Here is a 132,905-nt window from a genome sequence, read left to right on the forward strand (position 1 = left end):
TCAGTCTGCTGAGTCCTAATCGAAAGGAGAATAGATGCCCGCCACTTGCAGCAGCTGCTGCACGATACAGAAGGATGGGGAGGACTGTTATGATCCCCGAGTATTTTCTGCGCTATTGAGCACACTTGAGTTTTCCCTCCATGGCTCATGCCCCTCCATGATATTGTCAACACGCCCTGTGTGAACAGGATGGTACCTTTTAGTGTCTGCTCCCTGAAAGTCATGGCAAGTATTCATAAGACAGGTTCCATCACAGAAAGAAGGGTGTTTCAGCAGAGACCAGCCATGATTAAACCAGGAAGGCAAGAACTGTGGGTTGAGATGTGGCCTATTTTTGCCATCAACTTTGTCACCTTTTTCCCAACTTGGTTCAGCTCAGAACTCCAAATGTCTTAAAAACGCCAGCATTGAAAACTATTTGGGTGTAAACAGTAATTACAGGATCCTTCCCCACATTGGTTTTTCTTTTCTTTTCGAATTATATGTGTGTAAGTAAATCGGGAAGTTGTGTGAAACTACTGGACTCAGATTAATGGAACACAAGACGATGTTATGGTCAGGATGGGCGAGCAATACCGTTTTGGGTTTTCCTTGTCTTCTCCTGCACCTATTTTCACAAAACTCTGACCCCTCCGCCCCAAATTCCTGGGTGTTTCCTTTGGACAATCACCTCACGCACTGGGGAAGCGGCAAGCAAGGTGGGTGGTCAGTGGCTCGTACTTCTGTGGGGCGGGGCGGAGAAGGGGCACGTCCAGAACGCTGCTGGCCTCCGGGACAAGCGAAAGGGGCAACCTACTGTGTAACGTTGTCTGACTAACTCTTGTAATTATGAAGCATGGAAATGTAGATGCAACTCCATGTTGTGTGAATAAAAGATGAATATGGACATCCTCTGGAGGACGCTTGGTATTTGATTCTGGAAGTCGTGGCTCCCGAAGGTGTGACCTTGCCCGGGGTCAAACCTCTGGTCCATCCAGCCTTGTTCTCCAGGATGCAAGTTCTGCATGCTACCAGTCTATCTGGAAGCATTATTACATGGGAATTCACTGCCAAAATTTTTGTCCTTCTCCACCACCCTCACCACCACCACCTCATCCATAACCAGCACCAACCACCTCCACCACCACCTTTTCCTTTGCTACTACCGCCTCTTCTTCCTTCACTACCATCTCCTCCACCTCTAGTATCAACACTACCTCCTCCGTCACCACCAAAACAACCACCTTCACCACCATTGCCACCTTGTTCTCCAGGATGCAAGTTCTGCGTGCTACCAGTCTATCTGGAAGCATTATTACACGGGAATTCACTGCCACAATTTTTGTCCTTCTCCACCACCCTCACCACCACCACCTCATCCACAACCACCACCAACATAGCAGTGGTAAAGGTGATGGTGGTAATGCAAATGGTGATGAAGGAGGTGGTATGGTGGAGGAGGTGGTGGTGGTGGTGGTAGTGGTAGTGGAGGTGGCGAGAAGCAGTGGTGGTTATTTTGGCAGTGGTAGTGAAGTTGGTGGAGATGGTGGTTGTTTAAATGGTGATGGAGGAGATAGTGGTGACACTGGAGGAGATGGTACCTTTTCCTCCACTACTACAACCTCTTCTTCCACTACCATCTTCTTTACCTCCAGTGTCACCACTATCTTCTCCATCACCATCAAAACAACCACATTCTCCTCCACCATCTTCACTAACACTGCCAAAATAACCACCACCGCCTCTCACCACCTCCACTAACACCACCTCCTTCACCATCATTTGCGTCACCATCAGCTTTACCACTGCTCTGTGAATCTCTAACCTTATCGAGTACACCTTTGTCATTGCGTATCACAACATCAGAGAAATACCATTTGTTGGGTATTTGTACCATGTTCCCCTGGACAAAAACATATCAGGAGGTACCAGGGAACACACACCCCAAACTGCACACTCCTCTCTTCCATCCAAATTCAAAGGTTCAGAAGCAGGCTGATCTTATTTAGTGGAAGAAAAATAAACAGATCGCGCATGGACAGAGGCACTCCTTTTATTGCTATGTGGGTTTTGTCCCCAAGGCTGGAATCAGTCAAAGAAAGTAGGTTCTGTTCTTGAGATAGGGTTCAAATCAACACAGTCAGTATCAAACAAAAGGCAGTGAGACACAGAAACATTAAAAATTACGTTCCTCTTCCCAACTATTCCTGAATTATAAACTGGGGAATCCACATAAAAAGGATGACCGGGGTTCAGTGGGTCAGGGATCAAGTGCAGAGCCAAGGGCTACCTTGCCATAGCCTATGAAGGCTACCTCCTAAAAGGGATTTCCACAGATGCAGAAGCCTCCGTGGTGACAATATCAAGACATTTTACACAAAAATTAGTATTGAACTACACTCAAGGGGAAATGTGCGCACATCTAAGATGCCAACCATGTTCCAGACCTTGACAACACCCTTGAAAGGTAAGGCAGTACTGTGCCCAAATTGCAGATAAGATAAGCGAAAGGCTTGCCTAAGCCCAATATGTGAGCAGAGACAGCAGCAAAATGGGGACTAAGGTACAAATCCCATTGGAATGTACAAATCCCAAATCCCATTGAGTCCAGAGGAATGTACTTTTGTATAAGTGTGTACAGGATTGTGCTCTGGCCATACATTACCTGTGCTTTCCTTCAAAGCATGTTTTGACCTTCAATCTCTTGCAAAACGTCTTGTAAACGTCCCTTTCCTCATTCCAATTTAGTTTTGTGGGTGTATGTTTCCACCAGCTGCTTCTCCAATTATCTCTTGAAACCTCCATCAACTGTTCAACTTAAACCCCTTAAATCTGGGTCCTTCTGCAAGACGTAAAGACAGAGAGATGAGCTGGTTTTAGTCGAGCGAGATTAAAAAGGGCATCCCGGAAGCCTTTGAAACCGGCTAAAATCGGCAATCCTTAAGGCTGTTGAATCTGGCCATTCAGTCCAGTCCAGGAAACCAAGAAGGGCCTCCAAAGGCTTCTCCAAGGAACTCACAAGTTGGGCGTCAAGGGCACTGCTCTCTCTTATTGTCTCCATCAGCATTTGGAGACGGACTGCTCCTGAGCATGGAGGCTCACCCAGAGTCCATATGGCCAGAGTTCGTTTCTCCTTCTTTATCCCATTCCTTTTCAGAAGCAAGGCTGATAAAATGAGAACATCCTTGATTCCACTGCCAAGGTTATCTATCCATCATCAGCCAGAAAGCGGCTTCCCGCAAGACCTTGGTCCGAGGGATGGCCGGGGGGCTCAGCACGCGAGGTCGTTGTCCCCGACGGAAGAGAAGGGGAGGCTGTAGGTGCTGGTCTTGCTCCGCTTGCTCTTCTTGCCCCAGGCCAAGAGAGTGCTGGCCCCCTTGCTCTGCATGGGGCTCCTCCGGCTGTTCTCCTTGTCCCCCTTCAGCAGGACCCCCGAGCAAGACGACATGGCCGCCACGGACTTCTTGTCCCCCTTCCCAGAGACAGAAATGGAATAGGATAGTCATTAGTATTTGCATTATACCATGCAGTACGACCCCTTATCCATCACAGTTGAACTACACATGCTCTAAAAAATATCCCTGTCTGGAAACGTTTGTGGGTCTCTCCAGGTTCTCCAGTGTAGTTCTAATAATAATAATAATAATAATAATAATAATAATAATAATAATAATATATTATATTATATAATAATATAATATTATTATAATATAATAATTATGCCTCAAGTACCATCTGCCAGCAGCAAAGAACTGGTGGGATCACAAACCTGCAAAAGTATTGGAAAATGAGCACGCAAAGATACTATGGGACTTCCGAATCCAGACTGACAAAGTTCTGGAACACAACACACCAGACATCACAGTTGTGGAAAAGAAAAAGGTTTGGATCATTGATGGTGCCATCCCAGGTGACAGTCGCATTGACGAAAAACAACAGGAAAAACTCAGCCGCTATCAGGACTTCAAGATTGAACTTCAAAGACTCTGGCAGAAACCAGTACAGGTGGTCCCGGTGGTGATGGGCACATTGGGTGCCGTGCCAAAAGATCTCAGCCGGCATTTGGAAACAATAGACATTGACAAAATCACGATCTGCCAACTGCAAAAGGCCACCCTGCTGGGATCTGCACGCATCAAGCGAAAATACATCACACAGCCCTAGACACTTGGGAAGTGTTCGACTTGTGATTTTGTGATATGAAATCCAGCATATCTATCTTGTTTGCTGTGTCATAATAAAATAATAATAATAATAATAAGTTTATTTATATCCCGCCTCCATCTCCCCCAAAGGGGACTCGGGGTGGCTTACAGCAAAATTAAAATACAAGCAATGATAAAATATGAAACATCAAAGGACAACAACAAAAACCAATAATAAAATACACAATAGGCGAAAAACACAACACAGAATTAAAACATCAGATTAAAAACAATGAGGTTGCAATAGTGGATAAGCAAGATGCACATTATGAGTAACAAATTCGTAAATAGATAAAGTGCATTAGAATCATTTAAGGTCACATTAGGTAGGGAGGAGTCCTGAATAATATCAAGCCATCAGGAATCAGGAGAAGAGCAACCAGTACAAAAGGTCGAGGAGCATAATAATAATAATAATAATAATAATAATAATAATAATAATAATAATAATATTTATTATTATTATTATTATTATTATTATTATTTTATTTTTGTACCCCGCCACCATCTCCCCAGAGGGACTCGGGGTGGCTTACAGATATAAAACCAATAATAATAAGCATAATAATTGTGATGGAGAAAGGCGATCTTAACCAAAGGCCTGAGTGAAAAGCCAAGTTCTACCGTTTGCTTCCAGCCCAAGTATAACACTATGTAACACATTTTTTGTTCCTGGGTCATAAATGTCATTTCCTAATTGGTTCTACCATAAAAACACGGGGAAAGTTTATTAAATTATGAAAACTTTGTTTCTGTCAGAGGGATATTCTGCAGTACCTTTTGCTATAGTTTTTCAATAAATACAGTAGAGTCTCACTTAGCCAAGTCTCGCTTATCCAAGCCTCTGGATTATCCAAGCCATTTTTGTAGTCAATGTTTTCAATATATCGTGCTATTTTGGTGCTAAATTCGTAAATACAGTAATTACTACACAGCATTACTGCATATTCAACTACTTTTTTCTGTCAAATTTATTTATTTATTTATTTATTTATTAGACTTGTATACCGCTACTCCCAGTTTGGCTCGAAGCGGTTTACAGAAATAGATTAAAACAATACAATTTGCTTAAAATAACAATAAAAACAATAAAAACAACAATAAAAGCAAACATAGCCCCGAATTTGTTGTATAACATGATGTTTTGGTGCTTAATTTGTAAAATCATAACCTAATTTGATGTTTAATAGGCTTTTCCTTAATCCCTCTTTATTATCCAAGATATTCGCTTATCCAAGCTTCTGCCGGCCCGTTTAGCTTGGATAAGTGAGACTCTACTGTCACTCTTAGAGCCTCAACCAATTCACCTAGTTTGTGGAAGTTACAAAAACAAAGTTTCTGGAATGGAACTACTTTCAAAGTAAGTCCCGCACAATTAAACAGGAAATAACACTTTCAAACCAGGAACAGAAAATTTTTCAAATTTGTTTCCATGGTGTAATTGAAATCTAGGGGTCACTATTATTATCTAGGCCAGGCTGTGGCGCAGACTGGTGAGCAGCCAGCTGCCAGGTGCAACAAATCACTCTGACCAAGAGGTCATGAGTTCGAGGCCAGCTCGGAGCCTGCGTTTGTCTCTGTCTCTGTTCTATGTTAAGGCATTGAATGTTTGCCTTATATGTGTAATGTGATCCACCCTGAGTCCCCTTCGGGGTGAGAAGGGCAGAATATAAATACTGTAAATAAATAAATAAATAAATAAATCTATGGGAAGGAAGAGGTCTTTACAAATGTATCCCCCCTCCAAATGCAGGGGTCACACATTACTTATATAATGATTTTAGACTAACGATTACCAAATTGTAATCCTCCAGGTGCTTTTGGAGTGCAACTCCCAGCAGCCTCAGTGCTATGAGTATTGTTCAGGAACTCCAAATCACCTGGAGGACCAAAGTCTTAGACTAAGAGTGATTGAAAGGAAATAGCAAATAATGAATATAAGAACAAGCCTGGCCCATGACAATCCTCACAATTGAAGGCAAACAGAGGCATGAAAACCATATAAAACACAAGTACTGTATAGGTAAAGGTAAAGATTTCCCCTGACAATAAGTCTAGTCGTGTCCGACTCTTGGGGTTGGTGCTCCATTTCTAAGCCGAAGAGCCGGCGTTGTCCATAGACACCTACAAGGTCATATGGCCGGCATGACTGCATGGAGCGCTGTTACTTTCCCACTGGAGCGGTACCTATTGATCTACTCACATTGGCATGTTTTTGAATTGCTAGGTTGGCAGAAGCTTGAGCTAATAATGGGCGCTCATTCCACTCCTGGGATTTGAACCTGGGACATTTCAGTCTGCAACTTCAGCAGCTCAGTGCTTTAACACACTTCGCCACCGGGGCTCCTAAGTACTGTATATAAAACCTATAACCAAAAATTACATATATAAACAAACAAAAATGTTCCACCCATGTAGTTCTGTGTGCTTCTGGCTGCAGCTAATCAGTGCGGGAAGCAGTTCACATAATTAAGAGAAACAGTTCACACTATTCAGCAGCCTACAAGTATTTTCCAACTTGAAGCAAGGCCATATATTCATGAATATATTCATATATTCATTTTGCTCCTGCAATTCATGCCCTCCCTGAACCCTATTTTGCCTGGTGTGAGCAGCTGGCCTTACCGCGGCCTGTCCTTCGGAGTACTGCAGAGTGACAACGGTGACCTCGGTCCCCTCCTCTCCGGCCACCTTCAGCATCTGCACCACTTCACCGTGTTTGGACCACTTGCAATCCTTCCCGTCGATGGAGACAATGTAGTCGCCTTCTTTCAGGCCGGCTTCCTGCAGACAGCACCAGAGGGGGGAAATATTGTGGCTTCGATGGGTGCATCGATGGATGGATGGATAGATAGACAGATATAAGACATGTCTTTTCCCCATAGGAACGTTTCCCAAAAATGGGGTGCACCTTAAAATTGTGGGTGCACCCCATTTTTGGAGATGTTTCTCTGGGGGAAAGATGCTGTTGCACTCTAGCACGGAGGACACCTTTCCCCGCAGCACTACACCAGAATCCAGTAGTTCTATCTAAAAATGTTTATTAAAGAAAGCAAGTTAAAAAAAAGCAAAAAGGGGCATTTCCAAAAAAGGGATCAGCAGAATAGGAAATACAAAATAGCTGCAACCCAAGAATGCCAAAATACATAAATTCAAGAGAACCACAATCCACAGCAGTTCTTCAGACATAAATCCATAAACACGAAAGCAAGAACTTTCCCAAGATAAACCTTTCAATGAAACAAAGGCAGGAACCAGGACAGGAGACTTGAGAATACTTGAATTGTGAGCTTGAGAGCAGAGACAGGGAAGCCAGCCATCCCTATGGCAACGTTGTCTCCTCTGAAAGGCCTGAAACTAACACTCTTTAAGCCTGATCAAGTAGCCATGAAATCATGTCAAACACACCTGGGCTTCAAGGTCTCCTCATGGATTCTCTCAGGGTATCTAATCAGTCTATTTTTCACTCCCTTCGTTCTCAAGCATAATCTAACTTCTCTTGAAAACTCCCCATCTGATTAAGATAATTTTCCAGGGGAACCAGGACTTTCCCTTTCCCTTGTTTCCCCTGTTACCTGGGAATAAGTATTGGAATCCAAAACATCAGCCTCAACTGGAAAATTCTTCACTCTGAAACCCATCAAATCCCCCGTCCTCTGAACTGTCAGAAAAATCTTCAGCTGCTTCCTGAGCTACAACAGTCTTAGAATGGAAGAAATGCAGTATTGCTACTCACTGCTGCACAGCCTCCGGCGATGACTCCGGCGATGAGGACCGGAGAGTCTCCTCGGAGGGTGAAGCCAAAGCCGTTCTCTCCTCGCACCAGGTGCACCGTCCGTGGCGGGTGCCACTTGTTCTTGGCACAGAAAACCGATAGTGGACCCTACAAGGAAACCAGAATGGCATGGGTTAGAAGAAGATAGAGGCGGAAAACCAGGCAGCTTTCCATGGAAACCATGAAAGAAAATAGAGATGGATCTCAACTTTTACAAAAGGGAAATAGTCTACTAATAAAAAGCCCTAACATGTTTTGCCCATTCTATATACCCAAAGACTTTTCATTACACTAAATACAAGGATCCACAAGCATCTTTCAGGCCTAGTTTATATCCACCCAACCTCTTATTTCCACAAACTTACCAGCCGATGGAAAATGTCTGTCACTTTCACTTTGGAGAAGTTGGGGGATTTGATTTCCGGTTTCTGGTGTGTTTTGGCTGAAAGAAGAGAAGAGTGGGGAGGTCAGGGAAAGAGATGGAAAATTTAATTTAATGCTACAAATGGTTTATCTTTAAAATATTTAGCTATCAAGTTGACTGTGAGAATCATACTGCAGGACCTCAAGATTCCCAGAGAGATCTTCTAACCTGACTAAGGAAAGGTGACTATAGAGTCCCACTGGAGGACCTAGAGATTATTAAAATCTGTGAATATCACTATGTAACAAAATTTGAAAAAAAAATCTGTTCCTGGTTTGAAAGTGTTATTTCCTTTTTAATTGTGCAATCTTTACTAAGAAAGTAGTTGTCCTACTCCAGAAACTTGTTTTTTTGTGCCACAAACTATGATGAATTGGTTGAGTTTTTGCAGTTTAATAAACTGTTTCCATGTTTTTATGATAGAACCAATTAGGAAATGACATTTATGACTCAGGAACAAAAATCATGTTACATAGTGCAATCAAATCTGCAAAAGTTCAGCCCACAAGTGCAGAGGAAGGGCTGCCCAATGGAGCTCTCCAAAGTGCTGAAGTCTATTCCCAAACAGCTCCAGGGCCTTGGAGAGCTCCATCATATCAGAGTATTTGCAGCGCAGTGGTAGTTGGATGGAAGCAGTGGAACGCAGAACGAAGAGACACTCAGAGACGTTGGTAAAACTATTTACAAAGTTTTACTGTATGCAGCAATAATCAACACAAACAGACTTGCAGACGACAGACGAACACAGGAATGCTCTGTTCTCCAACAGAACTTGACTCAAACTCTAGGCAGACAGAACTGAACTGAACTGAACTAAACTGATGCAATCGTTGTGCACAAACACTTGTGTCTGGATACTCCCTAGTTCCAGCCACACATCAAGGTCATCATAGCTTCTTGGCAATTAACTGTTTCCACACTATGGTACATTCTGGATGATGCAATCAGTTGCAATACAAGCATGGCACAAATTGCATTTAAACACTATCAATCCACAAATCCCACATGAATACATCAGTGCTTAATGAAACCTGTCCCACTGCAACGAGAGCTGCCATTTGCTAGGTGTTCCCTTACGGTGGATGTCGGGGGCATCTGGTGTCTCGAAGAAGTCTTCCTCGTGGTCGATCTCAGAGTATTTGCTAAGCGAACGCTTGTGGGCAAAGCAGAGCACCTCCTGCAGGATGTCCATCTTCCTCAGGATCTTGCACAAGCCATGGATCCTCATGGCCTCCTCGTGCCGCATGATGGCCTTCTTTAGGTGAGCTTTTCCTGCAGAGACAATGATGATGATGATGATGATGATAATGTCTTTATTTGTACCCCATCTTCATCTCCCATAGTGACTGGGGCAGCTTATACAATGACACGCAATAGTGCTATAACATATACAATAGGATAATATATAATTCAGAATACAATAGATAAAAACCGACATATAAAATTAATAAAAGCAAATACAACAGTAAAATATGGTCATATATCATTAATAATAATAATAATAATAATAATAATAATAATAATAATAATAATAACAACAACTTTATTCTTATACCCCGCCCCATCTCCCCAAAGGGATTCGGGGCGGCTTACATGGGGCCAAGCCCGGACACAACAATATAAAAGCAAAACAATAAAACAGATCAATCAGCAATAAAACATCAGAAACAATAAAAACAGTCATAAAAAGTCACGTACAAAATAAAATGATAAAATCAGGAATCAAATTCAAGGCTCTGAGCCAAGGTGCAAAATATGTCGAAGTCATCAGGGAAGGGTGATTACCCAGCTATCATAGTCATTAAAGTGCCAATTATAGTACTAGGGTTAGATTGTACTCTATCTAACCATTCTGGAAAATTGAAATAATACTTGTTGATTGCTATTTGTTTTCCAAATGAGAAAGGGTTTTCCGTATGCATTGGGAATACTGTAGACTGCTCTAAAACCTCTGAGAGATGACTTGTGCAATAGGGAATATCTACATTTTGCTATACTACTGTATATACTCGAGTATAAGCCTAGTTTTTCAGCCCTTTTTTAGGGCTGAAAAAGCTCCCCTCGGCTAATACTCGAATGAGGGTCCTGGCCGGCTTCTATTCAGGTCAGCTTATACTTGCGTATATAGGTAATCAGAGTTAGACAGTCTTATCTAATTAAAGTCTTACTATTATCTTAAATTAGAGTTTTATATCAATATTCAAAAACATTTAACCTACTGATGCCTCAAATAATGCAATTGTATTAATATCTATTTTACTAGCTGTGCCCAGCCACGCGTTGCTATGGCAAAGTGGTGGTGGTATTGGTTAAAATTGTTGTGTAATTTTTATTTGACGTTATTTGTATTTTTTTTATAAATTTTATTGTAAGTTATCTTTTTATTATATTTTATTATTTTCTCGTATTATTTTTAGTTATTTTTTGTTATAGTATTTTATTGTATTAATTTTTTTAGTGTTTTTTATTATTTTTATTGGGTTGCTAGGAGACCAAGTTGGAGGAGCTTAGCCTTCTAACTGGCAGCAATTGGATAAAAGCAATTATTCCTCTCTCTCTAATTAGGACTTTATTTGTCTTTTCTTTTTGTTGTATCAACCTAGAGGCGTGGATGATGGGTTGCGTTGTCAAATTTCGAGGTTGGGGGGCCTGTAGTTTTGTTGTTTTGTGGGTCGCTGTGATGCCATCACTCTTTTATATCTATTTTATTTTTGAAATTGACCCATAGCTGCTGCATTTCCCACCCTCGTCTTATACTCAAGTCAATATGTTTTCCCAGTTTTTGTGGTAAAATTAGGTGTCTCGGTTTATATTCGGGTCGGCTTATACTCGAGTATATACGGTATATTATAGCAAATGTGCCATAGCAGGATGTGCCTTCCATAAAACCAAAGTTTTCGTAGTTTAATAAACTTTCCCCATGTTTTTATGATAGAACCAAATAGAAAATGACATTTATAACCCAGGAAAAAAATCGTGTTACATGGTGTTATACAACGACCAAGGAATTATGTCAGGAGGGTTGCTTACCCAACCGCCTTCGTTCTTCCGGATCTTGCAAAAGGAGGGCCAACGCCGGACCTTCAGGCGGAGTGACGTGGAACTGGAGGAAGGCCTTTTCATGCTCCGGAAGATCTGTGTCAGATGCGGCTGCAAGAAATAAACCATGCAAAGGATGACTGGGGAGGAAAGGAATAACGGGGCAATTGATTTACAGTAAGCCTTAAACTTTGGACGGATCCCCATGAAAAGTGTGTGTGTGTGTGTATGTAGGGGAGAGGGAACAAAAATAGGCCTGCTTCTGGTTTTTGCTCTATTATATTGTTTGGGCCTTGACCCATGTGAGCCGTCCCGAGTCCCTGTGGGGAGATGGTGGTGGGGTATAAAGATGATGAAGATGATGATGATGATGATTATTATTATTATTATTAATGATATATAATCTATATATATAAAAGAGTGATGGCATCACAGCGACCCACAAAACCACAAAACTACAGGCCCCCCAACCTCGAAATTTGACAACACAACCCATCATCCACGCCTCTAGGTTGATACAACAAAAAGAAAAGAAAAATAAAGTCCTAATTAGAGAGAGAGGAATAATTGCTTTTATCCAATTGCTGCCAGTTAGAAGGCTAAGCTCCTCCAACTTGGTCTCCTAGCAACCCAAACTTGGTCTCCTAGCAACCCAATAAAAAACAATAAAAAACACTAAAAATTAATACAATAAAATACTATAATAACAGAAAATAACTAAAAATAATACAAGAAAATAATAAAATATAATAAATAAAAATATAACTTACAATAAAATTAATAAAAAATTGCAAATAAAGTCAAATAAAAATTACACAACAATTTTTAACCAATACCACCACCACTTTGCCACAGCAACATGTGGCCGGGCACAGCTAGTAATATATAATATTATACTATACTAATATAATATATTGTATATACATGTAATATTAATGATAATATTATGACGCAATACAATGTAATAATAATTATAATTCATATTATAATTGTATATTTATATTACATGCAGTATTACTAATAATATTGCAATATAGTCATATCATATAATATATTGTATGTATATATATTTGTAAACCGCCCTGAGTCCCCTTCGGGGTGAGAGGGGCGGGATATAAATGTCGCAAATAAATAAAATAAATAAATATAAATAAATTATTATTATTCTGGAGTCATTTCTAGATCCTATAGTGCAATATTGGTCAACTTTTATATAGGGCCTCAATGGAGGTGGCAAAAAATACAGAAGTCAATGGATAATAATGAACTCTATGAACTATTAGGAACCCCCGGTGGTGCAGTGAATTAAAGCGTTGATCTGCTGAACTTGTGGACCAAAAGGTTGCAGGTTCGAATCCAGGGAGTGAAGTGAGCATCTACTGTTAGCCCCAGTTTCTGCCAACCTAGCAGTTCAAAAACATGCAAATGTGAGTAGATTGATAGATACTGCTCCAGTGGGATGGTAACGATGCTTCATGCAGTCATGCCAGTCACATGACCTTGGAGGTGTCTATGGACAATGCTGGCTCTTTGGCTTAGAAATGGGGATGAGCACCAACCCGCGGAGTCAGACACGACTGGACTTCATATCAGGGGGAAACCCTTACCTTTACCTATTAATGATTAACAAATGCATAGAAAGGATCTTAACAGGTGAGAGAGATGATTGGCCAAAACTAACAAAATGAACTTCAGCAGGGACACATGCAAGAGACTCCACTTAGGCAGAAAACCATGAAATGCAAAGATACAGAATGGGGGACACAGCAGGATGTGTGAAGATCTTGGGAGTCCTCGTGGGGAGGAAGGGCAACATGAGCCAACAATGTGATGCGGCGGCAAAAAAAGCCAATGGGATTTTGGCCTGCATCAATAAAAGTTCAAGTGTCTAGATCCAGGGAAGTCATGCTCTCCCTCTATTGTATTCTGCCTTGGTCAGACCACACCTGGAATCACATTGTGTCCAATTCTGGGCACCGCAATTAATGGGAGATGTTGACAAGCTGGAACGTGTCCAGAGGAAGAGGGTGACTCAAAGGATCAAGGGTCAACTACATTGACTGTCCAGAGAAATTGGCAACCATCAAATCCTCTGACCCAGTTTGGAAAACTTTTCCTGGCCACACCGATTGTTCCTTTTTGGAAGTTAGGGTCTACTAAAGGATGTTTTGCAAGCTCAATATAGAGGACCAAATCGCTTGCTGCTTGTAGGAAGTAAACACAACAAAGGGTGCAGCTACACTATAGAATGAGCACCGCTTGACACCACTTGAATTATCATGGCTTAATGCAGGGGTCCCCAAATTAAGGCCCGGGGGCCAGATGCGGCCCATCGAAGCCATTTATCCGGCCCCCACAGCACAAGGGCAAAAGAGGGTTGGGCTAAATGACCCAAGGGGTCTCTTCTTCTCTTCCAACCCTTATTATTATTATTATTATTATTATTATTATTATTATTATTAACATTGAGGCTAGGTGGCCATCTGTCAGGGGTGCTTTGCTTGTGCTTTTGGTGCACAAAGGCAGAAGGGGGTTGGACTCAATGGCCCAAGGAGTCTCTTGCAACCCTCTTTATTATTATTATTATTATTATTATTATTATTATTATTATTATTATTATTATTATTATTTTATTATGTCACAGCAAACAAGATAGATATGCTGGATTTCGTAACACAAAATCACAAGTCGAACACTTCCCAAGTGTCTAGGACTGTGTGATGTATTTTTGGATGATGTGCGCAGATCCCAGTAGGGTGGCCTTTTGCAGTTGGCAGATCGTAATTTTTTTATTATTATTATTATTATTATTATTATTATTGTTATTATTATTAACATTGAGGCTGGGTGGCCATCTGTCAGGGGTGCTTTGCTCGTGCTTTCGGTGCACAAAGGCAGAAGGGGATTGGACTCAATAGCCCAAAGGGTCTCTTCCAACCCTCTTTTTTGTTGTTGTTGTTGTTGTTGTTGTTGTTATTGCTCGGTGGCCAACTATAGTCCGGCCCTCCAACGGTCCGAAGGATTGTGAACTGGCCCACTGTTTAAAAAGTTTGGGGACCCCTGGCTTAATGCTATGCAATCCTGGGGATTGCAGTTTTCCAAGTCCTCACCAGACTATAACTTCTAGGATCCCATTGTATGGAGCCACAGCAGTTCAACTTACAGTCGTTCAACAGGGCAGACGCACCTAGCAATGCACTCAGCCCTGCAGAGATTCATTATCTGTCCCCAGCCAAAGCCACACTAAGCTGCTTAGGTGAAGACCAAATGCAGGATTAAGGCCAGGAGGAGATAATGAGCCATTAAAGACGGGCCGCCAGACGTCCAGACGGACGCGGAAGCCAGGCATCTCACTCCTTGCTCCCATAAAGGCATATCTTGGCAGGATCCCTTGTTTTAACACTGTTGTACCACACCATGAGCCACAGGGAGAGGCGGGTAATACATTATTATTATTATTATTATTATTATTATTATTATTATTATTATTATTATTATTATTATTTCAGAGCTGGAATCCTCAGCTTAGGAACCAAAGGGCCTGGATGTCGTAGTAAATGCCAGCTTTGGCATATACAGGGGGCAAAAGGGATTGGGAAAGGAGAAACTGCCTGGGCACAGAGTTTGTGTACATCTGCACTATAGAATTAATGCACTTTAATTGCGACTTTGGGAGAGTCAAAGAACAAATTTGACCTCATGCAAAGATAGAAATATACAGTAGAACTGCAATATCTGCAGGTATTGAAAATTGCTGGTAAAGAATCCTAATAAATGAAAAACTTGCCAGATTTGGACACGGGTAATATTGCAAGCACTAAAATACGTAGATAGTACATAGATACCCTGTTTCCCCGAAAATAAGACAGTGTCTTATATTAATTTTTGCTCCCAAAGATGCGCTAGGTCTTATTTTCAGGGGATGTCTTATTTTTCCACAAAGAAGAATTCACATTTATGGTTGAATTTTTAAAAAATAAAAATTTACTATCTACTGTACAGTAGTTGTCATCACAAACCAGCATAACCAAACTGTGAATCCTTTGAAGAATTTCTATATTATATTTTATTGCTATATTATTTTTAAATTACTGTTTTAAATTTCTGTTCATATGTAAATTTATGTTGTTGTTGGGCTTGTCCCTGTGTAAGCTGCCCTGAGTCACTTCTGGGAGATGGAGGTGGGATACAAGAATAAAGTTATTATTATATTATTATTATTTCTTGTTACTACCTTTATTTCCATGTACAACAATCCATGGTATGTACATTTACCGATCCTGCATGCTTCCAAACAAAACTTTACTAGGTCTTACTTTCGGGGAGGCCTTATATTTAGCAATTTAGCAAAACCTCTACTAGGTCTTATTTTCTGGGGATGTCTTATTTTCAGGGAAACAGGGTACTCCAAGTTACAGTGGAATCCAAAACTTTCTGAAACTTGGTGAGAGTGATACCCTGGTTATGTTGTGTTATTATAGAGGAATTTAACAACAACAACAACAACAACAATAAATACTCTATTCAAGGTGATAGCTCTTGCAGTTTTTTATGTTGTTTGTAAAAACTTCAAAAAAAAATCCTAAAAATCAGTGGATGAGTGAAATATTCTGAAACTTGGGGGGATTATAGTAGTAAATGTGTGCTACAACTGTAGCAAGTTTCATCTCAATGGCCCTAACACTGAGGGAGGGAGACGCCCTGGAAGTGTCCCCATTGGCGCAAATGGGCGAACAATGTAACGAAAGACTAACGAAAGTTTTGGAACTTCATATTAGAATCAAAACGGGGGTTGCACAAATTTTGTAAATACAAACAAAGCTGATTTTTGGCATTTCACACACCTTTCATAGGTACCTCAATTTCAAGCAGAAGTTTGCCAAAGAATTGCATTGGAGGGGACTTAGGAAATGCTTAGAAAGCGCAATGGTGGATCGGGACTACTCACGAGCGCAGTCGCAAAGTGCAATGGCGGCGTAGTAGTGCGAGAGGGCCTGGAAGTGCTCCGACTTGACCTGCACCATGGTGGCCCATGAGAAGGGGACGTAGTCCTTCACGTGCGGCTGGGTCATCGTCTGGTGGACCAGCGCGTAAACCTCTTCAACCTGGAAGGGGACAAAGACAGGTAAAAGCAGGCGATAGTGTTGACAAGATGGCCCCTCCAGCTCTACGGTTATATGGGTCTAGGGATGCAGAAGAAATGCAGTTTGACATCAATCTATCGTGTTTCCCCGAAAATAAGACAGTGTCTTATATTAATTTTTGCTTACAAAGATGTGCTAGGTCTTATTTTCAAGGGATGTCTTATTTTTCCATGAAGAAGAATTCACATTTATTGTCGAACAAAAAAAAATGAACATTTATTATATATGGTAAAGTAGTTGTCATCACAAACCAGCATAACCAGACAAATTGTGAATCCTATCAAGAATTTCTTGTTACTACCATTATTTCCATGTACAACAATCTATGGTACGTACATTTACCAATCCTGCGTGCTCTAGTGTTCTGTTTGGCAGGCATGCTTCCAAACACAAACTTTTCTAGGTCTTACTTTCGGGGGAGGCCTTATATTTAGCAATTCAGCAAAACCTCTACTAGGTCTTATTTTTGGGGGATGTCTTATTTTAGGGGAAACGGTAATTCCCGCTGTCTGATGCTACAGAATCAAATAATTCAGAGTTTGCTGAGGCACCAGAACTCTTGCATAGAGAAGGCTAAAACTTTGTAAAACTGCCACTCTCGTAGTTTCATATTACTGAGCCACGACAGCAAAAGTGGCGCCAAACTGCATTAGTTTTACAGTGTAGATGCACACCACAAAGTCATTAATAGCTACCTCTTGTAAACAAGGAGGTAGAAGCAGGTAAGAAACAGGAAAAACCTTCTCGGCCGTGGACCCGGCTCTGGAACTCCCTCCCTAGGGAGATCAGGTTGGCACCCCCTCTATCGTCCTTTAAGAAACAATTGAAAACTTGGATGTTTAGGGTGGCCTTTGGAGAGACAGCCATTAGATGACCAGCCGCATTATAATTCTATTCTGAATTTTACTAAGTACCTCTTATCTGGGTATTTTAATCTAATGATTCTATCTTTATATTGCTGCTACAGTCCCCCCCCCCCACCTATGAAGTTTGACTGAATTGTATTGGTGGTTGTTTGATATTATTACTGTTGTATTAACTTTTGTTTTATTACCTTATTGTGTTTTAACCTTTGTATATTGTGCTAATGTATTTGTGTTGTTACTTTTGTAACAATGTGAGCTGCCCCGAGTCCCCGTGGGGAGATGGTGGCAGGGTATAAATAAAGTATTATTATTATTATTATTATTATTATTATTATTATTATTATTATTATTATTATTATTATGTTGTCGAAGGCTTTCATAGCCCAGTGGCCGGAATCACTGGGTTGCTATGATTGTTCCAGACTGTCTGGCCATGTTCCAGAAGCATTTCCCTTCTGACATTTCGCCCACATCTATGGCAGGCATCGTCGGAGGTTGTGAGGATGTAAGGAGAGAATGCTTCTGGAACATGGCCGTACGGCCCGGAAAACTCACAGCAACCCAGGAAAAAACTTCAAATTCTTCTAATTGTCTACCCATTAGTTTCAGCAATAACTCAGGATCAGGGTGTTTTGTTGGCATATGCCAAGTGTGGAAAAGTTACTTTTCTAGACAATGACTCCCAGCAATGGAAAGGAATAGGAAAAGAAATCACATGACAGATGGACTGATTTAATCTCTTGCTATATACAGTATATATATATATACGGGGCCAAAGTGCTGAGCTGCTGATCTTGCGGACCAAAAGGTTGCAGGTTCGAATCCGGGGAGCGGAATGAGCGCCCGCTGTTAGCCCCAGCTTCTGCCAACCTAGCAGTTCGAAAACATGCAAATGTGAGTCGATCAAGAGGTACTGCTATGGTGGGAAGGTAACGGCGCTCCATGCCGTCATGCTGGCCACATGACCTTGGAGGTGTCTATGGACAACGCCGGCTCTTTGGCTTAGAAATGGAGATGAGCACCAACCCCCAGAGTCAGACACGACTGGACTTAACGTCAGGGGAAAACCTTTACCTTTTTTATATATATACATAAATTATATTACAGACACAAACTCTGTATCCATCAATTCTGTACCCATGGATTCCACTATTAGGAATTGTGCGATAACAATTAGAATGTGGAAGGATGGGTGCTTTATTTTGTAATTTTTACATAAATAATATGATTGGAAATGGCATTTTATTTCATTATATGGTGTATAATGACAATAAAGTTATTCTATTCTGTTCTACCATATAGCTTGAAAATATTTTGAAAATTCAAAAAGCTAGCTTTTATTTTGTTGTTTTATATAAGGGACACAATTATACTACATCATCGTATATATTGGAACTAATTATCAACTTTTATTTTTACTGTGGCTTTCTCCCTATATAGGGACTCAAGGCAACTAACAATAAATATAAAACAACGTAAATAGATTAAAATCTAAAATTAAAAAACCCAATTAAACAATGTATGCTATTAAAAACATTACACTTTTGCCCATCTACAGATATTGGTATCCACAATGTCTGCATTACAGAACAAAAGCCCAGCAGATACCAAAGGCTCACTGCATGTTTGTGTCTGTGTATACACTGCCTTTGTGTTGGGAGGAAGATGGGATATAAAGTAAATAAAACAATAACTTGTGTTGCTGTTCAAAGCAAAAAATATTATGGAAAGGAGAAGAAAGCAGCCAGGGGAGTGCGGGTCATTAATCTGCCATCTTGCTAGGACTGGGAAGAATTATGTGGGGGATCTTCAGCCTTGAGAAGTAATTAGCAAGCAAAAACAATCCAATATCCTGTAAATTAAAAATGCCATCCCAAATCACTGAGTCGATCTCCTTCTTCAAAATGAAAACATATTTGGAGTGAAGGGAGATTTGCAAACAGCCAAGTAACATGGGATATTACAAGGTGGAAAGAAGTCAACTTTTCAATGCAGAAACCTAACCGATAACTATGATCAACAGCAGATATTCTTACTCATCTGGCCCTCCATTTGTGAATGCATGGTGTCCCAGAAATTAAGGATTTACCACAATGTTTTGATCTTTCACACATTCTATTCAGAACCAAGAACCAAATTTGCAGGAATCTATTATGCTTTCTAGCTCCTGTGTAACATCCAATGACAACTCGCAAGCATTTTCTTTTCACCCTCGACAGCAATGAAGATTCAGACAAAATCTATCACCGCTAGTACAGTTGATTGCTCTTCTCTAATCCTATTTTATCTAATCTGGATTTTAGTATCGTGTCTGATATTTAATGTGCCAAATTGTATTTAAATTGTAATAAGTGGTAATAAGCAAGATTTAGTTGCCAATTACACTAAGCAACAAAATTGAAAAAAATATTCCTGGTTTGAAACTGTTATTTCCTGTTTAATTGTGTGTTCCTAGCTTTGAGAGTAGTTGTTCTACTCCAGAAACACTGTTTTTGTGGCTGTCACAAGCTAGCTTGATTTGGTTGACACTCTATCATGAGATATTCATGGAAAAACTATAACAAAATCATAGAATAATAGAATAATAACAGACCGCATGGACCATCTAGTCCAACCCCCAGCCATGTAAGAAAAGCACGATCAAAGTCGAAGTCAATGTACTATAACAAGATGTGCTATGGCAGAATGTCCCATAAACTTTTTCCATGTTTTTATGATTGAGTCAATTAAAAATCTGAAAGAAGAATCAGGAAAATAAGATTTTGACGGCAAACAGAAGGTCAGCTGCTGTCCTCCCATCCTTTTTGCCTTGTTTTTATTTATGTTGCACTTTGAAATGGTCATATGACTGGTCAAACAAATAAATTATTATTATTATTCTCTCGAGTCAATTAAAAATAACATTTATAACCCAGGAACAAAAATTATTTCACATTATCCTTGTGAACTGTTGCATTTTTATATCGTATCTACATATTTATTTTGAGTATGAAAATGCCCTATAGTATAAGCATTAATAAAGTGCTATTACTCTTAGAAGACAGAAAGAGGTCATTTCCTCAGTGTAGAAAACTAGGATTTCAGAGAAAGAGTGAAAATCAAGTGGTATACGCTCCTTCCTTGGAAGTTTTAAAACAGAGACTGGATGGCCATCTATTGGGGGTACTTTGGCAGAAGGGGGTTGGACTAGATGGCCCCTGGGGTCTCTTCCAACTCTATTATTCTATGATTCTATGAATTCCGGATAAGAGATGCTCAACTTGTTTCTCAAAATTTCTGGATAAGAGCCCACACTTTCTTTGTGTCTCTTTCCCCACGTCTCTGCCCCGAAAGGTCCGCACGCTTGCCCCTACCCTGGCTGCTTCCTGGGCAAGTTGCAGGCAGGTGAGGAAGTCGCTCTGGGCGTGGAGGAGCAAGACCTTCTCCAAGACGCACTCCTGGACCTGGGCGATCATCAGGCGGACCAGCATGTTCAAGGAGGCCGTGCTCATGTCCAGGCTGGGGGCGTTGGAGAAGTTCTCCTTCAGGTAGTTGAAGGCGCCTGGAGAAAGGGAGCAAGAACAGGCATGAGTTTAAGGCAGGCATGGGCAAACCTCGGCCCTCCCTCCAGGTGTTCAACTCCCACAATTCTTAACAGCTGGTAGGAGTTGAAGTCCAAAACACCTGGAGTGAGCTGCTGCAAGTTTGCCCATGCAAAAAGGTCCCAGGCTGTAAACCCGAATCCAGGTCAATACAAAAGTTTCCCAGCCTGCAAACCAAAAGCCAGTTCCATACAAAAGGGTCCAAGGCTGCAAACCAGACTGCAATTCCATACAACAGTTTCCCAGGTTGCAAAACACAGCTTGATTCTATGCAAAATGATCCTAGGCTGGAAACCTGAGCCCAGTTCCTTGCAAAAGGGTCCCAGGCCACAAACCAGAACCTGTTTCCATCAAAAGGGTCCCAGGCCGCAAACCAGAACCCAGTTCCATGCAAAGGGGTCCCAGGCCACAAACCAAAACCCAGTTCAGTGTAAAAGAATCCCAGGCTACAAACCAGAACCTGATTCCATCAAAAGGGTCCCAGGCCACAAACCAGAACCCAGTTCAGTGTAAAAGAATCCCAGGCTACAAACCAGAACCTGATTCCATCAAAAGGGTCCCAGGCCACAAACCAGAACCCAGTTCCATGCAAAAGGGTCCCAGGCAGCAAACCAGAGACCAGTTCCATGCAGCAGCTGTCCAGGCTGCAAACTAGCATCCTTTGCATGCCACAGGCTTCAAACCAGAACTCAGTTCCATGTAGCAAGCTCCCAAGCTGCAAACCAGAGTCCAATTTCATATAACAGGTTCCCAGGCTGCAAACTAGGCCCAGTTTCATCCGTTATATTCCTGACCTGCAAACCAGATTCCAGTTCTATCCAACAGCTTTCCAGGCTGCAAACTAGACCCCAGACTCATGCAACAGTTTTCTAGGCTGCAAACCACCATCAGGATGCACACAACAGATTCCCAGATGCAAACCAGAACCCATTTTCATTCGCCATAATCCTGACCTGCAAAGTAGAACTCACTTCCATAGAACACCTTCTCGGGCTTTCAAAAACATATTATCTCTGCTCACTGACTGGTGACAACAATAGAAGTCAATATGCAGATTATAATTGGTATTTCTGATATATCAGGCACATGGTCGACATACAACCATGAAGCACCCATATTTGTTGGGTGAGCCAAGGTGGTAATATATGGATATGAGATGAATGACATTTAGGCTGAAAGTATTGCTCAATCAAGGAGGGGGGGGGGGGGGGTTTGGATGAAGTTAGGGAAGTTTTTCCCTTTTCTTTCCCCACTTGACCCAGTCCTTCAATCCCGTGATTCTTGCAAGGAGAGAACAAAACCATCTTATCTATACTACCCTAGTAGGATTGAAACTGAATAATTTCACAATGGGAAAAAACTGTGCAATACTCCTCATACAACCTGGTGTTTCACTCATTTGATGATTGCAGTTGAACAGATTGCAGAGGTAACTTTGCTAATAAAAACTGATACAGGAAACTTTTCTCACATAAATGAGCACTAGGATTATCTTAATCTATGTCCTGTGTATTTAATACGTATTTTACGGAAATATGTTTCAATATGCATCTTTTATATAAGATAGAAATGCATTGTTATATTGAAATGCATTAGCAGTGATTCTATTGTGTGAAATACAGTTCTAATGGACATGTGATAACACACCTGTGTAATGATTAAGTGGGTAATGATACAATACTTAAGGGACATACAAAAAAAGTTGAATCATGATCATGCGACGTTCATGAAGAAGGGTTGCATCAATTATTTGTCAGTGACTGATGACAGGCCAGCTGGTGGGTATAAAAGAAGGGAGGAAATGCTCATTCTTTCTCTTGCCATTGTGTTTCTTGCCTGTGTGTCTGTTGCCTACATCATGAGTATATCTCTATATGTGCCACTGACTGATTGTGAATCAGGGAATCTTGACCTGTGTGTATATCTGTATATAGTGCAACGTCTCAAGATTCAAGCCTCCTAATATAGATATAGATATATATCTATACTCTGCTGATAAGAACTCTGTTGTTTTTACTTGCATCTGTGGCATTGGGTCCAGTGTGCAGCATTCCCAGGGAGGGTGTGATTGGAAAACTATAAATCACGCACCTATCCCTCAACATTATAGAACTACAGTAGAGTCTCGCTTATACAACGTAAATGAGCCGTCAGAACGTTGGATAAGCGAATATGTTGGATAATAAGGACAGATTAAGGAAAAGCCTATTAAACATTAAATTAGCTTATCATTTTACAAATGAAGCACCAAAACATCATGTTATACAACAAATTTGACAGAAAACGTAGTTCAATACACAGTAATGCTATGTAGTAATTACTGTATTTATGAATTTAGCACCAAAATATCACGATGTATTGAAAACATTTGCCTTGGATAATCCAGAACATTGGATAAGTGAGTGTTGGATAAGTGAGACTCTACTGTACATTTTAATAGGTGTGTTTTTTGCAAAGTTTGTGTGTTTTGACTGTGCTGTGACCTGTCTCGAGCCACAAGGAGAGGCGGGCAATAATAATAATAATAATAATAATAATAATAATAATAATAATAATACTTTATTTATACCCCGCCACCATCTCCCCAACAGGGACTCGGGGCGGCTTACATGGGGCCATGCCCAGAACAGTACAATATAGCAAAATATAAAACAACATATCACAATACAATTAAACAATACAATAAATAATCATATACACTGCAACACTCTATATATATATATATATATATATATATATATATATATATATATATATATATAAATAAAAACAGGGCGGGCCGCATGAGACACTTAATTAAAACTTGGGGTGAGAAAAGGATAAGAATACAATCAGGGAGACCAGGGACATAAGATAAAAACAATCTAGAGGGTAGATGATGGGGGAGTAACAAAAGAAGTGTGTAATAGTTACTCTCCGAAAGCACATCGGAAAAGCCAGGTTTTTAAGTCTTTCCTGAAGGCTAAAAAAGTGGGGGCTTGCCTAATTTCGATGGGCAGTGAGTTCCATAAACGGGGGGCCACAGCAGAAAAGGCCCTCTCCCTTGTTCCCACCAGGCGGGTCTGGGATACAGGCAGTGGCGACAGGATTAATAATAATAATAATAAACAATAACAATAAACAATGACAAAATTACGATCTGTCAATTGCAAAAGGCACCTGACTGGGATCTGTGCGCATCATCCGAAAATACATCACAAAGCCCTAAACGCTTGGGAAGTGTCCAAGTTGTGATTTTGTGATACGAAATCCACCATATATATCTCGTTTGCTGTGTCATACTCTGTGTTTGTGTCAATAAAAATAATAATAATAGTAATAATAATGCCATGTTTGTGCAAAGTGCAGCTCTCCAGATGTGCCTAGACTCCAAATCCCATCAACAGCAGTTAGCAGAAGAATAATGGGAGCTGCAGTTGGAGGAGGTCCACACTTTGCCCACTGCTGCATTTATTTCTATGATGCTATTGAATTTCCCGGCAAAGTGAAACCCCGAGGGAGAGCTGCACATACCAGCGGCCTTCTGGAAGGCTTCGATGGCGCAGTCCACGCCTTGCAGGGCGGTGCGGTCCTGCCGGGCCCCGATCTGGGTGTGCAAGGCCCCGATGTTGAAAAGCACGCTCCCTTTTTCGAAGGCCAGGGCCCGCTGGTGGCACGGGACACCCGTCAGAGAATCGTACCTAGAAAAGGGGAAGGTTGGGAAGAACAGAACGTCTTAAAAGGGCAGCGACTTGCACTGTATCCTCAAAGACAGAGGGTGAGAGAGAGTGAAAGTGAGATATAATTTGGGCATAAAAACACCTTCTTTATCTTATGTACTTATGTACATATTTGTGTGTGCCTTCATGTTTTCTGTCGACCCCATGTCAACATAATTGTGTAGGGTTTTCTTAGGCAAGAAAGACTCTGGGATGGCAATGCTATTCCTCTGAAATACAGTCTACAGACCTTGTATTCCCTGATGGTCTCCTATCCAATTATTAATCTAGGTTGATTCAACCACAAGTCATTTCCAAATTGGAAATGACTTGAACGCATATACAGTAGAGTCTCACTAATCCAAGCCTCACTTATCCAAGCCTCTGGATAATCCAAGCCATTTTTGTAGTCAATGTTTTCAATATATCGTGATATTTTGGTGCTAAATTCGTAAATACAGTAATTACAACATAACATTACTGCGTACTGAACTACTTTTTCTGTCAAATTTGTTGTATAACATGATGTTTTGGTGCTTAATTTGTAAAATCATAACCTAATTTGATGTTTAATAAGCTTTTCCTTAATCCTTCCTTATTATCCAAGATATTCGCTTATCCAAGCTTCTGCTGGCCTGTTTAGCTTTGATAAGTGAGACTCTACTGTAATTGCAAATAATGATACTTTTGATGGGGTAAAATATCCCCTTTGTAGAATTTTATATGCAGTATCTCTCGATTACACTGAGATGGCTATTAAGGGTTTTTGACTGCCATAGGTGGTTCCAACACCTTGGGATGTAAGTATTTCAGTAAATAAATCAATAAATAAAGTCAACCTACCACATTTTTTAGGATTAGGGGCATAGAACCCCTATGAAAGTGACAGAAAAAAACACAAATAAAGACACTTTAAGTCTTGTGGAGAGATAAAGCAGCATATAAATAAACAATAATAATAATGCCATTTTTAACCTGAGATGATGGTGATGACAATAATAACAATAATTTTATTACCTGCCATTTCCTTGTGGCTTGAGGCAGGGCTCTCTTTAGTTTTGATTTTGGGTATGTCTTAATGGATTTTAGCTGTGAATTTTTCAAACACTGTTTATATTTAATTCTCTTTTAATGTTTGTACATTGGTATATTTTAAACTGTATGCTGATACGTTTATGTTAAGCTGCTTCGAGTCTCCGGGATAGATAAAGCGGGATATAAATAAATATAATAATAATAAATATAATAATAATTAACTATTTTAATGGATTTTAACTGTGATTTTAAAAAATACTGTTTATATTTAATTCTGTTTTAATGTTTGCATATTTGTATACTTTAAATTGTATGCTGATGAGTTTATGTTAAGCTGCTTTGAGTCTCCTTCGGGAGAGATAAAGCGGGATAATAATAATAATAATAATAATAATAATAATAATAATAATAATAACAACAACAACAACATCTAGGTTTCCAACATGACTCTATGGAAGTTGGAAGTTGTCCATAGAATGTTATGGAGGACTTAGATATCCCTTAAATACATGTTCACTCTAAAAATCCCTAAATCCTCCAGCATGACCAAAGGGAAATGACCAAGAAGATATCAATCATTTCCATGAATAATACTATGCAACACTATTTTTGTTCCTGCATTATCAATGTCATTTCTGAATTGGTTCTATCTATCATAAAAGCATGGGAAAAGTTCATTATGCTGCAAAAACTTTGTTTCTGTGTCACATCCTGCAGCACATTTTGCTATACTATAGTTTTTCAATGAATATTTCATAGTCTCAACAATTCAACATCGTTTCTGGCACAAAAACAGTTTTTGGAGTAGAACAACGACTTTCAAAATAAGGACCACGCAATTAAACTGTAAATAACACTTTCAAACCAGGAACAGAAAAGTTTACAAGTGTTGTTACATGGTGTAATCAAGCCCACCAAAGTCAAGATGGAGACACCACACTAGGTAAGAATGCACCCATTCCCTTGACGGCATCAACAGTGGGGATCAACTAACCAGTGGAAAAAGAGGCCCAGGTTCTTATTGGGAGGGAAGAAGCGGTTGTCGAGGAAGTAGAGTTGGCTGTAATACTCCATAAGCAGCTCTAGACCGGCTTCGTTCCGGCTGGGTGTCCGCATGGCCTGTTTGGAGAAAGAGAAAGCAACAGAGACCAAAACATATAGACCACAACCTATCTCAGACATGGGCCAACTTTGGCCCTCCCTCCAGGTGTTTTGGGCTTTAACTCCCACAATTCCTAACAGCCGGTAGGCTGTGTTGTAGCTCAGAAAATGGTTGAGGATTTTTCTGACATTTCTGGGGACAAGGGGTTTGATTAGTTTCAAAGTGAAGAGTTTGTCAGTGTTAGGAGAGAACTACAGGCAGATGAGGCTGGTTTTGGATTCCTGTGCTTGTTCCCAGGCAACCGAAGAAAGTAAAAGTCCCAGATCTCTTGAGAAATGGCTTTCAGACAATGGAGAGTTTTCTTGAGAAGACAGGTTAGGCTCAAGAATGGAGGGAGTGAAAAATGGACTAACTAGATGCTCTGAGAGAATCCGTGATAAGACCTTGAAGTCCAGGTGCGTTCGGCATGATCTCATGGCTACTTGGACAGGCTTCACACCTTTCAGAGGAGACAACGTTGCCATATGGGATGACTCTCCTGCCTCTGCTATCTAGTTCATGATTCAAGTATTCTCAAGTTTCCTGTTCTGGTCCATGCCTTTATTTCCTTGAATGGTTTACCTTGGAAAGGTTCTTGCTTTTTTGCTTATGGATTTATGTTGCATCTCAGCACTGGTTCACCTTACTCTTATCACACACCCCACCACAGCAGACCTGGTTTTTACAGTTTATTGATAAAAGATAGCCAAGTCTTAATAAAAAGCAGTAAAGAAAACAGTAATCCAATTGCAAAGGCAATCTGCAGAATATCGTTCAAAGTCTCCAATATAGCAAATCAGTCCTGAAAAACAAGGCAGCGTGAGCTCCAAAATACAATCCAAAACACAGGATCTAGGCATGAACAAAAGTAAGAATCCTTTTCCATGAGCAAAGACAAGGCAGGAAATAAGCTTCCAAAACCAATGTTGCTTCATCTGAAATCTTTCCCTGTTTCTCCCTATTTAACCATGCTTAGAGGCTAAGAAAGCATTCCTCTGATCCTGAGTTCCCACACCTTTCCCAGCTATTCTCAGAGAACGCCTGGGACGATGAACCCTTAACCTTGTATCTCTATCTAAGGAAGACTCCTCTGACTCACTGCCAGAGCCACCTGGACTTTGTTGATGTTCTAAATCCTGTGAAAGGTCACCCTTATCACTAACTTCTGCCTCCCTGCTTGCCTGCGGCCTTTCTGACAATTCAGAGTCTTCAACATTTCCTTGGTCAACCTGCATAAACCCAAATCCCCCTTCATCATCAGACTGAACCACAACAATTTATGCTTGAAGTATTGCTGTGAATTTTGGTTCTCTTGATTTTATGTATTTTGGCATTTTTTGATGACTGCTATTTTGTATTTTCTATTCTACTGATCTTTTTCGAATTGCCCTTTCCCCGTTTTTACCTGCTTGTATCAATAAACATTTTTAGATAGAACTACTGGACTCTGGTGTGGTGCTGGGGGAAAAGGCGTTTTAGTGCTAGTGCAACAGGTTGTTAGGATTTGTAGAAGTTGAAGTCCAAAACACCCAGAGGGAGGCTGAAGTTGGCCCATGCCTGATCTATCTGGAAGACTTCCCAAAGTTGGTTTACCTGTCGCAGCTCCATGAGGCTTTGGATCTCCATCTCGTACGATGAGCCATCTTCACCGTAGTGATCCCAAATCATTTCCTAGGAGCACAGAGATGAAAACACAACACTCTTGGTGTCAAACTGTATTCATTCTATAGTGTAGATGCCACCCCTTATGAACAGAAACGTATGAATCACATGGATGATACTAATCCATAAAAGGTGGAGGAGCCCTTACCTTCAAGGGTGCGGCCCAGTCCAACTCCTTGGTCTCCTTGAGCCCCAAAGGGATCATGGGAACACTGATAGAATCACTAAAAAGGAAGAAAATATATCAAAATTTTCCATTTGAGATCCTTAATAGAAGTTTTATTGCATCATCCAAAAGATGCTAGATGTCAAGCACTTGACATGAGGACTGTAAAGTTGCAGTCGGAGTTTTGGAATCAGAATCAGAATCAATTTTGGGGTCAGAGTTGGTAGAATATATTTTAATGGTTTTTAACTGGAAATTTTAAAATACTGTTTATATTTGATTCTGTTTTAATGTTCACATATTGGCGTATTTTACATTGTATGCTAATGTTTGTATGTTAAGACGCTTTGAGTCTCCTTTGCAAGATATAAAACGGGATAGAAATTATAATAAATAATAATAATAATAATAATAATAATAATAATAATAATAATAATAAATGGACTGACTTCAACTTCAAAATGAAATAAAACTCTTACTATTAAATGCTTAGATTGTTGCCTGTTTACTTTCCTAGGCATTCAGGGAACTTTTTCTTGTTCAGAATGGTTAATTCTGAATCTGCATTATTTCTGCACTGCAGAATTAATGCAGTTTAGCACTACTTTAATTGTCATGACTCAATGCTACAGAATTCAGTAAGCTGTTATTTGGTGAATATATCAAGGAAATGGGTTGCTGTGAGTTTTCCGGGCTGTATGGCCATGTTCCAGAAGCATTCTCTTCTGACCTTTGGCCCACATCTATGGCAGGCATTCTCAAAGGTTGAGGGGTCTTTTGGAAACTAAGCAAGTGAGGTTTATGTGTCTGTGGAATGATGTCCAAGATGGGAGAAAGAACTCTTGTCTGTTGGAGGCAAGTGCGAATGTTGCAACTGAACCAGTTTTATTAGCATTGAATGGCCTTGCAGCTTCAAAGCCTGGCTGTTTCCTGCTTGGGGGAATCCTTTGTTGCCTAGTTTCCAATAGACCTCACAACCTCTGAGAATGCCTGCCATAGATGTGGGTGAAATGTCAGGAGAGAATGCTTCTGTAACATGGCCATACAGCCCGGAAAACTCACAGCAACCTAGTGATTCCAAGCATGAAAGCCTTCGACAACACATTACATCAAGAAAAGTCTCCAAGAGGTTTGCAATAAGGCAGTCAGGTTCTCTGGAAAGCCAGAGGAGGCTAAAAACCTTGTGAAATTGCAACTCCTACGATTTCGCTGTATAGTTTGGAATCAAACTAGATTCATTCAACAATGTAGATGCATCCGACAAAGAGAGAAAAGGATTTATTACATCTATTTTCAAACTACAGGCCCTGAATTCTTTGTCAGTAAATGAACCAAAATTATTCAATGAAATGTTTTGGTGCAATGGAATGCAAATATATAAATGGCAGAATAATCGAAATGCACAGAATGACGGAAAGGGATGGCAAACCTGACATCCATCAGAAATACGGACGCTGTTTTGCACACTTTATAGGCTGAGCCAAGTGCGGAGGAGGCACTCAAGGCAGTGTCTGGGGATAAACCCAGCAAAGACATTATTTCGAGCCCAAAAAGCCTGACATGGCGAAGGAGGGATTCCCATCCCTTTCCGCACGGATTAAAAACAAGAGCGGAGGAAAGAGAGGTCTGCAGAGGCGGCGCACCAAGCCCAGCTCAGTGGCAAGATGAGCTCTTAAGGAGATAAGGCCGGGGCAGTAATTCTTCCAAAGTAATTATGGGGCTTATCGAAGAAGAAGAAGGAACCAGCCTACAAGCAAAGCAAAGGGCAACGCTTGAAAGGCGAACAAATAAGAGACAGCAGCTTAGAGAGAGTAAACAGACCGAAACCTAGAACAATGTGGGCACTAGAAGCCATGGAAATAGAGGGACAAAAGTATAATGCTACCTGTGTTGTTGAAGGCTTTCATGGCCGGGATCACAGGGTTGTTGTATGTCTTTTGGGCTGTGTGGCCATGTTCCAGAAGTATTCTCTCCTGACGTTTCGCCCACATCTATGGCAGGCATCCTCAGAGGTTGTGAGATATGGATAAACTAGGCAAGGAAAGGAAAAAATATATATCTGTGGAGAGTCCAGGGTGTGGCAAGAGTCCTTTGTCACTGGGAAGCCGGCATTAATGTTTCAGTTAATCATCCTAATTAGCATTGGAAAGGTTTTTGTCTCTTGCCTGGGGGGATCCTTTGTTCAGTCAATAGCCATCCTTGGGGCTCCTCTGCCTTCAGAGTGTTGGTTCCCATCTACTGTTTTGATTTTAGAGTTTTTTTTTAATACTGGACACAGTATATTATTTGAGAACACAGAAATGCTGGACCACTCCAACAACTATCATGTCAGACTACACAGAGAAGCCACTGAAATCCACAAGCATGTGGACAACTTCAACAGAAAGGAGGAAACCATGAAAATGAACAAAATCTGGCTACCAGTATTAAAAAACTCTAAAATCAAAACAGTAGATGGGAACCAACACTCTGAGGGCAGAGGACAGGTAATGACTGAACAAAGGATGCCCCCAGGCAAGAGACAAAAACATTTCCAATGCTAATTAGGATGATTAACTGAAACATTAATGCTGGCTTCCCAGTGACAAAGGACTCTTGCCACACCCTGGACTCTCCACAGATATATATATATATATATATATATATATATATATATATATTCCTTTCCTTACCTAGTTTATCCATGCCACACAGCCTCTGAGGATGCCTGCCATAGATGTGGGCGAAACGTCAGGAGAGAATACTTCTGGAACATGGCCACACAGCCCGAAAGACATACAACAACCCTATGGTGCTACCTTTTGGCAATAAAAATGAAAGAGATAGAGTGCTTGGATTGTGCCTTCCTGTATGGCAGAATGGAGTTGGACTAGATGGCCTTTGGGGGTCTCTACCAACCAGGATTCCATGATTCTTTGCTCCCTCGTCCGTCCTACCTGTCGTTCTGATACACATCCATGGAGCTGTTCAGCTCTTCCAGTTCTTCCTTCAGCAACTGCAGGTTGGAGTTGACGAAACTGAGCTCTAAGGCGACCGTCTCCTTGACCTTGTGGTTACTGGTGGCCCTGGAATCAGAGGAGAAAAAAGGTCTCACTCAGTTTTGCTTCAGAGCTGCTTGTTAATTACTTCTCAAGACAAAAAATCTCCCCCACGTTCTTCCCATTTCCAGCAATAGGGCAGATTCCTGACCCAGACTACCTCTCACCCTTTTCGCCTCCCTTTTTGCTTAGACAGGCATACTTAAATGCAGCAAGAAGACCGGAAATTTAGTACAGTAGTTTTATTTATATCCCAGTTTCCTCCCAATGTAGGATCCAACAGCTGTATTGTTGAGTAGCTGTGAGTTTTCCAGGCTGTATGGCCAAGTTCCAGAAGTATATTTCCCTGACGTTTCACCCACATCTATGTCAGGCATCTTCAGAGGTTGTGAGGTCTGTTGGAAACGAGGCAAGTGGGATTTATATATATATATCTGTGGAATGTCCAGGGTGCAAGAAGGAATTATTGTCTGTTGGAAGCAAGTGTGAATGTTGCAATTTGCCAGCTTAATTAGCATTGAATAGCATTGCAGCTTCAAAACTTGGATGTTTCGGCAGGCCTTCGGATATAGTCATTAATCAATCAGCCCCAGTGGGTTTTTAATAATTTATCCTGTTTTTATTACGGTCTTACCATTTATGTGTTTTAAATGAAATTTTTATCTTGTATTGTTGTTTATATTGATATATTGTATTATTGTTTTATCTTTTTATAATGTGATTGTATTGTGTTGCTTATATTTTGTTCTTATCTTGTTTGGGCCATTGCCCCATGTAAGCCGCCCCGAGTCCCCGTGGGGGGATGGTGGCGGGATATAAATAAAGTTTTATTATTATTATTAAAGCCTGGCTGCTTTCTGCCTGGGGGAATCCTTTGTTGGGAGGTGCCAGCTGGTCCTGATTGTTTCCTGATTAGAATTCCTGTTTTCTGTTTTCCCCACTTGTCTAGTTTCCAACAGACTTCAAAACCTCTGAGGTTGCCTGCCACAGATGTGGGCAAAGCGTCAGGACAGAATGCTTCTGGAACATGGCCACACAGCTCAGAAAACTCACAGCAACCCAGTGATTCTGACCATGAAAGCCTTCGTCCACACAGCTGTATTATTGCTGCTGTTGTTGTTATTCTCGTTTGAATCACACTCAGATACCATTAATATCTAGATGCTACTTTTAACTATTTTGTATACATTATTATTATTATTATTATTATTATTATTTCACAGCCTTTCTCCTTGTGAGGACTCCAGGCGACTAACACACTACACAAGTTTAAAAAGTGCAATACAAAAGTTGCAAAGCAATTATATAGCAAACAATGTAGTACAAAACAAAATTAAAATAGCGAATACACTAAAGTGGCCTTTCAAACTTGGTTTTGAGCTCGTTGGAACATGACAGATAGCACCTGGGCTTCCGAAATCTGAAATATTGCAAAATTGCCTCCACGAGTGGCTTAAACATTTGCTTTCTCATGGTCCCGTGGCCACAAAAAATGCTTCATCCACAGTTGAATACTTGTTTATGTTTAATTTTGTTTTAATGTTTGTATATCGGGCTGTTTCAAATTGTATGCTGATGCTTTTATGTTAAGCTGCTTTGAGTCTCCTGCAGGAGAGATACAACAGGATATAATAATAACAACAACAACAACAATATGAAACACATAGCATAAACTACCTTCAGGCTATGCAGATAGATAAGATAGATGATTGATTGATGAGACATGAAATTTTGCATTGAGACTTGGATCCCATGTCTGAAGGATCTCACTATGTATATACAGTAGAGTCTCACTTATCCAACATAAACGGGCCGGCAGAACATTGGATAAGCGAATATGTTGGATAATAAGGAGAGAATAAGGAGAAGCCTATTAAACATCAAATTAGGTTATGATTTTACAAATTAAGCACCAAAACATCATGTTATACAACAAATTTGACAGAAAAAGTAGTTCAATACACAGTAATGCTACGTAGTAATTACTGTATTTACGAATTTAGCACCAAAATATCACGATGTATTGAAAACATTGACTACAAAAAATGCGTTGGATAATCCAGAATGTTGGATAAGTGAGACTCTACTGTATATGAAAACAGTATACTAAAATCTGGAAAAATCTGTCCAGATTATTTTTATTTTTTTATTTTTTTATTCATTTTTATTGAGAAATAAAAATATTTGAAAAAACAAAGACAATAAAAACCCTAGATTTTCATGATACATAACACTAAGGCTACCACAGCTAAGAAAAATAAATCTAAAACAAGCACACTAACATAAGGCATACATTAATAAACATACTCTAGATACACAACTTCTAAAACTATTCTACAAATCCGGCTCTCATTGGTTTTTACTCCTTATCCTGCCCTTTTTATTATTCATTATTTATTATTATTATTATTATTTATTATTATTATTATTATGACACAGCAAACAAGATAGACATGCTGGATTTCGTATCACAAAATCACAAGTCGAACACTTCCCAAGTGTCTAGGACTGTGTGATGTATTTTCGGATGATGCATGCAGATCCCAGTAGGGTGGCCTTTTGCATTTGGCAGATCGTGATTTTGTCAATGTCTATTGTTTCCAAATGCCGGCTGAGATCTTTTGGCACGGCACCCAGTGTGCCCATCACCACCGGGACCACCTGCACTGGTTTCTGCCAGAGTCTTTGCAGTTCAATCTTGAGGTCCTGAGTTTTTATTATTATTATTATTTATTATTCAGATTATTTTTAAGATCTCTCTTTAGGCAATTCATTCCATTGCCAAACTATTCTGATTATCAAATGCCTTCTGATTGTCAATCACAAAGTACACCTTTCTATAACTTCAAACCATAGGACTTGGTTGTTCCTCCTGATGCAGCAGAGAACAAGCCCTTGTGCAAATATTTAATGAGGGCAAAATAGTTCCTGTTCTTGCACAATTCGAATGAGTAACTTCAGCAATGAAATTTCCCGCCTTAACTCGAGGTTTCATCAGAAATGCTGAAATTTGGATTCCGTTCTCTTGGCAAATATCTTATCACGCATCTGAGCATCTGCGCATAATGCAACTTGCCCTTCTGCTGCAACGTCAGCCTCCTTCTCTCCTTAATCCCTTACTCAGCTCTCAACGTCTGACCCCGACAACTGCATCTTTCTCAATTAACCTTGCAATCAGTCTGGGAAAGTATTGAGTCATTTCGGTTTCCTGTGAGTCACCGGCCAAGATCCAGGTAATCAAAACCTTGACACATTGTTCTTTTCTTGTGTGCCTTCAAGTCATTTCTTGACTTATGGAGACTATTGCATGGTTTCCTTGGCAAGATTTGGTCAGATCTTCATTTGAGGCTGAGAGAGTGTGACATGCCCAAGGCTAGCTGGTGGGTTTCATTGGCTTGAAGGCATGCTTCAAAGTGAAATAAAAAGCCAATTCAATTCTAGGCTGCATCAATAAAAGAGTACAGTATCTAGAATAGATCAAGAGAAGTACAGTAGAGTCTCACTTATCCAACGTTCTGGATTATGCGTGAGTTAGGGCCTTTTACCCTAGCACTCAAGACCTGGCTCTTTACTAGAGCTTTTAATCTATGTTAATTTTATCAATATTTGTATGTATATATTTTTATCCTTTACAATTTTATCTTGTAAATCGCCTAGAGCATCGTGGATGGAGGGCGATTAATAAGTAATTAAATGATGATGATGATTATCCAACACATTTTTGTAGTCAATGTTTTCAATACATCGTGATATTTTGGTGCTGAATTCATAAACACAGTAATTACTATATAGCATTACTGCGTATTGAACTACTTTTTCTGTCAAATTTGTTGTATAACATGATGTTTTGGTGCTTAATTTGTAAAATCATAACCTATATTGATGTTTAATAGGCTTTTTCTTAATCTCTCCTTATTATCCAACATATTCGCTTATCCAACGTTCTGCCGGCCCATGTATGTTGGATAAGTGAGACTCTACTGTAATACAGTAGTCTCACTTATCCAATGTTCTGGATTATCCAACGCAGTCTGCCTCCCGCCCGGGTCCACAGTTGTTTCTCTAGGCAGCAAGGACTGAACTATTTAGAGATTTAATTTCCGACAATGTTGTTACTGTAAGTTCATTTTATGCAATTCTATCTTTATTTGTAATCAATTTGTAAGTAGCCAATGTTTTTGTAGTCAATGTTTTCAATACATTGCGATGTTTTGGTGTTAATTCGTAAATACAGTAATTACTACATAACGTTACCATGTATTGAACTGCTTTTTCTGTCAATTTGTTGGAAAACATGATGTTTTGGTGCTTAAGTTGTAAAATCGTAAAGTAATTTGATGTTTAATAGGCTTTTCCTTAATTCCTCCTTATAATCCAACATTTTCACTTATCCAACATTCTGCTAGCCCGTTTATGTTGGTTGGATAAGTGAGACTCTATTGTAATGTCACTTTACTCTGCATTGGTACAATTGGGGGACGTTATAGCTATGCTTAAATATTTAAAGGTATGTCATTTTGAATGGAAGACACCTGACTTGAAAATACCCCAAGTGCAAGGGATCTGGAACTCTTAGTAGACCACCACCTGAACATGCTGCAGCTAAAAAAACCAATGCAATTCGAACCTGCGTCAATAAGAGAATAGTGCCTGCAACATGGGAATATTGCATAATATTGCTACTCTGTTCGGCTTTGGTCAGATCTCACTTGGAATAGTAAACCTGTGCCAAGTTCTGGGCAATGCATTTCATAAACGGATATTGAGAAGATGAAAGGAGGTCAGAGAAGTGTATCCAAAATGATCCAAGGTCTGGAAACCATGAATCCCTTTGGAGAAGCCTGGAAAAGAGAAGGCTGAAAGCAGGCATGGTAAGTTATGTTGAAATATTTAAAAGGATGCCATATTGAAGATGGTCTAGGCTTCTTTTCTATTGCTCCAAAGTCTAGGACAAAACAGGGTAACGGATTCAAATGTTAGGAAAAGAGATCCACGAAAACAGTAGGAAGAACCTCCAGGAGCAAGAGCTGTTCCAACCATGGAATCTGATGCTGCTTCAGAGTCTGGTAGAATCTGCTTCAACAAAGACTGGATGGGCATCTATTAGGACTGCTTTGATGCGTCTTCCTGCCTGGCAGAAAGGGATTAGACTGGATGGCCCTTGGGGTCTTTTCCAACTTTAGGATTCCAAGAAAAAGGCTGGAAATAGGAAACGACTAACCTGAAGAGGTTTTCTGCACCGGCTCGCATCCGCATCTCTTTGTTGATCTGCTGATTGATCCGCGCCCGGCGGTGCTGCAACTTGCTCCGCTGTGACTGTGCCAAAGGGTCAGAACCCTGTCAAAAAGGAAATGTATGTCAGCAATACTTTTTAGCCAGGAGAGATTTAGAATAATGACTGCCCACCTATTTTGCAGCCTACTTTTTTAGAGTTTTGGTGAAAGGCTTTGTTAGATAGCTAATGCATTGTTAGACAGGAACCCTATTGTGCAAAACTGGTTGAAAATACACTTCTAATGGACATGTGGTCGCACGCCTACTGAAAGGTTAAGTGGGTGATGATGTGGAACTGGAGGGACACGCTGAAGAAGCTGAGCCATGACAAAAGATCTCAGCCAGCATTTGGAAACAATAGACATGGACAAAATTACGATCTGTCAACTGCAAAAGGCCAACTGACTGAGATCTGCACATATCATCCAAAAAAACATCACACAGTCCTAAACACTTGGGAAGTGCTCGACTTGTGATTCTGTGATACGAAATCCAGCATATCTATCGTGTTTGCTGTGTCTTTGTGTCAATAATAATAATAATAATAATAATAATAATAATAATAATAATAATAATGGCTCACAAATGGGACCTGAAGAAGGAGACAGAAGGCCTGATCCTTGCAGCCCAGGAGCAAGACATCAGAACAAAGGCAATTCAGGCCAAGATCGAAAAATCAGCTGATGACCCAAAATGCAGACTGTGCAAGGAAACCGACGAAACCATGGATCATATCCTCAGCAGCTGTAAGGAAATTGCACAGACAGAGGTACAACTATGTGGCCCAAAGGATTCATTGGGACTTATGCCTCAAGTACCACCTCCCAGCAGCAAAGAACTGGTGGGATCACAAACCTGCAAAAGTATTGGAAAATGAGCACGCAAAGACAGTGTGGGACTTTCGAATCCAGACTGACAAAGTTCTGGAACACAACACACCAGACCTCACAGTTGTGGAAAAGAAAAAGGTTTGGATCATTGATGTTGCCATCCCAGGTGACAGTCGCATTGACGAAAAACAACAGGAAAAACTCAGCCGCTATCAGGACCTCAAGATTGAACTTCAAAGGCTCTGGCAGAAACCAGTACAGGTGGTCCCGGTGGTGATGGGCACACTGAGTGCCGTGCCAAAAGATCTTAGCCGGCATTTGGAAACAATAGGCATTGAAAAAATTACGATCTGCCAACTGCAAAAGGCCACCCTACTGGGATCTGCACGCATCATCCGAAAATACATCACACAGTCCTAGACACTTGGGAAGTGTTCGACTTGTGATTTTGTGATACGAAATCCAGCATATCTATCTTGTTTGTTGTGACATAATAAAAATAATGATAATAATATTTTTATTTACACCCCACCACCATCTCCCTGGCGCTCCTGATGGCTCAGTGTGTTAAAGCGCTGAGCTGCTGAACTTGCGGACCTAAAGGTCCCTGGTTCAAATCCCGGGAGCGGAATGAGTGCCCCAGCTCCTGCCAACCTAGCAATTCAAAAACATGCAAATGTGAGTAGATCAATAGGTACCGCTCCGGCGGAAAGGCAACGATGCTCCATGCAGTCATGCCAGCCACATGACCTTGGAGGTGTCTACGGACAACGCCGGCTCTTCGGCTTAGAAATGGAGATGAGCACCAACCCCCAGAGTCGATCATGACTAGACTTAACGTCAGGGGAAAAGTTTTATCTTTACCATCTCCCTGAAGGGACTCGGGGTGGTTCAGAGAAACACTCCAAGTGCCGCATATAAACAACAGTAGTATAAGTATATACACACTGACATATGCCACTACTGAGAAGGCCCTCTCTCTTGTCCCCACCAACCGTACTTGAGATGGTGTGGGACCGAGAGAAGGGCCTCCAAAGCAGATCTCAATGCCCACGCCAAAAATATATCAATCTTGGAAAGCAACTTATGTCATGGTTTGCAAAGGCACTGTGCTCTGTGTGTTAACTGGAAAAATGAAGTGCATGAAGACGATTGGCTGAGCCTGCAAAGACCTGAGGATTGATTTTGATACTGTTTCTGTTCTGCTGCTGCAGAACAAGTTTCAACTAGTTTCTCTGTGCTGACTGAGCGCTGCTGGAAAGAGGGCAGTGTACTCAGAGAGGCCTTGCTATTTTGAGACCTGTTTGCTGCTGAGAAAAGGGGATGAAGAACCAGGATTGTACTCTTCTCTGAGGCAGATTGTGGACTGAGAAAGGACTGTTTATGACTGTAAATTTCTGTAAGTGATCAGAGGGACCACTGTAAATACTACTGTTTTTTGATCTCTTCAAATCAGTAAAGTTCCTGTATTTTTGTTATGCAAACCTGAGTGGTATGTTATTGTTCTGCGGGTGATTCTGGATCGCGGGCACACGTAAGAGCTTCCATTTATCATCATCAATCCATAACAATTTATGCCTGTCTGAGTAAAGTGTGTAGTCCTCAGCATTGCCGTATTTTAATCTCTAGATGTCTATTTATCCCATATCAAAAATGTTTTGGGAAATTTACCTCGTTCAGCTTTTATAGGTTTTTTTTTAATTGTAGTCTTTATTAAATGATGAAATTGCCCCATTACAGTCGACCATAAACATCCATCTATCTTCAGTACAATGTGAAATATTTTTCCGTTCATTTTCCATGGAATTTTACCTCGTTTTCACTTGTTGCATATACGCTTACTGCCAGTGCTTTCATACCTTAAATTTTGTACTACCGTAGTACTCCTACACGTCTACCATTTGGGACTGAGGAAGGATAATTCCCATAAAAGACAAAAGGGAAGCAAAGAAAAGGTCTTTTGAGGCCGCGGTGGATGATTCAGAAGCCAAAAAGACCCCCGGAGACCCTTTTTAAAAGAGGAAACAAAGGTTTAGCCTTCTCCTTGGCAACTCAGCTCAGTAAGCATTTTGGGATTCTTTGGAGCTGGGAAAGATTTATTTCCACCCAAGACACACACCATTTATTTGGTGCGCTGGTGAACCATGCATGTGCCAAAGCGGTGGGGTCAATACACCACAAACTTGGATAGCAGAGATTGATTTGCTTTTGTTTTTAATGGTCAGGGCTTGTACAAGCTTCAGGGCGTTTCTTGGACGCCGCGGCTTTGGGTTTGGAAATTATATCGCCTCGTATGAAAGGCCGTAATGCGCAAAAGGAGTGTTATCAGCGCCTTCATCTCAGCCACCAGGAACAGCGAGAAAGAACAGGCTGTAATGACAAAGAAAGGCAAGAACGGGATTTTAAGGGGAGGTAATACGGAAGGTCAGGGAGGTGAGCTGAAACTTTCACTCTGCACAGTTGTGATAGGAATATTTGGAATCTATAGCAGAGTACAGTTCAGAGAAGCTGGTGCTGTATATCAGCTTACGATAGGAAACAGGAAGAAATACACTGTAAAGTTTTTAAAAAGATAAACTAACTTTTACTGTTGCAAGCAATACATCTATGCATCTTTCTATATAACAAACGTGAAAATATGTATGTACGAAGGTTGAATGAAAAGTAATGCCTCCACCTTCGTAACTCCTCAATAGATGGCAATCCTGGTCTGGGGCAGGTACTGGCTTGTTCAGTAGACTCTTCTCTACAGTTCCCTTTGGTGGGAAGCCTTAGCATTGAACGGTTGTGTTGTTAAAGTGTGAAGTATGGAACCCAGCACAGACAGGGAAGCCTTAGCATTGAACAGTTGTGTTGTTACAGTGCGAAGTATGGAACCCTGCGCAGACAGGGAAGCCTTAGCATTGAATGGTTGTGTTGTTAAAGTACGAAGTATGGAACCCTTCACAGACAGGGAAGCCTTAGCATTGAACGGTTGTGTTGTTAAAGTGTGAAGTATGGAACCCTGCGCAGACGGGGAAGCCTTAGCATTGAACGGTTGTGTTGTTAAAGTGTGAGGTATGGAACCCAGCACAGACAGAGAAGCCTTAGCATTGAACAGTTGTGTTGTTACAGTGCGAAGTATGGAACCCAGCACAGACGGGGAAGCCTTAGCATTAAACGGCTGTGTTGTTAAAGTGTGAAGTTTGGGGCGATGAACCTTCAACGTCAACCTTGTATCTCTGTCTAAGAAAGATTCCTCTGATTCACTGCCTGAAACACCTGGAGCTTGTTGATGTTCTGAATCTAGTGAAAGATCACCCTTATCATAGTTTGTTTCCTCGCCAGCTTGCTGCCTCTCTGACAATTCAAAGCCAGAGCCTTCAACATTCCCAGCATCATCAGAGCCTTCAAGATTTCCCATATCAACATTGCTTTGGTCAGCCTGCATAAACCCAAATCTCCCTTCATCATCAGACTGAACCACAACACTAATATCCATGGCTCAATGCTATGGAGTTGTAATTTTATAAGATCTTCGGTCTTCTCTGTCAAAGAGGACTGGTGCCTCTCCAAACTACAACTTCCAAGATTCATTATGTTGCCGAAGGCTTTCATGGCTGGGATCACAGGGTTGTTGTGTGTTTTCCGGACAATATGGCCATGTTTCAGAAATATAATCACCTAATGTTTCACCCACAGAGATTGTGAGGTATATACCTCACAATCTCTGAGGATGCCTGCCATAGATGTGGGCGAAACGTCAGGAGAGAATACTTCTGGAACATGGCCATACTGCCCAGAAAATTCCAGGATTCAATTGCAGTGATCCATGGCAGTTAAAATGATATCCAACAGTTTAGATGCACGTATGGATGTATAAAAGAAACCTGCATGAAAAATACAAAGGGATGGAAGAAGAGGGAGGGAAAAAACTAAACTCCAAAACACAACAACAGTACAAGTTGCATGTGCCAAGCCAATGCAGGAACCGAGGTTGGAAATGGCAAAGAGGAAACAGATGTTATTCCGAAGGCTCCGGCAACAAAAACAGTGTTATCTAGGCAGGGAGATAAAGGGAACGGCCTATCTCGAATCCGCCTCTCCACTTGTTGGGATCACTATGGCAACCCTATGCGCAGGACAATGCACGCCATGCGCCTGGCGGGCTTCAGAGAGGCAGCCTTCCCTCCTTGCTTTTCCTCCTAGTTTTCGATACTTGTTTGTGGTTTTGAAAAACACACACGCATGGATGTAATGCTTTACCTTATTACAGTTTCAGGATTCAAATAAGAGATTTCTCTTTCTATATCCATATATAAATATGTAATTTTTAAACCACGGGTTGACTGTTGTAGCAGATCCAGCACTTATTTTCCTCCCTTTCCAACCTGCAACAAGCAAATAGCTAAAATTGACTTGTGGTTCATCTGCACGGGGAGATTTATTGCAATTTGACATTGCTTTCATTGCGGTGGCTCCATAGTAGAGAATAATGGGAAATGCAGTTTTGCAAAGCCTTTGCTTGCAAAGTTGTCTAACTTTTTGCCAAATTACAACTCTCATGATTCCATAATGGGTCGAACCATGGCGGTTTAAAGGGGTGCCAAACTGTATTAATTCCAGGCATGGGCAAACTTGGGCCCTCCAGGTGTTTTGGACTTCAACTCCCATAATTCCTAACAGCCTGCCGGCTGTTAGGAATTATGGGAGTTGAAGTCCAAAACACCTGGAGGGCCCAAATTTGCCCGTGCCTGGTATAGACGCACTCTTCCTCTCAAAAATAATGAGCGCAGACAGTGGCGTGTAAACAGACCAAATGCTGCATTAATTAATCCAATTTCCTTGCATGTCAGTGCTTTAAATAAAGACAATAAATGGTTCAACTGTCTTAGCAAGTGTCAACCAGTTAGGGATTCGACTCGAGCTTTTCCCTGCTTACATACATACATAAGTAAAGGTAAAGGTAAAGGTTTCCCCTTGACATTAAGTCTAGTTGTGCCCGACTCTGGGGGTCGGTGCTCATCTCCATTTCTAAGCCAAAGAGCCGGCGTTGTCCTTAGAAAGACATCGATTGGATGACTATGTCTTTTGTGGCCAAATTTGGTGTGATTTGGTTCAGCGGTTTTGTTGTTTATTCCATGGGAAAAACGCACATTACATTTTTATATATATAGATAGTAAAGGCAAAGGTTTTCCCCTGACATTAAATCTAGTTGTGTCCAACTCTGGAGGTTGATGCTCATCTCCATTTCTAAGCCAAAGAGCCGGCGTTGTCCTTAGACACCTCCAAGGTCATCTGGCCGGTGTGACGGAGCACCGTTACCTTCCCGCCAGAGTAGTACCTATTCATCTACTCACATTTGCAAGTTTTCGAACTGTTAGGTTGGCAGAAGCTGGAGCTAACAGCGGGAGCTCACCATGCTCCCCGGATTCAAACCGCTGACCTTTCCATTACCAAGTCCAGCAGCTCAACGGTTTAACCTGCTGCACCACTGGGGTCTCCACTACATACATACATACAGTAGAGTCTCACTTATCCAACACTCGCTTATCCAACGTTCTGGATTATTAGCATTTTTGTAGTCAATGTTTTCAATACATCATGATATTTTGATGCTAAATTTGTAAATATAGTAATTACTACATAGTATTACAGCATATTGAACTACTTTTTCTGTCAAACTTGTTGTATAACATGATGTTTTGGTGCTTAATTTGTAAAATAATAATCTTATTTGATGTTTAATAGACTTTTCCTTAATCCCTCCTTATTATCCAACATATTCACTTATCCAACATTCTGCCAGCCCGTTTATGTTGGATAAGTGAGACTCTACTGTACATACATATTAAAGCACAAGAATTGTGTGAATTTGGGATACTGGTATTTTCTATTTTTTTCCCCTTCTTCTTGTTTGCACCAGCTGAGAATCTTTATAAAATATATATATATCTGGTGCAATCTAGTTGAGACACATTAGCCATTGTCACCAAACAGGTTAATGGCTTGGGACAATTTTGAAAGCTAACATTTGCAGGCAGTTTCACAATGATTAGCACTCAGGGAAACTATAAATACAGGGCGCACGCAAATCTTGCCACAGGCATGATAAGCACACATGCTGAAATGTTACTCAGATACGGAGGTTTTTCTTTGATTTTTTAAAACAATAAGTAAATAATAATTCTTGCAATATAAACATAGCAAATAGAAATTCAATTAAGGTTGCATCTACACCAGGCATGGGCAAACTTGGGCCCTCCAGGTGTTTTGGACTTCAACTCCCACCATTCCTAACAGCCTGAAGGTACTTTTATGCCCAATATGCCCTGATGGCACAACGGGTTAAACCGTTGAACTGCTGAACATGCTGACAGAAAGGTCGGCAGTTCGAATCCGGGGAGCGGGGTGAGCTCCCGCTGTTAGCCCCAGCTTCTGCCAACCTAGCAGTTCGAAAACATGCAAACGTGAGTAGATCAACAGGTATTGCTCCATGTAGTTATGCCGGCCACATGACCTTGGAGGTGTCTATGGACAACGCTGGCTCTTTGGCTTAGAAATGGAGATGAGTAATGGGTGTTTTTTTTATTTCTTTTTTTTCTTGTATGTGGGGTTCTGCTTTCTTTTTTATGTATTTGGAAAAGCGTAAATAAAAGAAATGGAGATGAGCACCAACCTCCAGAGTTGGACACGACCAGACTTAACATATATATCTATATATATAAAAATGTAATGTGTGTTTTTCCCATGGAGTAAACAACAAAACCACTGAACCAAATCACACCAAATTTGGCCACAATAGACCTAGTCATCCAATCGATGTCTTTCAATAAAAAAAACCTAGAAAAATAAAGTCGAAATTTCAGAGGACAAGGAAGAGCCTTTCTCCCCCTGGCCGCCAGTCAGAAGGGTAGGACCCGCCCCCTTTAGGCCCACCCCTTTCGTGTCATAGCAACCACCTCAGCCAAAATGGTGCCCGGGGGGGGGGGGGGGGGTCAGCTAGGGTTCACTTAGGCCAGCTAACACTTCCCAACAAAGGATTCCCCCAGGCAGGAAGCAGCCAGGCTTTAAAGCTGAAAGGCCATTACATGCTAATCATTCTGGCTAATTGCAGCATTCATATTTGCCTCCAACAGACCAAAAAAAAAAAAAAAAAGGAACATCCAGAAATATTGGATATTCACAAGCTTTAGGAAATACACATTAACTAACATCAGTTCCTCAATACTTTATTTCCCATACCTCCACACTTCGCCACAGCAACGCGTGGCTGGGCACAGCTAATGTATTATATATTATGCTTGATCATGGGATCAAGCTCGGTCTTTCCCTAAGTTTGTTGAAATTTCTTAAAGTCTAGCAATAAGTGTAGATTTTCCTGGCAGAAAGTGAAAATTTTCCTAGAAAATTTGGGGTTTAATATTATTGTTTCTCCCCCTTTTTATCAGCCTATCTTTAACATCACGCAACCGAACCTCCCAAAAGGATGCAGAGTTTCTCCAACAAGCCAGATCCAGAAAAACGTCCCTTTGGAAAGTCGAGTCTACGTGAATTTTTCTGGCCTGGGCCGGGTTACAAGAGCAGACACCAAGACCTGCCAAAAACCCAGCCGTCATGCGGCCCGCGGGTTGGGAAAAGGAAAAAAAAGAAAACAACAACTCCAGCAGAAAACATTAGCTCAAGCCAGCTTGGAAAAGGATCAGAAGCAGTGGAGAGAAGAACTGCGGGAGGTTTGCTTTTGCAAGGATGACTTAACTTTGGGAACAGAGCAGCCTACAAAAGAACGGGGTCAGGGCATATTATTATTATTATTATTATTATTATTATTATTATTATTATTATGACACAGCAAACAAGATAGATATGCTGGATTTCGTATCAAAATCACAAGTCAAACATATTATTATTATTGTCCGACGTGTGATCCAATACAACAGCCAGCAGAGCGTCTACTGTGGACTCATCTTGTGTTCCTAATAATAATAATAATAATAATAATAATAATAATAATAATAATAATAATAATAATCTGCAAAAAGCCACCTGACTGGGATCTGCACGCATCATCCGAAAATACATCACAAAGTCCTAAACGCTTGGGAAGTGTTCGACTTGTGATTCTGTGATACGAAATCCAGCATGTCTATCTCGTTTGCTGTGTCATACTCTGTCTTTGTGTCAATTATCATTATTATTATTATTATTATTATTGACACAACGACATTGTATGACACAGCAAACAAGATAGATATGCTGGATTTCGTATCACAAAATCACAAGTCGAACACTTCCCAAGTGTCTAGGACTGTGTGATGTATTTTCGGATGATGCGTGCAGATCCCAGTCGGGTGGCCTTTTGCAGCTGACAGATCGTAATTTTGTCAATGTCTATTGTTTCCAAATGCCGGCTGAGATCTTTTGACACGGCACCCAGTGTGCCCATCACCACCGGGACCACCTGCAATGGTTTCTGCCAGAGTCTTTGAAGTTCAATCTTGAGGTTCTGATAGCGGCTGAGTTTTTTCTGTTGTTTTTCGTCAATGCGACTATCACCTGGGATGGCAACATCAATGATCCAAACCTTTTTTTCTTTTCCACAACTGTGATGTCTGGTGTGTTGTGTTCCAGATCATTGTCAGTCTGGATTCGGAAGTCCCACAGTATCTTTGTGTGCTCATTTTCCAAGACTTTCCAGGTTTGTGATCCCACCAGTTCTTTGCTGCTGGCAGGTGGGACTTGAGGCATAAGTTCCAATGAATCATTTGGGCCATAGTTGTGCCTCTGTTTGTAGTCTGTCTGTGCGATTTTCTTACAGCAGCTGAGGATATGATCAATCGTTTCGTCGGTTTCCTTGCACAGTCCGCATTTTGGGTCATCAGCTGATTTTTCGATCTTGGCCTTAATTGCCTTTGTCCTGATGTCTTGCTCCTGGGCTGCAAGGATCAGGCCTTCTGTCTCCTTCTTCAGGGTCCCATTCGTGAGCCAGAGCCAGGTCTTCTCCTTATCAGCTTTTCCTTCAATTTTATCAAGGAACTTTCCATGCAATGTTTTGTTGTGCCAGCTGTCAGCTCTAGTTTGTAGTGCAGTTTTCTTGTACTGATTTTTTGTCTGCTGTGTTTTGAGGAGTTTCTGATTTTTTACTTCAATCAGAGCAGGTTCTTCACTTTGCTTTACATATTCTGCCATGGCATGTTCTTCTTCTTTGACTGCTTGTTTTACTTGTAAGAGTCCTCTGCCCCCTGATCTTCTAGGCAGATAGAGCCGGTCAACATCACTGCGAGGGTGCAGTGAATGATGAATGGTCATGAGTTTTCTTGTTTTTCTGTCCAAATTGTCCAGTTCCACCTGTGCCCAGTTTATGATGCCAGCAGTACATCTTATTACTATTACTATTATTATTATTATTTAGCATTCTCTCCTGATGTTTCGCCTGCATGTGTGGCTGGCATCTTCAGAGGTTCTGTTGGCAGTGAGGCAAGTGGAGTGTATGTCTACCTGTGGAATAATGTCCAGGGTGGGAGAAAGAACCCTTGTCTGTTTGAAGCAAGTGTGTATGTTGCAGTGAGCATTGAGTAGCCTTGCAGCTGCAAAAATATTCCTAATGTCCACCCTGCCAGGTAAGAAATTACACCAACCCAGTGTTGCACCTCATCCCACCTTCAGCCTCACCTTCCGCAGGCTGCCATAGCTTTCGGAGGGCTGCAAATGGAGGGGGACCCCGTTGTCATCGCTCTCCCCGTCTCCTTCGCCTCCCGGGGGGCTCTCTTCTTCCGGGGTCATCTTCGCTGGTACAGGTGGGGCATCGGTCGCACCTCTAGGACATGGTTGTGGCCCTGACCCAAGTGGGGAGGCCAGGTATTCTCTTTACAGGTGATCCTGCCTGACTCTCTGCCACTCACCCCAAATCCTGGCTCCGTTGACCCTAAACACTCTCCACACTGCTAAACCTACTCTTTAGAGACTCAAAGTCACCTATCCATCCCCTAGGAACAACTAAGCAGCACACCTGAATTCACAGAAGAAGCAGCCTTCTAGGGACTTCTCTCCAAAATCCTGGGGCAGATCTATCTGTCCCTACCCATCCATCCTATCGTATCTACCTGTCCTTACCTACCTGTCTTATCTTACCTCCCTGTCCTAACTACCTATATGTCTTGATCTACCCACTTGGCTCTATAATAATAATAATAATAATAATAATAATAATAATAATAATAATAATAATAATTTGCCTGTCCTTACCTTTCTGTCCTAACTTACTGACATGTTTTGCTCTACCCACCTGACTATTATTATTATTATTATTATTGACACAAAGACATAGTATGACACAGCAAACAAGATCTATATGCTGGATTTCGTATCACAAAATCACAAGTCGAACACTTCCAAAGTGTTTAAGACTGTGTGATGTATTATTATTATTATTATTATTATTATTAACCTGTCCCTTACCTCCCTGCCCTAAGTTACCTACATGTCTTGCTGTACCCACCCTGCCCTATTGTTGTTGTTGTTGTTATTATTATTTATTTCTTGCTCTACCCACCTGGCTCTATTATTATTGTTACTACTACTATTATATTTATTTACCTGGCCCTTACCTCCCTGTCCTAACTTGCTGACATGTTTTGCTCTACCCACCTGGCTCTATTATTATTATTATTATTATTATTAGTAGTAGTAATATTAGTATTTATCTGGTCCTTACCGCCCATTCCTAACTTAGTTACATGCCTTGCTCTATCCACCTGGCCCTATTGTTGTTGTTGTTGTTATTATTATTTATTTCTTGCTCTACCCACCTGACTCTATTATTACTATTATTATATTTATTTACCTGGTCCTTACCTCACTGTCCTAACTTATTAACCTGTCTTGCTCAACTCACCTGGCCCTATTATTATTATTATTATTATTATTATTATTATTATTATTATATTTACCTGTCCCTTAACTCTCTATCCTATATTACTTTCCTGACTTATTCTACCTACCTGGCCCTTTGATATTATATTTATTTACCTGGCCCTTACCTCCCTATCCTACATTACCTCCCTGTCTTGCTCTACCTACCTGCCCTATTATTATTATTATTATTATTATTATGTGCACTTTGCTAATCTACTATTACAACCTCACTGTTTTAAAATTCTATGTTTTTAATAAGTGTGTTTTTATTCTTTTTGGTCAATGTGCAAATATTACAATTGGTGCATGTTATTGTTTATTGATGTGTTGTATATTGTTATTGTTTTGTATCTGATATTTCTGTGAGCCGCCCCGAGTCCCCTCCGGGGGAGATGGTGGCGGGATACAAATAAACTTATTATTATTATTATTATTATTATTATTATTATTATTATTATTACTATTATTCCTGGTCCTTATTTCCTTGTCCTGTTTTACCTTAGCTACCTGTTCTAACCTACCTGTTCTAGATTAATTCCCTGTCCTAGCCTTCCAACAACAACAACAATAATATACCTGTTCTACCTTACTTCCCTACACTAACCTTACAATAATAATAATAATAATATACCTGTTCTACCTTACTTCCCTGCACTATATTATTATTATTATTATTCCTGGTCCTTATCTCCTTGTCCTGTTTTACCTTAGCTACCTGTTCTAACCTACCTGTTCTAGATTAATTCCCTGTCCTAACCTTCCAACAACAACCACAACAATAATATACCTGTTCTGCCTTACTTCCCTGCACTAACCTTACAATAATAACAATAATAATAATATACCTGTTCTACCTTATTTCCCTGCACTAGCCTTACAATAATAATAATAATAACAATAATAATATACCTGTTCTACCTTACTTCCCTACACTAAACTTACAATAATGATAATAATAATAATAATAATAATAATAATATATCTGTTCTACCTTACTTCCCTGCACTATATTATTATTATTATTATTATTATTCCTGGTCCTTATCTCCTTGTCCTGTTTTACCTTAGCTACCTGTTCTAGCTTAATTCCCTGTCCTAACCTTCCAACAACAACACACCTGTTCTACCTTACTTCCCTGCACTAACCTTACAATAATAACAATAGTAATAATAATACTATACCTGTTCTACCTTATTTCCCTGTCTTAACCTTCCTGTCTTTTTCTACCTACCTGTCCCTACCTGGCCATATCCTCCTTCTCCCTTACCTGCCTCACCTGGTCCCAAACCTGGTCACTTTCCAACCTGTGAAGCCACAGGCCTGCCTCTCCTGCACCAAAGCCTCCAACTTCCATTCAGACCTCCATGAGGACTAGGAACTTGGGTTAACTCACCCGACCCAAACCTCCAGACTCTCTTCGAAGCTAACTTCTTAAAGCCACAGACCTGGGAAAGGGATCCGGAGAGACAAAAGCCACTTCGGAGGCGCTGGGCTACTAGATGCAGCAACAAGGCAGATGCAGAGAGAGATCAAGAGACGGGAGGGGCCCGCGGAAAAAGGAGAGGAAGAGCCTTAGCCAATAGCAACGCGCTGAATATCTGAAGGGCAGTGCTTTCATCCAATAGAAAGGGAATACAAAGAGAGTGGGCGGGGAAATCCCTCTATCTTCTTCCCCCTCCCGCTCGGAGAGGGAAAGGGGGCGGAGTCAGAGAGTAAAAGAGAGGGAGAGGGAGCGTCTCCCGTAGCAACCGTGGGAATTAGAACGCGGGTGACGTCATGGCAAGAGGAGGAGGGGAGGGGCTTTGCCTGGCAGGAGGCACCGCTGCGCATGCGCATTCCCCATCCTTGCATCCCACTTTGTACCCGTGCAGTGCATTTTGTCCCGTTGATGCAAATTTGCATTTGGCTTGAGGCTGAGTAATCAATGATGATCATCATTAATAATAAAACGACTAACAATTTATATTAGGCATGGATAGTGTCAATGTTAGCTACCAAATTAGTTACATCAAATATTTAAATGATACATATTAAATTATCATGGTTATAATACTTAATAAGAATCTATTAAAATAATAATCTATTAAAATATTTTATAGTATTTTATTTATATTTATATTAATGTCCTGATTATAATAGTTATAATAGGTATAATAGGTATTTCGCGGGTTTTTGCGAAATAATGTCAATAATAATAAATTATTAGTAATTATGTAATCAAGTAATTAATAATATTAATATTAATATTAATATTAATTATATTATTTTTACTTTTATTAACAATGAATAAATAATCAAGTAATTATTAATATGACCTTTTATAATATAATTATAATTACATTCGTATTATAATTATTATAGTTAATAATTTCAATAATTAATAATTACTTACTCAAATGATTACTATATAATAATAAATTAATTATTCATATATTTTATATTATACTTGTTATTATATTAATATTATAATTACAATAGTTGATAATTTCAATAATAGTTAATTATTAATAAATTATTGATAGAATCATAGAATCATAGAATCATAGAATAGTAGAGTTGGAAGAGACCTCATGGGCCATCCAGTCCAACCCCCTGCCAAGAAGCAGGAAATCGCATTCAAAGCACCCCCGACAGATGGCCATCCAGCCTCTGCTTAAAAGCCTCCAAGGAAGGAGCCTCCACCACAGTTAGGGGGAGAGAGTTCCACTGTCAAACAGCTCTCACAGTGAGGAAGTTCTTCCTGATGTTCAGGTGGAATCTCCTTTCCTGTAGTTTGAAGCCATTGTTCCGTGTCCTAGTCTGCAGGGCAGCAGAAAACAAGCTCCCTCCCTCCTCCCTATGACTTCCCTTCACGTATTTGTACATAGCTATCATGTCTCCTCTCAGCCTTCTCTTCTGCAGGCTAAACATGCCCAGCTCTTTAAGCCGCTCCTCATAGGGCTTGTTCTCCAGACCCTTAATCATTTTAGTCGCCCTCCTCTGGACGCTTTCCAGCTTGTCAACATCTCCCTTCAACTGTGGTGCCCAGAATTGGACACAGTATTCCAGGTGTGGTCTGACCAAGGCAGAATGGAATAAGGGGGAGCATAACTGCCCTGGATCTAGACGCTATTCCCCTATTGATGCAGGCCAGAATCCCGTTGGCTTTTTTAGCTGCTGCATCACATTGTTGGCTCATGTTTAACTTGTTGTCCACGAGGACTCCAAGGTCTTTTTCGCACACACTGCTGTCAAGCCAGGCGTCCCCCATTCTGTATCTTTGATTTCCATTTTTTCTGCCGAAATGAAGTATCTTGCATTTGTCCCTGTTGAACTTCATTTTGTTAGTTTCGGCCCATCTCTCTAGTCTGTCAAGATCGTTTTGAATTCTGCTCCTGTCTTCTGGAGTGTTAGCTATCCCTCCCAGTTTTGTGTCATCTGCAAACTTGATGATCGTGCCTTCTAACCCTTCGTCTAAGTCGTTAATAAAGATGTTGAACAGAACCGGGCCCAGGACGGAGCCCTGCGGCACTCCACTTGTCACTTCTTTCCATGATGAAGATGACGCATTAGTGAGCACCCTTTGGGTTCGTTCGCTTAGCCAATTACAGATCCACCTAACCGTAGTTTTGTCTAGCCCACATTTTACTAGTTTGTTTGCCAGAAGGTCGTGGGGGACTTTGTCGAAGGCCTTACTGAAATCCAGGTACGCTACATCCACAGCATTCCCTGTATCGACCCAACTCGTAACTCTATCGAAAAAAGAGATCAGATTAGTCTGGCATGACTTGTTTTTGGTAAATCCGTGTTGACTATTAGCAATGACCGCATTTGTTTCTAAGTGTTCGCAGTCCACTTCCTTAATGATCTTTTCCAGAATTTTGCCTGGTATTGATGTGAGGCTGACCGGACGGTCATTGTTTGGGTCGTTCTTTTTTCCCTTCTTGAAGATAGGGACCACATTCGCCCTCCTCCAATCTGCTGGGACTTCTCCTGTTCTCCAAGAACTCTCGAAGATGATTGCCAGTGGTTCTGAAATAACTTCCGCTAGTTCCTTCAATACTCTTGGATGTAGCTGATCTGGCCCTGGGGACTTGAATTCGTTTAGAGAGGCCAGGTGTTCCTGGACAACTTGTTTCCCTATTTGGGGTTGGATTTCCCCCAATCCTTCGTCCATTCCATGTTGCTGAGGTAGAAGATGGCTTTCTTTTTGTGAGAAGACCGAGGCAAAGAAGGCATTGAGCAGTTCTGCCTTTTCCCTGTCCCCTGTCGCCATCACCCCATCTTCTCCTTGCAGAGGCCCTATCGCCTCCTTTTTCTTCCTTTTTCTACCAACGTAAGCAAAAAAGCCTTTTTTGTTGTTTTTTATGTCCCTGGCAAGCCTGAGCTCATTTTGTGCTTTAGCCTTGCGAACCTTTTCCCTACAGGTGTTGGCTATACGTTTGAATTCTTCTTTGGTGATTTCTCCCCTTTTCCACTTCTTGTGCATGTCACTTTTGAGCTTTAGCTCAGTTAGAAGTTCTTTGGACATCCATTCTGGCTTCTTTGCACTTGTCTTATTTTTCTTCTTTGTTGGCACTGTTTGCATTTGCGCCTTGAGTATTTCACTTTTGAAAAACTCCCATCCATCCTTAACTCCCTTGTTTTTTAATATTGGTGTCCATGGAATGCCGCTCAGTAATTCCTTCATTTTTTGGAAGTCAGCTCTCTTAAAGTCGAGAATGCGTGTTTGACTGGTCTTAGTTTCAGCATTCCTTTGTATTGCAAACTCCAGGAGCACATGGTCACTTGCCCCTAAGGATCCAACCACTTCAACTGTATTGATCAGGTCTTCCACATTTGTTAAGATTAGATCAAGAGTTGCTGATCCTCTTGTTGCCTCTTCTACCTTCTGGACCATAAAATTGTCTGCAAGGCAAGTGAGGAATTTGTTGGACTTTGTACTCTTGGCTGAGTTTGTTTTCCAGCAGATATCGGAATAATTGAAATCGCCCATGACTACTATATCTCTTCTTTGTGCCTGTTTGGTCAGCTGTTGACAGAAGGCTTCATCAAGTCCTTCATCCTGACTCGGAGGTCTGTAGTAGACACCCACGACAAGATCTTTTTGAGTCCCGGTTCCCTTGATTCTTATCCAGATGCTTTCTAGCTGGTTTCCCGGATTACAGTCTTGTATTTCTTCTGCAACGTAACTGTTTTTGACATATAAAGCTACTCCCCCTCCTCTCCCTTTTGTTCTATTTCTGTGAAAGAGGTTATAGCCCTCAATGGCTACATTCCAGTGATGGGAGTCATCCCACCAGGTTTCAGTGATGCCTATGACATCGTATGTGTGGTGCTGTGCTAAGAGTTGGAGTTCCTCTTGCTTATTTCTCATGCTCTGAGCGTTGGTGTAAAGACATGTAAGCCCCTGTGACCTCCCCTTGAGCTTTTTATTTGGGATTATTGTGCTCTCTGTACTTGGTCCTTGCTGTGTTTGTGCAGCCCTCCGTTTAGCCTTTTGGCGGTTCCCTGTGGTCGTGGGTAATATAGTGTTCGCCAGGCTGTTGTTCCCCTCCCCCAGTGGATCTAGTTTAAAGTGCGCCTGATGAGGTTTGTGAATGTTATTAATTAAAATACTAATCAATAATAATAAAGCTCAATAATCAATAAAAATATATTGTGCATGTTGAATGCACTGATCTTGACTATACTAATTATAGATATTAAATATTAATTAAATGATGCATATTAAATGATGTTTATAATAAGATCAATACTTTGCACATATATATAGTGCTGCCACATGTTTGATGCACTTATTGGCTATCCGTACTCATTATGGATATTAAGTAATCCAATTTGATAATGAATCATAATGGTAATATAACACATTAATAACGTCAATCATTTCCATTTTATGACACTTTGTTGTTCAATAACAAGTTGGACGCACAAAATAAATAAATATAAGCAATGCAAAACAATAAACAAACTAGAAAAATCCATGCTCATGTATAAGGAATGCAAATGTGTTTTTGCATTGTTCTGTGTATATATATATATATATGTGTGTGTGTGTGTGTGTGTGTGTGTGTATATATATATATATATATATATATATATATATAAACTACAGATCCCAAGGTCCCATACAATATATTATTATATTTATATATATTTATATTTATACCCTACCTTTCTCCCCAAAGGGGACTCAGAGTTTATTTTGTGCACAGAATTCTGAATATATGAATGAACTAGAAATCCCAAGGCTCCATAGATCACAGCCTGGGCAGCTATAAAAATAAATATAAGCAATGCAAAACAATAAACAAACCAGAAAAAATGCATGCTCATGTATAAGGAATGCAAATGTGTTTTGGCATTGTTCTGAATATATATGGGTAAACTACAAATCCCAAGGTCCCATTTATTATTATTATTATTATTATTGACACAACGACGTTGTATGACACAGCAAACAAGATAGATATGCTGGATTTCGTTTCACAAAATCACAAGTCGAACACTTCCCAAGTGTCTAGGACTGTGTGACGTATTTTCGGATGATGCGTGCAGATCCCAGTAAGGTGGCCTTTTGCAGTTGGCAGATCGTAATTTTGTCAATGTCTATTGTTTCCAAATGCCGGCTGAGATCTTTTGGCACGGCACCCAGTGTGCCCATCACCACTGGGACCACCTGCACTGGTTTCTGCCAGAGTCTTTGAAGTTCAATCTTGAGGTCCTGATAGCGGGTGAGTTTTCCTGTTGTTTTTCTTCAATGCGACTGTCACCTGGGATGGCAACATCAATGATCCAAACCTTGTTCTTTTCCACAACTGTGATGTCTGGTGTGTTGTGTTCCAGAACTTTGTCAGTCTGGATTCGGAAGTCCCACAGTATCTTATTATTATTATTATTATTATTATTATTATTATTATTATTATTATTATTATTTATATCCCATCTCATCTCCCCAAAGGAGACTCAAAGTTTATTTTGTGTACAGAATCCTGAATATATGAATGAACTAGAAATCCCAAGGCTCCATAAATCACAGCCTGGAGAGCTATAGAGGCTTCAAACCGCAATGCATTGGATGCATCAACACTGGAATTAATTCTGTGCTACGGAATCATGGGAGTTGTAGTTTGGTGAGGCAGAAGGTGAACAAGAAACTTATAAAACTACAACTCCCAATGTTCTCGATAACAGCCCCATACCGTCAAGCCATGACAAAGTGATATCAAACTTCATTGCCTTCTGGGAGTTGTAGTTTGGTGAGGCAAGGAGAACAGCAATCTTATAAAACTACAACTCCCAACGTTCTCGATAACAGCCCCATACCGTTAAGCCATGACAAAGTGATGTCAAACTTCATTGCTTTCTGGGAGTTGTAGTTTGGTGAGGCAGAAGGTGAACAAGAAACTTATAAAACTACAACTCCCAAAGTTCTCGATAACAGTCCCATACCGTCCAGCCATGACAAAGTGATGTCAGACTTCATTGCTTTCTGGGAGTTGTAGTTTGGCGAGGCAAGGAGAACAGCAATCTTATAAAACTACAACTCCCAACGTTCTCGATAACAGCCCCATACCGTTAAGCCATGACAAAGTGATATCAAACTTCATTGCTTTTTGGGAGTTGTAGTTTGGCGAGGCAAGGAGAACAGCAATCTTATAAAACTACAACTCCCAACGTTCTCGATAACAGCCCCATACCGTTAAGCCATGACAAAGTGATATCAAACTTCATTGCTTTCTGGGAGTTGTAGTTTGGCGAGGCAAGGAGAACAGCAATCTTATAAAACTACAACTCCCAACGTTCTCGATAACAGTCCCATACCGTCCAGCCATGACAAAGTGATGTCAAACTTTATTGCTTTCTGGGAGTTGTAGTTTGGTGAGGCAAGGAGAACAGCAATCTTATAAAACTACAACTCCCAACGTTCTCGATAACAGTCCCATACCGTTAAGCCATGACAAAGTGATGTCAAACTTCATTGCTTTCTGGGAGTTGTAGTTTGGTGAGGCAAGGAGAACAGCAATCTTATAAAACTACAACTCCCAACGTTCTCGATAACAGCCCCATACCGTTAAGCCATGACAAAGTGATATCAAACTTCATTGCTTTCTGGGAGTTGTAGTTTGGCGAGGCAAGGAGAACAGCAATCTTATAAAACTACAACTCCCAATGTTCTCGATAACAGTCCCATACCGTTAAGCCATGACAAAGTGATGTCAAACTTCATTGCTTTCTGGGAGTTGTAGTTTGGTGAGGCAAGGAGAACAGCAATCTTATAAAACTACAACTCCCAACGTTCTCGATAACAGCCCCATACCGTTAAGCCATGACAAAGTGATATCAAACTTCATTGCTTTCTGGGAGTTGTAGTTTGGCGAGGCAAGGAGAACAGCAATCTTATAAAACTACAACTCCCAACGTTCTCGATAACAGCCCCATACCGTTAAGCCATGACAAAGTGATGTCAAACTTCATTGCTTTCTGGGAGTTGTAGTTTGGTGAGGCAGAAGGTGAACAAGAAACTTATAAAACTACAACTCCCAACGTTCTCGATAACAGTCCCATACCGTCCAGCCATGACAAAGTGATGTCAAACTTTATTGCTTTCTGGGAGTTGTAGTTTGGTAAGGCAGAAGGTGAACAAGAAACTTATAAAACTACAACTCCCAACGTTCTCGATAACAGCCCCATACCGTTAAGCCATGACAAAGTGATGTCAAACTTCATTGCTTTCTGGGAGTTGTAGTTTGGCGAGGCAAGGAGAACAGCAATCTTATAAAACTACAACTCCCAACGTTCTTGATAACAGCCCCATACCGTTAAGCCATGACAAAGTGATATCAAACTTCATTGCTTTCTGGGAGTTGTAGTTTGGTGAGGCACCAGCACTCTATGGCAGATAAGGCGAAAAGGCCTTGCAAAACTACAACTCCCAGGACTCCAGAGCATTGGGCCATTCATTGCTTTTTACATTGCTCCTCCTCTTCAATCATCCTTAAAGTAATCTGTATTTCTGTATTTGAAGGAGGAGGAAAAGGAAAAAGGAAGTTGTTTGCAAAGAGGTCTCTGTCTCTTTTTTGCAACCTTTGCAATGCAAGGACAGGTGAGTTGCAAGCGAATTAACCAAAATTGTACTATATGGTTGGCTGAGATAGGACACCTTTGCTTTCTGATGTACACTGACTTTGTTTTCATGCACTGAATTATTTAAAATACAGTGTATTAAATTACCTTCAGGCCATGTGTTTAAGGTGTACGGGGAATATAAATGAATTTCGTGTTTAGACTTCGGTCCCATCTTCAAAATATCTCTGTCTCACAAACACACACAGTGTATTTATATAGATAGATACACACATAATATATATATACACATTCATATATAATGTATATATATAAACACAAATATATATACATACACTACACACACATCCACACACATAGTGTATATATATAAACACATAATACACACACACACATATATATACACACTCATACACACACATAGAAACTGTGTATATATAAACACACACAAAATGTATATAGACACATACATATACACAATATACATACACACATGCACACATATAATGTATATATATATAAACACATAATATATATACACACACATAAACACATATAGATACACATACATACACATATAATATGTATATATATAAACACACACATATATACATACATATACACAATATACACACACATACACACATACATAATGTGTTTTATATATATATATATATAAAACACACTTTATATACACACACACACATATATAGAATGTGTATATTGTATATATAAACACATACATACACACATATAATGTATATATAAAAGCGCACACATATATACACACACACATATACACATGTAGACACATATGCAAAATATGTGTATATATAAACAGAGAGATAATATATATATACACACATATATGTACACACATACACATGCACATATATAATGTGTGTGTGTGTATATATACACACAAACATATTTCTATCACAGTATTTTAGAAAGTTTAATTCTATTTTAATGTTTATAATCGTTACGTTTTTAATTGCATATTGTATTGTTTTTACCACTGCTCACTGCTTTGTATTTCTGCAAGAGAAAAAAGCGGTAAATAACAATAATAATAATAACAACAACAACAATAATGGTGGTTTTTCTTTCCTAAAGGAAACTCAAAGCAGCTCATGAGACTAAAGACACTCCTAAAATCACATAATATGTTGTTATGTATATGCAAGTACAGTATTCCAAAATCCAGCGTCCAAAAACCGATCTCAAATGCCATCCCATCCAACCCCATTCTGCCTTGAAAGAAGACACAATCAAAGCCTTCCCGACAGATGGCCATCCAGCCTCTGCTTTAAAAACTCCAGGGAAGGGGATTCCACTGCACTCCGAGGCAGCAGATTTTACTTATTTCAATGGATAACTTTTGCAATAAGGTTGTTGTACCCTTTCCCTGCACTCTACTCCTCAGCATTTAATATAATTTTATTATTTTTTTTCCTGGATGAAAGCAAAGTCTTGGGTTGGGTTATGTCATAGTGGATGAGTGGGCATGATCCAAAGCGGTTGGTTGAGCCGGCTGCCAAGTCATAGTGCTTTCCCTTCACTTTCAGACTGACCTGCAGCAGAAGTTGTCGCAGAGTCAATAATATCCTAAAGGCAGAAGAAAAAGAATAAGTCAGGATTTCTCAGCTTCGGTGAACTCCAAAACGTGAGTGTTCCCCAGCACAGGATAGCCAAGGCTTTTCCAATAAGGTTTCCATTGGTGCCAACTTGGACTGGTCAACCATCCTTTACATCGGGACAACTTGTTGTTGAAGTGTATCCAATTGTCTGGTGATGATGTGGAAAAGTGAACAGTGGTCATTAAAGAGCATATTCTAAGGATTATTTCTGCGTTAGATTTATTAAAATATTCCCGTGCGAACCGAAGTAACGGTGGAGGCATTACTTTTCATTCAACCCTCGTACATTGCAAAGATGGAATTAGCAGGAAAACAGTAGCTGGATTCACACCGCCATATAATGCAGTTTGAATCTGCATTATATGGTCAGTGTAGACTCATATAATGCAGGGATTCATTATATGAGTCTACACTGACCATGCAGTGCACATTCAAAGCGCATCATAATGCTATGTGGACTCAGGCAATGATATTTTCAAGATACAGTAGAGTCTCACTTATCCAGCAATCGCTTATCCAATGTTCTGGATTATCCAACGCATTTTTGTAGTCAATGTTTTTAATACATTGTGATATTTTGGTGCTAAATTCATAAATACAGTAATTACTGCATAGCGTTACTGCGTATTGAACTACTTTTTCTGTCAAATTTGTTGTCTAACATGATGTTTTGGTACTTAATTTGTAAAATAATAATCTAATTTGATTTTTAATAGGCTTTTCCTTAATCCCTCCTTATTATCCAACATATTTGCTTATCCAACGTTCTGCTGGCCCGTTTATGTTGGATAAGTGAGACTCTACTGTATGTCTAAAAGGTAGGAGGTAGAAAGTCCATTGAAGTTTTTATTTTATGATTATTCAATTTTAATGTTTGTATATTTGTATATTTTAAATTTTATACTAATGTTTTATGTCAAAGCACTTTGCGTCCCCTTTAGGGAGATAGAGCGGGGTATAAATATAATAATAATAATAATAATAATAATAATAATAATAATAATAATAATAATAATAATAATAATATAATGCTGGATTTTGTGTCTTATTATTATTGTTGTTATTATTATTATCATTATTATTATTATATCATTGCTGTGTCATATTGTGTTTTTGTATCAGTAAAGTAGTAGTAATAATAATGATAATAATAATAATAATATTTTGTGATACGAAATCCAGCATATCTATCTTGTTTGCTGTGTCATAATAAAATAATAATAATATAATGCTGGATTTTGTATCATATTATTATTATTATTATTATTATTATTATTATTATTATTATCTCATTTGCTGTGTTATACTGTGTTTTTGTGTCAATAAAATAATAATAATAATAATAATAATAATAATAATAATAATAATAATAATAATGCTGGATTTCGTATCACATTATTATTATTATTATTATTATTATCTCATTTGCTGTGTCATACTGTGTTTTTGTGTCGGTAAAGTAATAATAATAATAACAATATAATGCTGGATTTCATATCATATTATTATTATTATTATTATTATTATTATTATCTCATTTGCTGTGTCATACTGTGTTTTTGTGTCAGTTAAGTAATAATAATAATAATGGAGGTGGGGTATAAAAATAAAGGTATTATTATTATTTTATTATGACACAGCAAACAAGATAGATATGCTGGATTTCGTATCACAAAATCACAAGTCGGACACTTCCCAAGTGTCTAGGACTGTGTGATGTATTTTCGGATGATGCGTGCAGATCCCAGTAGGGTGGCCTTTTGCAGATGGCAGATCGTAATTTTGTCAATGTCTATTGTTTCCAAATGCCGGCTGAGATCTTTTGGAACGGCACCCAGTGTGCCCATCACCACCGGGACCACCTGCACTGGTTTCTGCCAGAGTCTTTGGAGTTCAATCTTGAGGTCCTGATAGCGGCTGAGTTTTTCCTGTTGTTTTTCATCAATGCGACAGTCACCTGGGATGGCGACATCAATGATCCAAACCTTTTTCTTTTCCACAACTGTGAGGTCTGGTGTGTTGTGTTCCAGGACTTTGTCAGTCTGGATTCGGAAGTCCCACAGTATCTTTGCTTGCTCCTTCTCCTATTGTTGTTGTTGTTGTTGTTGTTGTTATTATTATTATTATTTCCTAATTGGTTCTATCATAAAAGCATGGTAAATGTTTACTGAACTGCAAAAACTTTGTTTTTTGCTCTGCTTCCTGCTATAGCACATTTTGCTCTAGTTTTCCAGTGAATTATCTCGTCAAGTCTCAACCAATTCAACATAATTTGTGCCACAAAAATAAAGTTTCTGGAGTATAACGACGACATTCAAAATTAGGAGCACACGATTAAACAGGAAATAACACTTTCAAACCAGGAACAGAAAATGAATGCATTGCTTGCTCCAAAAAATACCAAATGCTGGGAGCGTTTTATCTCCTCCTAATCCTGGAATACTGTTTTCTTTCCCATTAGTAGGGATTTCGGAGCGGAAACAGTTGCCTGCATTACTGATAGGGTTTTGGTGCTGTCAATGTTGAAAGGGTGTGAGGAACACGGAGCCAGAGGGAGTGTTTTCTTTCCAAAATAACGGGAAATGGTTGAGCCACGTCCAAGCCTTGGGCCACAAATTTCCTCGCCTTTTGTGTGCCGGGAATAAGCAGGTGCAGAAAGTCTTTGGAGCGTGCAAGTGAGTGCCGGAGGCCCCGAAAAGGGGAAATTCCACATGCGTTTTCGGGATCAGCGTGACGTCATATTACCCCATTGTGGAAAGAAAGAAGGAGCAAAGGCCCCGGACCTTTGTTGCGCTCTTTCTTGGCAGCGCATGGCAGAAAGTTTTCCCAGAAAGTCGCCGAGAAGAATAACAATGACTGATCATCGTACTTTTGTCCAAATGAGAGAGCGGCCGTGTCAATAGTTTCCAAACACGATGCAAAACAAGGTTTCAAAGAAAAACATGCTCTCTTTGAACAACATTTCCAGGAACCTTCCCAGCCAGTGTGGGGATTTGGAAATTGTAGTTTTGCAAAGTAATTTCCAAACTTTGTACCACTTGGCAGAGAAACATGAGAGCTGTCTCAAGCTAATTTTCTCTATTTTTTATAATAATGCTAGCTTTGCCCGGCCACGTGTTGCTGTGGCTTATGGGAATCCTTTGTTGGCCAGCTGGAATAGCAATGAATAGCCTTGCAGTCTCAAAGCCTGGCTGTTTTCTGGAGTAGCTGGACCTTTTTGTTGTATGAACGTAGAGGCATGGATGAGGGGTTGTGCTGCCAAGTTTAGTTTTTCTGGGATGTGTAGTTTTGTTGTTTTGTCCTAGGCCGAAATTTCATTACCCTTTTATATATATAGATTTTTGCATGCTTTTTTTCCTCAAAAAGCCTGGAACTTCTGGGTGTACTTCTCCATTGCAGAATTAATGCAATTCGATACCACTTTAGCAGTTATGAGTTACTGCTGTGGAATCCAGTGCAATTCTTCCAACAAAAGTTGACCATAGTTGTGCTAGAAGGACCTAGAGATTCTTAGAGAAATCCTCTCATTATATATATATATATATATATATATATATATATATATATATATATGTGTGTGTGTGTGTGTGTGTGTGTGTGTGTGTGTGTGTGTGTGTGTGTGTGGTGTATATACCATATATACTCGAGTATAAGCCGACCAGAATATAAGCCGAGGCACCTAATTTTACCACAAAAAACTGGGAAAACATTGACTCCAGTATAAGCCGAGGGTGGTAAATTTCAGAAATAAAAATAGATACCAATAAAATTACATTAATTGAGGCATCGGTAGGTTAAATGTTTTTGAATATTTACATGAAGCTCAAATTTAAGATAAGACTGTCCAACTCTGATCCAATCATTATTCTCATCTTCTTCAATGTAAATGTGCTTATGTATCCTTTTAATAATTATAATAGAGTAAAATAATACATGTAATAATAAATAAATAAATAAATAAATACAGGAAAATAATACATGTAATAATTAATAAATAAATAAATAAATAAATAAATAAATAAATACAGGAAAATAATACATGTAATAATAAATAGAGTAAAATAATAAATGCAATAATAATAATAAGATCAGAGTGAAATAATAAATGTATTATTAATAATAATAAAAATAGAGTAAAATAAATGTAATAGTAGCAACAATAATAGAGAAAAATAATAAATGTACCATATATTCTCGAGTATAAGCTGACCCAAATATAAGCCAACCAGGACCCTCACCCGAGTATAAGCCGAGGGGGGCTTTTTCAGTCTTAAAAAAAGGGCTGAAAAACTAGGCTTATACTCGAGTATATACAGTATGTATGTGTGTGTGCATGTATGTGTGTGTGTGTGTGTATATATATATATATATATATACACACACACACACACATATACATACACACACACATATACATATACAGTAGAGTCTCATTTATCCAACATTCGCTTATCCAACGTTCTGGATTATCCAAGGCATTTTTGTAGTCAATGTTTTCAATACATCGTGATATTTTTGTGCTAAATTAGTAAATACAGTAATTACTACATAGCATTACTGCCTATTTAACTACTTTTTCTGTCAAATGTGTTGTATAACATGATGTTTTGGTGCTTAATTTGTAAAATCATAACCTAATTTGATGTTTAATAGGCTTCTTCTTAATCTCTCCTTATTGTCCAACATATTCGCTTATCCAACATTCTGCCGGCCCGTTTATGTTGGATAAGTGAGACTCTACTGTACATACACACACACACATTATCTTAGGTACCCAGCATTGCCCGGGTTATTTGAAAATGTCATTGCACAAAATGCATAAGGTTATGAATTAATTACAACTGACATCATGCCAGGTGAATCCCGAGAAACTCCGTCAGTACTTAAAGTTTGTTATGTTGGGCAAGACTGCTCAGGATGCATCATGGATGGGGTTCAATGTGTTCTCTGGCTGTAGGGTAAACTACAACTCCCACTATGGTGACTCAGTCCCCTCAAACCCCTCCAGTAGGTTGAGTTAGTCACAGGGGTTCTGTGTGCCAAGTTATTGTGGCTGCTTGGATTGTATTTTTTTAAAATAATTTTTATTCAGGTATTAAATGATTTACATAAAAAGTATATATATGTTTAGTTAAGAGCTTGGATTGTATTTTTAAATACGCAAAGCAAAATACAGTAAACGCAAGATGTGTAGCTGAGGAAGAGAAAGTGCTACGGCAAACAGAAACCTTTTACCACTAGAGGGAGCACTTCATCTATACTGTATATATATATATATACAGTATATTGTTTATTGGATGTTGATCATACACTTTGTAACAAAATTTGAAAAAAAAATCTGTTCCTGGTTTGAAAGTGTTATTTCCTGTAAAATTGTGCAGCCCTTGCTTTGAAAGTTGTTGTTCTCCTCCAGAAACTCTGTTTTGGTGGCTGAGGGTAGTGCTATTATTTCCTTCAGTCTAGGCACTTCGTTAATGAAAATAAGCCATCTTTAAGCCGTCAATGTGCAGACCGCAACAAAGTTTTTGTAGTTTTAATAAGCTTGTCCTATGATTTTATGATATTTATTTATTTCAGACATTTATTTATTTCAGCCTCACAATCAGCAGTCATTAGATGCTAGAAACATAGTATTTGAAACAATTACAATTAAAAGCACACTAAACATTAATTTAAAACATCCATATAAACATCCATTTAAAATTAGGAAATGACACTTATAATTCAGGAACAAAAACCATGTTTACATAGTGAAATAATAGCAGAGGTTGCAAAGTGCTGTAGGTCTGTTTGCAGATAGTGACGTATTTAAAATATTTTTCATATCTTTCTTGTTAAAATAGTGGATATTTTGATGCCCACGAGCTTCTAAAAATGCTGCAGTAGCAATTAGTTGTGAAATTGGTGATTGCAAAAACCATCTAATTGTTAGGAATGAAACAACAATAGGTTCCCTATATTAGACCCAGATAACATTTGTATGGAAGAGTAAGTTATGCATTTAGGCAATCTTGGAAGTATGGGAACGAGTTCGCAATCTGCGCTGGAAACTGCAAGGACTGGGATTTTCTTCCTCCAGATTAATTGAACTTCAGTTTTTAATTGCATCGTTTAATCGGTTCTGAAAGCCTCTTTTCTAGTTTCCGGAGTCAGAGCTCTATTCATTGACCCATATTTTGGTGCCTGAGCAAATCAGTGTGTGTTTTGTTTTGTCTTACGAAATTGGCCATGAAAACCCATGAAGGCATTTAAGATAGTGTGTTTTTGCAAATATGGGGCATTCCTGTCTTTTTTTCTTTTCGTTGCCATATTCTTCCTTGTTTGCAGTCATATTTCGCCCTTACTCTTAATAGGCACAAGACTAGCAATTTCAATCAAACACAGAGCGACACACTCCCAAAATTCCCAAATGCATAATCAAAAAATCAGTGATGAATAATAAAACGGAAGAAGATACTTTTTTTAATATGAATATTATTTTACAATATTATACAACTTGTAAAATCAACAATTTCCAATAAATGCCTTACATGACATACAGCACCTATTGAAATTAACTTGTCCCACCCCTCCTATAACAATAACCACTGAAGGACTTTCCACCTTAACCTCTTACCTTAGGCTCTACCTACACATATAAGATCCAGATTATCTGCTTTGAACCAGGAGGTCATGAGTTCGAGCCCCGCTCGGAGCCTATGTTTGTCTTGTCTTTGTTCTATGTTAAAAGGTATTGAATGTTTGCCTATATGTGTAATGTGATTTGCCCTGAGTCCCCTTCGGGGTGAGAAGGGTGGAATATAAATGCTGTAAATAAATAAATAAAAATAAATAAATATATATATATGGGACAGCTCAAGATCAGCCAGAGTCTCTATTTCATGGGAGTAGAGATGGATGATTGGCAGTTGGTACCCAAGTTCAGAGGAGTGTGATGCTGGTTGCCTAGCAACAAGCATCTTCTGTCCTGGACTGCTTCTTGGACCATAGACTGGCATCCTTTCAGCTGGGAGGTTCTTATGAAAATACTGCCCATTTCTATCCTTTCGCAAGTATCATCCGGATGTGGAGTCCTATATACCTTGGGATTAATATGAATCCTTAGACTGACTCAAAATCTTTATTTTCTCGACCATAGAGTGCCATAAGGACATATTTTATATTCACTTCTGTTAGAAGGCAAACTAATTCCTTCTCTCTTCCAGAGGTTTCGGGAGCACCATGTATTTCGCAGACTATCACGGCCATGGCGTTTCTCATATGAGGTAAAATTGGGATTAGTAGCAACATAAGCAAAAAATACAGGGAGAAGTTTGCACATTAAAATGCCCTGAATCAAATAGGTAGCGATTTGGTGCCCTGTTGAGGCATCCACTTCACTTTCTTTATTGATACACCTGAATAATATACCCATAATAATAATAACAACACTATGTAACACTATGATTTTACCTATCTAATAATGTTTTGAGATATGGCAGGCTTTTTATATACCTTACGTTTGTGTTTTTAGAACAGAGCCTTTGAGAAAGAAAATCAAGCTGGAAACAGAAGAGAGAGTATGCACAAGTAGGGATAGAAGCACTGTAAGTATGCGGGGATTTCAGGCAGAATATGGCATATAATAATAATAATAATAATAATAATAATAATAATAATAATAATAATAACAACAACTTTATTTTTATACCCCGCCCCATCTCCCCGAATAATAATAATAATAATAATAACAACAACTTTATTTTTATACCCCGCCCCATCTCCCCGAAGGGACTCAGGGCGGCTTCCATGGGGCCTAACCCGATAAAACAATCAAATATCAATAACACGGCAATAAAACAATTATACCAATAAAAACATAAATATCAGTAAAACAATCGTTAAAATCGACATGAAGCATACAATATTAAAACAGGAGACTAATTCATAGAACCCAGTACAGAATGTGCCGAAATGGGGAAGGTAATTTCACAGTTGAAATGGACATGTGCCGTCCGCCGGACAATAAAAAGCTATAAAACTGAAACGTGCTGTCCTTTATCCGGGCGAACTGCAAATCCCTATAAGCTGTCCTATAGATATTGAACGACTGAGTCTGGATAACTTCAAAAAAGGATGTTTATTCATACAAGGTTGTAAACCTGGCACAGATCTTAAAGTTGCAGAAAATGAAACAAATTTCTATAGGTTTTAGTCACAGAATTATCCCTGGTTCCAGAAGGCAAAAGTGATTATAAAACCACTATACCCTAATCACGCTGCCTATATTAGAAGGAGAAACTCTTTCCTTCCCTATCTTTACAGCAAAGATTAGTTCTAGAAGCGATGGAATAACTCTGCTCCTCTAACCAGATTTCCTATTCCATATCAATATAATTCAATACTTATCTAATTTGGATAGGCTTAGATTGGCCTGGTTTTGAGGATGATTTGTCCCAGTTAGCTTTGCACAGCTCCAGCACGTTGGAAGACTATAGCCAGAATGAAGCTCCAAAATGGAGACTAGACCCTGGTAAAAAGGGCGGTCCTAAGATGTTGCACTCTTTGACCAATCACTGCAAAGAAAACTGCAGCCAGCTCTTGCAGATTCCAAGCCACCTTTCCTAGGCCTTTGCAGCCAGAGGCTCAAACAAAATGTAAAGGAGGGAAAACAAACAAACGACCAATAGGTAAGGCAAACCATCGTTTTGGGGGACGGAACACTCCCCGCTAAATTCCCAGGATGTGGGAATTTACCAGTCAAAAACATACAAACACCTTTGTATACACAACAATACAAACACTAGAACTTTAAACATCTCCAATAAGCAACACGAGGTCACTAATTGGTCTGTCCAGGACAGACATTTTGTCCTTACTATGAGTCTTTACTTGAACTTTTCTAACCTTACCGTCAGGGCAAGGAAAGGTCTTTAGTGTAATGCCCATAGGCCAGGCATAGCGGGGCAAGTCTTTGTCCTTTAGCAACACAAGGTTTCCCGCCTTGAAATTGTCCTTTGGGGTTTGCCAGAGTCTTCTGGTTGGAAGCTGGCTTAAGTATTCGGCCTTCCACCTCTTCCAGAAGTGGTTGGCTAAGGTCTGCACATGCAAAATTGGTGCCACAGTCCGACCAAATTGACTTAATTGGCCCTCTGAGGGCTATGAACCTTTTCAATGCGTTTATGAATGATGAAGTGTCCATTCCCTCTGCAACCTCTATATGGACAGCTCGTACTGACAAACAAGTAAACAAAACCGCACATCTTTTGTTATTTACAACACCACCCCTGGTTTTCCTAGTGACAACCTCCCAAGGACCAAACACATCGATTCCCACATGGGAAAGGGGTGGGTCTGTCAAAGTCCTATCCTGAGGTAGTTCTGCCATTAACTGACTTTGACAGTTACGTCTGAGTCGCCGACATTTGACACACTTAAAAATAACACTGCTGACCAAACTTTTAGCATTTACCACCCACAGGCCTTCATTTCTAAGGGTCGCCTCAGTCAGAGTTCTACCCTGATGATGGATCCTTTCATGGTGATGCCGAACGAGCAGCAATGCAGTGTGACTATTAGGGGGTATGATGATGGGGTTTTTTATGCACGCCTTGAGTTTAGCTTTGGCTAACCTTCCTCCAACTCTCAAAATACCCTCCTTGTCTAGAAATGGGTTTAACTCATTTAGAAGACTTTGATTAGGGATGTTGAGCCCTTGCTCTAGCCTAGCTATTTCCTGCTTGAAAGCAGATCTCTGTACTGACTTGAATATGACGCTCTTAGCCTTTATCATATCCTGGACCTGTAAAGGCTCACTATCTTTGCAAGCTAAACGATGTATAAGCCTAGCTACTGCTCTAAGAAGACTGTGCCACTCCGAAAAACATTCAAAACGGTGTGGTTCCAGGCAAGATCTTTGGCCCATCTTGATTTCTGTGGTCATCTTGCAAACTTTCACCTCTGCACTTCGTGAGACTTGAGCATTCATAATGTCCGAAAACCTTTGCTCATCTTTCGAGAGCGCTATGGCTTCGTCTCTCTCAGAGACTTTGAAGGTGGAGGAATACTCTGGAGTTATTCCTTGGCAGTAGACTGAGATGTGACTTAGGCAACTGCGCACAAGTGTAGGACGTCCACCTTTAAGCACCTGTGCTTGATTGGAGTCCAACGACGATGGTGGGTGCATCTTGTTTATGCACACTGGGCCTGTAACTGTCCAGCCTAGTGGTAGCAGCTGAGCAATGGGCGCCCCTGGAGGTCCCTTAACTTGGTCGTTCACATAGAACAAGTTCGGACAGTCCGCACCAAGCAGAAGGGCAATGTCCACATCTGGCTGAAAGGCTGGTATGGCATTCTTTAACCGTCGCAAATGTGGATGAGCCTCCACAACTTCTCTAGTTACAATTTGTTTTTTGTTCCGAGGGATGGAGGAACACTCAATCAGGTCTGGCAACTTGAACTGTCTCTTCTGGTCGCAAGAGGAGACAACAAAGCCAGATGCTATGCGACCCTGCAACTTCTTCTTCCCTACACAGGTGGACATGGTGTAGTCGACCGTCTGGGTATTTATGTCAAACAGTTGGAAAAACTCTGGAGTCGCCAGGGAGGCGTCGCTTTGTGAATCCAAAGCCACGTAAAGTCTCTTTTTAAGCCAAGGTCTTCTGGCTGGATATACATCTGCTAGGCAGATGGGATGGCAGACTCTGAACTGGTGCACGTCAGAGCATAGTTCAGTACAGGCGACCGATGGAGCATCCTCCTGCATCCGTGACGCGGCCTGCATGTTGGTGGCTTCAGTAGATGACCCTTCTTTGGAAGACGTGTCCCCTTTGGCGCGGGAGACAGCGTCAGAATTGTGCATCGCGGTGCAATGCTTAAGGCTGTTACACCTTGCGCATTTGACGTCCTCTTTGCAGTTGGATGCAAAGTGAAGAGTTGCTCCACAGCACCTAAAACATACGCCCAGCTTCTGTACAATCTGTTGTCTTTCTTTATAAGGCTTCTTGCCAAATTCCCGGCAGTTGGCCAAACTGTGAGGCTTTTGGTGAATGGGGCAGAGCACCTCCTTCACCTCTGACTTGGATTCGTTGGCCCTGTGCTGAGTTTCAACAGCCTTAACACTAACCGGTCTTTTGGCCTCTCTGGATGGTTTTTTCTCCACTTTAGGTGCCTTCTCTGGCTGGGTCCCTTGGTATAAGGTGGGGAGGCCCGTCTGTGGATCATTCCTTTCTCTGGCTGCCCTGGTGATGAACTGGACCAAATGAGAAAATGGAGGGTATGCCTGGGAGTGGGCCTCCTTGTAGTTGAAGACCTCCTGTCCCCAGCGTTCTTGCAAAGTGAAGGGCAGCTTGGTCAAGATCTGCCTCTGGGACAGGTGCTGATCGAGGCACTTCAAACCGGGCAGTTCTGGATTCTCCTTGGCCGACTCTAATTCCGCAAGGAGATCGCTGAGGTCCCACAAGAGTTTGAAGTCTTTGAGTTTTAAAGCTGGGAACCTTTGGAGCTTGTCCATAAGAGATGCTTCAATCTCTGTGCTGGCCCCATACCTCTGCTGCAACCTGGCCCAGGCCTTTTCCAGGGCTTTGTCGGGATCGGCTACGTGGGCTGCGTAGATCTTCTTAACTTGTGAGGATGAGGCTGGGCCCAACCATGCAGCCAGAAGAGTCAGTTCTTCCTCAGGCAATAACTTTAAGTCTCTGATTGCTCTCTGGAAGGTGGCCTTCCAGAGAAGAAATTCCTCAGGCTTGTCCGAAAACTTTTCGACACCCTTGTCCTTAAGATCTCTTCTGGGGCTTCTGATGATGGAGACAAGCTGGGACTCTGGCGTCGAAGGGAACAATTGAGGAGTTTGCTGTTGTGGAGTGGACTCCCACCGTGTACCTTGCGTCAACCTTTGGCCTCTTGGAGGGATGACATCGACCACTGACGAATCGATGGTTCCCTGTGCAGCTGTCTGTAGGGGCCAACTAGCACTCGGCCTTGAGGCCCTGATTGACTGACCTAGGGTTTTAGCAGGAGGCACAGGTAGCTCGAGCAAGGGTGAGCTCCCCGCTATGACGCTCTGCTCTGCAGGAAATTCAAAAGTGACTTTGGGGCCCTGCTCTGGGTAAGGAGAGAAGTCTCCCTGTTCCTCATCCGAAAACTGGCTGTTCATGCTGCCAAGGTGCGCAAACACTTTGGCAGAAGGATCCTGTATTGGTAACTGGCTTACATTTTCTTCTGTGAGTGGCTCAATTAGGGCCTTGGCCAAAGTCTCAGCCCTTACCCTTTTGGCTGCGGCATCCATCTTTATTCTAAGCATCTCTATACGAGCCTGTTCTATTTGCATTTCGCTTTGTCTACGGGCCTGTTCTATTTGCATTTCGCTTTGTCTTTGGGCCTGTTCCATTTGCATTTCGCTTTGTCTTTGGGCCTGTTCCATTTGCATTTCGCTTTGTCTACGGGCCTGTTCCATTTGCATTTCGCTTTGTCTACGGGCCTGTTCTATTTGCAGTCGTTGCTCTTCTTCTTTAAAGGGAAGTGTTCTGCCTCCATGCTTAATTAAATGAACTGGAAGGACTCATAGCACGAAGGACAGATTGGAGACTGTAGTTGTGAAACAAAATATTTTATTAATAGACAAAATTGATCTCTTTTCCTCTTGATGCCACTATGAAGTCTCTTGTGAGGAAAGAAATCTTTGAGTCTATGCAGTTCTGGATAGATATTGCCACAGAGTATAAAGTCTTGTTATGACTGGATTCTTTGTATCTTTGAGATGATTTCAATGCAGTGTTGTTGACATGGCTTTCTCTATTGCTGTAGTCTATGGCTTTTTAATCTAATTTGAATACAGTTCCAACGTGACGTGAATTTCTGTGATCCTTTTACTTCCTACACTTCCTTCCAGTGCTTCACCAACTGACAAATTCTAACTGACAAAAATAACTGCCATTTCAGGCTGGCAGGGGCCAAGGCTAAGCTCCGCCCCTTTGGAACCTTAAAGAGACAGGGCAGCAGGTAATGTTTTGCCTGCTCGTGGCATGACACTCCCCACCTAAAACTTATCAATAAGTTTTACCCCCTTATTAATAACAAATAACTAATACAAACTATCAACTAATCTAAAACAAACTATAACTGTTCTAACTCGTAGATTCATCATCCCTTGGACTTTCTCTGGTGTTTCATCCTTCAGCTCTCCTACAATCTCTGCAGATTGATCTGGATGAAATGGCGGGATGAAGTATGTGGTTGGCCTTCCAAAGTCCAACACTTTGATGACCTTGCGATCCTCCTTCATGTGGACTAAATCCTCTTCGGTCAAAGCTTACCTTTAATTCTGGAACATGGAAGGCAAACCTGTCCTCTGCGACGCTGCAACACCCGTTCAGGCTCCCCTGGACTGGTACAAGCTCTTGTCTCAACTCCAACACCTTCGCTCTCTGCTGGGCACTCTTTCGAAAGCTCCGCCGATCCTGGCACTGCTGCTTCACTCCATTTAGCTGTTGCTGCAGTTTGGTTACAACTGCTGCTATCTTCTTTAGCTTCTCCTCAGAATATGAAGGCTTTATTTGAAGATCAGCAACCTGCTGTTCTTTGACCAATAGCCTTTTACTAGATAATTGTTTCTGCTCTTTTAGCTGACCATGAGCTTCTTCAAGTTGATACTTTGTCTCCGAAGGTTTTTGAAGTTCTTGCTCATATACAGCAACTTCTCGGGGTTCTTTGGCAAGTTCAGCTCTTAATCGATTGGTGGTAGCCTGTGAGGTCATATATTCTGCTTGCAAATGATTACACATATCTGAGACATCAGAGTGGAAGTTTGTATGACTCACTATCATTTGTGATAATGCAGGATCACTTCCAGTGTTCTTGTGGCCATCTATATTATGCTCACTGTCCTTTTGAAGTTGTACTTGGCTATAATTTAGACAATTAATACTCTCTTTGTGATCAGCCATCCATTCTTCTTTGGTAACCTTTGCTGGTAGGGCGAAAATGTCGACACCAACATTGGTGGGTGGTTGCACTATTGGAGATATCATTGCAGCATCTATAGCTTGCTGTACAGACACTTGAGCTTCCGGGTGGTCAAAAGGTATATCTGATTTTGCCCTCTGAGTTGAGGAATTGGTTTGAAGTGCAGTCTGCGATGTGGACATATCTTCAAATTCATCTTCTTTTATGACAGACTTTGAAGCACTAGGCTGCTCTGAACTTCTATTATCAGTATGATTGTTTTCTTCATATTCGATAATATATGACTTGCCTGCTGGTTCTGGGGCGCTAACACTGTTTGCATGTGAGAGGAAACTTACAAGAAGTTCCTTCTGTTGATTATTTTCTTTGGACAAAACTATTAGGTTGTCATGATCTGTAGTCCTAACTACTGAAGATTCTAAACTCTCGGTGTTTTGGAAACGTATTTGGATGTGATTCAAACAATCTAACATCTGTGTAGGACGTCCATTTGGCATGAAGCCTGTGCAAAAGGTTCGAGCATGAGAAGGCAACCTTTTGCGGTTTAAACATACTGGACCTAGGATAGTCCAGCCTATCTCTAGTTCTTGAGCTATTGGTGCTCCTGGTCGACCTTTTATTTGCTTTTTAACTGAAAACAAGTCTGGACAGTCTATACCAATAAGCAAAAGAATCTTTGCGCCAGGGTCGAATCTTGGTAACTTATGTGCCATGGATCTTAGGTGTGCATGACTCATAGCTATTTCTCTTGTAGGGATTTGTCTTTCATCTTTAGGTATATTTTGGCATTCTATGAACGTTGGTAACCTAAATTGTTTCATGCCATCAATAGTCCGGAGGATGAATCCAGATGCTACTCTCCCCACCATGACCTGATCTCCACCACAAGTAGTCATAACGTATTCTACCTCTTTTGATTGAATTTGAAAGATGTTAAAGAATTCAGGTGTTGCTAGGGAGGTGTCACTTTGAGAATCTAAGGCAACGTACATGCGTTTAACTTGATCTGGAGAGTTTTCAGGGTAGACATCTACCAAGCAAATAGGATGACATGTTCGTTCTTTTCCTGCTTCTCCACACAAAGCTGTGCAAGTTGATGTTGCTATCTTAATCTCCTTAGGTTGTGGTGTTTCCACAAGAATACATTCTGACTTTTCAGAGTTCTTTCCTTTCTGATGAGGTGTTGTTTTGCGGTGTAGTGCAGAGCAATGTTTTTCACTAAAGCATTCTTGACATTTCACTTTTCTCCTGCACTCCTTGGCTATGTGGTTTCTAAAAGTACCACATTTAAAACAAAGTCTTTGATCTCTGGCAAAGGTTAAACGCTCTTCATAAGGTTTGCTCCTGAATTCTTTGCAGTTATTCAGATCATGTGCTATTTGGTGTACTGGACATATTACTCCTGCTGATGTCTTTGTGTGATGTTCAACTGATTTGACCTTGGTTTCAGTTTTTCTAACTGTGACTTGTGGTTTGCTTTTGGTTTCTATGAAATGTTTCTTATCCTTTTTATTACTTTGATATAAAAGAGGAAACCCCGTTTGCAAATCATTCTTCTCTCTAGCTGATCTTAAGAGAAACTTCACTAAATGTGTAAATGGTGGGTATTTCCGTTGATGAGTTTCTTTATAAGAGAAAACTTCCCGGCCCCATACCTCCTTCAGTGAGAAAGGCAGTTTATCAATAATCTCTTGTTGTGTTAAATATTGATCTAAACATGCAAGCCCTGGTAAATCTGGATTTCCCTTAGCTGCCTCCAATTCTTCAAGCAAATCTGCATAATCCCATAATTTCTCATATTCCCCTTTTGTAAATGCAGGAAACGATTTAAGCTTTTGCAGAAGCAACGTTTCTATCTGTGCAGATGATCCATAACGTTCATTGAGACGGTCCCACACTCGATTTAAGGCTGCATGTGGGTTATTTATGTTTGCTGCATAAATTCTCTTCACCTGTATGGAAGAAGCAGGTCCCAACCAAGCGATCAATAAATTTAACTCTTCCTCTACAGGCAATTTTAGTTGCTTGAGAGCTGACTGAAATGTATTCTTCCACAACATATAATCCTCTGGCTTATCAGAGAATTTCTGAATGCCTCTGTCTGCTAAGTCCCTTCTTGGGTTTCTGTAGGAGGTGTAATTTAAAATATCAAGTGGGACTGAGGACTGTTGCAAAGTTGGTTCAGAGTTAGTTTGGATCTGGGGGTTTTCTGGAACCCAACTAGCTGCTTTGGGATTGAGACTGAATGCAGTTGTTGGCATTGTGTAGTTTGACTGTATTGAGTCCTGTGTGTCTACTGGAAAACTGTGCTCCAACTTGGTTTGAGATATATCATGCAATGGAACTGCTGCTTGACTTGCTACTTCTGCATACGGCAAATAATGTTCTTTGGGTGCAGAAACCTCTATAATTTCTGGTTGTGATACAAAAGAATTATTTGCTACTGCACTTTCTCTTGTTAGCACAGGAGGGGCTGCAATATTGATAATTTGGGTATTTAAATAAGAATCCACTTTTGTGACAGGATCTTCTGTTGTAACATCTGGAGGGAATGTATTTCCTAAGAGACCTTGCTCTAGGACTGAGGCCTTTACTTGTAACACCTCAGCCTTTGCAACCTGTGCTAACGTTGCTAGAGCAGCTTCTGTTTTAACTTGACGGGCCTTATTTTCTGCATCCATACCTGCATGCTTGGCAGCGGCTGCTGCCTGCTCAGCGGCAGCTGCGGCTTCCATTTCTGCCTTCTTGGCAGCGGCTGCGGCTTCCATTTCTGCCTTCTTGGCAGCGGCCAAGGCATCCAGTTCTGCCTTCTCTGCAACAATTTGCTGTCTTTTCTTAAGAAACTCTATTTGTTTTACTGCGGCAGCTGCCTCGGCCCTAGCCTTTATAACCAGACTAAGGGATTGGCCAGAAGAACCACTATGAACAGAAGTCCCTCTTGTTCTTTCTGTTCTATGGGATGTGTGAGATGATCTTGATTTGCCTGCTAATGTACACACAGACCTGTTTGACTTTGTATCTGTGTCTTTACTAAACATGTGTTGCACTTGTTCTTCATCAACAGTTTCCATAAGGGAGGCAGGGTCTTCTTCTGCCTGACCTTCTGATATTTTGTTAGATAAATCATTCATGATGGTATCAAATTCTAGTTCCCTTCTCTCTCTCTCTGACAACATTTCTTCCTTATTACTTAAAGATTCTGATGTTTTCATATGTTCAAGCAAAGAGATTATATTATCTGAATATGTTATCCACTCACAGTATTGATGTTGTAATCTTTCCTTACAATCTAATATTTCTTTCTGCTGCCTAAAGCGATGGCTTGCTTGACTCATATCTAAAATTCTCTGCCATGACTTCTGATATTTAGGTTTCAAGGAATCTAGTTTATCTTGCCAGAAGGACAACATTTTTGAGGTAGGTTTAGATATTCTGCTCTTTTGTGAGGAAGAAGCAGACATCTTTAAGTCTTCTGAAGTTTGTGTCACTTTATATTAGACTGAATTGCTTTTGGACAGAAAGGACTGAATAGCCTATTCTCCGTTACTTTGGAATGTAGGTCTTTTATTCTCCTGTTGCTGTCCGTTACTAATAGTCCCTTAAATAAAGTGATCACTAACTTTTAAGATTCTCAGTCCTTTTACTGAGACTTAAAGCTTTTTAGACTTAAAAATAACTATTGTGGTCCTGAAAACCACATTTTCCTCCAAAAGGGCTTCCCTCAGGTTCCTTCAAAATGGCGCTGCCCTCTATGACTGCACTCTCTCTACAGTCAAAATGGCTGCTTAACTCCTTCTTCTTCTGAGGTAGTTTTCACTTCTCCTCAGGAAGGTCAAAAGAAAGAAATCAACTGCTACTTGGGAAGCTTAAAGAAAATACACTTTTACTGGGGAAGCTCAAAGGAAAATAAATTCACTTTTATTCAGGAAGCTTGAAGGAAAGAAATTCACTTTTACTTGGGAAGGTCAAAGGAAAGAAATTCACTGTTCTGCCTCCATGCTTAATTAAATGAACTGGAAGGACTCATAGCACGAAGGACAGATTGGAGACTGTAGTTGTGAAACAAAATATTTTATTAATAGACAAAATTGATCTCTTTTCCTCTTGATGCCACTATGAAGTCTCTTGTGAGGAAAGAAATCTTTGAGTCTATGCAGTTCTGGATAGATATTGCCACAGAGTATAAAGTCTTGTTATGACTGGATTCTTTGTATCTTTGAGATGATTTCAATGCAGTGTTGTTGACATGGCTTTCTCTATTGCTGTAGTCTATGGCTTTTTAATCTAATTTGAATACAGTTCCAACGTGACGTGAATTTCTGTGATCCTTTTACTTCCTACACTTCCTTCCAGTGCTTCACCAACTGACAAATTCTAACTGACAAAAATAACTGCCATTTCAGGCTGGCAGGGGCCAAGGCTAAGCTCCGCCCCTTTGGAACCTTAAAGAGACAGGGCAGCAGGTAATGTTTTGCCTGCTCGTGGCATGACAGGAAGGGTGAGATCAGCTGCCTTAGCATCAGCCTCCGCCCCCGCTACCTTGCTCTTTAGCTCCAGACGTGCAGCCTCCTTAATGTGCAAGGCAGCTAGGGAAGAGATGGCACTCCCAGCAGCAGAAGACTTGCTAGAGTGGCTATGTTTAGATGATGCACACTCCCTTAGTTTAGATACCTGGCTAGAGCGGTTGGACTTAAGACTAAGTGCCACAGCAGGTGATTTTAAAAGATTGGTCTCATGGCTGCATAAGGAAGACTGATTTCCTTTTGGCTCAGACCTTAGATTAACAGGTGGAGAACTAAATTCCAAGGCATCTAGAATTGCCCTCACCTTATTTTCTTTCTCATTAGTGTCAGCTAAGACACTCACTATTTCTAACTCTGAATCCTTGGCGTTAATGCGCTCGAGGACCTGGACTATCTTAGACACCAAACCCCTCCAGAGACCGAAGGTCTCTTCAAGGTCTGTCTGTAATATGGATGGCACCCTTGTAATACCCAAGCTCTCAATTCTGTCCATCAATGTTACAATTCGCTCCCATGCCGAACCTAACCTCACATGGAGGAGCTCCTTTTCATCTATTAGATGGGCTAGCATCTTGGCTGAAGGGTGCTTTATCCTTTGGGGCCTTTCATTCCTACTTTCAGCCTCAGAAGGAGGTATACCATCTGTATCGTCTTGAAATTGCATAGACATTATGTATTCTTAATAGCAAGTAAATTTACAACAAAAGCAAATACAACATATAATACAATGCACAACACTTAACCATAGCAATATATATCACTAAGTAACTATACTTTACAAAGATTGTGACCTTTGGCGCCAGATTTTAGTGGGCAAGCTGCAAAATGTCAACTGACAGCAACTTGCCACTTGATACCTCCCTTGCCCGAGTGACGTAAACTGCCAAAATGGCGACTTCGCCAAATTTTCAAGCACCTCGTGCTCTGCGGCTCGAGGCCTGCCGCCGAAGGAGCACCGAGGCTGGCTTTGGAAAGGAGGAGAGAAGAGACACCTCCTCCCCGCTGTGAAGGGAGGTCACCACCGCAGGTCGATGAAGCAGGTCACCACCGCAGGACGATGAGGCAGGTCACCACCGCAGGACGATGAGGCAGGTCACCACCGCAGGACGATGAGGCAGGTCACCACCGCAGGACGATGGGGCAGGTCACCGCCGCAGGTCAATGAGGCAGGTCACCACCGCAGGACGATGAGGCAGGTCACCACCGCCGGACCATGAGGCAGGTCAAAGCCGGCCGAGTGCTCCGGCCGAACTCCTGATGAAGAGGCTGTCAAAGCCGGTTGAGTGCTCCGGCCGAACTCGCAGCAGCGTTGCCAGGCCTGTCCAGGTTCTAGCCTGGTTCTGGTGGGCTCCACGCCTCAGAGCCAGCCAAAGAACTGTCGCTGGTGCTCCGCGGCTCGAGGTCTACCGCCGAGGGAGCCCTGGACGTTGCTGGGAACTGCACAGCCTGTGCAAACCCAGAAAGCCACTGGGCTACGTGCGCACACGCGAGCCAAATAGCAAGGAAATAGAGCCCCACTATTTGACTCCTTCAGGTCTGAGAGCGGGCTCCACTGCCTCAGACGCTGGTAGAGTCTTTAGGTATGCAGACTGAGCTCAGGCGGAAAAGCCGCAGCCTATACTAAAACTTCCTAAACTATAAAAAACTATAAAGCCGTGCAAGCTAGCTGAAGCGGAAAAACCGCTGATCGACCTCAAAACTGTGCCGTCCGCCGGACAATAAAAAGCTATAAAACTGAAACGTGCTGTCCTTTATCCGGGCGAACTGCAAATCCCTATAAGCTGTCCTATAGATATTGAACGACTGAGTCTGGATAACTTCAAAAAAGGATGTTTATTCATACAAGGTTGTAAACCTGGCACAGATCTTAAAGTTGCAGAAAATGAAACAAATTTCTATAGGTTTTAGTCACAGAATTATCCCTGGTTCCAGAAGGCAAAAGTGATTATAAAACCACTATACCCTAATCACGCTGCCTATATTAGAAGGAGAAACTCTTTCCTTCCCTATCTTTACAGCAAAGATTAGTTCTAGAAGCGATGGAATAACTCTGCTCCTCTAACCAGATTTCCTATTCCATATCAATATAATTCAATACTTATCTAATTTGGATAGGCTTAGATTGGCCTGGTTTTGAGGATGATTTGTCCCAGTTAGCTTTGCACAGCTCCAGCACGTTGGAAGACTATAGCCAGAATGAAGCTCCAAAATGGAGACTAGACCCTGGTAAAAAGGGCGGTCCTAAGATGTTGCACTCTTTGACCAATCACTGCAAAGAAAACTGCAGCCAGCTCTTGCAGATTCCAAGCCACCTTTCCTAGGCCTTTGCAGCCAGAGGCTCAAACAAAATGTAAAGGAGGGAAAACAAACAAACGACCAATAGGTAAGGCAAACCATCGTCCTGGGGGACGGAACAGGACAATAAAGTGCAAAATAACACTTAAATGGACAATAAAGTGCAAAATAACCCCAAATTAAAACCCCCAAAATTGGAAAATCCCAAATTAAAAGATCCTCCATTATAATGTTATGGGGTTGAACTTCAATAGAAGGTTCATAGCAACAGCAGTATTTTGTTAATGTTTTTCATTGTGCGTCTCAATTGAAATAAAAGCAGGAATACAAATAGAACAAACAGAACAATAATTATAACTGCAATGAGGATGCCAGATTGGCCCTTTTTGGTGTTGCTTTCCATGCCTTGCTTGGTGGAACCACAACACTTGGCTTTGTGACTGTAGTCAACCCAGGCTGTATATATACTGCCATGTAATATAATGCAGTTTCCAAATGTAGTTAAACTGCACTGAGCTGGATTATATGGCAGTGTAAACTAATATAACTCAGTTTAATGCAGTTAATGTTAATGTGGGATTTGTGTATTGGTAGTGTTTAAATGAAATTTGTGTCTTGGCTGTATTGCATACTGATTGCATCATCCAGAGTGTAACATAGTCTGGAAAGAGTTAATTACTAAGAAGCTGTGATGTCCTTGATGTGTGGCTGGAACCAGGGAGTGTCCAGACACAAGTGTGTGTGCATTGCTGATTGCATCAGTTCTGTTCTGTTCTGTTCTGAGTTGAGTCGAGTGCTGTCTGCTGAAAGTCAAGTCCGTTGTCCATTGTCTACAAGTCTGTTTGTCTTTATTACTGCTTTCAGTAAAACTTGTATATAGTTTTACCATCGTCTCTGATGTCTCTTCGTTCTACGTCACACTGACTCCATCCTACTACTGCTGCGCTGCTTAAATTACTCTGACAAGCTTGCATTTGGAAACTGCATTATATGTCAGTGTAGATTCAGTCCCAGGTGGTGATGGATGATGATGATGACAATAATAATGATAATGACAGTAATGTGATGATTTTATTTATTGTGTCAGAAGCGAACCAAAGGTACAAGTTGTAATGTATTTGAAAACACAAAGTTAAGAAAAAACAAACACCTTGGCATTATACTAAATGTCCTTTGACCAGTAGCTGGCCACTTGGAGTGCCTCTGGTGTTGCTGTGAGAAGGTCCTCCATTGTGCATGTGGCTCAGGCTGCATTGTAATAGGTGGTCTGTGGTCTTATCCACACTCGCATGTCGTGGACTCAACTTTGTGGCCCCATTTCCTAAGGTTAGCTCTGCATCTTGTGGTGTCAGAGCGCAGTCTGTTCAGTGCCTTCCAAGTCGCCCAGTCTTCTGTGTGCCCAGGAGGGAGTCTCTCATCCGGCATCAGCCATTGATTGAGGTTCCGGGTTTTAGCTGCCACTTTTGGACTCTCGCTTGCTGAGGTGTTCCTGCGAGTATCTCTGTAGTTCTTAGAAAGCTATTTCTTGATTTAAGGCATTGGCGTTGTCGCACCTCAGGCTAGCTTCACCTTGCTGTTTACACCAAACTGCACACAGGTTGAAGTCTTTTTAGTTTATCCGAAAATAGAAGGTAAAAAGTTCTTAAAAAGCAAAAGTAAAGTTCCAAAAGTTCATTACAAAATAAAGCCTTAGAGAATAATTCAAGAAATCATAAGGAATAAACCAAGTCCCATTAGAGCATGACAAAGTCCCAGGAACATGAACTCATAGGCTGCAAGATAATCCAGGAAAACGAGAGCTTGCTTCTTGGTTGAACAAAAGTTGCTTTGACAAAGTTTTGTCTCCAAACACATTGCTTTAATACCCTTTGCAAAACATGAAAGCATTTCTCTGGCCTCTAACCTCCCTCTTGTTTGCGATCCTCACACTCCTCCGAACCCCGAATTCCAAATGGTCAGCTCGATCTAAGGAGCCCGTTTCATCAAGGCCAGCCTGCTTGTTATCAGGCTGAGAACTGTCCTCCTTTTCTAAGTCAATTTGCACCTGGCTAGTTTCAGTATCATCAACATCATTCCTTGCTGTGGGAAAATGAACTTGCTCTCTTTGTTCCTCATCTTCTACAACAGGGACATTTTGAACCTGAATCCCATTATCCTCATCAAAGTCAATCTGAGATTCCAGCTGAGTCATAACAGGCATGCTGGCTGATATCCGAACAGGGGATGGGCCGGAGATGTCTATGCCTCGGTCCTTTCATTGCTGGCTGCTACTTCCCAGTGGATGTCAAGTGGTACAATGCCGGCTAAACTGTATAATTTCTCCAGTGGTGATAGTGCAGCATGTCTCATTAAGAGCCACATCCATCTAACGTGGTGAGATGTATTCCACACTGAGCATGCGTATTCAGCAGCAGAGTAGCAAAGCGCAAGGGCAGATGTCTTCACTGTGTCTGGTTGTGATCCCCAAGTTGTGCCAGTCAGTTTTCATATGATATTATTTCTAGTACTCACTTTTTGTTTGATCGTCAAGCAGTGCTTCTTATAAGTCAGAGCACGGTCCAGAGTAACTCCCTAATATGTTGTTGTGCTGCAATGCTTCATTGGGATTCCTTCCCAGGTGATCCCCAGAGCTCTAGATTCTTGTTTGTTGTGCCGTCGTGCCTGGAGCTATAAGGCATGGACGTGACATCTTTCCCCAGGGGATTGCTTCTTGCCCTCCTTTAGGGAAACTGGAACTCCCAAGGACCAAAACACTGTAGATAACCCAAAACTGGTTTTATTGTTCACAAAAGGTTATCCCAATAAGCTGGAAGTTTCAAAGTGGTAAAGGAAAGTATACATTACAATCTTTGGTTGTCTTAAGTCCAAGGAGCTCTGCAACTGAGAAGCTTTTCCAGGTCCCTCTTTCTCAATGGCTGTAAATGCCGGAGCAATCCTCAGCCTTAGTCCAAATGGCCTATGTTTGAAGACACAGTCTTCCTCTGGTGCCAAAGAACTGATCTAAAGGCGCTTGAGACTCCTCAACGTCATCCAGGTTGGCCCTGAACATGAAGCATAAGTTTCAAGGGTAAGAACTTCAGAATTGGTGCTGAGAGGTAACTTAATCAAGGGCTTTTAGAGCCAAGTCTCTCTCTCACGTCCATCTGGTAGAAAGCTTGATGGTGGAATGAAAAAGGAAACACTGACCCAGGGTGGAGTCAAACAATTGAGCTGAGGGAGCAATATAACTGGTGCAAACAACACTGATTGACAGCTATGAATGACCAATCAATCCAACTACATTTACAGGGTAAAGGTAAAATCAGGCATGATACAATTCAAATCTTGCAACTTACAGTTTGACATATAGATGGTGCCACCCGCACCGTCACATTTGTTTTTATGGTGAAAAGCACATGTCTGCATTTTAGATGGATTAGGGATCAGCTGGTTTTCCCTGTAATAGGCAGCAAGAGCACCTAAAGCTTCAGAGAGCCTTTGTTCAACCATTTCAAAACTCCCTGCTTGAGTGATGATGGCACGATCATCAGCATAAATGAAACTCTATTTCTTCTGGCAGTGGCTGGTCATTTGTGTAATTGTAAACATTGATGGAACAAGCACACTCCCCTGAGGTAGGGCGTTTTGTTTTCGCCATCGGGATCTCTGGCCCTGGAATTCAACAAAAAAGCTCCTGTTTTGTAGCAGATTTCCTATGAAGCGGGTGAGGTGGGAGCCCTTTGGGATATTATAAATTTTTCTCAGGAGAAGGCGATGATTGACAGTGTCATAAGCTGCTGACAGGTCTATGAAGACAGGCTCTGTAATCTGCTGACTTTCAAACCCATCTTAATGATACAGTAGTCTCGCTTATCCAACCTTCGCTTATCCAATGTTCTGTATTATCCAACACGTCTGCCTTTTAGTATTTAATGTTTTTGTAGTCAATGTTTTCAATACATTGTGATGTTTTGTTGCTAAATTCGTAAATACAGTAATTACTACATAACGTAACGGTGTATTGAACTCGGTTTTTTTTGTCAATTTGTTGTCGAACATGATGTTTTGATGCTTAATTTGTAAAATCATAACTTTATTTATTTATTTATTTATTTAATACATTTATATCCCGCCTTTCTCACCCTGAAGGGGACTCAGAGCGGCTTACAAATTAAATTTACATACAATATTATATTATTGGCATAGCACAATACTGGCAATAAATTACCATATTGTACTATATCTATATATTGTAACCTTATTAATAATATTACATGTAATATATAATAAATAATTAATATTATTATATTGTATTATTAGTCTTATATTGTATTACAAAATAATATTATTAATATTATATGCATATACAATATATTATATTATATGTTATTGTAAATTATATTGTATATATGTATATATGTACAGTAGAGTCTCACTTATCCAACGTAAACGGGCCGGCGGAATGTTGGATAAGCGAATATGTTGGATAATAAGGAGAGATTAAGGAAAAGCCTATTAAACATCAAATTAGGTTATGAATTTACAAATTAAGCACCAAAACATCATGTTATACAACAAATTTTACAGAAAAAGTAGTTCAATACACAGTAATGCTATGTAGTAATTACTGTATTTACGAATTTAGCACCAAAATATCACGATATATGGAAAACATTGACTACAAAAATGCATTGGATAATCCAGAATGTTGGATAAGCGAGTGTTGGATAAGTGAGACTCTACTGTATATATGAATGTGTGTGTATTATGATATTAGGGGGAAATAAGAGATCTATTTATTTAATAATAATAAATAAATAATTAAACATAATAAAATGTTTAATAGGCTTTGCCTTAATCCCTCCTTATTATCCAACCTTTTCACTTATCCAATGTTCTGCTGGCCCATTTATGTTGGATAAGCGAGACTCTACTGTAATAATAATAATAATAATAATAATAATAATAATAATAATAATAATGTTAATTATAATAATGTGATTATGATGAAAATTATAATAATGATAATGTGATGATGCTGATGGTGATAGTGATGGTAATAATGATGATAATTAATTAATAATGATTAGGAGAGGAAAGTGATGTAATTATAATAATAATAATCATCATCATCATCATATCTTTCTTGCAGTTCAGCCGATGGCAGGAGAAGAAAGAGTCACGGTCTTTAGAAATAGACAGCAAAGCAGAAGAGAAGAGGATTGAGAAAAATAAAGTTTCGGATGTAAAGCAGGAGGAAGAAGGACGAGAAGAAAGTCTGAGAGAGGTTGGCGAAGCGAAGGATGGAACGAAAGGAGCCGAAGAAGAGAAGAATGAGAAAAAGTGGCTGAAGGAGGAGAGTGAAGGAGAGGAAGATGCAGATGCTGAAGAAAGGAGGATGAAGAAGAGCAAAGTGGAGGAAGGAAAGAGAGAAGGAGAAGAGGATGAGGAGGAATTGGGTGGAAAAGCATTGAGGAAGGAAGGAACGGATTTAGCAGATGGATATGGGCTGCCATCCCAAATCCAGAGCGAATGCGATTTCGGAGAGATGAAATCAAACAAAAGGAAGGATAGCAAAGAAATAGTGGAGGATTGCAGGAGAAAGAGGGTCAAGAAGAGCAAGAGCAAAAGAGGCGTCCAGAAAACAAGGCCGAGGAAGAGAAAAGCGGTGGAAGCGGAGGGATGCCTAAGGAAGAAGAAGAAGAAGAGAGAAGAAGGAGGGAAGGGGAGAGGAGACTCGAAGGAGGAGAAGTGGAAGTGGTGAGTGCCAAACTTGGGTTGGAATCGTATACAAAATAAATCTATATCTATAAAAGGGTAATGAAATTTCGGCCTAGGACAAAACAACAAAACTACACATCCCAGAAAAACTAAACTTGGCAGCACAACCCCTCATCCATGCCTCTACGTTCATACAACAAAAAGCTCCAGCTACTCCAGAAAACGGCCAGGCTTTGAGACTGCAAGGCTATTCATTGCTATTCCAGCTGGCCAACAAAGGATTCCCATAAGCCAGAGCAACGCGTGGCCGGGCAAAGCTAGTGAATAAATATAGATACAAGTCCTGCTTTCCCCAAACTAACGGGGATGGACTAGATGTCATTTGGGGGACCCTTTTAGTAAAGACAAGCATTTTGTTTGTTAATTGACTGTCAGAAAATTGTAGTAGTAGTAGTAATAATAATAATAGTAATAATAATAATAATAATAATAATAATAATAATAATTGACACAATGACACAGTATGACCAGCATGTCTATCTTGTTTGCTGTGTCATACTGTGTCGTTGTGTCAATAATAATAATAATAATAATAATAATAATAATCTGGCTGGACTAGATGTCCTTTGAGGGTCCCTTTTTATAAAGACAAGCCTTTGGTTGTTAATTGATTGTCAGATAATAATAATAATAATAATAATAATAATAATAATAATAATAATAATCTGGCTGGACTAGATGTCCTTTGAGGGTCCCTTTTTATAAAGACAAGCCTTTGGTTGTTAATTGATTGTCAGATAATAATAATAATAATAATAATAATAATAATCTGGCTGGACTAGGTGTCCTTTAGGGCCCCTTTTTATAAAGACAAGCCTTTGGTTAATTGACTTTCTGATAATAATAATAATAATAATAATAATAATAATAATAATAAAATAAAAAATCTGGCTGGACTAGATGTCCTTTGGGGGTCCCTTTTTGTAAAGGCAAGCCTTTGGTTTGTTAATTGGCTGTTAGAAAATAATAATAATAATATAATAATAATATCAGGCTGGACTAGATGGCCTTTGGGACCCCCTTTTAGTAAAGACAAGCCTTTGATTGTTAATTGACTGCCAGAAAATAATCATAATCATAATATATCTGTCTGGACTAGATGGCCTTTGGGGCCCCCTTTTAGTAAAGACAAGCCATTGATTTGTTAATTGACTATCAGAAAATAATAATAATAATAATAATAATCATCATCATCATCATAAATCCGGCTGGACTAATGTCATTTGTCAGAAAATAATAATATAATAATAATAATAATAATAATAATAATATTGCTGGACTAGGTGTCCTATGGGGGACCCTTTTTATAAAGACAAGTCTTTGGCTTGTTAATTGACAATCAAAAAATAATAATAATTCTATTTATTTATTTATTTATTTATTTATTTACAGCATTTATATTCCGCCCTTCTCACCCCGAAGGGGACTCAGGGCGGATCACATTACACATATAGGCAAACATTCAATGCCTTTTTAACATAGAACAAAGACAAACAAACATAGGCTCCGAGCGGGCCTCGAACTCATGACCTCCTGGTCAGAGTGATTGATTGCAGTTAATTGCAGCTGGTTTGCTGGTTTGCTCTCCCGTCTGCGCCACAGCCCCTGAGATACTAATATATCTGGCTGGACTAGATGTCCTTTGTCAGAAAATAATAATAATAATAATAATAATCATCATCATCATCTTATTTGCTATGTCATACTGTTTTTTGTGTCAGTAAAATAATAACTCTAGCAAGACTATAATAATAGAAAATAATAGTAATAATAATAATAATATCTGGCTGGACTAGATGGCCTTTGGGGCCCCCTTTTGTAAAGACAAGTCTTTGATTGTTAATTGACTGCCAGAAAATAATAATCATAATGATAATATAGCTGCACTAGATGTCTTTTGTCAGAAAATAATAATATTAATATTATTAACAATAATAATATATCTGGCTGGATTAGATGCCTTTTAATAAAAATAATGTAGGAAGCAGCCAGACTTTGAAGCTGCAAAGCTATTCAGTGCTAATCAAGGTGGCCAGTTGCACCATTCACACTGGCCTCAAACAGACAAGAGTTCTTTCTCCCACCCTGGACATCCTTCCACAGATATATAAACCCCACTTGCCTCGTTTCCAGCAGACCTCACAACCTCTGAGGATGCCTGCCATAGATGGGGGCGAAACGTCAGGAGAGAATGCTTCTGGAACATGGCCAGGCAGCCCAGAAAACTCACAACAACCCAATAATAATGATAATTGTTATTATTGAATTCTTGCTCAGGAAACAACAAAAAATGACTTTACACCTACCTATATACGAATGTAATTAATATATAATTCAGATACAACACAGCAGCATCCACTCTTAAAGGTGTTCCTGTGCCTTTAAATGAATTTGGTTGCCCTGGCAACCGTGGAACAGATGGTTTCCTAGCAACCACTTCATTTACATCACGTGGCCAGGAAGACGGAAGTTAAAGGGCCGGAGTCTTATTTCCCATCTTTCCCTGGGACGTTGCATTGTGGGTAGGCAGAAGCGTGGACTATTGCAAGGCAAGCTCCACACAAATGCAAATAACATTGATTTTAATTTGTTTTACAATTTGAAATTGCATTTAATAGTTTTCGTATATACTATATATATAATAGTATATTATTTAAAATAATTATAACTTTAGTAGGTACAGCCTTAAATATACTATATCATATAAAATTATAATAGATACCATTTTCATAGTATATTGTATTATATATAATACATAATAATACCAAATAATACTATATAATAATAATAATATACTAAATTATATATATATATATATATATATATATATATATATATATATATAATATCTTGGTATATTGTATATTATACACTAAATAGTATATTATATATCCCAATATTTTATTTTATATGCAATTCTAATTGTAATAGATATAATATTAAACTATATGATATAACATTATACTATAATATATAATTACCACTTTCATAGTATATTGTATTATATATACCATATAGTGTAATTTATAGTATAATATTTTATTTATATGTAATTATAATTATAATAGATATATTAAATATATTATATAACATATTATATATAATTATAAATTTCATAATGTATTATATATAAGAGTATATTGTTTTAATTCATATGTAATAATTTTAATAGATATAATATTAAAAACTGCATGCTATATAATATAATATATAGTTTTAATTTTCATAGTATATTGTATGTACTATATAGTAGAATATATTATATTAAATTCACTAAGTAATATAACATATTGCAATATATATAGTAATTATTTTATATTATATATATATATATATATATACTATATAGTATAATATACTATATTAAATACACTAAATAATATAACATTATATTGCAATATATATAATTATAATTTTATATATTGTATCACTAATAAAATTAAAAACTGTCCTGAGTTCTCTCGAGGAGATAGAACGGTATATAAATAAAGTTATTATTATTATTATTATTATTATTATTATTATTATTATTATTATTATTAAATACTATACTGTATAGTATAATATATATAATAATAAACACTGTATAATATAACATATTACAATATATATAATTATAATTTCATAGTATATTGTATTATATGTACTAAATAGTATAATATACTATTATATATAATAATATTTTATTTTATATATAATTATAATTTATTAGATATAATATTAGGTATACTTTATAATAGTCTGTAATTGTTTAGCCTTTCCTAGTGGAAGGTTAAGCCTTAGAGCTGCATCCTGTCCTTGCTATGCAAAATATGCCAAAAGCAAGACATTAGTGCCATAAGAGCAATAAAGTCCGATCCACTTCCAGTTTGCAATGAATGGACATTTGGAATGCTTCGGCATGGATGGACATTGGCCAAATGGTCAGTCTCATCTATGTATGTCCAGCATTATTATCCCGCATCGCCTTGCTGTTTCCTGACACTCGCTTCGAATTTGTTTTATCAAAATCTGAGGACGATGTATCATCCGAGGTAAGATTGATTTGCAATGGCTAGGGGTTTATCTAAGCTGTCCTCCTCTCTGTCCTCCTCGCTTTCGGCCAACAAAGTGGTATCGTCTGCATAGCTAAGATTGTTAATGTTTCTTCCAGCAATTTTAACTCCAGCCTTGGATTAATAATAATAATAATAATAATAATAATAATAATAATAATAATAATACTTTATTTTTAGCCCACCCTATCTCTGCAAGGGGATTCATCCCTATTAAAACAAGTTGTTTGCAGTTGAAAATTAATGCTTTAAAAATCATCTGAAAAGGTTTGTAGGAAGTGACTGGTCTTAAATGTCGTTTTAAATCCAAATAGCATATTTAAATATCAATTCTCTTCTGGGAGGTCCTTCTACAGTCCATTGTCAAGCTAATCCTCAGTCTCCAAAAGAGCAAGTCAGGCTTTAGCACAGCAGGTTAATCACCAAACTGCAAAAAGTCTTGCAAACTGGAAGGTTGAGAGTTCGAAGCTCGGGTCAGGGTGAGCTCCTGACCTTTAGCCAAGCTTCTGCCTACCTAGCAGTTTGAAAACAAATGTGAGTAGATAAAATAGGAACTGCATTAAAGCAGGGAGGTATTTAGGCTAGGCGTTTAGATCAGAAAAAGAAGTAAGTTTACAAATACAGTAGAGTCTAGCTTCTCCAACGTAAACGGGCCGGCAGAATGTTGGATAAGCGAATATGTTGGATAAGAAGGAGAGATTAAGGAAAAGCCTATTAAACATCAAATTAGGTTATGATTTTACAAATTAAGCAACAAAACATCATGTTATACAACAAATTTTACAGAAAAGTAGTTCAATACACAGTAATGCTATGTAGTAATTACTGTATTTATGAATTTAGCACCAAAATATCACGATGTATTGAAAACATTGACTAGAAAAATGCGTTGGATAATCCAGAACGTTGGATAAGCGAGTGTTGGATAAGTGAGACTCTACTGTAAATAAAACTCTTCAGCAGGGAAATGCAGCAACCGCACCACCCAATGGCTGAAACTGAGCACAGCCTCCAAAGATGCCGAAGGATGGAAAATTAGTATGATACAGCAAACGAGATAAATAATAATAATAATAATAATAATAATAATAATAATAATAATAATAATTCATTTCTATCCCGCTTTTCTCCTGTGGGTGAGATTCAAAGCGGCATACAACATATAAAATTCATACAAATACATCAGACCGCAATACATAATCAGTTAAAACATTATATCCCAATATAAAACTCAATTAACATATCTAATAAAAGAACTTTAAAAATATAAAAACTATATATATATATATAGGAAAGCCTATATACCTCTATCTGTTGTCTGTCTTGTCATTGTTATAATCGGCATTGAATGTTTGCCATATATGTGTCCTGTGATCCACCTTGAGTCCCCTTCGGGGTGAGAAGGATGGGAAAATAAATACTGTAAATTAATAAAAAAATTAAATAAGTCACATTCACAAAGTGTTTTTAAAGGAATGCTCAAATAGACATCTGTCGAAGACATTTCAGTATTTCCTGCTCAAGGATTTCCTGCTCAAGCTGGGGGTCTGACTAGGTGGCCTTTGGGGGTCCCTTCCAGTTGTGCCGTTCTATGCTGTCAAGGTGATGCATGCCATATGCCAGCAAATACGGAAAATGTATTTGAATTTGTTTGTTAACAATGCCAACATGTTGACCTTATTCCCATCCCCATATTTGATCATTGGGCTGGGGTTCTATACCATATCCAAATATTTTTTTTCTAATTCTTTGTCCGTCACTGTTTTAATTTTACTTTGGAAGTGGTCTGTCATTTGCATTTCTTCTCACTTTCATCTCTCAAGGTGGGAAGAGAGGAAGTGTGAGGATGGGGTGAAGTGGCTTCAGCTTCAACACAAAGGACCCTATTTCGCACCACCTTACGAACGTCTTCCGAATTGTGTCAAGTTCTATTACAATGGTGAGAAATCTGATTTTTCTTACAGGATGAAAACATCGCATGCATTAGGTCCCAAAGGATGATACTTTGCAAAAAACAAAGGTTCTTTTTTTTGGATTCAAAGGCAATAAGCACACGAGGGGTTAAGACGAGAATACTTTATTAAGAAGTAAAAGCAAAAACATCATAGACAAAAGCATCAAAGAAAGCAATCCGAACCTTGCAAGTCTCTTTATCCCAATCAGTTGTAGGAAACCTGGGTTAAAAAATGCCATTTTCTAATTGGTTTAGGAAACCTAATTGGAAACCTAATTTAATAAACTGAATTAGTTTATTAACTGCAGAAACTTTGTTTCTAAGGGACATCCTTCAGCACATTTTGCTCCAGTTTTTCAATGAATACCTCCTAGAGTCTCAACCAATTCCACATAGTTTGTGGCAGCCACAAAAACAAAGTTTCTGGAGTAGAACAACTACTTTCAAAGTAAGGACCACACAATTAAACAGGAAATATTACTTTCAAATCAGAAACAAAAAAAAAAATCAAATTGTTTCACAAAGTATTATTATTTATTTCCCGCTTTTATCTCTTGACCAAGATGCAGATTGACTTGCAACGTTTTTTAAAAAAGCAATTAAAAATCTACAGCAAACCCATATTAAAATAGAATTAAACGTACAAGCCAATTAAAATCACTTATGCAAAATTGCCAGGGTTTTATATCTATTCAAGTCAATTAGCAACTTTATCGCCCAGATGTGTAAGTAGTATACAGTTTTGCATCGTCCAGTGAGATAATCAAAACATGATAGATAAGCAAAGTAACTCTGAATATGTTTTAATTGTGTTGTTGAAGGCTTTCGTGGCTGGGATCACAGGGTAGTTGTGTGTTTTCCGGGCTGTATGGCCATGTTCCAGAAATATTCTCTCCTGACGTTTTGCTCACATCTATGGCAGGCATCCTCAGAGGTTGTGAGGTATTGAAATCCACAAGCATGTGGACAACTTCGACAGAAAGGAGGACACCATGAAAATAAACAAAATCTGGCTACCAGTATTAAAAAAACTCCAAAATCAGAACTGTAAATAAGGAGCAGCACTCTGAAAACAGAAGAATTCCAGACATGAATCAATCAGGGGTAGCTAACAACTCTGAACAAAGGATTCCCCCAGGCCAGGATGCAAGGCTGGGAAGGCCAATTAATGCTAACAAAGGTGATTAATTACAGCATTCACACTGGCCTCCTATAGACAAGAGTTCTTTCCCCCTACCTAGGAACTTCCACAGATATATAAACCTCCCTTGCTTAGTTTTCTAATATACCTCACAACCTCTGAAGATGCCTGCCATAGATGTGGGTGAAACGTCAGAAGAGAATACTTCTGGAAAATGGCCATACAGCCTGGAAAACACACAACAACCCTATGCTTTAATTGTTTTGAACTGGGAATCTTTTAAAATACTGTTTATATTTAAGCCTATTTTAATGTTTGCATATTGTTATATGCTAATGCTTTTATGTTAAACCACTTTTGAGTGTCCTTCGGGAGAGATAAAGTGGGGTATAAATAATAATAATAATAATAATAATAATAATAATTATAATTGACACAACAACATTGTATGACACAGCAAACAAGATAGATATGCTGGATTTCGTATCACAAAACCACAAGTCGAACACTTCCCAAGTGTCTAGCACTGTGTGATGTATTTTCGGATGATGCGCGCAGATCCCAGTAGGGTGGCCTTTTGCAGTTGGCAGATTGTGATTTTGTCAATGTCTATTGTTTCCAAATGCCGGCTGAGATTTTTTGGCACGGCACCGTGTGCCTATCACCACCGGGACCACCTGCACTGGTTTCTGCCAGAGTCTTTGAAGTTCAATCTTAAGGTCCTGAGAGTGGTTGAGTTTTTCCTGTTGTTTTTCGTCAATGCGACTGTCACCTGGGTTGGTGACATCAATGATCCAAACCTTTTTCTTTTCCACAACTGCGAGGTCTGGTGTGTTGTGTTCCAGAACTTTGTCAGTCTGGATCCAGAAGTCCCACAGTATCTTTGCGTGCTTGTTTTCCAATACTTTTGCAGGTTTGTGATCCCACCAGTTCTTTGATGCTGGGAGGTGGTACTTGAGGCATAAGTTCCAATGAATCATTTGGGCCACATAGTTGTGCCTCTGTTTGTAGTCTGTCTGTGCAATTTTCTTACAGCAGCTGAGGATATGATCAATGGTTTCGTCGGCTTCCTTGCACAGCCTGTATTTTGGGTCATTAGCTGATTTTTCGATCTTGGCCTTAATTGCCTTTGTTCTGATGGCTTGCTCCTGGGCTGCAAGGATCAGGCCTTCTGTCTCCTTCTTCAGGGTCCCATTTGTGAGCCTGAGCCAGGTCTTCTCATCAGCTTTTCCTTCATTTTTGTCAAGGAACTTTCCATGCAATGTTTTGTTGTGCCAGCTGTCAGCTCTAGTTTGTAGTGCGGTTTTGTTGCACTGGTTTTTTGTCTGCTGTGCTTTGAGGAGTTTCTGATTTTTGACTTCAATCAAAGCAGGTTATTTGCTTTGCTTTATATATTCAGCCAGGGCATGTTGTTCTTCTTTGACTGCTTGTTTTACTTGTAAGAGGGGCATCATCCATCCCGATTAATTCTGGCTTTGAAATGTGTTCAGCAAAATAAGAGCTGAAGGCCTTTTAGGAGAATGGATGGAAGAACTGTGACACACACCTGGTATAGAAAGGTGTTGTGCAAGGTCTCTCCTACAGATAGATGGGAATGAGAGAAACAGCATTGATTTTGGCCGATTTTTGCAACAAGGAAGTGGTTCATTTGTTGCAATGCAAAATTACCATCGTTTTCCTTCCTAGGTAAGCCAATGAAGCTCAGTCCCGCCGCAGAGGAGGTGGCAACGTTCTTTGCCAAGATGCTCAAGCACGAATACACAAAAAAGGCCGTCTTCCGGAGGAACTTCTTCAACGATTGGACCAAGGTATTTGGGGGTTGGTGCCACAACAAACTACAAATCCCCGGGCCGTCTATACTGCCTCTTTCCTTTTTCCCATAGGAGATGACACCAGGAGAGAGGAGGAAAATCACAGACCTGCAGAAATGTGACTTCAGAGAGATCCATCAGTATTTTGTTGAGAAAAGTGAGGCCCAGAAAGCTCTAACCAAAGAAGAGAAAAAGGTTTGGTTACCATTACTTGTTGATCAAATTTAAGATTTCGTTGACTGTGGCTAAATTTTTTAGAAGTCCTTATTTTGGTTGTTGTTGCAGCTGCTATCCTAATTCATTATATTCTGCCCTGAGAATCAGGTATAGGTACAGTGTGGGATGTAAATATTTTAGTGGAATAAAAACACATAATCCTAGTTTTTCAGCCCTTTTTTTAAGACTGAAAAAGCCCCCCTCGGCTTATACTTGGGTGAGGGTCCTGGTTGGCTTATATTTGGGTCAGCTTATACTTGAGAATATATGGTCCATTTATTATTTTTCTCTATTATTATTGGTATTATTATATTTATTATTTTTCTCTGTTATTGTTGCTACACTTACATTTATTTTACTCTATTTTTATTATTATTAATACATTTATTATTTCACTCTGATCTTATTATTATTATTTTACTCTATTTATTATCACTTGTATTATTTTCCTGTATTTATTATTATTATTATTATTATTATTATTATTATTATTATTATTATTACATGTATTGTTTTACTCTATTATTATTAAAAGGATACATAATCACATTTACATTGAAGAAGATGAGAATAATGATTTGATTAGAGTTGGACAGTCTTATCTTAAATTTGAGCTTTATGTAAATATTCAAAAACATTTAACCTACTGATGCCTCAATTAATGTAATTTTATTGGTATCTATTTTTATTTCTGAAATTTACCACCCTCAGCTTATACTGGGGTCAATGTTTTCCTAGTTTTTTGTGGTAAAATTAGGTGCCTCGGCTTATATTCGGGTCGGCTTATACTTGATTATATACGGTATATTTATTATGTATTTTAATAAAAATAAAAGGCATTTGTTATCTTTCTGACCCCCCCCCCCCCATTTTGTCCCTTTTGTGGTGAAATTGTTTTATAACTTTTTATCTTGTTTCTATGGTTTTATTTTTATAATTGTGCTTGAATCCGTTTTATTTGACTTTTATACTGTTATTGTTATTTTTATTGTTTCGTTTTATATTTTAACTTGTTCACACTTTGTTTTCTTTTGGGCTTGGCCCCATGTTAGCCGTCCCGAGTCCATTCGGGGAGAGGGTGGAGGGATACAAAAATAAAGTATTATTTTATTGTATGACATAGCAAACATGATAGACATGCTGGATTTCATATCACAAAATCACAAGTCGAACACTTCCCAAGTGTCTAGGACTGTGTGATGTATTTTTGGATGATGTGTGCAGATCCCAGTAGGGTGGCCTTTTGCAGTTGACAGATCGTAATTTTGTCAATGTCTATTATTATTATTATTATTATTATTATTATTATTATCTCTATCTCTATCTCTATCTCTATCTCTATCTCTATCTCTGTGTCAGAAATTGAAAGCTGAGGCAGAAAGAATCCAGGAGGAATACGGCTACTGCATCATTGATGGACACCGGGAGAAGATTGGCAACTTCAAAACGGAGCCTCCGGGTCTCTTCCGGGGTCGCGGGGACCACCCCAAGATGGGGATGCTCAAGAAGAGGATCCAGCCGGAAGACGTCATCATCAACTGCAGCAGGTAGGTCACCATCACAGATCAGGAACAGTTTTGCTGTCTGGGCCCTTGTTCAGAAGATTCCACCTCACTTCCTGTCCCTGTGAGAATTATTGGAAATAACTATACTCAGACTCTGGGCACATATCCCTTTGGAAATAAATGGCAATCATAACCTTATTGAAAAGGAGAAATGATGTCATATCTGATTTATTTATTTATTTATTTACAGTATTTATATTCCGCCCTTCTCACCCCGAAGGGGACTCAGGGCGGATTACAATGAACACATATATGGCAAACATTCAATGCCAACAGACAAACAACATATATAGACAGACACAGAGGCATTTAACATTTTTTTCCCCAGCTTCACGATTCCGGCCACAGGGGGAGCTGTTGCTTCACTGTCCAGTAGTGGCTGTACTTCCTCATTCCTTTCCTCGTGTTTTGTTGGCAGTTTTATGATGTTGTAAATTAGTTAAATTAGCCTCCCGCATAAAGCGTACCTAAATTTCCCTAATTGACAGATGCATATGTCTTTCGGGGCTGCATAGGTCAACAGCAAGCCGGGCTATTTAATGGTTGGGGGCTTAACCCGACCCGGGTTTCGAACTCATGACCTCTTGGTCAGTAGTGATTTATTGCAGCTGGTTACTAGCCAGCTGCGCCACATTCACATTGACAAATGTGAATCTCCATCAACATGTGGAGACCACCTTTTGAAATCCACTAGTCAAGGGAAGCATGACCTTGTTGAAAGTCAGCCCTTTCAACAAGTGATAGTCATAAGCATTCATTTAATGGCACACAGGTAACTCAGCTGAAGAACCATGGCCACTACAAAAGTATATTTGTTAGCAGATGATGGTTGTTTCTTTGAAGTTGAAATTGCTGTTGCCCAAAAGATATACACTCCCTTGAAACCTCTTAGTTTAAAATATGCACTCAGAGATTAAAAAAACCCCAAAGTCTTCTTTGAAAAATAGCATATCTTGCTTACTCACAAACATCTGTATGAATTCACCTTACAGGCACATTTCTTATTTAAGTTCTGTTACAGATAGGATGTAGTTCTCTCTGTGTTGTGTTATACAGGGTATCATTTCTAATCATAGTTTTTAGATCTAATTGTACTCACCAAAGTCCATAAGTCATACTTCTCTACTGAAGTCCAAACAGCAATATGCATCCACCTCCACTGAGGTGTAAAAACGGACTGAATACAAAATGGAGTCATGAGTCTGAACATGCTCAGTATAGAATCACATGTCTCTAACCCCTCCCACACCAAAGAGGTACAGTTAAACTGGCAAATCAACATACACATAGAATACAGGTTAGCAAATATATATAAACAAATAAATAATGAAAGACTTGGGAGGTTACTGTTACGTTTTAATGGATTTTAACTGTGAATTTTAAAATATTGTTTATATTTAATTCTGTTTTAATGTTTGCATATTTGTATATTTTAAATTGCATGCTTTTTTGTTAAGCCGCTTTGAGTCTCCTTTGGGAGAGATAAAGTGGGGTATAACAATAACAATAACAATAATACTAGTAACATTTGTAATAATAGTAATAATAATAATTTTAAAAAAATTGTCGACCGGGATAGCTGAGACAGTGGCACCTTTGTTTTCTGATAGTTCTGCTGTTTCGTATACAGAATTATGGAAAATACTGTGTGTAGAATTACCTTTAGAGTTGCCCAACTGCATAATGTATACATGAAACAAATTAATTTCATGTTTACAATTGAGTCCCACCTTCCAAGATATCTCCTTGTGTGCCTGTGTGCAAATATCGGTATTCCCGAAATTTCCCAAAATCCAGAACACTTTGAATACTCAATCTATATAAAGGTTAGCTTGTTGTGGTCCCACTAATGTTTTAAAACTTGACTATATTTCTTTCTTTTTTCCGATTCCAGGGATTCAAAGATCCCTTGTCCCCCTCGAGGCCACAAATGGAAAGAAGTGAGAAGTGACAACACCGTCACCTGGCTGGCATCGTGGATGGAGAATATTCAGGGGGCCATAAAATACGTTATGCTGAACCCCAGTTCAAAGTTGAAGGTGGGGATGTGACCTTCCTTTAGGAAAATATTTTCCCAAAAACTCTCTCTCTTGTTCAGGACTCGTCTAAGTATTGAACAACTCACCTTTGACTCTTCCAAGGGACTCTGTTTTGCTGCAAAATCTTTTATTTGAACCTAGAATTTGCGCTGTCGTATTAATCTCTGCAGCTCCCCTCTACGTTTATGCGCAGCTGTAGATCCAGATTTGCATCTTGCAAAGAGATCCATGCATTCCAAAGGCATGCTGCTAGGGGATGATTTGAGGGTAGTAATAGCTTGTTGTTACATAATCTCCCCTCCCGTCGCTCTTTTTCCTCAGGGGGAGAAGGACTGGCAGAAATACGAAGTGGCCCGCCACTTGAAAGGGGTGGTCAAGAAGATCCGCACTCGGTACCGAGCCGACTGGAAATCCAAGGACATGAAGAAGCGGCAGATATCGGTGGCACTCTACTTCATCGACAGGGTAAGGGGATATTTTCTCATAGAATCATAGGCTTGTATAACTAGAACTCCCACAATTCTATCACATTGAGCCATAATTCTACATTGTAGGTCAGGCATGGGCAAACTTCACTCCTCTCGGCTGTTAGGAACTGTGGGCGTTGAAGTCCTGGAGTGATGAAGTTTGCTAATGGCTTTTGGTTGACAGGTGCCTGATTGTTGTTGTTGTTGTTGTGTGTCTCCTTCCAGCTGGCCTTGAGAGCCGGGAACGAGAAGGAGAAGGGCGAGACGGCCGACACGGTGGGCTGCTGCTCCTTGCGCGTGGAGCACATCACGCTGCACCCGCGGCTGGGCGGCAAGGGGAATGTCGTGGAGTTCGATTTCCTGGGGAAGGATTGTATACGCTATTATAACCAGGTGCCTGTGGAGAAGCAGGTGAGAGGGGAACTCACCTGTGTGTAGCTGTCTCAAACTATCACTATAGATGGCATACTTACTAGGCTTGAGCGATCCACGTAAAAATTGATTCTAAACTCGCTTCAAAAGTAGGGGGCACTAGCATTTCGTTTCTGATGTCATTTCCGAATTTTGCCCTCAAAAATTTTCGAAATTTAACAAAAATTAGTTAGTTTCAAAAGTAATTCGTTAATGGCGGACGCGCATGCGCTGTGGCTCAAAACAGCCCGGGGGAGGGGGGGGGGAGTAAGATACCCAGCCAATGTGCACTCACTGCACTAATGTGCAAGAAAATAAAAGGAAAAATACAGCCTCCCTTTTGCCCAAGTTCTATTTGTGTGGATTATGGGAATTGCACCGTTTGCCAGACTTTGCAAGCATTGATAGGAGTAAGATACCCAGCCAATGTGCACTTACTGCACTAATGTGCAAGAAAATAAAAGGGAAAAATACAGCCTCGCCTTTGCCCAAGTTCTATTTGTGTGGATTATGGGAATTGCACTGTTTGCCAGACTTTGCAAGCATTGATAAGCTTAAGAGAGCCAGCCATTTGTGCAGTGCAAGAAAATAAAAGGGCTACAGAAGTGATTTTTTACCTGTGGCTCTTGAAATTATCTCCAGTGTTGTATTCATGTTACTTGCTCTGTACTCATTACAAGTAGTTCTGCTGGTACTGAGGGATGAGCTAGTGAGAAAGAAACCCTCTCTCTCCAGATCCCCGGGCCGAATGAGCCATGAGGCTCCCTGCAGTTTTCATTCAGGACGTACAAGCCCCTCCCCTGAGTTAAACGTGCTCTCCGATTGGCCACAAGGTGGAAACAACATGCTAGGTTGCCCCAGTGCACTGAAACAAGTTTGGGTGATTTGCAAATGCTAGCTTACCTAACGAAAAAAAAACGACGACATCAGAAAAATTGCCTATCGCGGTTCGAAACCGCGGGATCCACACGACGGGATAATGCAATTGGAATATCGCTTCAAAAGCGACAAAACAAACGAATTACTAACGATAAATGGGGAAATCGAATTTTTTGAGCAAGCCTAATACTTACCAAGTTTGCAGATGACACCAAATAAGGAGGGATCGCTAATACTCCAGAGGACAGGATCAGAATTCAAAATGACCATAACAGGTTAGAGTGCTGAGTACCCGAAAGATAGTTGCATCTATCAAGTAGGAAATTTAGGTACCACTTATATGTGGGGAGGCTAATTTACAACACCGTAAAAATCATCCAGCCGCCGTTGGAATGAGGAAGTTGCCGTCGCAGTGGATGATGAAGCAGCTGCTCCCCCTGTGGCCGGAATCAAGCATACCCTCAGGAAGCTGGAGAAGGTTTAAATTGCCTCTGCGTCTGTCTCTGTTCTATGTTATATGGCATTGAATGTTTGCCTTATATGTGTACAATGTGATCTGCCCTGAGTCCCCTTCGCGGTGAGAAGGGTGGAATATAAATACTGTAAATAAATAAATAATGGCCAAAACTAACAAAATGCATTTCAACGAGGACTAATGTAAGATACTACACTTAGGTGGAAAAAATGAAATGCAAAGATGCAGAACGGGTGTTGCCTGGTCTCGACAGCAATCCATGTGAGAAAGATCGAAGTCTTTGTGGACAGGAAGGTGAACATGAGCCAACAGTGTGATGTGGCAGCTAAAAATCCAATTGGATTTTGGGCTGCATCAAAAGGAGTCTAGTGTCCAGATCAAGTCCCCTAGGGAAGATGGGGCCGAATACAAATAAAGTCTTATTATTTATCAAGGGAAGTCATGGTGCCTCTCTTTTCTGCTTTAGTCAGACCTCACCAGACCTCAATACTGTGTTCAATTGTGAGTACCACAGTCGAAAGAAATTGACAAGCTAGAAGATGGTGTCCAGAGAAGGGTGATTAAAAGGATCAAAGGTTCTGGAGACCATGAATCACTCTGAGGAGCGTCTTAAAGAACAGTCTGTTTAGCTTGCAGGAGAGAATGTTGAGAGGCGACATGAGAGCCATGTACAAATATGTGAAAGAGTGTCATAAGAAAGAGGGAACAGACTTGGTTTCTGCTGCCCTGGAATCTAGGACTCAATGGAGCCATGGGTTCAAATTACAGGAAAGGCGATTCCACCTGAACATTAGGAAGAACTTTGTGACGGTACGAACTGTTCAGCAGTGGAACTCTGTGCCTCGAAGTCTGGTGGAGGCTTTTTAAAGAGGCTGGATGACCACCTCTCCGGGGTGCTTTGATTGTGCTTCTCTTGCATGGCAGCAGGTTGGATTAGATGGTCCATGTGGCATCTTCCAACATCATATTATTCTATGATGCTATGATTCTAAATCCTATCGTTGGGAAGGATCCCAAGTGCCAGGCAGGAAGACACAACAATCCAATCTTTTTCAATAAATGATCTCATTCAGTCTTTGCTTGAAAGGATCCCAAAGAGGAAGGCTCTATCGCACTCCTTGGCAGGCAGTGTATTCCATTGTCGACCAGCTCTGATCATTAAAGAGTTTTTCCCCTTCCAAATACTCAAGAGCAGGGGTCCCCAAACTAAGGCCCGGGGGCCAAGGCACAAGGGCATAAGGGGTCTCTTCTTCTCTTACAACCCTTATTATTATTATTATTATTATTATTATTATTATTATTATTATTATTATTATTATTATGGCTGGGTGGCCATCTCTCAGGGGTGCTTTGCATCTGCTTTTGGTGCACAGAGACAGAAGGGGGTTGGACTTAATGGCCCAAAGGGTCTCTTCCAACCCTCTTTTTTATTATTATTATTATTATTATTATTATTATTATTATTATTATTATTATTAACATTGAGGCTGGGAGGCCATCTGTCAGGGGTGCTTTGCTTGTGTTTTCGGTGCACAAAGGCAGAAGGGGATTGGACTCAATGGCCCAAGGGGTCTCTTCCAACCCTCTTGGTTGGAATATTATTATTATTATTGCTGCTGCTGCTGCTGCTGCTGCTGCTGTTGTTGTTGTTATTATTGTTATTGCTTGGTGGCCAACTATAGTCCGGCCCTCCAACAGTCCGAAGGATTGTGAACTGGCCCCCCGTTTAAAAAGTTTGGGGACCCCTGCTCAAGAGGAATATCTTTTCTTGGAGTTTGAATGCAAGGCTCCGTTGTATCTCTTGCCCCCTCTTAACCTTATCTTCTCCAGGATAAAAATATCAATTTCTCCAAACTGGTTCTCACAAGGATTCATAGTTTCCAAGCCTTTGGCCATTTTGGTCTCCCTTCTCTGGACACCTTCTGCCTTGTCCATCTCCTCCTTGAATTTGTACACTGGAGAGAGAAAAAAACTGGAGAGAGAAAAAAATAAAGATCCCAAACACTTCTGTTCGCAAGCTTTTTGGAAAAGGAATACTCAATTCCTTTTCCAAAAAGCTTGCGAACAGAAGTGTTTGGGATCTTTATTTTTTCTCTCTCCAGTTTTTTTTGAATACGTGTATTTCAAAAATGCACGTATTCCAAATGGAAAGGTTACAATATTTGGAGCCATGTAACTTCAACAACAACAATAACAGGCCTTTGCATACTGACATTTCAATTGCAGTATCTCTAGCAAGGGTTTTTTTTTCACATGCCATCACAGGATTTTGCGATCACAGCTTCTTGGTTTCTTGGTTGATGCAGGTCTTCAAGAACTTGCAACTATTCATGGAGAACAAAGATCCCAGAGATTGCTTGTTTGATCGGCTGTCTGTAAGTTGGAGATCCATTTGGGATGGAGTTTTGGATGGACCTTTCTATATTTTAGTTACTGGTTTCAACCTAGCTCTTCAAATATCCCACCAGTCAGGATTGATTAATCCACTTCCCTGCCCCTTCCCAAGAACTCCTTGCAATATATTCTATTATACAGTGTTCTCTCACTTTATCATGGGTGTCATGTTCCAGGACCACCCATGAAAAATGAAAATCCACGAAGTAGGGACGCTATATGTGTTTTAATATTTATACATTACTAGCTGTGCCCGGCCACGTGTTGCTGTGGTGTATGGTGGTATGGGAAATAAAGTATTGAGGAATTGGTGGTAGTTAAGGTCAAGGGTAAAGGTCTTCCCCTGATGGAGCTTCTAACTGGCAGCAATTGGATAAAAACAATTATTCCCCTCTCTCTCTAATTAGGACTTTATATTTCTTTTCTTTTTGTTGTATGAACGTAGAGGCTTGGATGAGGGGTTGTGCTGCCAAGTTTAGTGTTTTTGGGATGTGTAGTTTTGTTGTTTTGTCCTAGGCCGAAATTACATTACCCTTTTATATATATAGATTTTAGTAAGGAGGGTAAAGACCAAGAGTAAGGAAAAAATTGATAATTGCAAAAGAAATGAAAGGGCGATGGGGCTGTCCATGCCTAGAGCTATATAGCGATGCCTTCCAAATTGAAAGAGCAATAGAATTACAAGTGACAAATAAAAAATGGGTGAGATTTGAAAAGGAAATGAATGGAGTTAATTGTGAAGAAATGATCTTTAGAAAATGGGATAAGAGAAATATAGATAAATTAATAGGACCAATGAAAGGAACAATGCAAGTGTGGAAGAAATGGCAAGGGAGAATAAGTAGCTTAAAATCTAAAATGTCAACAGTATGGATAATCAATAAGGATAAGGAATCAAATATGAATAGAAATATTCAAACATTGAAGGAAAAAGGAATAGAGAGACTAGAACAACTATATGACAGAGAGGGAACGGTAAGAGAAAATAAAATTAAACAATGGCTTGGAGAAGAAAATTGGTTACAGATAAGAGCAATCTGTGCATATTGCAAAATAAAAGAAAATATTAATATGGTTAAGAGAGAAGATAACGCCTTTGAAAAGATAATAAGAGAAAAGGGGGAAGGAAAGAAGGCACAGGCCAGCAAAATATATACAATGCTCATAGAGGCTGATGGATGTATAATACGGTATCTGAAAAGTATGTGGGAAACGGAGCTGCAAATCACAGAAAACGAGATGAGAAATGTGGTAGAGACAATAGGGATGAAAAGGAATACCAGAGTACAAGAAATGAGGAGGAAAATATTGCACAAATGGTATCGTACACCCTGCCAATTAGCATACTACTATAAAAAAGGGAGTAGTCAGTGCTGGCATGGATGTCATCAGAAAGGGCGGTTTATGCACATGATGTGGGAATGTGAATATGTACAATATTTTTGGCAGACTATACAAAATGAGTCAAATCAAATACTAGGAAATGAGTGGGTCATAACAAAGGAAATAGCGGTATTAGGGAAAAGAGAGGAAATGGGAAATAAAAGGGAAATAAAAGAAGCAATAATTGAATGTGCACAAGCAGTAATAGTATTAGGGTGGAAAGATAAATCAAAATGGACAGTAAATAAATGGTACCAATATATGGTGGAGCAAATGGAATTTGAAATTATGAATGTGAAACTAAATGTTGTAAAAACTAATGAAAATAGAACAAGAGAAATGGAAGAAAGATGGACAATGGTAAAGAACTATATCATGAATCAATCTGGAGATCAAGCCATAAGAAATAAGATACAAATGTTATATAGTATATAGGTTGGAAATGGATAAAGATAAAGATATAAAAATTGTCTCATAAAGAAATGAATATGTAAAAAGAAAACAATCCTCGTGTTGGTGGTGGGAATTGTAAATGTTTTGTATGTCTACGGTATGTATTTTTTGTGTTTTAAAAAATAAAAATTTATTTTTTTAAAAAAATATAGATTTTAGTAGTTATATACAATTTTAAGTCTTTATAAACCCTTCCTACACACTTACACACTACATAACCCTTTCCCATTCCCGGAGAGGGCTAGCTGCACATGAACAAAAGAAAACAAGATGCGATAGTTACTGATCCAACCAGTGACTGGGATACAGATCAGCATTCTCTGGTTGGTTGCTTTCCATCAGTCAACCAATCGTGTATTGTTTACAATCTCATGTCAGCAAGTAGCTGCTGCACAAGTCCTACTTTTCTGAGTAAATACACTATTTATTGTAAATCGTAATTTTTTATGACTTATAATATCCTTTTAGTCTTAGAATTAATATTTTTAATTCGTGAAACAGCAAAAATACCACGATAAATATTTTACATTAATATTTATTGAAAAACCTCGAAACGGAGAGTCCGCGAAAAGCGAACCACGAAGTACTGAGGGAACACTGAACAATCAATAAATATAATGGCATTTTCCAAGTAGAAACTCATAATAAAATAATAATAAACTTTATTTTTATATCCCGCCCCATCTCCCCAAAGACTCGGGGCGGCTCACAACAGGGACAAGCCCAAAACAACAACACAACATATTTGACAGAAACTTAAAACATTCCAACGATACACAAAATAAAATAATGGACAATACGTTAAAACCCAAGCAGATAAAATCAGAGTAATTAAAAGCAAACCAGTGGGGACACAGAAATAGCATCACAGATACTATTTCTGGTGTTACAGATTCCATAACAGAAGATGGGATTTGCACTTCTATCAATTAGGTTCCTGACATCCTCCCACACAATTCTTAAGTTTTACTTTTCCTGGACTTGTGAGAGTGGGAGGTTTCTTGAAATGCATGAGTGGTGCCAAATATAATAATCATGAATGGGAGGACTGGCTTGGGAGAGGAAAGGGAGTCAGGTACTTCTGAATTTAGCTTCCTGTCCTCAGCAATCTGAAATTTTGGGCTCTCTCTCATCTCCATTGTGGTGGGCTTTCTCACTTTGGGCTCCTCCTCTTTATTTTCCAGACCACTTCCTTGAATAAACACCTCCAGGACCTGATGGATGGCTTGACAGCCAAGGTCTTCAGAACATACAATGCGTCCATCACTCTGCAGGAACAACTGGATGAGTTGACAAAGGGTAAGTGGATTGACAATACCATCCATCAGATTATTTCCAATTCTCTGCTTTTCCTCTAGAGCTGGACTGAAATGTTTGAACAAGACTATTATTATGTTGTCAAAGGCTTTCATGGCCGGAATCACTGGGTTGCTGTGAGTTTTTGGGGCTGTATGGCCATATTCCAGAAGCATTCTCTCCTGATGTTTCACCCACATCTATGGCAGGCATCCTCAGAGGTTGTGAGGTCATTTACACCTGGTTTAGAGGTGTGACTTGCCCTTAATGTATAGACGGATAAAGGCTCCTATGCCTCCTATGTGCAAACAACCTCATACAGTTCCAAACCAGATCTTTCAGAATAGATAGAAAATGATATCTCTGGTTCCCCCATGTGGCCAATTCAGATATTGCATTTTGGAAATTCTGTATATTCCAGGATATAAGCAAACCTTCTTGGCTTCACCATGGATACATCTAAATCATAGAATTAATGTAGTTTGAAACCACTTTAATTGCCATGGCTCAATGCTATTGTTTCTTGGGAGTTTTAGTTTTACAAAGTTTTTAGCCTTCTCTGCCAAATGAGTATTGGTGCTTCAACAAACTACAACTCCCATAATTCAATATCACTGAATCATGACTGTTAAAGTGGTGACAAACTGTATTAATTGTACCGTGTAGGTGCACCCATGAGAGCCTGAAGTAACCTGTGAATTCTACAGATCCCAGGATTGTATAAGATGGTGCCATAAGACTTGAAATAGTATCCAGCAGCATTCTCTCCTGGAGTTTTGCCTGCATCTGTGGCAAGCATCCTCAGAGGTTTGTTCAGAGGTCTGTTGGAAGTGAGGCAAGTGGAGTGTATATGTACCTGTGGAATAATGTCCACGGTGGGAGAAAGAACCCATGTCTGTTTGAAGTAAGTGTTAATGGTGCAATTAGCAAGCTTGAATGGTTCCTTGGAAGAATGGTATTAAGTAACTATATGTTTTTAAGCTTGACTAGTGTATTTTATGGATTACTGTTAATGGTTTTAAATGTGTTGCTGTTTGTATTGATCTGTTTGGCATTGAATTTTGCTGGTTGTTGTAAGCTGCCTTGAGTCCCCTCGGGTGAGAAGGGCGGGGTAGAAATGTTTTAAATAAATAAATAAATAAATAAATTGAATAACATGGAAAGCCTTGCAGCTGCAAAGTCAATCAGTGAGAGTATTTGCGTAGAGGTAGCCTGGCAGTTGTTGCCTGGAGGCATCCTTTGTTTGGGAGGTGTCAACTGGCACTTGATTGTTTGCTGTCTGGAGTTCCCTTGTTTCTGAGGGGTGTTCTTTATTTACTGTCTTGATTCTGGTGTTTTTTTTTAATAATGCTAGCCAGATTTGGTTCATTATCATTGTTTCCTCCTTTCTGTTGAAATTATCCACATGCTTGTGTATTTCAGTGGCTTCTCTGTGTCATCTGACATGATGGTTGTCAGAGTGGTCCAGCATTTTTGTGTTCTCAGATAATATGCTATGTCCAGGTGGGTTCATCAGGTGCTCTGCTATAGCTGACTTTTCTGGTTGGATTAGTCTGCTTGCCTTTCATGTTCCTTGATTCGTGTTTCATAGAGAGAAAATTACTTCTGAAGATTTTAGGGTATATGCAAGAATAGAAAGCATAGCTGGTAGAGCTGCAGGCTAGATCTTCCAGAGCCTGGGAAGAGGTCCGTTTGTGCACTGTCATTCCCAGAATCCCCAAAGCAGCTAATTTCATTGTTTTTTGGTCCCATCGTTGGATGGTCCCTGACTCCAACATCTTCTCTGGCACCAACAGAGAAAGACAGTGTTGCGGCTAAGCTGCTTTCCTACAACCGGGCCAACCGTGCAGTTGCCATCCTGTGCAACCACCAGCGGGCAACGCCAAAGACCTTTGAGAAGTCTATGAAGAACCTTCAAGCAAAGGTGAGTCAATGTCTTATATATGAGGAAGTGAAGTCTCAGGGAAAGGAGACTTCAGCGTAGAATCCTAGAGTTGTTGTGTGTTTTCTGGGCTGTATGGCCATGTTCCAGAAGCATTCTCTCCTGACGATTTGTCCACATCTGTGGCAGGCATCCTCAGAGGTTGTTAGGTATTGGAAAAAACTAAGGAAAGTTTAGATCCTGTGATTCCGGCCATGAAAGCCTTCGACAACACATAGAATCCTAGAGTTGGAAGAGATCCCAAGGGCCATCCGGTCCAATCCCATTCTTCCAGACAGAAAAACACAACCAAAGCCCTCCTGACAGATGGCCATCTGGCTTCTGCTCAAAAACCTCCAGAGAAAGAATCCAACGCCACTCTCCCAGGCAGTAGCGTATTCCACTACCAAACAGCATTTATCGTCAGGCCGTTCTTCATAATGTTTAGGTGGAATCTCTATTCCTGCAATTTGAACCCATTGCTTCTTGCCCTAGTCTCTGGAGCAGTAGCAGAGAAGCTTGCCTCCTCCCTTCTCAATGGGACATCTTTTCAAATATTTAAACATGGCTATCGTGTTCCCCCTCATCTTCTTTTTTCCAAGCTAAATATACCTAGCTCCACCCATTGCTGCTCAGAGGGCTTGGAATCCACACCTTTGACCATTTTGGTTACCCTTCTCTTGACGTATCCAAGCTGCTCAATATCCTTCTTAAATTGGGATGCCTAGAACCAGACACTATTAGTCCATCTAAGATCTGACCAAAGCAAAATAGAGTGTGACTGTTTACTTCCTTCTACCTAGCGTGTTTCCCCGAAAATAAGACAGTGTCTTATATTAATTTTTGCTCCCAAAGATGCTCTAGGTCTTATTTTCAGGGGATGTCTTATTTTTCCATAAAGAAGAATTCACATTTATTGTTGAACAAAAAAATGAGCATTTATTATATACTGCACAGTAGTAGTCATCACAAACCAGCATAACCAGACAAACTGTGAATCCTATCAAGAATTTCTTGTTACTACCATTATTTCCATGTACAACACTCTATGGTACGTACATTTACCAATCCTGCATGCTCTGGTGTTCTGTTCGGCAGGCATGCTTCCAAACAAAAACTTGGCTAGGTCTTACTTTCGGGGCAGGCCTTATCATCATCATCATCATTTAATTACTTATTAATCGCCCTCCATCCACGATGCAAAACCTCTACTAGGTCTTATTTTCTGGGGATGTCTTATTTTAGGGGAAACAGGGTAGATATTATATTCCTTTTAATGTAGCTTAGAATTGCATTGGGCTTTTTTAGCTCTCCTGTTGTCTTATGTTCAGCTTGTTGTCTTCTAAGACCTCTGCATCCCTTTCACGCAGAATAAGTTTGCTTTCCATAAGGTAACACAGACATATGAAGATGCTCTGTAAGAATTGCCTTAAATATGGGGTCCACTTTGGTTTCACTTTGATAAAGCAGGAGGACTACCTTGGAATTGTGTTGTTGAAGGCTTTCATGGCTGAAATCACTGGGTTGCTGTGAGTTTTCAGGGCTGTATGGCCATGTTCCAGCAGCAATCTCTCTTGATGTTTTGTCTGCCTCTGTGGCAGGCATGCTCAGAGGTTGTGAGGTCTGTTGGAAACATGGCAAGTGGGGCTTTTATCCCTGTGGAATGATGTCCAGGGTGGGAGAAAGAACTCTTGTTTGTTTGAGGCATGCATAAATTTTGCAATTAGCATTAAATAGCCTTGCAGCTTCAAAGCCTGGCTGCTTTCTATCTGGGGGAATCCTTTGTTGGAAGGTGTCCTCTAGAATCAAGGCAGCAAATTTATTTATTTATTATTTTATTACAATATGTATATCCTGCCCTTCCCACCCAACAGGGGACTCAGGGCGGCTTACAATAAAACACGCATATAAAAATTGTACAATGCACTATAAAACAGTTAAAAATTATTAACTTACATTGGACATTCATAAAACATATTCTAAAATATAGATGGGCATGTTCAATTTTAAAGGACTGGATCTGTCGATTGAGTTCCAGTGTACATAATAATAATTAGTGCAAATGAAGAGCAACACTTAAAAAAAAAAACAGGGGAATTCCAGACAGGAAACAATCAGGGCCAGTTATCACCTCCCAACAAAGGATTCCCCCAGGCAGGAAGCAGCCAGGCTTTGAAGCTGCAAGGCTATTCAGTGCTAATCAAGGTGGCCAGTTGCAACATTCACACTTGGCTGAAACAGACAAGAGTTCTTTCTCCCACCCTGGACATCATTCCACAGGGATATAAGCCCCACTTGCCTAGTTTCCAACAGAACTCAACTTCTAAGGATGCTTGCCATAGTTGTGAGCGAAGCGTCAGGAGAGAATGCTTCTGGAACATGGCCAGACAGCCTGGAAAACACACAGCAACCCACTCACTTGGAATTCCCTGTATTTATTTTTTGTTTTCCAGATCGATTGCAAAATTGACCAGTTGCAGGATGCAGAAAAGGAGCTGAAGAGAGCACAGGCAGAATGCAGAGCCAAAAAGGATGCCAAATCCAAAGCGTGAGTTGTCCCAGCTCTTATTTTAAGATCCTGAGTTATTTTAATTCACAACTGGCTATTTGTCTCCAAATTGGGACATCAGCCTATGCTGTTTTCTGATACATTTGCATTGTGATTTCCCTGCTTATCTGTTTTTAAAACCACCAGAAAAAGCTAAGATTGTCACAGTTTGAAGGGACAGAGTCTCCAAATAAAATGCACCCCTTTTTGTTCTCTCCTGAATCTTCCACTGTTACATTATTGGGAGGTTCTGAATTGCAGTTTATAGAATAAGGAGGGGAAGGACACTGCTTTTTCTTGCTTCAGAATTTATTTCCTACCATGGATGAATTTTATAAACTTCTACCAAGTCCTTTCTGTCATCTCTTTTTCTTAAATCAAGCAGGATAATGGTAAAGACAGTGACCCTTTCCAAGAATAAAACTGTATTGTTGAAGGCTTTCATGGCCAAAATCACTGGGTTGCTGTGAGTTTTTCGGGCTCTTTGGCCCTGTACCAGCAGCACTCTCTCCTGAGGTTTCGCCTGCATCTGTGTCTAATGGCATCTTCAGATATTTTGTTGACAGTAAAGCAATTGGAGTTTATATATATATATCTGTGGAATAATGTCCAGGGTGGGAGAAAGATCACTTGTCTGTTTGAGGCAAGTGTGAGTGTTGCAGTTAGCAAGCTTGAATTAACTTTTGAATAATAATAATAATAATAATAATAATAATAATAATAATAATAATAATAATAATAATAATTTTTTCGTGTCAGGAGCAACTGGAGTTGCTTCTGGAGTGAGAGAATTGGCCGTCTGCAAGGACGTTGCCCAGGGGACGCCTGGATGTTTTTGATGTTTTACCATCCTTGTGGGAGGCTTCTCTCATGTCCCCGCATGGAGCTGGAGCTGACAGAGGGAGCTCATCCTCACTCTCCCCAGGTGGGATTCGAACCTGGCAGCTTTCAGGTCAGCAACCCAACCTTCAAGTCAATAATAATAATAATAATAATAATAATAATAATAACTTTATTTATACCCCACCACCATCTCCCCATGGGGACTCGGGGCGGCTCACATGGGGCAAAGCCCGGTCAACATAGTTCACAGAAGTAACGACATAACTACATTTGCACAACATACACAAGTGAAAACACAATAAGGTAATAACACAAGAGTTAATACAACAATAATAATATCAAACAACCACCAATGCAATTCAAACTTCATAGGTGGGGGAACTGCAGTAGCCATGAAGTTTGCAAAATTAGTCAGTAAGGGTGTTAGCATAGAGGTAGCCTGGCCTTTGTTGCCTGGAGGTACCCTCTGTAATTTTAAAAAAACACCAGAATCAAGACAGTAAATTATGAATATCACTCAGAAACAGGAGAACCTCAGACAGCAAGCAATCAAGTGCCAGTTAACACCTCTCAAACAGCATGCCTCCAGGCAACAGAGTCTAGGCTACCTCTATGCAGATACTCTCACTGATTGACTTTGCAATTTCAGGGGTACTCAGTGCTATTCAAGCTTGCTAATTGCAACATTCATACTTGCGTCAAACAGACAAGGATTCTTTCTCCCACCCTGGACATTATTCCACAGATATATATATATACACTCCACTTGCTTCACTGCCAACAGAACTTCTAAAGATGCCATCCACAAATGCAGGCAAAACATCAGGAAATAATGCTTTTGAAACATGGCTATACAGCGTGAAAAACTCACAGCAACCCACTGATAAGTACTATACCACATTTTCTTTCTGGTGTTGTTTTTCACGTGTCTTATCTTTACAATAGGGATTTTGTAGCATCAGCCCTACAAAATCCCCCAAAGACCAACATTTTACTATATTCTTGTGTCCTTTTTGTCTTGGTTTTGCTCCCAAATGGTGTAAAAAAAATCCCAGTTGTGTACCAACCATCCCGAGAATCAATGTCTCATATGTTCATACCTCAGATATCCTTTTTGTTCTTGTCCTTCCCAAAATGTTAACTGGAAGAGATGTGAATTCGCTTCTTGTCTCCAGTTTCGGAAAAGCGTGATACAAAGTTTTCTGAGGTCTTTGGCACACTGTTTTAGCCAAGCTGTTGCCCACCTTGGCGTGCATTTGTGTCCATTCCTCTTTCTGCTTCACTGCCTCTCTTTGAAAGCAGTGCTCTGGAGAAGAAAAAGCAGCGAATAGAGAAGATTGAAGAGCAGCTGGCAAAGCTGGACATGCAAGCCACAGACAAGGAGGAAAACAAGCAGATTGCGCTGGGCACGTCCAAGCTGAATTACCTGGATCCCCGCATCAGCGTGGCCTGGTGAGTCAATGGCACACAATTTTTTTTTTTGGTGATTCCCGGTCTGTTTGGAACAAGAAACCATGAGTTTCTCCATCTGTTCCAGGAATACACTTCTGTCCAAGAGACCATTTATTGTTGCCTTATAAGAGTACATCTACACTGTAGAATTAGTGTAGTTTAACTCTACTTTAACTGCCATGGCTCAATGCTATGGAGTCCTTCCTGGGAGTTGCAGTTTTATTTATTTATTTGTGACATCTATATCCCGCCCTTCTCACCCCAAAGGGGACTCAGGGTGGCTTACAAGTGACAACAATATATTATATTATTAACATAGTACAATATAAGCATTACATATTACTATATTGTACCATACCACTATATTGCCATATTATTAGTAATATTACATATAATATTATATATATATATATATATATATATATATATATATATATATATATATATATATAAAGAGAGAGAGAGAGGGGGTATGTGTGTGTGTGTGTGTGTGTGTGTGTGTGTATATATATATATATATATATATATATATATAGTTAGTTTTAGAAAAACTTTTTTGGCCTTCTCTGCCAAAGAGTGCGGAACCTCAGCAAACTGTGAATCCCAAGATTCTATCACCAAGCCATGGCAATAGTATCAGACTGCATTAATTCTACAGTGTAGCCGCATCCTTAATCTCATAATACCCCCAATATGCATGTCATGGTGATATATTCATCATCAACCTAGCAGTTTGAAAGCATGCAATGAGGGTAGATCAAAAGGTACCACCTTGGCGGGGAGATAAAAGGGTGCCTTGTACAGATATGCCGGCAAAACACGATTGGAGATGTCTATGGACAATAGACTCCTCAGCATGGCAAAATGGAACAAGAGCACCTCCCCATGGCTGGAGTTGAGCATTGCCTCCAGACACCGGAGATGAAAAAATGGGGAAGACCTTTACCTTGTCTTTGTATTGTATGCCGTTGTGTAAAAGGCACTGAATGTTTGCCTTATATGTGTATACTATAATCCCCTCTGAGTCCCTCCAGGGAGATAAAGCAGAATATAAATAAAGTGTATTATTATTCATATTATGTAACTTTCCAGCTTCCCGAAGCATCTTCTGTTTAAAATAAGCATTTTGTGAAAGTTCCCAGTGTCTTAAAAATTGTCCATAAAATCCTCTGTTGTTTTATCTTATTTTATGTGGATATAATGTTTTTAATTGTGCTGATCTATGTTGATTGGCTTGTTCCCATATGAGCCGCCCCGAGTCCCCTTGGGGGGATGGAGGAGGATACAAAAATAAAGTAGCTATATTATTATTATTATTATTATTATTATTATTATTATTATTATTATTTTATTTTGACACAGCAAACAAGATAGATATGCTGGATTTCGTATCACAAAATCACAAGTCGAACACTTCCCAAGTGTCTAGGACCGTGTGATATATTTTTGGATGATGCGTGCAGATCCCAGTTATTATTATTATTATTGACACAACAACATAGTCTGACACAACAAACAAGATAGATATGCTGGATTTTGTATCACAAGCTGCTGCTGTTTTTGTTGTTGTTGTTATTGTTAGCCATTTTTGACATCTTGAAGTCTGTAAATCTGTACCCAAATGCTCCTTTTTCTGATCCGTTTTTCCTCCCTGCAGGTGTAAACGGTTCGACGTTCCCATCGAGAAGATTTACAACAAGACCCAGAGGGAGAAGTTTGCTTGGGCCATCGCTATGGCAGATGAGGATTTCGAATTCTAGCAAGACTCTTTCAAGTTGCAATTTGCCAACTTTGTTTGGGACGTCTATCGTGTCCTCTTTTGTGAATGTAAAATACAGTAAAGGAAGATCTGGTGCTTCTAGCTTCTTCTTCTTGTACCCAAAAGGGAAGCAATGCAGTTGTTGGCTTTGGCCTTGGAATGCATGAGCCACCTTTCCTTTTAAGTTACCTCATGATAACAAAAGGGTTGCTTGGAAGTACCTTTAGTGACTATGGTTGCTATCCTAAAATCCTAAAGCCCTATCTCCAATGGTAGAGGTCCAAGAAGGCACCGACGTTTCCAATGGTTTTCCTAATCTCATCTTCTCTGCATCAGAGATGCCTTCCATCTCATCCCTTTGCAAATTTGCAGGTTCAGAAAATTGAGACTGATCACAATAAGGCCCTGTTTTTATGGCATGTGATGGGATAAAGGGCTGAATTTGCACTTAGTAGTTGTTGTGCCAAAACAAAGCAAAGGGATGGACCTTGCAGCGCTTCATTTTTTAGCTCTGACTTTGGGAGGAAGGAATTTCATCTTGCTTCCTATTGAAGCAGAATATAAGAAAGTGTGTTTTATTAGAGAGTTAAGGAAGAAACACGGTCACCAAGAACAAAGTAGGAGTTTTACACAATATCATCCTATGGTTGTTTTCGAATCCGTCCAAGAACGTTTGGTTCATACGAATCTAGCATTGTGTTCACTGGATTGGTTCAATTTAGGAAGGCAAATGCAGCAAATTCCTGTTTGTCGGGGAAAAGCAAGGTTGTAAAAAATTATTTATTCACATATTTGGAGTAAAAAGCACTGAGATTTCTTGGACAATATTTATGGCTTTTTTGTTATGGATGCAGGAAAGGGAACCTATGTTTGTAGCAGGAGAAATAATGTAGACGATGCACACAATTCCTGGCCACAAAGTCTTCCAGATTGTTGGTATGTTTACAAAGGGAAGGTAGATTATTTTGTTTCCACGTAATGTGCAAATAATTGATTCTGCATCAAAACCACATGTGGAATCCTTCAACAAATTCAACATTTCCGACTGGCGCCTTAAATAAGTTTTGGCAGTCTTCCGATTTCAAAGAACTCAAGTTTTTTGAGTATTTCTTTATTTCTGTTTGCCACCGTATTGAATGGGAAGTGCTTTATTAAAATACGAGTGTTTTGCCTGATCATTGTATTTGCTTTGTGTCAGCAGTGGGTTGATTACAATGCATGCAGAAGGGAAAACAGCATCATAATAGGACAATGTTTTGGTTTCTGGAGCAGAGCAAAATTATGTTAGAACAAGAAATGGTACTGAAGCTGTACTTTGTGGTTTTGATTATGCTTTTAAAAGGCTGCATTCACACCTGCAATAATCAGATGTCCATTAAATTGGTTAAGCAAACAAACCCAAGGGTGATACCTCACAACCTCCGTGGATGCCTGCCATAGATGTGGGTGAAACGTCAGGAGAGAATGCTTCTGAAACATGGCCATACAGCCTGAAAACTCATCAACCCAGTTTTGGTTGCGTGAATATGCGAGAGCACGTTTGTGTTAGGAATGGACCATTGTGGTTATTATTAGTTTACTGCTTTGTTTTAAAACAAACTTCTGTTTTTCAAATTACTCTCAGTGGTATATTTTATTTTTGTAGGTAACTAGCCGTGCCTGGCCATGCATTGCTGTGGCGTCATCCTAAGTGGGTTTTTGTTTGTGGAAGCAAATATGAATGTTGTAATTAGTCACCTTGATTAGCATTGAATGGGCTTGCTGCTTCAAAGCATGGTTGTTTCCTCCCAGGAGGAATCCTTTGTTGGGAGGTGTTAGCTGGCTCTGGTTGTTTCCTGTCTGGAATACTCTTATTTTCAGAGTGTTGTTCTTTATTTACTGTTCAGATTGTAGATTTTTTAAAATGATGGCTGCCAGGTTTTGTTCATTTTGATGGTTCCCAGGAACCCAATCTATGCCTTGGCATCAATGCGCGGTGGCTGTTGTCACCAAGTTTGGGGAGGGGGGGGGCTCTGCGCATGCATGGTTTGTAATTTTTGGTTTTGGGGGGTTTTCTGTAATTTGGACCTAATTTAATAGGGTTTTTTTGATGGAAAGACATAGATAGGATGACTATGTCTTTTGTGGCCAAATTTGGTGTGATTTGGTTCAGTGGTTTTGTTGTTTACTCCATGGAAAAAATGCACATTACATTTATATATATAAATAGATTATGAAGTAATATCTTTGTGTTGACATATTATCTGCCTTGGTTCTCTATGTAACCAAAGATAACATCCATTAGAAGGAGCCTTTGAGCACCAGGCATGGGCCAACTTTGGCCCTCCAGGTGTTTTGGACTCCAACTCCCACAATTCCTAACAGCCGGTAGGAGAAATGAGGTTTTTCTGGACAGGGCAGAGTCTCCGGAAAGAGGAGGCAAGCCTGTCGGGTGAGAAAGACGTAACTCTGTCGGAATTCAAAGCAGCAATCAAGACTTGTTCCTTCCGGCAGACCTTTGATTTTTAATTAAATCATGAATTTTAAATTGCTAATGTACTGTTTTTAAATGCATAGCTCTTCTCAGTTCTTTTCACCTGGTTGATGTGCTTTTTAAGTGTTAGTTTGTGATGGTTTTTTAATACGTTACCATTTCCCCCCTCAGGATCCATTGGGGAGAGGCGAGTAAAACCCAAACAGTAATAATTATTATGATGATGGTGTTGCAGGAAAAGGATGCCATCAGCAGATTAGTGTGGAAAGGCCTATTTTTACAGTAATCATATTTTTTAATGGTCCTGCAAGTGCTTGAAGAGGGACGATATTTTGGAATAAAGCCATAGGGATGTATATATTGTTATAGCACACTAAAGGCATTGCATGATAATATTCTCGGGGCTTTCCATAAACAAACAAAACCAGCCAACAAACAAAGTTTCCATTGGGTTGCTGTGAGTTTTCTGGGCTGTCTGGCCATGTTCCAGAAGCATTCTCTCCTGACGTTTAACCCACATCCTCAGAGGTTGTGAGGTCTGTTGGAAATTAGGCAAGTGGAATTTATAAATACAGTAGAGTCTCACTTATCCAAGCTAAACGGGCCAGCAGAAGCTTAGATAAGCGAATATCTTGGATAATAAGGAGGGATTCAGGAAAAGCCCATTCAACATCAAATTAGGTTATGATTGTACAAATTAAGCACCAAAACATCATGTTTTACAACAAATTTGATAGAAAAAGTAGTTCAATACGCAGTAATGTTATGTTGTAATTACTGTATTTACGAATTTAGCACCAAAATATTGTGATATATTGAAAACATTGACTACAAAAATGGCTTGGATTATCCAGAAACTTGGATAAGCAAGGCTTGGATAAGTGAGACTCTACTGTAATAATAATAATAATAATAATAATAATAATAATAATAATAATAATAGCTTTATTTTTGTACCCCACCTCAATCTACCCGAAGGGACTCGGGGTGGCCCCAGGCAATTACAATAAAACAAAATAAGATATATACATGACACACATCATCAACAGTAAAGATGCAATAAAGTAAAAACACAATATGCACAGTAACACGGTAAAACAGTAAAATAGTAACAATAGCATAATAAAACATAGTTTAAAAACAAAACAGGAATTAAACGAGATTAATTTATATATCTGTGGAATGTCCAGGGTGGGAGAAAGAACTCTTGTCTGCTCAAAGGAAGTGTGAATGTTACCATTGGCCGCCTTGATTAGCACTGAATAGTGCTGCAGCTTTATAGCCTGGCTGCTTCCTGCCTGGGGAAATCATTTATTACCCTTCAACTGCTTGTTTGTACTTGTCAGTAGCCTTATAAGATTGGGATGCAACCTTCAAGCCCTAAATGGAAAATTCAGAATCGAAGCAAATGCAGTATGGAAACTACAGTGGACTCTCAATGAACCAGAACTCAATCAACCATCATTCCCAAACAAGCGGCAATTTGTTTTTGAAGAAATAATAGTTTTTTGCATACTGCAGTCAAAAAACTGGTCTTATCATACAGTAAAATTGTGTCCCATTAAGTTTCTTTTAATTGGCTTTCCATTTCTGTATTTCAGTGTACAGTAGAGTCTCACTTATCCAACATAAACGGGCCGGCAGAACATTGGATAAGTGAATATGTTGGATAATAAGGAGGGATTAAGGAAAAGCCTATTAAACATCAAATTAGGTAATCATTATAAAATTAAGCACCAAAACATCATGTTATATAACAAATTTGATAGAAAAAGTAGTTCAATACGCAGTAATGTTATGTAGTAATTACTGTATTTACGAATTTAGCACCAAAATATCACGATATTTTGAAATCATTGACTACAAAAATGCGTTGGATAATCCAGAATGTTGGATAAGTGAGACTCTACTGTGTTTATTTATTGTGGCAGAAGTAAGTTGAGAATACAGTTATAATATATAAAAAAAACACAAACTTAAAAACTTGATAAGTAAAAAGGTAAAGATTTTCCCCGGGCATTAAGTCCAGTCGTGTCCAACTCTAGGGGTTGGTGCTCATCTCCATTTCTAAGCTGAAGAGCCTGCATTGTCCATAGACACCTCCAAGGTCATGTGGCCACTGGCATGACTGCATGGAGCGCCGTTACCTTCCCGCCGGAGCAGTACCTATTGATCTACTCGCATTGGCATGTTTTCGAACTGCTAGGTTGGCAGAAGCTGGGGCTAACAATGGGAGCTCACCCCGCTCCCCAGATTCGAACTGCCAACCTTTCAGTCAGCAAGTTCAGCAGCTCAGCGCTTTAACCCACTGTGCCACTGGGGGCTCAAAAACTTGATATTATGCTAAAATTTGGCATTATACTAAATGTCCTTTGACCAGAAGCTGGCCACTTAGTGCCTCTGGTGTTGCTGCAAGAAGGTCCTCTATTGCACCTGTGGCAGGGCTCGGGATGCATTGTAGTCAGTGGTCTGTGGTTTGCTCCTCTCCACACTTGCATGTCGTGGACTCCACTTTGTGGCCCCATTTCTTAAGGTTGGCTCTGCATTTCGTGGTGCCAGAGCGCAGTCTGTTCAGCGCCTTCCAAGTTGCCCAGTCATTTGTGTGCCCAGTTTCCTATCCGGCATCAGCCACTGATTGGGGTTCCGGGTTTTCACCTGCCACTCAAGCCTTGTTGACTTGAAGGTTGGGTTGCTGACCTGAAGGCTACCAGGTTCGAATTCCACCCGGGGAGAGTGCGGATGAGCTCCCTCTATCAGCTCCAGCTCCATGCGGGGACATGAGAGAAGCCTCCCACAAGGATGGTAAAACATCAAAACATCCAGGCGTCCCCTGGGCAACGTCCTTGCAGATGGCCAATTCTCTCACTCCAGAAGCAAGTCAGGTTGCTCCTGACACGAAAAAAAAAAAACTTGGAAAGTGTTTGACTTGTGATTTTGTGATATGAAATCCAGCATATCTATCTTGTTTGCTGTGTCATAATAAAATAATAATAATAATTATTATTATTATTTCGTTGGTTTCCTTGCACAGTCAGCTGATGACCCAAAATGCAGACTGTGCAAGGAAACCGACGAAACCATTGATCATATCCTCAGCTGCTGTAAGAAAATCGCACAGACAGACTACAAACAGAGGCACAACTATGTGGCCCAAATGATTCATTGGAACTTATGCCTCAAGTACCACCTCCCAGCAGCAAAGAACTGGTGGGATCACAAACCTGCAAAAGTATTGTAAAATGAGCACGCAAAGATACTGTGGGACTTCCGAATCTAGACTGACAAAGTTCTGGAACACAACACACCAGACGTCACAGTTGTGGAAAAGAAAAAGGTTTGGATTACTGATGTCGCCATCCCAGGTGACAGTTGCATTGACGAAAAACAACAGGAAAAACTCAGCCGCTATCAGGACCTCAAGATTGAACTTCAAAGACTCTGGCAGAAACCAGTGCAGGTGGTCCCGGTGGTGATGGGCACACTGGGTGCCGTGCCAAAAGATCTCAGCTGGCATTTGGAAACAATAGACATTGACAAAATCACGATCTGCCAACTGCAAAAGGCCACCCTACTGGGATCTGTACGCATCATCCGAAAATACATCACACAGTCCTAGACACTTGGGAAGTGTTCGACTTGTGATTTTGTGATATGAAATCCAGCATATCTATCTTGTTTGCTGTGTCATAAAATAATAATAATAATAATAATTATTATTATTATTCTGGGCCTGAATATATGTGACTTTTCCAGCAGGGTCATCCAGTGAGTTGAATTGAATTAAATTAAATTAAATCCCTGGTTCGGGGACATGAGAGAAGCCTCCCACAAGGATGGTAAAACATCAAAACATCCGGGCGTCCCCTGGGCAACGTTCTTGCAGATGGTCAATTCTCTCACTCCAGAAGCAACTCAGGTTGCTCCTGACACGAAAGAAAAAACCCTGCCACTTTTGAACTCTTGCTTGCTGAAGTGTTCATGTGAGTATCTCTGTAGATTTTGGAAGCTGTTTCTTGATTTAAAGCATTGACATGCTGGCTCATATCCGAACAGGGGATGGGCTGGAGATGTCAATGCCTTGGTCCTTTCATTGCTGGCTGCTACTTCCCGGCGGACATCAGGTGTTGCAATACCACCTGTTAGGTATGTTGTGCTGCAATGCTCCAGTGGGATTCCTTCCCAGGTCATCCTCAAGGCTGTTCTTAAGGGGAAAAACATACATCTGAGTTTTAGATTTATTTATTTATTTGCAGTATTTATATTCCGCCCTTCTTTCTCACCCCGAAGGGGACTCAGGGAGGATTACAATGAACACATATATGGCAAACATTCAATGCCAACAGACAAACAACATACAGTATAGACACACAGAGAAGCATTTAACATTTTTTTCCAGCTTCACGATTCCGGCCACAGGGGGAGCTGTTGCTTCACCGTCCACTAGTGGCTGTACTTCCTCGTTCCTTTCCTCGTATTTTGCTGGCAGTTTTATGATGTTGTAAATTAGTTAAATTAGCCTCCCACATAAAGCGTACCTAAATTTTCCTACTTGACAGATGCAACTGTCTTTTGGGGCTGCATAGGTCAACAGTAAGCCGGGCTATTTAATGGTCGGGGGCTTAACCTGACCCGGGCTTCGAACTCATGACCTTCCGGTCAGTAGTGATTTATTGCAGCTGGTTACTAGCCAGCTGCGCCACAGCCCGGCCAGGAATCCCTGTAATAGGCAGTAAGAGCACCTAAAGCTTTGGAGAGCTTCTGTTCAACCATTTCAAATCTCTCTGCTTGAGCGGTGATGGCATGATCGTCAGCATACTCTCTGTCCCTTCTCACAGTGGTTACTCATTTGTGTAAATGTTAAACATTAATGGCAGACTGTTCTTCTGTTTTCACCATCTGCTTCTCTGACCTTGGAACTCAACAAAAAAGCTCCTGTTTTGTAGCAGATTTCTTATGAAGCGGGTGAGGTGGTAATCCTTTGTGATATTATACACAAAGTAAAATAATATTTCAGTGTAGAGTTTATGGGATATGGGATATAATATTACTGAAGTTAGGCCTATTTTTAATAGTAACTCTCAAGCAACCAGAAACTATATTTATCCGGTATCCAGTTCCTAGGAGGTGCCGGTTAAATTAGAGTTATCTATAGTCCTTTCCTTGGGGTTTCCCCATCCGTGGACCAAAACAATGATTCATAAGGGTTACTATGCACAGTGCATGAATATGCATTGAGGTGTGCATTGAATTTCACATTGTGCAACTACACTGTTTGACACAAGGGTTGCGTAATTCAGCATGTAGAAATTGACACCATTGCAACCCTGATGTCTCAATCAATATATTTATATCCCTATGATCTACTCCCTTTGGAATGCAATGCATTTTCTGTTGGCTGGAATGAGCCATTAAGACCCATTAGGTTTGCAAAAGTCCTGCCCTGGGTGTAAACATTAAGGAAGACTAGGAGTAATTTGTTGGTATGAATCCTGCAATTTGGGTGTGTGATTTGGTTCAATTTAATTGTGACATCATGGATTTACCCTTCTTGTCAAGGAATCCTTGATGAATCATCTGCCTTTGTATGTTTAATTGTGTGGTACTTACTTTGAAAGTAGTTGTTTCGTTTTTGTGGCTAACTGTTGAGTTGGTTGAGACTCGATGAGATATTCATGGGAAAATTATAGCAAAATGTGCTATAGCAGGACGTCCCTCTGGCAAGAACAAAGTTTTTGCAGTCTATTAAACTTTCCCCATGCTTTTATTATACGAGAGTTGAATGAAAAGTAATGCCTCCACCTTCGTTACTTGGGTTTGGATGGGAATATTTTAATAAATCAAACAAAGAATTAATCCTTAGAATGTGCTCTTTAACGACCACTATTCACTTTTCCACACAATCACCAGACAATCGGATACATTTCTGCCAACGATGAACAAGTTTTCTGAAGCCGTCACAGAAGAAATCAACACTCTGTTTCCTTAACCAACGTCTCAGAGTTCTCTCAACGTCTTCATCAGAAGCACAATGATGTCCTCGCAGATCTTCTTTCATTATCGGGAACAGATGGAAGTGCTAAATCTGGACTGTATGGAGGATGCCATACGGTGGTGAGATCCAGTCTCTGAAGTTCTGCTGTGGTGACATGTGAAGTGTGTGGTCTGGCATTGTCATGCTGCAGGAAAACATTTCCCGTTTCCTTTCGGACCCTTTTTAGCCGTCATTTCAAAGTTCACAGCGTTGTGATGTAACGCTCTGAATGTATTGTTGTTCCACATTCAAGGAAATCAACATAGATAATACCATCTGCATCCCAGAACACTGTTGCCATGATTTTTCCAGCTGAGGCTGTGTCTTGAATTTCCTTTTCTTGGGTGAATCTTTGTGTTGATATTCCATAGACTCACGCCTCATCTCCGGGTCGTAATGGTGTACCCACATTTCATCTCCTGTCACAATTGAATTGAGAAAGGTGTCACCTTCATTCTTGTTCCTGGCAAATTTCAAGTCTGTGCGCTTTCATTTCAGGCGTCAGCATCCTGGGTACATTTGGATACATTCCTGCCAACGATGAACAAGTTTTCTGAAGCTGTCATGGAAGAAGTCGACACTCTGTTTCCGCAACCGGCGTCTCACAGGACCCATCATGCACAGATCTTCCGATAGCCAAGCAAAGCAATAATGTGACCCACACGTTCTTGTGAAATGCCGATTATGCTTGAAATTTCTCTCTGAGTGATACGACGACCATTCTGAATCCATCTGCCAACCTTTTGCTTGTTAAACTCGGTGGTTGCTGTCACAGGACGTCCAACTCTTTGTCATACAAGTCAGATGTTCCCACCTCAACATCTTTAAACTTACTTGCCCAACAATGCACAGGACTCACATCAACACAATCACCACAAACAGCTTGAATTATCTAATGAATCTCCTTTGGGGTGACACCTTTTGCTCTCATGAGTTCAACGACTGCATGTGGCTTAAGTCGCATTGACCGACTGTCTGCGCAGGGTTCCATACTTTGCACTTTAACAACACAACCGTTCAATGCTCAGGCTTCCCACCAAATGGAACTGTAGAGGAGAGTCTACTGAACAAGCCAGGACCTGCCGCAGACGAAGACTGTCCTCTGCTGAGGAGTTATGAAGGTGGAGGCACTACTTTTCATCCAACCCTCGTAGAACCAATTAAGAAATGACATTGATAACCCAGGAACAAAAATTGTGTTACATAGTGTATTGGGAACCACTGCTTTGGAAATAAACGGAATTAGTAGAGCCCGATTCTGCCAGGTCTCCTTGTTTGGTAACTCAACCTGACGCCTTAATTTCGCCAGAGTCCTCTAACAACATACCTTTTCATTTATAGTTTACACGCAGCTCCTCTCTTGCTATAGTTGTGTCCTTTATTCAGGTATTATTCAGTCTTCATGCTTCAGGTATGTAGTACCGAAACTTGCCCTATTGTTTCACCATACCCTTACTCCTGTGCTCATGAACCTTTCTTTATTCAACTGGATGTCAATCATCTCCAGTGAGAGGGATTTGGGTGGATTTCCTGACTTGGAGATTTCAACCCCAACATAGCCAGGTAAAGTATTGGACAAAAAATTCCAAAACATATGGAAGAAACCAGGTACCATATAAATAATACTGGATTTTGTTGACCTGGGTTCAAATTCACCCATATTGAATTCACTGGGTATTCTTGAATCAATTATTCTCAGTCCATCTAGTTCAGTTTGGGTGTAGTAAGGGGCTGATAATTAAATAGTTTAAGCCTCTTGTGGTCACCTCACTTTCCAAGTGAAGGAATAACACTAAGGGTCCTTTCACACATCCTAGAATATCAAAGTAGAAAATCCCACAATATCTGCTTTGAACTGGGTTATCTTGAGTCCACATTGTCACCTGAGGCTGAGAAAGTGTGATTTGACCAAAGTCAACTTTTGGGTTCAGAGGCACAGTCCAAAGTTCAAGCTACTACACCATGTGGACTCTCCAGGTTTGGGATTACAGTTTTCTCATTGAGCAGCATGCTCTGCTTTGGAAAAGAGCTGTCCATGGCTGCTGATGGAACTGGAGATGCTCAGAGCAAGAGCTAAAAGCCAAAGTCAGAAAAGAAGAAGAGGAAAAAAGGAGGAGGAAGGGGCAGGAGAAGAGGAAAAGAAAAAGACATTGGGCTTGAGAGAGAAGTCCACAACCATGGATGTCTTTGGGTGAAAAAGCCTCACTCATGGCACCAAGGTCTCCCTTTCCCCCCCATTCTTTTCTTTCCTTTCCTTCCTTCCTTCCTTCCTTCCTTCCTTCCTTCCTTCCTTCCTTCCTTCCTTCCTTCCTTCCTTCCTTCCTTCCTTCCTTCCTTCCTTCCTTCCTTCCTTCTCTCCCTCCTTCCATCCATCCATCCATCCATCCATCCATCCATCCATCCATCCTTCCTTCCTTTCTACATTCTTCCTCCTATCCTTTGTCTGTCTGTCTGTCTGTCTGTCTGTCTGTCTGTCTGTCTGTCTGTCTGTCTGTCTCTATCTATCTATCTATCTATCTATCTATCTATCTATCTATCTATCTATCTATCTATCTCATCATCATAATAATCAACAATCACTTGTGTCCAAGTAGGATTTCCTTCCAAGCATAAGGTCTTGGTGGTGAGTCTATCTATCTATCTATCTATCTATCTATCTATCTATCTATCTATCTATCTATCTATCAATCATCTATCTATCTATCTATCTATCTATCTATCTATCTATCTATCTATCTATTAATCATCTATCTATCTATCTATCTATCTATCTATATCATCTCTATCTATCTATCTATCTATCTATCTATCTATCTATCTATCTATCTATCTATCTATCATGTATCTATCTATCAATCATCTATCTATCTATTTATCTATCAATCATCTATCATCTATCTGTCATCTCTATCTATCATCTCTGTCTATCTATCAATCATCTATCTATCTATCTATCTATCTATCTATCTATCTATCTATCTATCTATCTATCTATATCTATCATCTATCTATCTCTCTATCATCTATCTATCTATCTATCTATCTATCTATCTATCTATCTATCTATCTATCTATCTATCTATCTATCATCTCTATCGATCTATCTATTAATCATCTATCTATCTATCTATCTATCTATCTATCTATCTATCTATCTATCTATCTATCTATCTATCATCTCTATCTATCTATTAATTATCTATCTATCTATCTATCTATCTATCTATCTATCTATCTATCATCTATCATCTATCTATCATCTCTATCTATCTATCATCTATAATCTATCATCTCTATCTCTCTCTCCCTCCCTCCCTCCCTCCCTCCCTCCCTCCCTCCCTCCCTCCCTTCCTTCCTTCCTTCCTTTCTTCCTTCCTACATTTTTCCTCCTACTCTTTTTTCTTTCTTTTCTTTTACTTTTTCTTTCTTTCCTTCTTTCCTTTTTTCCTTTTCCTTTCTTTCCTTTCTACATTCTTCCTCCTACCCTCCCTCCCTCCCTTCCATCTATCCAGAGATACAGCAGGTTAAAGCACTGAGCTGCTGAACTTGCTGACCGAAAGGTTGGTGGTTCAAATCTGGGGAGCGGGGTGAGCTCCTGCTGTTAGCCCCAGCTTCTGCCAACCTAGCAGTTTCAAAAACATGCAAATGTAAGTAGCTCAATAGAGAAGGTGATGGTGCTCCATGCAGTCATGCCGGCCACATGACCTAGGAGGTGTCTATGAACAACACAGGCTCTTTGGATAAGAAATGGAGAGGAGCACCATCCCCCAGAGTTGGACACAACTAGACTTAATGTCTCCAGCCTATGGGCCACATGTTATGAAGGCCTGATCTACTATGGATTTGTTAAGGAAATCAAAAAGGAGGGAGCACAGATGGGAGCTGAGCATCCTTTATTTAGAAATCTGAAAGGATCCAAATCCAGGATTGTCCACAGAGGTGGCTGAGAGAGTGACACCTTTCTCTCGATGACACTTTACATAATGCGCACAAAGTTTTGTTTCACACACAATGTTGTTACTAATATTTCACACAATGTTGCCTTCGGGCAAAGTGTATAGAAGTGTATATTAAATATGCCCAAAATATAAATGGATTTCCTGTTTAGATGTTGATCTCACCTGCAAGATATGTCATTATGGACACAGATGCAAATACAGGTATTTCCAAAATCTTACCGGAAATGAAAATGGTCACAGTCCCCTGAAAACATGGAAATAGCTTAGTTACAGTTCTCTGGGCAGTAGGACCACCCCCATCTCAAATCCTATTGACTTTAAGCAGACCTATTGAATCAATGGAGTTTACTTAGGCGACAGCTCACCATCCTCAAAATTATTCAGTGGATCTATTCTCATTGTGACTAACCAACACAGTTCTGGCCAGGTTAATTTCCTTCCAAATTTGGTTCCATGCTGGGTTTCTAGACTGGGAAGAGACCACAAGGGCTATCATCCAATTCAACCCCCTGCCATGAAGGAAAAGCTCAATCTAATCACTCCTGACAGATGGCCATCATGCCTCTGCTTCAAAATACACCTGACTTGGGACTTTACAGCTGAAGTCTTAAAAACAACTTCTGGCTTTTTAAATCATTGTTGCCATCATAATAATACCCTTCATATCGAGAGCTGGAGCTCTGTTTTTAATCTCATAAATGCTTGCTGTAAGCAATTTCAGTAAATTGAAATCACTTTTAGCTTACTGCAGAAACTCCAAACCCATTATTGCACTTTTTAGATTTTTTTGTTTGTTTTTGGAAGAATTGCTTAACTCCAAGAATTCAAAATCTCAACTTCGCCTCTGCAAGTTTCCACTTTTGCACTAAATTACTCCCACATTTTCAAATACACAAGCAATGTCCCGGAAGACTATCTATCTATCATCTATCTATCTATCTATCTATCTATCTATCTATCTATCTATCTATCTATCTATCTATCTATCTCTATCTATCATCTATCCATCCATCCATCCATCCATCCATCCATCCACCCACCCACCCACCCACCCACCCACCCACCCACCCATCCATATCTATCTATCTATCTATCTATCTATCTATCTATCTATCTATCTATCTATCTATCATCTTTCTATCGTCTATCTATCTATCTATCTACGAGGGTTATCCAGAAAGTAGATTACATTTTGGAATTAAAAATGAACAAAGTATAGGAGAAAACATTTACCATATGCAGTTGAAAGCCGCACCCAAATACCACTTCTCAACATGGTCGCCATTCAAATCTAGGCACTTCTCATAGCGATGAATGACCTTGGCAACTCTTTCCCCACAAAACTCTGCCACTTGCATCCTCAACCAACCTGTCATCCCTTCCCACAGCTGCGATCAAGGACGAGTGTGGGAGAAAGTTGAGCGTGGGGATTTTGTACGGCAGATGAGGAAACAACTCCCAACCAGAAGACTCCAGAACTTCACGTGTGCGACCTGCCGTGTGGGGCTGGGCGTCCCCATGAAACAGCAAACTCCCCGCGCTCAACTTTCCCCCACGCTTGTCCTGGATCGCAGCTGCGGGAAGGGGTGACCGGTTGGTTGAGGACGCAAGCAGCAGAGTTTTGTGGGGAAGGAGTTGCCAAGTTCATTTATCGCTATGATAAGAGCTTAGATTTGAATGGCAACTGTGTTGAGAAGTGGTATTTGGTGTGGCTTTCAACTGCATATGGTAAATGTTTTCTCCTATACTTTGTTCATTTTTAATTCCAAAACGTAATCTACCTTCTGGATAACCCTCATATCTATCCACATAAAAAAGTGAAAAATGTGTATGTGGCAGAGGTGTCCACTTACATAGATAGTCTTCCACCTCCACAAAGAGCTATAGTTCCCACTGAGCAGGAGACATCCATGGCCCTTCCTCGGCTGACATTGCAGGTTATAGTGAGTGCTCTAAACATGTAGCCCAAACCCTGCCAATGTCCTTCACAAACACAAGTGAAGGCTTTTCAGGGACAATTTCATCCTAAATGTTCTGTTTTTCCTCCAGAATGGACATCCCAGGGCATGATCCTGCCCACTGCCTCTCCCTTAACCCTTTCCTACCCTTTCCTATGGCACACAGTTAACACAGAAATTGATCAGCAACTGAACAAGAGGTTTGGGGAGAATTCACCATGATTTACAAGAGTTGTACTTGACCTACATCCAGAGAGCACTGTGAACCCAATCAACGATGGATCTGGACCAAACTTGCCACCGATGATGGGACTTGCAGTACCTTCACCAATACTGTGACCCCCACCAACAATGGACTGGGACCAAACTTGGCACAGAGAAGTGCCATGACCAACCGAACATACTGCAAGGGTTAGTGGGAATGGATCTTGACTTTGGGAGTTGTAGTTCACCTAGATCCAGAGAAACTGTGAACCCTCACTGACAATGGATCAGGACCAAACTTGGCACAGAGAAGCCCCATGACCAACCGAACATACTGCAAGGGTTAGTGGGAATGGATCTTGATTTTGGGAGTTGTAGTTCACCCTTATCCAAAGAGCCTTGAACCCAGCTGACATCAGATCTGGACCAAACTTGGCACACAGACCCGACATGGCCAACTGTGCATACAGGCGTGGTTCGGAGGTTATTCATCTCGGATCTAGGAGTTGTAGTTCACCCTTATCCAGAGAGCCTGAACCTAGTCAACGATGGATCTGGACCAAACTTACCACACAGACCCAACATGGACAACTGAGAATATTGTCAGGGTTTGGGGGTTATTGCCCTGGGAATATGGAAGTTGTAGTTCACCCTTATCGAACACTCAAGGCAACCCCAAAAAACAAACAGATTGGGAATTAGTAACAAACTATTTAAGAACAGAGAACTGTAAAGTGATAATATAAGGATACAATAGCCAATGATATAAGATTACACAACTGCCCCGGAATAAACACTAAAAGAGAGAAAAATAATACAACATACAAATAGAAGAGGAAATACAAGGGTATAGTTTATACCAAATGAATATGATACATAACAACACACATCTGATGGAAGTCAATTTTAATTATGTGTGATAACTGTTAGTATTTAAGTGATGTTCTGATTTTTTGTTTTTTGCTTTCTGTTTTCTGTTTCTGTCCTCTTTTTCTTTTTCCTTTTGTTTCCTTATGTAGGGTATCGATTAATAGATTTCCCCTAACCTCCTGTATATTTTTTTTCTTACCCCCATGTTATCCCCCATGTTATCCCCCTTCACTGTGTGTAATGGTCGATGTGATTCACAATTATAATAAAAGGACAGCACTGAACCCAGCCAACGACGGATCTGGACCAAACTTAAATGATATTTCCTAGCGTCTCAAAACAAATAACGTCTTCTTCCAATAACCTGGGCATCACTGGATCCCTAAGCTAGTAACATATAAAAACAAAGGTGCAATAAAGATTTTGCAATTCTAAACTTTTCCTATTTCTTGTGTTCTGCAAGTGGATAGTGAGTGTAAATACATTTGAGTATTCTGCAAGAGGACGGTGTACTTAGGACTGCTAAACGTTGCTTTGGGTCACAGGAACATGCATGTATTTGAGCTTCTCCAGAAAGACATAGGAATCCTTGCAACAGTAAGGAAGGGCTTAATCTGGATGCTGGATCAAGTCCGGAGAATGTGATTGTGAATTTCCATTTGTGCTATAAGCCTCATGCAATAATCTCCTGGATGCCTTTGGTGAAATGACTGGCCCAAACTCCCCTCTCTCTGTATCATCTTATTAGACTGTATCTTATTAGATGGAATGCATTATCCAGCCTCATAATCAATTGACTATCTTATTAGGCAGAATGCATTATCCAGCCTGGGAAAGCCTGCAATGATGCCATCCCTTGTTCCTAACTCAAACCCTTATTAACTGCGCTGTGTTTTTCCCCTGCCGCCCCCGAAGGCATGGGTGATTATTCCACACATAAAATATTTCAGGGTGTAAACTCTTGCATAAGACACCTCTTCCAAAACATCGTCACCTGGAACAGCCTGAAACTCCTTTTCCAAGCCGGAGACTCCCATGGAAAGTATGCATTGCATGCTATATAAAGAGGAGGCTCTTCTTTTACTATCCATCAGGGTTTCCATTGCGTTAAATTGTGTGTCCTGGGACTTTTCGGTTTCCCAACAGAGAAACTGGAGTTGTAATCCCGGCGGCAGAGAAACAAGGAGTGAAAACAATGGACAGTATTATATTCCAGATCTTGTTGTGTGCCTCCAAGTCATTTTTCTAATAATATTGTCCATAAAATCTATATATATAAAAGAGTGATGGAATCCTGGCGACCAACAAAACAACAAAACTAAAGGCCCCCCAACCTCGAAATTTGACAACACAAGCCATCATCCACGCCTCTAGGTTGATACAACAAAAAGAAAAGTCCTACTTCGCCACAGCAACGCGTGGCCAGGCACAGATAGTGGACTTATATTACTGGGTTTTCTGAGCAGGATTTGTTCAGAGAGGCTTTCCTCTGAAACTGAGATAATGTGACCTGCTTAAGGTCATCCGTTGGGATTATATGGCTGAGTAGGGATTCGAATCCAGGTCTTGAGTCATAGTCAAATGCTCCAACCACAACATCTTAATTAAATAATGCCTTAATTTACGTAACTTAGTAATTTCTCTGGACAGTCATGCCACAATTGGAATCAGATGACCATCGTGAATAAGGAAGAGTAAATCTCGGGAAACTTCTTTGTAGGTTGCATTAGTAAAGGTAAAGGTTTTCCTTTGACATTAAGTAAAGTTGTGTCTGACTCTGAGGCTCATCTCCATTTCTAAGCCGAAGAGCCGGCGTTGTCTATAGACACCTCCAAGGTCACGTGGCCACTGGCATGACTGCATGGAGCGCTGTTACCTTCCTGCCAGAGCGGTACCTATTGATCTACTCACATTTGCATGTTTTCGAACTGCTGGTTGGCAGAAGCTGGGGCTAACAGCAGGAGCTCACTCTGCTCCCCGGATTCGAACTGCCGACCTTTCAGTCAGCAAGTTCAGCTCAGCGCTTTAACTTGCTGCACCACCAGGGGCTAGTTAACATTAACTATGTTAATTAGCACTCTAGAATTAACATAGTTTGACATCATTTTAACTGTCATGGTTGTTGTTGTTTGTTGTTGTTGTTGTTGTTGTTGTTGTTGTTATATTTATTTACACCCAGCTTTATCTCTTCCGAAGGAGACTCAAAGTGGCTTGGTTCAATGCTATGGAATCTTTCGGTGTGGCATCAACATTCTTTGGCAGAGAAAGCTAAACACCTTGTAAAACTACAATTCCAAGATTCCATGGCAGCTAAAGAGGTATCAAACTGCATTAATTCTCCAGTGTAGATGCAGCTTTGGATAGAGCC

At 40.0% G+C, this 132,905-nt stretch overlaps 3 protein-coding genes across 6 annotated transcripts in view; 2 read left to right on the forward strand and 1 right to left on the reverse strand.

Moving 5' to 3' along the window:
* Positions 1 to 886, forward strand: part of LOC100567418 (rho GTPase-activating protein 39) — a 302,316-nt gene extending 301,430 nt beyond the window's left edge. For all 3 annotated transcript variants that reach the window (XM_062979936.1, XM_062979934.1, XM_062979935.1), the window contains one exon: positions 1 to 886. This exon is cut by the window's left edge and continues 9,039 nt beyond it. The gene's annotated coding sequence lies outside the window, so the exon portion shown is untranslated.
* A 1,130-nt stretch (positions 887 to 2,016) lies between these two features.
* rhpn1 (rhophilin Rho GTPase binding protein 1) lies at positions 2,017 to 50,270 on the reverse strand. Its single transcript, XM_062979938.1, has 15 exons — positions 47,510 to 50,270; positions 36,975 to 37,090; positions 31,652 to 31,780; positions 28,698 to 28,773; positions 28,481 to 28,558; positions 26,741 to 26,865; positions 24,527 to 24,693; positions 20,786 to 20,973; positions 16,371 to 16,527; positions 11,414 to 11,533; positions 9,461 to 9,655; positions 8,325 to 8,401; positions 7,921 to 8,067; positions 6,810 to 6,968; positions 2,017 to 3,451 (listed from the first exon to the last, which is right to left on the reverse strand). Exons 1-15 carry the CDS (start codon positions 47,618 to 47,620, stop codon positions 3,251 to 3,253), a joined length of 2,046 nt encoding a protein of 681 aa, XP_062836008.1. The 5' UTR covers positions 47,621 to 50,270; the 3' UTR covers positions 2,017 to 3,250.
* A 16,182-nt stretch (positions 50,271 to 66,452) lies between these two features.
* On the forward strand, positions 66,453 to 115,138 carry top1mt (DNA topoisomerase I mitochondrial). Of its 2 annotated transcripts, XM_062979940.1 has the most exons (16): positions 66,453 to 66,726; positions 66,975 to 67,047; positions 85,352 to 85,959; positions 91,859 to 91,974; positions 94,817 to 94,938; positions 95,014 to 95,136; positions 96,517 to 96,704; positions 98,617 to 98,761; positions 99,083 to 99,226; positions 99,454 to 99,639; positions 103,300 to 103,368; positions 106,408 to 106,522; positions 108,316 to 108,443; positions 110,894 to 110,988; positions 113,134 to 113,283; positions 114,941 to 115,138. In XM_062979940.1, the coding sequence occupies exons 1-16, from the start codon at positions 66,683 to 66,685 to the stop codon at positions 115,041 to 115,043; spliced, it is 2,409 nt and encodes an 802-aa protein (XP_062836010.1). In that variant the 5' UTR covers positions 66,453 to 66,682; the 3' UTR covers positions 115,044 to 115,138. The 2 variants fall into 2 exon arrangements, with proteins under 2 accessions (XP_062836010.1, XP_062836011.1); XM_062979941.1 differs by lacking the exons at positions 66,453 to 66,726; positions 66,975 to 67,047; positions 85,352 to 85,959 and adding an exon at positions 89,608 to 90,014.
* Positions 115,139 to 132,905: the final 17,767 nt, after the last annotated feature.

Source organism: Anolis carolinensis, chromosome 4 (assembly GCF_035594765.1).
Source record: "Anolis carolinensis isolate JA03-04 chromosome 4, rAnoCar3.1.pri, whole genome shotgun sequence".
NCBI classification, from domain to species: Eukaryota; Metazoa; Chordata; class Lepidosauria; order Squamata; family Dactyloidae; genus Anolis; species Anolis carolinensis.

Excerpts from the sequence above, each read along its gene's own strand:
- top1mt (XM_062979940.1), top strand. The coding sequence starts at position 66,683 with ATGTATTTCGCAGACTATCACGGCCATGGCGTTTCTCATATGAG. Across the intron at positions 85,960-91,858 it reads AAGGAGGAGAAGTGGAAGTG|GTGGGAAGAGAGGAAGTGTG; the intron begins GTGAGTGCCAAA and ends TCATCTCTCAAG. Across the intron at positions 96,705-98,616 it reads GTCATCATCAACTGCAGCAG|GGATTCAAAGATCCCTTGTC; the intron begins GTAGGTCACCAT and ends TTCCGATTCCAG.
- rhpn1 (XM_062979938.1), bottom strand. The coding sequence starts at position 47,620 with ATGACCCCGGAAGAAGAGAGCCCCCCGGGAGGCGAAGGAGACGGGGAG. Across the intron at positions 20,974-24,526 it reads AGCCTTCCAGAAGGCCGCTG|GCGCCTTCAACTACCTGAAG; the intron begins GTATGTGCAGCT and ends CCCTTTCTCCAG. Across the intron at positions 9,656-11,413 it reads GGAAGAACGAAGGCGGTTGG|GAAAAGCTCACCTAAAGAAG; the intron begins GTAAGCAACCCT and ends TTGTCTCTGCAG.